This window comes from Hemiscyllium ocellatum, chromosome 25 (genome assembly GCF_020745735.1).
Source record: "Hemiscyllium ocellatum isolate sHemOce1 chromosome 25, sHemOce1.pat.X.cur, whole genome shotgun sequence".
NCBI lineage: Eukaryota > Metazoa > Chordata > Chondrichthyes > Orectolobiformes > Hemiscylliidae > Hemiscyllium > Hemiscyllium ocellatum.
The window spans coordinates 11,621,590-11,745,802 of record NC_083425.1 but is presented as its reverse complement, the minus strand read 5'-3'; the positions used below and the strand labels follow the sequence as shown (position 1 = coordinate 11,745,802).

At 43.4% G+C, this 124,213-nt stretch overlaps 1 protein-coding gene across 4 annotated transcripts; it reads right to left on the bottom strand.

Annotated features, from left to right (window-relative positions):
• Positions 1 to 2,908: 2,908 nt before the first annotated feature.
• st6galnac (ST6 (alpha-N-acetyl-neuraminyl-2,3-beta-galactosyl-1,3)-N-acetylgalactosaminide alpha-2,6-sialyltransferase) lies at positions 2,909 to 123,777 on the bottom strand. 4 transcript variants are annotated; one of them, XM_060844800.1, is made up of 10 exons: positions 123,694 to 123,777; positions 70,769 to 70,887; positions 63,338 to 63,560; positions 33,093 to 33,261; positions 24,267 to 24,441; positions 23,290 to 23,428; positions 19,365 to 19,468; positions 17,176 to 17,259; positions 10,694 to 10,793; positions 2,909 to 6,187 (listed from the first exon to the last, which is right to left on the bottom strand). In XM_060844800.1, exons 2-10 carry the CDS (start codon positions 70,867 to 70,869, stop codon positions 6,005 to 6,007), a joined length of 1,278 nt encoding a protein of 425 aa, XP_060700783.1. In that variant the 5' UTR covers positions 70,870 to 70,887; positions 123,694 to 123,777; the 3' UTR covers positions 2,909 to 6,004. The 4 variants fall into 4 exon arrangements, with proteins under 4 accessions (XP_060700783.1, XP_060700786.1, XP_060700784.1 ...); XM_060844803.1 differs by having other exon boundaries at positions 2,909 to 3,917; XM_060844801.1 differs by lacking the exon at positions 123,694 to 123,777 and adding an exon at positions 71,041 to 71,084.
• Positions 123,778 to 124,213: the final 436 nt, after the last annotated feature.

The following is a 124,213-nucleotide window of genomic DNA, read 5'->3' as shown; positions in this document are numbered from 1 at the left end:
TTTCAACAGCAAACCCATCCAACATAGAATCGCTGGATGTGTTTTCTGGATTAGGCAAAAGTGAGAACGACAGATGATGGAAGCCAGAGTCTAGATTAGAGTGGTGCTGGAACAGCACAGCAGGTCAGGCAGCTTCCGAGGAGCAGGAAAATCGATGTTTCAGGCAAAAGCCCTTCATCAGGCTTGCTGTACATGCACTAACTCTCAAAGTTTCTGTCGGTTTCAACAAAATAAAGATGGCAAACGCTGGTGGTTTTACCATCATTACCACAACAAAATCCACGACGGACTTCAGTGCGCTAGGTAACACCTGTTTCCCTGAAGCACTTATAAAAGGAATTTCTCTCCAAACTCTGTCCCCTTAATCTTATGTAAACTATGAATATCCGAGACGGAGGAATCTTTGTGAAATCTATAGAAGGGAGCAGATGCAATGATGAACATGCCTTAATACTCACAAAGTGCATTTTTTACTTGCAACTTGACAAGGTCCAAAATTATTCCAATTCTATCCAAAGTATAGATTACACATACAGATGGCGCAGTGACTCAGTGGTCAGCACTGCTGCCTCACTGCACCAGGGACCCAGGTTTGATTCTGCCCTTGGGCAACTGCGTGGAGTTTGCAAATTCTCCGAGTGCTCCGGTTTCCTCCCACAGTCCAATGATGTGCAGGTTAGGCAAATTGCCCCATGGACAAAAAAAAATCTCCGGAAGTCAGATATTTCTTGGGGCATGTGGATTTTCTGTTTTCTCAATAAACAGTCTAAATTGCCCATATGTAGGTTGGGTGGATTAGCCATGGGAAATGCATTGTCACAGGGATTGGGGGGAGGGGGTGGGGGGGGGAGCTGGGTCTGGGTGGAATGTTCTTCAGAGGTCAGTGTGGACTCAACTGACTGAATGGCCTGCTTCCACTCTGTACTCTGTAGGGATTCTATGAAACAGGCCATTCAGTCCATTGATATATGCTGCAGGCGAGAGCTTCCTTCCATTCCTTTTAATCTCACCCTATCAACATAAGTTATTCCCTTTATCTCTCATGCATTCCCTTAAAATGCACCAAAACAACCAGTCGCTGCATTCCGAGAAACATATCACACAGGATGCCATTCAGTCCATCAGATCTCCATCTGTGCGAAAGGCTGAAGCATTCGCAGCCATTTCCAACCAGAAGTACCAAGGGAGAGCCCTAACAAAACTGGAATTGGGTGAATAAACCCTCCACTAGTTGGAGTCATAACAGATGTAAGGGATGATGACTGCAGCTGTTGCAGGTCAGTCATCTCCAAAATCCTCAGGAATTCCTCAGAATAAGTGTCTTCTAAAATCAACCTGTTCAGAGAGGTTTGGTGGCACTTGAATCTGGGCCTCCTGGCTCAGAGGCAGGGACAATATCTAGGTTTGGGCTGAGAAGTCATAAACAACATTCACACCAGGCAACAAACTCACCAAACAGGACAGAATACAATCCTTCTTGGGGGTTGTGGGAAGGGCGGTGGTGAGGTAGTTAAAATGCCACAGAGAGGCCAGTTCCATACCTTGCTTCTCTTTCAGAACACACTGGGGACTCAAGAGTTACATATTCCCCTGCCAAAGGACCTACTGCAGTATCTACTGAAGGCCTGTACTCTTGTAATCCTGACAGAATACCTCAGTAGGGGAGAGGCTGACTGTATCTCAGAAATAGATCCTATTGGAGCCACACGTTGATTCCCCCATAGCCCCCAGTGGAATTCGCCCTTTCCAGGCAAGGCCCTGGCTACAACCCTGTTAAACTGCCTCCTGCTCCCATTGTCTTACTTCCCCTCCATATTAACATAGGTCTGAGAATCCCCCATTTACTGAAAGAAGGATCCTTCCGCCTTAATCTCTTCCCATCAACACAATCATGAACAATACGATAATTAGTTTCTGTAATCTATTCACACGTTATCACAGGACATCGACATTCATCAAGGTTTGTAAATTCGTAATTACCTACTTAAACTATGTAATGACAATTGTCCATGTGACTGATATGCCTTTGTCTGACTCCTATAAAATATACTGTCATTGTGCGCAAGGCAGAGATTCGTGAAGAGTCACTACAAGTAGGCACACAGCTACTTTAGAGACAATTTGAATCTCTCAGCCAGCTGTCCGATAATAAAGCCACTGCTGTTGTACAGAAAATCTGTGTCGATCAGATTTGGGGAACAAATTAGGTGGCTCTCTGCATGGGCAATAAATACTCGTCCAGCCAGTGAAGCCCACAGCAGTTAGAAGAATTAAACAAAAATACAAATCTAGAATCTCTTGCAAATTGGCAAGGTTTCAGAAGCAAAGCTAAGATTGGTGAGACAGGCCGCTTACTTGCGGAACGCTTCAGAGAACACCTCTGGGCCGCCCGAACCAACCAACCCAATCACCCCGTGGCTCAACACTTTAACTCCCCCTCCCACTCCACCGAGGACATGCAGGTCCTTGGACTCCTCCACCGGCAGAACACAACTACACGACGGCTGGAGGAGGAGCGCCTCATCTTCCGCCTGGGAACCCTCCAACCACAAGGTATGAATTCAGATTTCTCCAGCTTCCTCATTTCCCCTCCCCCCACCTTGTCTCAGTCGGTTCCCTCAACTCAGCACCGCCCTCCTAACCTGCAATCCTCTTCCTGACCTCTCCGCCCCCACCCCACTCCGGCCTATCACCCTCACCTTGACCTCCTTCCACCTATCCCACCTCCATCGCCCCTCCCCCTAGTCCCTCCTCCCTACCTTTTATCTCAGCCTGCTTGGCTCTCTCTCTCTTATTCCTGATGAAGGGCTTATGCTCGAAACGTTGAATTCTCTATTCCTGAGATGCTGCCTAACCTGCTGTGCTTTGACCAGCAACACATTTGCAGCTAAGAATAAAATGTCACAACTTTCAGAATATCTTCAAATTTATTGATCAGTGTGCAAATGAAAACAAAATAAATCTCTGTACATTCAACATAATAGTTCGGTGATAGAACATGGTATATTTGTAAACAGGCATTCTCGCAAAGTACTTTATGGAGACATTTGTTATATTTAAACCATTGGTTACTGCTATGTAGTGTGTGCAAAGCATCCACCTCATATCATTGAATTGATTGACCACAATTTTCAAGGAATACCTCTCTACTTGCGGTCAATGCCAAACAAATTCCCGTGCTTTTAACTTCAAGAAAACTTGAGAATGTTGCACATTAAGTACTTAACTTCAGTGAATTTTCAGAGTCTTTGGTAAACCAGGTACTTAAAGAAGCATTTGATCCACGTATGTGTTTTGGGGGAATGAATTCCACAGAAGGCAACTTAGTCTTTGCAACTCTCAAGACTGACTAATCCAAAATGTGTGTCAATTCACTTGCAACTATAATAGCAGAAATCATTGACAAAACAATAACCAATATGGAGGTCAGGTTACTTAGCCCAACACAGCTCCATTCCACTTTCTACATCTTGTTAAAAGGATATTGTCAGGTGAGCAAAGCTGATGGAGGCAGTCCAATGATGGGGAAGTGCAGAAATAATGGTGAGAATTGCTTCAATCTTTTGCTAATACACACAAATACATTTCAATTCGAAGAAAGCTTAGAGTCATGTTAATGTCAAGTTGTACACTCCCACGCAATTTTACATTAGTGTCAATGTCTCCATGTCCAACACAACGGCTTGTGCCAGGAAATGCCCATTATACCAACACAACACCTTCAATGTCCTTTTTAAAAAGGAGAAAATTGTCAAATCTTGAATCAGGCAGCAATCCCAACTGGAGGAACTGACCTTAGCAGAGAAACTGGATTTTCTCTCTATAATGAAGAGTTGGTCATATTTCCTTCCCTTCTGCGTCCAATTCAGTTGAATTTATGGTCTCATTCCCAGCAATAAACGAGAATTAAATGGAGGCTGTGACATTTTGGGTAATAAGAATGGAATCTGTGATCCCAGCAGCAAATGTTCAACAATAAGTAGAAACAAAAGAATGGTTTGGCAAGATCTACCCAAGACCTAGGTCCTGTTGACCAATTTGGCAAATTAATCAAAGGACATAATTACTCGGGTCACTAAGCAAGACCAGTATTTGCATCAGTAATTGATGTGCATAGTGTACTAACAAATCTCTTTTGAAAAGTAAATTAAGGCACATTATTTAAGGCACGTTAGTGACAGATTTAAATGCTCACTCATACATAGTACGAGTTGGAAGTACTGATTGTTGCTAACATTCAAAAATTGGACAAGAAATAAATGAATTCTAACTCATACATCTAATCTAAATGCAAAACATTTTCAAATTATGACTCAAATCATTATGAGCCAAAATATAGATTCGTTTAAAAAAAAAGTTCGTTAGAAAGAAAGTATGAATTGTCAGTAATTGAGGCTTCTGGAAGGCACAGAAAGTTACTAAGATGGAACAAAAGTTAGGAAATAATGAAACAATAACCAATTGTGACTCCACTAACTCAAATGGTATTGAGACAGTAGCAGATTTAACACATTCTGCTACGTGAATGTTCCATTGACATATTTACTGAGGGCTTCCACAGCTGTCAGTGGCACCTGCCTGAATCAGACATTATCTTCTGCAAATGGGAGGTCCCATACTACAGACACAGCGAAGGGACAACTAGACCAATGCTTGCTCAGTTACAGTCCAGTTGAACCAGGCTGTGAAGTGAAGAGGAGGAAATCCCTCTTCAAAAGTGCAAATAAACAATTATTGCGCAGCCAGAATAAATAAGAGAGTGTGTTTACGGATGCCACAGGAATAGATTTGTCCACGGTCAATCTGCGCTCTCTTCCCACCACCCCTCCCAAGCCTCTAACTAGGCTGGACTGGAATTGATATCTCGCTTGTCCCAGCAGGGTAGCTACTAACTTGTCCTTTCCACACCTAAAGTTAAACCTGAGCAATGTAGCCTTTGACAGAATGGTTTTCTTGGTTCTGATGCTTTGTTCAGGCAATCACTTAAATGCAATCATTTCTCAATTCAACAGGAACGTCCATAACCACAATGTTACAACATAACATTCTAATTGCAGTATAGGATTCCTCCAATGGTTAAAAGTACTGTGGACTGAATCATTTAAATACAGTAATATCACATCCTTTTTTGGCACATTCTAGCAAACATTCAGAACAAGTTTATACTTGAGTAGTTTCCAGGCACTTAAATTATCAATTGCCTTTTAAAAGGCCTCAATGATAAAGAGCAAAATAAAAGTCTGGAAAAGTGGCAAAATTACAGAGATGTAAATCCAATACCCTAATCCGTCCTGAACAAACCTCAAGACTCATTTCACACAAAAGGGCTGAACTCTCTCGAACCCGGAGGACGTGCCCCCCACGTATACCTCCACCCTCCATCACCTGTCAAACACTGACCACCTTCATCCCTCTCTCCAATGCTTTCCACTCCCTAGCAGCAACAAATGCTAACGAGAGAAAGACAGACATAGAGAGAGACACACACACACACACACACAGGGAGAGAGAAAGACGGAGAGAGAAAGACAGAGAGAGAGACAGACAGACAGACAGACAGCGAGAGACAGAGAGTGAGAGAGACAGAGACAGACAGACAGTGAGAGACAGAGAGTGAGAGAGACAGAGGGAGACAGAGAGACAGCGAGAGAGACAGACAGACAGATAGCGAGAGAGAGAGAGAGAGAGAGAGAGACACAGAGACAGAGACAGAGAGAGAGAGACAGAGAGAGAGAGACAGAGAGAGAGAGACAGAGAGAGACAGACAGACAGCAACAGAGAGAGACAGAGAGAGAGAGACAGAGAGAGAGAGACAGAGAGAGAGAGACAGAGAGAGAGAGAGACAGAGAGATGCTTTCGACCTTGCAATTTCAGGTCAGATTCAAATCCCAAAGATTCAGTGACAAAATGACACAAAATAACCCACTGCAATTTCCCGAGCCGGAGAGAGTAATAACGCTAGAAATGTAGTTTTGAAAATCAGATCGAGATCTCAGATTCGAGTTCATCTTGCATCCTCTTCCCTGGTGTAGAGTTTAATTATCCCATAATTGTGCAACTTCTTCCATAGCTTCATTTCCAATTTCATGTCATGATTCGAATAAAAGACCAATTTATGATAAGCCCGATCAAAATAATGATCTGAATATTTTATATAGTCTTCAGTGATAAATCCATAAGCACTAACCTGAAAGTGAAGAGAACAGGAAACATTTTAAACAATAAACACAGAATTCAAGCCTAAAACTCTAAGTGCGAACTGATTTCACAGCAAAAAGGTAGATCCGAATTTGCTAACTTTCCTCATTTCGTGACAAGATGTACGACAACAACTCACCGAGGCTCTAATGACAGCAGCTTCCAAATCCTGACCTTTACCAGGACAAGGGCAGTAGACACATGGGAGTACTACTACCATCCACATGTTCGCCTCCAAGACACTCCCCATTCTGACTTGGAACTATAATGGCTGTTCCTTCATTGTCACTGGATCCAAATGCAGGAACTCCTTCCATAACAGCATTTGGCGATACAAACCCACAGAGATGGGCCCTTTAGCCCAAAGTGTCCATCCACAATAACCCCAGTTCCTTGTACTTGGCCCACATCCTTTTAATCCTTTCCTCGCCATGTATTTGTCCAAATGCCTTTTAAATGTTGTGCAGGTGCCCGCCTCAACCATTTCCACTAGCAACTCATTCCATATGCGTACCACCCTCTGTGTAAAAACGTTGCCCCTCAGGCTCCCTTTTATTCTTGCTCTCTAACCTTAAACTGATGCCCACTAGTCCTCAATTCCCCAACCCTGGGAAAAAGACGGAATGCATTTACCCTATCCATACCTCTCATGATCTTAGACACCTCTATAAAGTCCCATCTCAGTCTCCTACACTCGAAAGAAAAAGCCCTAGCTTGTCCAACCTCCCCCTCTAACTCAGACTATTGAGTCCTGGCAATATCCTTGTAAATTTCTTCTGCACGCTTCCCAGTTTAATAACATCCTTCCTGTAACAAAGTGACGAAAACTGAACACAACACTCCAAGTGCGGCCTCATCAACATCCTGTACAACTGCAAAACAACTTCCAATTTCTATACTCAATGTCCTGACTGAAGGCCAGTGTGCCCAAAGCCTTCTTCACTGCCCTGTCTACCTGTGACTCCACTTTCAGAGAACTGTGAACCTGAATTCCAAGATCTTTCTGTTCCACTACACTCCTCAAGGCCCTACCATTCACCATGAAACTCCCACCTTAATTTGACTTTCCAAAATGCAAGGTCTCACAGTTATCTATATTAAACACAATTTGCTATTTCTTGGCCCACTTCCCCAGCTGATCGATGTCCTACTGCAATTTCCAATAACCTTCCTCACTGTCCATGATACCACCTATTTTAGGTGTCATTAGCAAACTTATTAATCAGGTCTTGTACATTCACATCCAAATCATTGATATCGATAACAAACAGTAATGGGGTCAGCACCGACCCCTGAGGCACTCCACTAGTCACAGGCCTCCTGTCCGACAAGGATCGTTCCACTATTACCATCTGCTTCCTACCATCAAGCAAATTTTGTATTCAATTTGCCAACTCGCCCTAGATTCCATGCGATCTAACCTTCCAGAGCCGCCTAACATATGGAACCTTATCAAAGGCCTTACTGAAATACATATAGACTGTGCCTACCATCCTGCCCTCGCCAACCTTCCTGGTCATTTCATCAAAGAACTCTAACAAATTTGAGGCATGATCTCCCATGCACAAAGCCAAGCTGACTACTTCTAATCAAACCCTGTCTTTCCAAATGCATGTACATTTATCCCTCGGAATCTTCTCAAGTATCTTACCAACCACAAATATTAAGTTCACTGGTCTATAGTTCCTAGGCTTTTCTTTGCAGCCCTTCTTGAGTAATGGCACAACATTCGCTACCCTCCTGTCTTCCAGGACCTCACCCGTGGCTAACGATGTTGCAAAAATATCAGCCAGGGCCTATGCAATATCTTCTCTAGCCTCTTGCAGAGCTCATAGATATATCTGGTCAGGACCAGGAGATTTATCCACCTTCATACATTTTAATACATCCAACACCTCTCCTCTATCGTGATATGAACAGTCCCCAAGATATCACCATTAGCTTCTCCAAGTCTTCATATCTTTCTCGATGGTAAACACAGAGGAGAATTATTCATCGAGAACCTCGCCCACCTCCTGTGCTTCCACTTATACATGTCCACTTTGGTCCTTGAGGGGTCCTATTCTCTCCCCAGTTATTGTTTTTCTTTTAATATACTTAAAGTATCCCTTTGGATTCACCCTAATTGCCTCAGCCAAGGCTCTCTCATGCCCCTTTTCCACCCTTCTGATTTCCTTCTTCAGTAAACTCCTGTATTCCCTGCATTCCTCCAGGATTCCCTTGATCTCAGCTGCCTGTACCTGAGCTATGTCTCCTTTTTTCTGGTCAAGGCCTCAATATATCATCTAGGGTCCCCTATTCCTGACAACCTTGCCCTTCACCCTCACAGGAACAGACAGACCTTGAACTCTAGCTGTCTTATTTTTAAAGGCCTCCCACTTGCCAGAGGTCCCTTTGCCTGCAAACAAACTACTCCAATCAAACCCCGCAAGCTGCTGTCTCATCAAAATCTGGCCTTGCCCCACTTCAGAACTTGAACCTGTGGACCAGTTTTGTCCCTCTCCATAACTATTCCAATCTCTCTGCATATTTGTTCCTTTAATTCCCACTGACTATTTGGGAACTACACAATAGTACAACCCCAAATTGCAGAGGTGCTGGAGGATCAACTTGTGCTTGGTTAAACTGGCTTACATTGAGTCACGGAGTTATAGAGATGTACAGCATGGAAACAGACCCTTCGGACCACTCATCCACACCGACCAGGTATCCTAACCTAATCTAGTCCCACTTGCCAGCACCCAGCCCATATCCCTCCAAACCCTTCCTTATTCATATACCCATCCAGATGCCTTTAAAATGTTGCAATTCCGCCAGCCTCCGTGACTTCCTCTGGCAGCTCATTCCATACACGTACCACCCTCTGCGTGAAAACATTTCCCCTTAGGTCCCTTTTATACCATTGCTTCTCACCATAAACCTATGCCCTCTAGTTCTGGACTAACCCAATCCAGGGAAAAGACTTTGTGTATTTATCCTATCAATGCCCCTCCTGATTTTATAAACCCTCTATAACATCACGCCTCAGCTTTCGACGCTCCAGTGAAAACAGCCCCGGCCTATTCAATCTCTCCCGATAGCTCAAATCCTCCAACCCTGGCAACATCCTTGTGAATCTTTTCTGAACCCTTTCAAGTTCACAACATCCTTCCGATGGGAACGAGACCAGAATTGCATGCAATATTTAAAAAGTGGCCTAACCAATGTCCTGTACAGTTGCAACATGACCTCCCAACTGCTGTACCCAATGCTCTGATCAATAATGGAAAGCCTACCAAACGCCTTCTTCACTATCCTATCTATCTGCGACTCTACTTTCAAGGAGCTATGAACCTGCACTCCAAGGTTTCTTTGTTCAGCAACACTCCCTAGGACCTTACCATTAAGCGTATGAGTCCTGCTAAGATTTGCTTTCCCACAATGCAACACCTCGCATTTATCTGAATTAAACTCCATCTGCCACTCCTCAGCCCATTGGCCCATCTGTTCAAGATCCCGTTGTAATCTGAGGTAACCTTCTTCATTGTCCACTACACCTCCAATTTTGGTGTCATCTGCAAACTTACTAACCATACCTCCTATGTTTACATCCAAATCATTTTTATAAATGACAAAAAGTAGTGGACCCAGCACCGATCCTTGTGGCACTCCACTGGTCACTTCACAGGCCTCCAGTCTGAAAAACCTTAAAGACATTATTCAGTGTGTTCAATTAATTTAAGCAAGGGGGACTAATTGGGTTTGGCTGAGCATGAAAGTGTTGGCCCGTTCAAAAGCAAACAAGAATGTGGAAAAATGCTTATATGGGGGTGGGGGTGGGGGGGTGGGGAAACGTAGTTACATGAGAACTTTCACAGCAAGGTGGCTCTTTAGTTAGCACTGCTGCCTCACAGCACCAGGGACCCGGGTTCAAATACAGCCTCGAGCGACTGTCTGTGTGGAGTTTGCACATTCTCCCAGTGTCTCCATGCGTTTCCTCCGGGTGCTCTGGTTTCCGCCCACAATCCAAAGATGTGCAGGTTAGGTGAATTGGCCATGCTAAATTGCCCATTGTGTTCAGGGATGTGTAGATTAGGTGGGTTAGTCATGGAAAATGCAGGGTTTGTGGGTGATGTTAGGTCCAGATGGGATACTCTTTGGAGGGTAGGTGTGGACACGATGGGCCAAATAACCTGCTTTCACACTGTAGGGATTCTATACTTTCAAGAATTAAAATGTTGACAACTAAACCATATTTTTTTTATCTGTTCAGTAAGATTACCACTTACCCTTGAGCTCACAATGGTACAATCTGCTGGAGCCCTATGGGCTAGAAGCCTCTTCAGTCATAATATCACAGTGAAGCTGCCACTCCCTGTCCCATTAAAAAGGTTAGAAGCGTTCATTTCAACTGCCATCTCTCTTGGAACCAAACTCCACAACGCCCTCCAATCCAACTGGGAGCAGAAATGCAAGGGCAGGTGACAGTTGAAATACAAGAAGAGACACCTCTCACCTCATCACAGGAATGGATAGCAGCAAGGAGCATGGTCGCACCAGTGGAGGGACGGTAAATATTACGGTGTGAAGTCTTCAATATATGCGCCCACAAAAACCTATAGAGATAACATTACATTAAAAGAATGACCCAACCCTTTAAGAAAACTTTGAATCTTGCAAATTGAAGCAATATTTGGTAAGGTTTGGAATGAGACCCAGAATACTTATTTTTCTTACTGTAGAGAAGTAGGTTTAATATCATAAAGCTTATTTTAGCTATAATTTAAAGACAGAATATAATGGCTGCATTAACAGAGAATACTGTTTGTGGCAAACTGTTATGAAGATAATACTTTATGACTCAGCACCATATGTAGTCTACAACAATTTACAGTTCTATCATTCAGTGGTTTAATGGAGTTAAATAATGCAATCTGTACATTAGAGAACAGAGGCACTAGAGAACAGTACCTCTAACAATCCACAGGGATGACGCCAGATCGGAAGTTTTAGCTATCATGAAAAACCAAAATGAACAAGCTGAGACTCTTCTCCAGAAAATAGAAGGTTGAGTAATTCACCAAATTAAGTTACTTAAATTAAAAAGTGAAGCAAGACTCATCAAATCCCCTCCAGTCTGTTCTGCCATTCAAACAGCTCACAGCTGATCTACGTCAGTTCACTGAGAAAGTCACAGTCATACAGCACAGAAACAGACCCTTCAGTCTGACTTGTCCATGCCAACCAGATATTCGAAACTGATCTAGTCCCATTTGCCAACATTTGGCCCATATCCCTCTATAAAGTCTTCTATACCCATCCAGATGCCTTTTGAAATGTCGTAATTGTACCAGCCACACCACTTCTTCTGGCAGCTCATTCCATATACGTACCACCCTCTGTGTGAAAAAATTGCCCCTTAGGTTCCTTTTAAATCTTTCCCCTCTCAGCTGAAACCCTCTAGTTTTAGACTCCACAACCCTGGGGAAAAGACCTTGGCTATTCACCATTTCCATGGTCCCTCATGATTTTATAAATCTCTATAAGGTCACCCCTCAGCCTCTGATGCTCCATGGAAAACAGCCCCATCCTATTCAACCTCTCCCTAAAGCTCAAACCCTCTAACCCTAGCAACATCCTTGTAGATCTTTTCTGAACCCTTTCAAATTTCAGAACATCTTTCCTAGAGCAGGGAGACCAGTGTTCCAAACGTGGCCTAATCAGTGTCATGTACACCCACAACATAACCTCCCAACTCCTATATTCAACAGAGTCATCAAGAAAAGCAAGTGTATCAAATACCTTTGTCACTGTCCTGTCTACAAGATACACCAGGAATGGCTCACTGTTCAAAATCTATCAATCCCAGTTCTGAACATGCTCAACACGTGAACAATTACATCTCTCTGAAGACTGAGAATGCAATAGATTCTCAACCTCTTCCCCTCACCCTAGGCCTACACCCCAGTTCCTTATTCGGATTCTGTGACACATAATTCTAAACAGGAAGCTGTGGGTGGTGTAGTGGTGATATTATTAGATGAGTAATGTAGAACTATGCCTCACCAGGGCAGATGGTGAAATTTGAATTTAATGAAAATAAATAAACCAGCCTAACGGTGACCACGTAATCACTGTCAATTGTTGTAAAACTCTATCTGGTTCACTCATGTCCTTTAGCGAAGCAGACCTTCATCCTTACTTGATCTGGCATACACAGAATTCCAGACCCACAGCAATGTGGTTGACTCTTAACTGACCTATGAAATGGTCCAGCAAGCCTTTCAGTTCAAGGAAACCAAAGAAGAACAACAAATGCTGGCCTTGCCATTGACACCCACATCACAATGGTGATTTAAATATTTTTAAAAAGACACCCAGAAAGGAATGACAGCATCTCAATACTCACACTGTCGAACCCTCAACTACAATTGTAAGCTTCCATGAGATTAAGTTGAAAAATCACACAACACCAGGTTCTGGTCCAACAGGTTTATTTGGAAATACTAGCTTTCAGAACACTGCTCCACTCCATCAGATTACTTCATATAGCTGAGTTTGAGAGGACACAGACCCACTCCATTCAATAACACTCGAATTTTGAAAAGCGTTTGATAAGGTAGATGTATGGAAGGGGGCAGTGCAAGTTCAAATCTAGAAACAAAATAATCACTAACAAATCCAGCGATGAATTCAGGATATGCTTTTTAAATCCAGACACTGGAACTTGGTACCTCAAATATATTACTGTAAGCAATCCCAATATCAAGTAAGTACAGTGTTAACTTTGTGTTGAATAAGTGAACACAACCAAAATGTCCCTGAACAGTGTGTTTCAAAGCATCAATATTTACAATCTGGCTTTCCTCTTATGACCACAGTGAATTATCTAATTTCCACATTACACATCAAGTTATGTCCTCATACAAGCTGACTGCATCTTTCATGTTCATGATTACAAAGCAACGTTGGGGGGTGGGGGTAGGAGGAAACTAAACTGTGAGGTGATTAAACAAAGAAACGAAGTAATAAGAGCATAAGAACATGAGAAACAGGAGCAGGAGTAGGCACGGTGGCACAGTGGTTAGCACTGCTGCCTCACAGCGCCTGTAGACCCGGGTTCAATTCCCGACTCAGGCGACTGACTGTGTGGAGTTTGCACGTTCTCCCCGTGTCTGCGTGGGTTTCCTCCGGGTGCTCCGGTTTCCTCCCACGGTCCAAAGATGTGCGGGTCAGGTGAATTGGCCAAGCTAAATTGCCCGTAGTATTAGGTAAGGGGTAAATGTAGGGGTATGGGTGGGTTGCGCTTCGGCGGGTCGGTGTGGACTTGTTGGGCCGAAGGGCCTGTTTCCACACTAAGTCTAATCTAGGCCATCTGGCCTGTCAAGCCTGCTCTGCCATTCAATAAGATCATGGCTGATCTTTTCATGGACTTAGCTCCACTTACCCGCCTGCTCACCATAACCCTTAATCGCTTTATTGTTCAAAAATCTCTTGGTCTTTAAAGAGGTAATCTCAACTGCTTCACTGGTAAGGGAATTCTCAGATTCACAACCTTTTAGGTGAAGTTCCTCCTCAACTCAGTCTTAAATCTGCTCCCCCTTATTTTTAACGCTATGTCCCCTAGTTCTAGTTTGACCAGCCAGTGGAAACAACCTCCCTGCTTCTATCTTATCCATTCCTTTCATCATTTTATATGTTTCTATAAGATTCCCCTTCATTGTTTAAACTCCAATGAGAACAGTCTCAGTCTACTCTCCTTACAAGGCAACCTTATCAACTCTGGAATCAGCGTAGTGAACCTCCTCTGCACCTTCTCCACTGCCAGTACATCCTTTCTCAAATAATGTGCCTCAATCATGTATGTTGCTTGTGAATAACACAACCCTAGTGTTGACCCTTCCAGAAAAGAAATAACGAAGATAGAAAATGCTTGAAAAACTCACCTGACCTGGCAGCACCTGTGGAGGGAGAAACTGTAAATTAACTTCTTTCTCCTCAACTGCTGCCAGCTCAGAGTATGAAATAATTAAGATTAAAACAGAAGAACAGATTCGCACTTTTATAATCCTCAATACTTCCCAAAAATATTTGGTATGGAGTAGGCGCTGCTACAATGCAGCAAATTCAGTCCCCAATTTGCAAAACGCAAGCTCTCAAATACAGCAATGTGATAATGGACAAACAATCAATCTGTTTCTGTGGTCTTGATTGAAGGGTGACTATTAAACAAGACTCTGGATAGAATTCTATCCAATCTGCTTCAGTATTGTGTAATGGGGTATTTTATGTGCACCTGAGACAACAGACAAAGGCTCAATGTAGCATCACCTCAAAGCTAGCATCTCCAGGCGAGCTACCACATCAATGCAGCAGCCACAATTACACACAAAGTTCGGACTGAGATTTGAACCCACAACCTTCTGGCTCAGATGTAAGGACTCGACCCACTCAGATGTAAGATTTTATGCTCAACACATTGATATCTCACCTCCACAGACTGCAGTGCAGTCAGCAATGCAGGAAAGTAGCGAGTATTTTTGACAGTGTCATTGAGAATGAATCACAGTGATTAATTTTTATTGCAGTTATGGTTTGTTAATTATAAGTCAAACCTAACTTTCAGTGAAAAGTAAAGGCAATTTGTTTTCTAATATTGGATAATTATTCTGTATTTTAAACAGAAATCATAAAAGTGATAAGACTTGAATTTGATTTTTTAAAATCAGCATAATTAAACAGTTCTGACTGTTTACCTTCAAATTTGCAGCAGTCCTAACTCAGAAATTAACATTGCTGTTGTGTTGCTTTAGCTCCCCCTGTGTCAAGGCTACAGCAACTCAATGAAAATCGAGAGTCAGTGAATTGGCATAGAAGAGTTGGGAATGCAATGGTCTTTTAACCAAATTGATTGCAAGAAGGTACTCATCAGAAAGTTTAACTCATTCACATGTGCAGAAGATCTTCCTTTGATCCATCTCAATGTTTGTAACAAGTGCCAATTCAAATTCTTAAGACATAAATTCATCAAAACCTAATCAAGTATAAACCTTTTAAACCCCACAAATGCAGGTCATTGTATACTTGGCAATAACTGCAAGCTGGTAAAACTCAAGCAAAGATTCTCCGAGCCTAATGGTCGTTTAACAAAGGAGATGATATTGGAGGTCGTAAGAAATGGAGAGTGACTGAATGTGATTATTTGAAAATGGAGGTCAGGGAATGGCTGGAAAGATCTCAACAAAGGGAAGGCAGCTGCTGTAGTGAATTTTTCATATGAATGAATCAATGATTTTATTGTCGCATGTATTTTACTGTGAGAACCTTTGACTGTGAGAACAGTAAAATACAGTCAAAAGCTTTCCCATTGTCGCCATAATCCAGTGCCATTTTGGATAGTTTAATGATAAAGAAAATAGATAGACTCGATAAACATGAAGTGCTGCATTTTGAAAAGGTAAGTCAGGGCAGTACTTACATACTTCATGGTAAGATCCTGGGGAGAGTTGCTGAACAAAGAGACCTTGGGTTACGGGTTCATAGTTTCTGGAAGGTGGAATCACAGGTAGATAGGATAGTGAAGACGACATTTGAAATGCTTGCCTTTATTGGTCAGTACATTGAGTACAGGAGTTGGGAGATCATGTTGCTGCTGTATAGGACATTGGTTCGGCCATTATTAGAATACTGCTTGCAATTCTGGCCTCTCTGATACAAGAACAATGTTGTGAAATTTGAAATGGCTCAGAAAAGATTTACAAGGATGTTGATTGGGTTGGAGGGTTTGAGCTGTAGGGAGAGGCTGAACAGGCTGGGGCTGTTTACCCTGGAGTGGAGGCTCAGGGGTGACCTTATAGAAATTTGTAAAATCATGAGGGGCAGGGATAGGGTAAATAGACACGGTCAATTCCCTGAGCTTGGGGAGTCCAAAACTAAAGAGTATAGGTTCAAGGTGAAATGGGAAAGATTTAAAAGGGATCTAGGAAGCATCTTTTTCACACAGAGGGTGGTGTGTGTGGGGAATGAGCTGCCAGAGGAGGTGATAAAGGCTGGTACAATTACAGCATTTAAGCATCCTCTAGATGGGTACATGAATAGGAAGGGTATAGGAGGGATATAACGCGACAAGATTAATTTAGGATATCTGGTTGACATGAATGAGTTAGACCAAAGGGTGTGTTTCCATGCTGGACATCTCTAAGATTCTATGTAGTCAGTCCTGAGCCAGCTCATCAATGATGCCTGCGTCACCATCCCTTCTCCATTGCCATCTACACCGGACCCAACCAATGTTGAAGTTGCCACTCTTCAGCCTCCACCTTTTGCCACTGGGAAATTGTCCTTTGCCATCATCTGCTCCTGACCCACCAACGTCAGAGTCATATCTCCTGCCACTGGGTCCATTTTGATGACACAGTGATGCCCTTCCACCAGCACCAAATCCAATCACCGCTCAAACACTGTACTATGACCATTCACAAGAGTAGGAATTCTCCAACAATGCTCTGTCTAATAAAGATGGCACATGTTGAACACAACATCTGACCCTTAAGGCAATTTTGGTTATCCTTAGCCCTTTTAGCTCCGTTGGCTGGGCGGTTGGTTCGTGATAGAGTGAGGCTAACAACCTGCTCCAGCTGAGGTTACCCACCCCCACCTGATCAGTGGGGACCCTCAGGTTACACACTAATCAGTCACTCGCTAATGAGAGACAGCAGTCGAGTGGTCCTCTGGGACAATGTCGAAGAGAGCGGTGCTGGGAAAAGCACAGCCGGTCAGGCAGCATCCGAGGAGCAGGAGAATCAACGTTTCAAGCATAAGCTCGGTCGGATGCCGCCTGACCAGCCGTGCTTTCCCAGCACCACACTCTGACTCTGATCTCCAGCATCTGCCTCACTTTCTCCTCTGGGACAATGGCAACTTTACAAATCCAATTGTCAATACATTCTTAAGCATTTCTCACTCATTGTGAGAAATCAAATCAAATCTCCTTTTTACCTATTTCGAACATATCGAATAAAGTCAGGGTGATACATCTTGAACTTTTCAGGTCGACCATTTTCTCCAAAATACGTCGGTGGCCTAAGGCATAAAGAAACAGAAAGCCAAAATATTACATAGTCATTCCCTTCAGAACTCCTTCCAGAGCAACAGATGCATTCAGTTTTTAATTCCCCAATGTTTCCAATAGCCATGCAATTCTCATCCACTGCTCCTGAAAATAGTCAACTCCGGCTTCACAGAGATGGTTATCAGTAACTTACTAAATAGTTCTTCCTCAAGTGTGGCTGGACACATTGAATGTAACGGGCTGCTCAACTGTGAAAGGATGGGAAACATTCCTACACATTTGTACCACCAAACACAAAACAAAATCAGCAACAAAAGTCCAAGGTTGGCTTTCCTACTCATCTTTCTTCTCCAGATGGCCAATTGGACACACAATTGTGATGTCATTCCAATTGGACAATGAGAGGCAGTGCAGCTCTGTACTGAATTCCTAGAATGAATCTGATTCAAAATGCACTGCCCTCAGGACAGATTTGCACATTCACACATTAATCTCCATTGCAGAAAATATAACGAGGTGGAGCAGAAAAAGCTGGGCATTTTCAATCAAACAGGTAGAAACAATGACTGCAGATGCTGGAAACCAGATTCAAACAGTTCAGACACCCCTCTACATCAACCAGAATCCGAGCCTTCTGTTCCAGACGCAGGGACACTACCACTGCACCAGAAGGGCCCTTTTAAGCAAAATAAGGTGCTTGGAGGGAAATAATTGGTCATAACTGTTATTGCAGTAACTATTTTAAAAGGTTGTTTGCACAGGGATTACACTGTACTTAAGGTAAATCCACACTCAGTGCAATGTGGCCCCACCTTGAACAGAAGGAGAAAGTGAAATGCTGAATATATCCAGCAAGAGACAAGTCACTTCATTTTGCACAGTGTGTACACTCGCAGCTAGTGAAGCAATCATTCCTCTCAGCTGAAGACTGGCCGATGGAGTTTAATTTGGATAAACGCAAGGTACTGCATTTTGGTAAACCAAATAAAGGCAAGACTTGATTCAATTAAAAGTAGGGCTTTGGATAATATTATAGAACAGACAGACCTAGGGGTTCAGATATGTAATTCTTTGAAGTTTGCATCACATAGATTGGGTGTTAAGGCAGCATTTAGCACACTTGCCTTCATTGCTCAGACCTTGAGTATAGGAGTTGAGATGTCATTTTGAAGTTGTACAGGACATTGTTAAGTCTCTTCTGCAATACTGTGTACAGTTCTGATCTCCCTGTTATAGAAAGGATATTATTAAGCTGGAGAGGGTTCAGAAAGGATTTATCAGGATGTTGCTGGGAATGAAGGGCTTGAGTTATAAGGGAGGCTGAATAGGCTGGGACGTTTTTCAGTTAATCGCAGGATGTGGAGAGGTGACCTTATAGAGGTTTATAAAATCATGAAGGGCATGGATAAGGTGAATGGCATGTGAATGAAATCCCTAGGGTGAGGGATTTCAAGACTAGTGGGCACTTTTTTTCTAAAATGGTGAGAGGAGGAAAAAAAGACAGGAGGTGTAATTTTTTTTTAAAAAGCGTGGTTTATGTGTGGAATGAACTTGCAGAGGAACTGATGGACGTGGGAACAGTTAAAAGATGTTTGGCAAGTACATTATTAATAAATGTTTGGAGGGATATAGGCTAAGTGCAGGTAGGTGGGACTAGTTTAGTTTGGGATTATGGTCAGCATGGATTCGTTGGACCAAAGGGTCTGTTTACATGCAGTATGTCTCTACTAATGGGCAGCACGGTGGCACAGTGGTTAGCACTGCTGCCTCACAGCACCTGAGACCTGGGTTCAATTCCCGACTCAGGTGACTGACTGTGTGGAGTTTGCACGTTCTCCCCGTGTCTGCGTGGGTTTCCTCCGGGTGCTCCGGTTTCCTCCCACAGTCCAAAGATGTGCGGGTCAGGAGAATTGGCCATGCTAAATTGCCCGTAGTGTTAGGTAAGGGGTAAATGTAGGGGTATGGGTGGGTTTCGCTTCGGCGGGTCGGTGTGGACTTGTTGGGCCGAAGGGCCTGTTTCCACACTGTAAGTCTAATCTAATCTAATCATAGTGACTGACTGACTCAGAGAGTGATGCAACAACATCATAACTGAACATAAACCACAACAACCTACTTTTGGGATTTGTCACTTCCCTTCTCTATGGGTGCATTCAGTATGGCAGCTTTTACTAAGTAGTAATCTCGGTTGTGGTCTGGAAGAAACACGTATCTTGTCTCCTTCAAACAAAGAGAAGTAAATAAAGAGAAATTACATGGAGAATAGAAGCAATGGCTCAATTACAAACGACTATGAAATTGTACAGACTAATCGCGGCATTCCTCATGCACATGAGGTAAATATTGCTGCCAAGTATACAAATCATAATCAAATTCTAATCAGATGTAACAAGAATGGTTTATTTGCCTGAATTATAAAACATAACCATATAAAGTATTTTTTAAATCTTTCCTTTCCCATGTTAAGACAGGGATCAAGGAATAATTAATCACTTTTCAAATTAGCGTCAAGAACAAACTGTTTTGCCGACCCAACTAACTTCCATTTTCCCCAATATGATCATGCAGTATATTATAATTATTACAGAACTAATGTAGATGTTTTAAATCTCCTTCCTTCTGAGCATTCTGATAACACCAGTGCCATCTATTCTAATTGTAAGCTTTAATCTTCCAAAAAAGAAAATATTCAAACTCCATTTGGATCCCCATCTTTTCCTCAGTCTCAGTCACTAAAAAAGTTATATTATATCCGTATATTATTATAATATGGGTTGGGGGGAGGAGGGAGGAGATGGTGATGGCCTAGCGGTATTACTGCTGGACTGTCAATCCAGAGACTCAGATAATGTTCTTGGGACCCCGGGGGGGAAACCCACCACAGGAGATGATGCAATTTGAATTTGATTAAAAAAGGAGAAAATCTGAATTACGTGATAACCATGAATCCATTGTTGACTGTTGAAAAAGCCCATCTGGTTCACTAACATCCTTTAGGGAAGGAAACTGCCTTCCTTACCCTGTCTGGCCTACATGTGATTCCAGACCCATAGCAATGTGATTGACTCTTGATTACGCTCTGGGATCGGAGGATGGGCCTCAAATGTTGCCCAGCCTTCATCCCAGGAATGAATAACAAAAAAATCCAGGTCAGAGTGTTGTTTATCCCCACCAATCCAGTTATTACTAGTTCATTTTACTCCAAAAGACTCTGGATATATTACTAGTTCATACAAAAGAAGGATGGAAATTTCCTACTTTCACCCAATTTACAGCTCATTCCCTCAAATTTTTCATCATGTCCTTTATTCTGTCTATGGACTGACTATACTGTGGTGTCAGCCATCCCTCAGCGTGTCACATGCTTGATTCTAATCAGAAAATTTGGATTCAAGTTCCACTTCAGAATGAGAGGATAAAATCTTAACACAACATTTCAATATCATACAGAGAGAAAAACGGCTGTATTGCTGGGGATGCTGCCTTTCAGATGAACAATTAAACCAAAGGCCATTTTTGTTTTTACTGCCGTTGAGTCGTACAGCAAAGAAACAGGCCCTTTGGCCCACCATTCGATGGCAGCCAACAAAGACTAAACTACATCAATCCCATTTACTTGCACTTGGTCCACTGCCCACTATGCCTTGGCATTTTAAGAAGCATCAGAATGAGCATTTTAATGTTGAGAGTACGCCAGTCTCTACCACCTTTTCAGGCAGCATGTTCCACATATCTACCACCGTCTGGGTGAAAAACATTTTCTCTCCAATCTCTAAACCATTTACTCCAAACCTTATACTTGTGCCCGCTGGTCTCAGATATGTCTGCTATGGGGAAAAAGGTTCCCATAGTTCACCCTGTCGACACCTCTCAGTTTTGTGTACTTCAAAACCCTTTCAGCCTCCTCTGCTCCCAGGAATACTAAACCCAGCCTATCCAATCTCTTCTCATTCGAGTTTTCATCCCAGACAACATCCTAGTGAATCTTCTCTTGCAGATAGATGCAACACATCCTCTGGTACAATTCTGAACTGGAGATGGGAGTTTGCCGGTGCCCTGGCCAATTCATTTTCAACTAGCCTTCACCAAAACAGATCGTCTGGAAGTTCACATTTCCATTTTGTGGGAATTTCGTGTCATAGAGATGTACCACACAGAAACAGATCCTTTGGTCCAATTTGTCCACGCTGACTTCTTTTCTAAATTAATCCTATCCCATTTGCCAGCATTTGGCCCATATCCTTCTAAGTCCTTTCTATCGAAATACCCATCCAGATGCCTTTTAAAAGTAAAATTGTACCAGCCTCCACCACCATCCCAGGCAACTTGTTTCAAGCATGATTTGGAGATGCCGGTGTTGGACTGGGGTGTACAAAATTAAAAATCACACAACACCAGGTTATAATCCAACAGGTTTAATTGGAAACACACTGATGAAGCACACTGACAATCACCTGATAAAGGAACGTCGCTCCGAAAGCTAGTGTGCTTCTAATTAAACCTGTTGGACCATAACCTGATGTTGTGTGACTTTTAACTTTGTTTCAAACATGCACCACTCTCTGCGTTAATAAGTTGCCCCTTAGGTTCCTTTTAAATCTTTCCCCCTCATTTTAAACCTATGCCCTCTAGTTTTGGAACCCCCCACTCTTGAGAAAAGATCTTGGCTATTCACCCTATCTATGCTTCTCAATTTTATAAATCTCTAGAAGGTCACCCTTTTGATGCTCCAGGGAAAATAGCCGCAGCCTATTCAGCATCTCCATGGAGCTCAAACCATCCAAACCAGCTGTGCACAAACTTGCATCCTATATTACAACTACGACTAAACTACAACAAAAAAAAATCACTTCATTGACTCTGGAGCTCTCTGGGGCATACCACAATCAGGACATTTGTTCTATCGGTGCAGGTTCTTTCTACCTCATTCAATGAAGTTCATATTGGCATGACATTTGCAGGGCATGATAAGAACTTGGTTAGCATGGTGACACAGTGGTTAGCACCACTGCCTCACAGCACCAGAGACCCGGGTTCAATTCCCACCTCATGTGTGGAGTTTGCACATTTTCCCAGAGTCTGCGTGGGTTTCCTCCGGGTGCTCCGGTTTCCTCCCACAGTCCAAAAATGTGCAGGTCAGGTGAATTGACCATGGGAAATTGCCCGTAGTGTTAGATGTAGGGGAATAGGTCTGGCTGGATTGCTCTTTGGAGGGTCGGTGTAGACTTGTTGGGCCGAAGGGTCTGTTTCCACTCTAAGTAATCTAGTAGTTTTATCAAGTCTCTTTCCAAAGCCAACCAGATGAATAATAAAGCCAGTGCCTTCAAATCTTCACTGATATATTATCAAAGGCAAAGATTGAATGATTGAACAATCTGAATGCAACTTTGGTCTTTAGACTTCCAGCAGCTACCCAGATTCATGTCATATACCAATATGAGTGAGCTGTAATGACGGTCTGAACATTACTTGTTACAATGTCCAACTCATAAAATAGTCCCATAGGAGTAAGTTCTTGTGACCAAAGTGGATGCGTTGCTTCTCTTGCTGTTACACAAAGCACTAGATATGGGGACTCAGGGTTAGACGGTGGCTGTGTTCCAGAACATTGAGTAGCTGATCACAGCTGACACTGAGGGATGACCAAACTGCCAAAGGTCAGAGATTACCTGAACTAGAGGAGGAGAATGTGAAACTAGTGATGAGAATCTTAAAACTCCGGACTTTGTCTAGCCACTGTAAGCTAGCTTGCACGTGGGCAGAGGGTGACTAGGACTTTGGCAGGAAGCAACAAAGATTTGAATACCTTCAAGAGCACGGAGAAATGAGAGGTCATCAAGGAGTGCAATTGTCAAGTCCAGAGGTAACTAAAACACGGAGCAGCAGCTGAGCTGAGAGTGGAATCAGCTTCATTTGAAGTAAAAATAGGCAGCCGAAGTGGATGAGTGGTCAGAAGCTCAGCTGAGAGTCAAAGGTGACACCAAGGTTTGTAAACTGTGCAGTTTGGCCTCAGGCAGCTGACCTGGAAAAAAACACTTTACCTCAGACTGTGGCAGACCAATATATCCCACACGGCGATACGCATATAGAGAATTTTTCATTGTATTTGTGGAAAACGTGTAAAATGATGTTCTGGTCCCTACATCTTTCTCAAATCCTTTAATAATGGCACCATTTGCTCTAGATCAGAAAAACAGCAGAAACAAACAAATAGTCAGACAGACAGAAAATAAAACCTTTTAACTCTCTCATGTTTCTCCCAGCCTTCTTTACCTTTTAGAACCTACAGCTGTTTAAAACAAAACAAACCCTCTCTTAATGACTGCTTTTTTCAATCTTCCTTTCACCCTTCAAATTGGGTAGCAAATTTTGTAGGTTTCATAAAATTAATATGCACATTACATATTGACAGGACTTGGATGAATTTTAATTCCAAGGATTGCCAAATTGGAATGGGGTTATAAACAAAGACACTGAACAAAATGGCAAGCTCTGTTTGCGGGGCCAAATATTCAAACAAATCGCTGTCACCAAAATACAAACTACGTTCTAACAGAAATACTGATTTCAAAGAAATTAAAACCGGGTGTGTGTCAGTAGAAGCAGCACCTAAATCTGAAGGTTGTAAACAACACTCAAATTTCCAACAACACAATAAAAATGCCATGTGCTAAAAGTCCTTAGGAGGTTGCCAAGTTACTCAATTGGTTGGCATTTTCTAATCAACCTATTCAAAGATGTTATTACACACCACTAGAGCAGGTGGAACTTGAACTTAGGCCTCCTGGCTCAGAAGTATGGACACTACAATAGAACCCTGTAGAACTGAAATAGTATTGGAAACAGAACTGGATTCCACGCTCAGACTCATTTAACTTAAAATTCTTCAATTCAGCAACAAAAAGACAATTTTTTGGACCTGGCTTAGATCGGTGTCCTAGGCTAACAGATGCCAGTTTCACAGGTATTCCAGGCTCATTTGTCACAATCCCATATTGAGATACAAATATGAACATACCGGAATACATAGTCATGTTGATCAATTTCCTCTCCCTTCCGAGAGCCATTCAGAATTCCACCATTTCCGATCACTGCACAACGAATGCAGGAAGATTTATTTGGTCTTTTCTCCCAGTCATCAAACATAAAAGCGTTTGCAGAAGTGTTAAGATAGCTTAAGGCATCTTTCAGATCTGCAACATAGGATTGAGATTATTTTACTAATACAGTTTGCTGTGCAATTTCACAGTAACAATGGTTTTTAAATTAAGAGAATGATATCTAACTTTTAAAAATATTGAATTTGCAAACTAAACAAAAATGTGCATTTTACCAAGACAGGTTCTCCTAGATTACATCAAGCATAGTGACAATACAAAGACATACAGACTGGCTTCTTCAGCCTACAATCTCCACCATTTGCCCAGAAATGGATAAGGGCCAAATAGGACCAGATTAAATTTGGTCAGCATGGATGAGTTGGACCGAAGGGTCTCTTTCCATGCTGCATGTCTCTATGATGCTAAGTAACTAAGAATTACATAGAACACAGAACAGTACAGCACAGGAATAGGCCCTTCAGCCCATAATGTTGTGCCGAACAGGACACCAAATAAAACAAATCCCTTTGATCTTCCTTGGTCCATATCCCTCCATTCCTTGCACATTCATGTGCTTATTTAAAAGCTCCCTAAACACCCTTATCATATCTGCATCCACCACCACCCCTGGCAGTACATTCCAGACTCCTACCACTCTGTAAAAAAAAAACTTGTCCCTCACATCTCCTTTGAACTTTCCCACTCTCACCTTAAATATCTAGTATCAGACATTTCAACTCTGGGAAAAAGATTTGACTGTCAACCCTATCTATGAATTTCATAACTTTATAGACTTCTATCAAGTCTCCCCTCATCCTCTGCCACTCCAGAGAAGACAACCCAAGTTTTTCTAGCCTCTCCTTGATAGCCGCTAATCCAGGTAGCATCTGGCTAAACCTCTTCTGAGCCCTCCATAACCTTCCTGTAATGTGGGGACCAGAATTGAACACTATACTCTTAAGTGTGGTCTAACCAAAATCTTATAAATCTGCAACACAACGTCCTCAATGCCCAACCAATAAAGGCTAGCATTCCATATGCCTTTGTTGCCACCCTACCTACTTCCGTGGCCACTTTCAGGGAGCTGTGGACTTGAACCACAAAATTCCTCTGTACATCAATGTTGTTCAGGGTCCTGCCATGAACTGTATATTTTTTTCTTAACATTTGATTTCCCAAAGTGCAGCACCTCACAGAGTCATAGAAACGTACAGCACGGAAACAGACCCTTCTGTCCAACTCGTCCATGCTGACCAGATATCCCAACCCAATCTAGTCCCACCTGCCAGCACCTGGCCCATATCCCTCCAAACCCTTCCTATTCATATACCCATCCAGATGCCTTGTCAATGCTGTAATTGTACCAGCCTCCACCACTTCCTCTGGCAGCTCATTCCACACACTCACTACCCTCTGCATGAAAACATTGCCCCTTAGGTCTCTTATATCTTTCCCACTCACCCTAAATCTATGCCCTCTAGTTCTGAACTCCCCCCATCCCACCATGCCCCTTATGACTTTATGAATCTCTATAAAAGGTCACCCCTCAGCCTCTGATACTCCAGAGAAAACAGCCCCAGCCTGTTCAGCCACTCCCTATAGCTCAAATCCTGCAACTCTGGCAACATCCTTGTAAATCTTTTCTGAACCCTTTCAAGTTTCACAACATCCTTCCGATAGGAAGGAGACCAGAATTGCACACAATATTCCAACAGTGGTCTAACTAATGTCCTGTACAGCCACAACATGACCTCCCAACTCCTGTACTCATTCTGTCCAATAAAGGAAAGCATACCAAACACCTTCTTCACTATCCTATCTATTTGCAACTCTATTTTCAAGGAGCTATGAACCTGCATTCCAAGTTCTCTTCGTTCAGTAACCCTCCTTAGGATCTTACCATTAAGTATATAAAAGTCCTGCTAAAATTTGCTTTCCCAAAATGCAGCACCTCACATTTATCTAAATTAAACTCCACCTGCCACTCCTTAGCCCAATGGCCCATCTGATCAAGATCCTGTTGTAATCTGAGGTAACCTTCTTCGCTATCCACTACACCTCCAATTTTAGTGTCATCTGCAAAGTACTAACTATACATTTTATGCTCACATCCAAATCATTTATATCAAATTACGACACACTTACCCGGATTAAACTCCATCTACTATTGCTCTGCCCAAACCTGCAATTGATCTGTATCCCACTGTATGCTTTCACAACCTTCTACATAATCCTCAACTCCACCGATCATCTGCAAACTTACTAACCCACCCATCTACATCTTCATCCGAGACATTTATCACAAACAGCAGAGGTCGCAGTATTGATCCTTGTGGAACACCACTAGTCACGGACCTCCAGCCTGAAAAACACCCTTCCACCACTACCCCCCGTCTTCTGCGTGCAAGCCAATTCTGAATCCACATGGCCAAGTCACTGTGGATCCCATGCAACAATCTTTGATTAGATTAGATTACTTACAGTGTGGAAACAGGCCCTTCGGCCCAACAAGTCCACACCAACCCACCGAAGCGCAACCCACACATACCCCTACACCTAACACTACGGGCAACTTAGCATGGTCAATTCACCCGATCCGCACATCTTTGGACTGTGGGAGGAAACCAGAGCACCCAGAGGAAACCCACGCAGACACGGGGAGAACGTCTTCATCTTCTTGATGAGCTTACGTTGAGGAACATTGTTGAAAGCCTTACTAAAATCCATGTCAACAGCATCCACTGCTCTACTCCCATCGATCACCTTCATCATTGAACCTTTTGAGGCAATCAAGTTAGTAAGACATGACCTGCCCTGAACAAAGCCAAACTGACTGCCCCTAATTAGGTCATGCTTTTCCAAATGTGCATAAATCTGATACTTAAGGATTCTCTCCAAAAGCTTCCCAACCACTGATGTGAGATGCATTGGTCCATAGTTTCCTGGATTATACTTATTTCCCTTCTTGAACAGGGAACAATGGCTACTCGCCAGTCCTCTGGGACTGCTCCAGCGGCTAGTGAGGTTAGAAAGATCTTGGTCAAAGCCCCGCAATCTCCTCTCTTGACACTCACAACAAACTGGGGTAGACCCCATCAGGCCCTTGGGATTTCTCCACCTGAACATTCTTCAACTGTCCTACCTGTCCATCTTCCTTCCCACCTATCCATCCCACCCTCTTCTCCAACTTATCACCTTCATCTGTCTATCACATGCTTAGCTATCTTCTTCCCCCCAGCCCCACCCTCCTCCCATTTATCTCTCTGCCACCTTGGCCCACAAGCGTCATTCCTGATGAAGGGCTTATGCCCAAAACATTGATTCTCCGGTTTCTCGGATGCTGCCTGACCAGCTGTGCCTTTCCAGCACATTATTGACTCTGATCTCCAGCCCTCATTTTCTCCGAAGAGACAGAACACCACTTCTTTCTAGATCACAAAATGCCCGAGCATATTAGCATGCTCCACACTAATCTCACCATCCTCCATATCCTTCCCCTGGGTGAACACTGACTCAAAGTACGCATTTAGGATCTCTCCCACACCCTCTGCTTCCAAGCACAAGTTCCCTCCTTCATCCTCGAGTGGTCCTACCCCCTCCCTAGTTTCTTTATTAAATTCATTCATGGGAGAAGGTGTCACTAGCTAAGCCAGCATTTATTGCCCACCCCTAATTACCCAGAGGGCAGTTAAGAGTCAACCACATTGCTGTGGGTCTGGAGTCACACGCAGGCCAGGCCAGGCCAGATAAGGATGGTGCTTTCCTTCCCTGAAGAGCATTAGTGACCCAGATAGGTTTTTCCAACATTTGGCAATGGATTCACAGTTATAATTAGACTCTTACTTCCAGATTTTACGGAGTTCAAATTACACCATCTGCAGTGGCAGGATTCAGACCGGGTCCTCTGAATGTCACCATTGTCTCTGGATTAACAGCCAAGTGATGAAATCACTAGGCCATTGCCTCCTCCTACTTATCCTCTTGTTTTTAATATATAGGATGCCTTGGGATTCTCTTTGATCCTATTTGTCAGCTATTAAGTAGTTAAATTTAAATGATTCATTCTTAGATGAAAGTGTACTTTTCTAAGCCTTGTCACGGGATCCATTACTTCTTCATGAAAAGACTCGATTCCTCTGTGGAATTTTACCTGATTATATTATATTGTATAAGATTAAGCTTAACAACAATGATGCTATTAACTCGTTAAGTGTCATGGGATCCGTCTACTTCTTCATGAAAAGACTCGATTCCTCTGTGGAATTTTACTTGATTATATTATATTGTATAAGATTAAGCTTAACAGCAATGATGCTATTAACTCGTTAAGTGTCATGGGATCTGTCTACTTCTTCATGAAAAGACTCAATTCTTCTGTGGAATTTTACCTGATTATATTAGATTGTAGCAACAATGATACTATTAACTCTTTATTGTATTTTAGCCTAGCAACAATTAAGTATAACTATGACTATGTGGCAACTGCTCTCTACCAGCTACTTATCAGCTACTTATTGTTTTCTCAGCTAATTAAGTGTTTAACGCGACCTTTAAACAATGCTGACCGAGGCACAGTTTGAGATTCCAGTTCTTTAAACAAATGATGTAATTGCTTAACTTAGACTGTAAGGGATATAAAGCAGAGCTAAAACAGACAGAACTCACTCTTGTCTTGAAACACAGACAATGAGTCACCCAACCATCCTCTGAACCACCAGGCTTGCAGAAAAGACACATTTGTGCAAAATACGGACCGATCGGATGAAACATACGGACGGCTAAGAGCTTGCTGAAATACGCCTGCCTAAAAGATTCTCGGTTGAGCAACTGCATTCCAGCCTGAAGAAGATACAATCTGAACCAACTAGCTGATACACGCTAGTCTATGAAGATCCCATTTGGGACACTCAGGTATTAAGCTCTGCTTTTATCCTAGGTATCTTTTAAGAACATTCAAAAAGGCTGTAACGATTGTGATTAACTGAAAACATCTGATTGTGAGTATTCAACTTATTATATTGATAAATTTCTATTATATTTTACACCACACACTTCGTATTCGCCGAACCTTTATTTGATAAGATATGTTTACCATTGTGTTGGTATGTTAAGTCTAGAACTTAGCTGAGAAGGCATTAGGATTGACTTAAAGTGAATCCCTCTCACTCCTAGGTGAAAGGATAAACTGAAGGGACCTAGAGACCTGCGATAAACCCAGCCGAGTTTGTAGCTATCAGGACCATACAGTCAATAGGGACCACTGGTAAACTTGACAGGTAACGGCCTCAGGTATATGCCCAAGGTACTGTAGTTTAATCCGGTAGTAACCCATACCTATTGAGGATATCCACCTGAATAACATAACAGCCTCAGGCTGCAATGTTACTGGCAGACTGTGTGTTCATAATATTTCCTTGTTTATTTAAGTCCTTGAGTAATATGGGCAATCCTTTATGTACACATGGTCTCACCCTCAGGCTTTTTGAATGCAAATTAGTTATGAGGCCTAATTAGGGCAAGATTTGGATCATATAGGGACTGATTTTCACATTTTGCAATATGTTATAGAGTCATAGAGACGTACAGCATGGAAACAGATCCTTTGATCCAACTTGTCCATGCCGACCAGATATCGCAACCCAATCTAGTCCCACCTGTCAGCAATTGGCCCATATCCCTCTAAACCCTTCCTATTCATGTACCCATCCAGATGCCTTTTAAATGCTGTAATTGTACCAGCCTCCACCACTTCCTCTGGCAGCTCATTCCATACACGTACCATCTTCTGTGTGAAAAAGTTGCTCCTTAGGTCTCTTTTATATCTTTCCCCTTTCACTTTATGCTCTCTAGTTCTGGACTCCCCCACCCCAGGGAAAAGACTTTGTCTATTCACCCAATCCATGCCCCTCATGATTTTATAAACCTCTGAGGTCACCCCTCAGCCTCCGACACTCCAGGGAAAACAGCCCCAGCCTGTTCAGCCTCTCCCTAAAGGTCAAATCCTCCAACCCTGGCAGCATCCTTGTAAATCTTTTCTGAACCCTTTCAAGTTTCACAAAATCCTTCCGATAGGAAGGAGACCAGAATTGCACGCAATATTCCAAAGTGGCAACATGACTCCCCCCCCCACCCCCCTCCAATTCCTATACTCAATACTCTGACCAATAAAGGAAAGCATATCAAACGTCTTCTTCACTATCCTATCTACCTGCGACTCCACTTTCAAGGAGCTATGAGCCTGCACTCCAAGGTCTCTTTGTTCAGTAACACTTCTGTCAGAAAGAGACTTGAAAGAAAGAGATTTGACAAAACCATTCTTAACACATGGATGTCCTGGGAAACAGCAGACAATATGAACTATGACTGAGGTAGGAAGACCTTGCATTAATAGAACACATTTCATGATCTTGGGAGGAGCTGCAAGAACAAAGCAAATGCCAAAACCCCGACTTAGAGTCATACAGCATGGAAACAGACCCTTTAATCCAACTAGTCCATGCTGACCATGTTCCCAAACTGAAGTAGTCCCACTTCCCTGCATTTGACCCACATCTCTCCATACCTTCCTTATTCATGTTCTTATCTAAATGTCTGTTAAATGTTGACTGTACCTGCATCCAATATTTCGTCTGGCAGTTGACTCCAGACACTAAGAACTGTCAAAAAGTTGCCCCTCGTGTCATCTTAAAATCCTCCTCCTCTCACCTGAAAGGTAGATAGACTCCCCCACCCTCAGAAAAAGATGCTTGCCATTCACCTTTGTACCTCGCGTGATTTTATAAAGCTCTGCAAGATCACTTCTCAACCTCCTACGCTCCAGTGAAAGAAAGCCCCAGCCTATCTAACCTCTCCCTAAAACTCAAACCTATCAGTCCCAGTAAAATCCTGGTAAGTCTTCTCTGAACCCATTTCAATTTAACAGTATCCTTCCTAGAGCAAGGCAACTAGAACTGCACACAGTAATCCAGAGGAGACTTCACTAACATCCTGTGTAGGATAGAACTAATACTATGGCATTGAATTTCTTGCTGGCCAAGGACGTGACCAATTCTAAACAGCCAGGGACCAAGAGAAGATAGAGATAAATATTGTATTCCTAGTGTTAAGGCCTCTCCATGAGTTTGAGTTACCTTGTGCATCAATTCTCTGTGCACGTGGTTCGAAAAAAAAGGTGCAAGCTGGAGGGTGGACAGGGAGACAGCTAGTCATCTTGAATAACCGTCCAAAACTCATTGGACAGAAGGTTTTAAACCATGCTGGGACAGAAGGAAAGCTACCAGCTGCTAGGAATGAAATACACATTCATCAGCTGAGAGTTTCCAAGGGAGCTGCAGCCCCATGCGCTTTGTTGTTCAGTTGCTGGGTTGATATCCTGGAACGCTCTCACAGTATCATGGGAGTCCTACACCACATGGACTGCAGCAGTTCAAGGAAGCAGCTTACCATCACTTTCTCAAGGGCAACAAATGCTGGCCCAGCCAATGACACCCAAGTGCCCTGAATTTGTTAAAATCAAATTAGCTAAATAGACAGGAAACATGTAGCGCCTGTGACAGTGGAAGGTGGTCCCTGATAACTGGAGGAAAAAAGGAAGGAGTCACAAATGGTGCTGGACATTCCTTACTGCTTGCACATCCTCACTTTGGACTTCTTGATGGGGAGTAGGTAATTGATTAAGCTGCTTAAGATGGTTAGGCCGAGGACACAAACTTAAGGAATAAGGGGTCTGGTGGTGCAGTGGTAGTGGCCCTACCTCTGGGCCAGAAGGCCCAGGTATAAGGGCCACCTGCTCCAGAGATGTGTCATAATATGTGTGACCAGGTTGATTAAAAATGTCTACCAAAGGAAAACCCTGCAGGGTTATCAGTGTGTCAACTGAGGCTTTGATATTAAGAGTAGTTATTCTCACCTTACCTCAAGAACTTGGCTCACTTGTCCCTGTTTCAAACCAAGACAGTAATGAGCTGAGGGACAAGAGAGGACACCAACTGGAGTGTCCAAGAGCAAGTTATTACTGAACAAAGTGCTGCTTGATAGCACTGTTGACAACGCCTTCCATATCTTTACTGATGATTCAGAGCAGATGGATGAAGCAGTAATTGGTTAGGTTAAATTGGTCCTCCTTTGTGCGCACAGGTTATACGTAGAAGTTCTCCACATTGCCAGGTAAATACCAGTGTCATAAGTGTATTGGAATAGTTTAGCTAGCAAACTGAGGAGCATAAGTGTTCAGTACTATTACCGGTATATTGGCAGGGCCCGTAGCCTTTGCAATATACAGTGCCTTCCTTACAATGTCAAGAATTGGCTGAATTAATCAAATTGGCCGAAGACTGGCTTTAGGTGACGCAAAGGGCCTCCTGGAGGAGGTGAAAATGGATCATCGACTGAACACATCTAGATGGTGCAAATGCTTCAGACTTACAATCGCGCTGAAGTTATTATTATTCCGGATAGAGACATTTGTGGAAGCTCCACCTCCAATGAGTTGTTTAATTGTCGCATGTATCAGATTAAAACTGCTGCTCCTTAATAAAACTACCTTAAAAACACTTACAAATAGTTGACTGCCTTTCTTGGGCGTCCTTAGACCCAAACTCAAAACTATCATTCATAGGGGTAGTGAGTGAACAGAAAAATGTATACCAAGCGGTGGGTGACAGGACTACTGTTCCATTAATTTATTGGCAATTTTATGGTTGCATATTCAATAATTATTTAAATCACACAAAGATAATATTTACCTTCATAGCTGATTACTTCCCAACCATGAGCTCCATTATATCTACTCAGTCTCCGATACTCCTGCTCAGTAGCATGTTTATTCCACTGCAGGAGAGGTACGGTCCCCAAAAAGACATCTTTAAACTCAGGTATTTTTGCAATTCGTGCTCTCAAGTTTTCAGGGCATTCCTAGGAATGGGAAGACAATTCAATAATAAAGATAAAGCAAGGAATTTCATACTTCAATACAGAACATCTGTTCCTGCAGAGTCATATAACACAGAAAGTGACCCTTCAGTCCAACTCATCCAACCAAACATCCCAACCTGACCTGGTCCCATTTGCCGGCATTTGGTCCATATCCCTCCAAACCCTTCCCATTCATACATACCATTTAAAAGGTAATTGTACCAGTCTCAACCACTTCCTCTGGCAGCTCGTTTGGTCAAAATAATTCTCACCCTTCCACCCGCCAAAAGCTCTGAGACTTTCAGGGACTAAGATTTGCTTTTCATGGGCTATCTTTTGGTTTTCAGAGGCTCTTTTAAAATTCTCATTGACCCCTTTACTGAGCTATTTAGTCATATTATCACCTGCATTTGTGTTAATGCATGAGGCATTTTTACTCTCAGACAGAATTAGAAGAATTCAACAATATCATCACTGCTCTCTTAAAACAACACTTTAACAAAAGATTTTACTTTCAAGGCACTAAATTTTTAAATTGGCAGGAGATAACCAGTATAAAAGTCACCAAACGTTTCTTTAAAAATTAACTGATGCACATTCGCACACTAAAATCATCATCAGGAACACACTTTACACAGACTTGGCAACTCATGGCTGTATGCTCACTTCTGAAGCAGAGTGACTACAGCTCAACTAATTCACAGCATGAGAGATGGGATAACTCAACTGCAAATCCTTATGAAATAAAACTGTTCAGTGTTAAAAGTTATTTAATTGATTGTGTTCATTGGAACATTGATGTCCACACGATTCAGTTTTCCTTTGTTTGTGAGGTTTAAAGGTGCTCTTTTCCCTCCTGCCATCTGCAACTCCTCTCTCCGAATAAAACCAGATGTGGAAAATTGGAGGAGAGTTAAGTAGGTGAGAAGCAGGCGAGAATGGAGGTCAGCAATGATAACAGGGAACATCCTGTGGGTTCAGGTACAAGTGATGACAGTCTGCAGAGCTGAACAGAGTCAGAAAATGTAGTGCTGGAAAAGCACAGCAGCTCAGGCAGTATCCAAGGAGCAGGAGAGTTGACATTTCGGGTATAAGCCATTTTGGATGGTGTGGGGTGGGACTGCATTAAGTGGATGTGGGGGGCGGGGGGAAGGTGGGGAAAGAATGGTGATAGATCAGAGCGGAGGGTGGAACGGATAGGGTGGGAAGGAAGATGGACAGGTGGGACAGTTCAAGAGGGCGGTGCCGAGTTGGAGGGTTGGGTCTAGGAGGAGGTGGGGGTGGGAAGAGGAGATTGTGGAACTGCTGAGGTCAATGTTGGAGGGTCTCAAGGCGGAAGAGGCATTCTTCGTCCAGTGGTCAGGTGGCTGGGATTTGACGGTGAAGGCAGTTCAGGATTTGGGGGGGGGGGGGGGGGGGAAGAGAGAGAGAGAGGGAGAGAGGGAGAGAGGGAGAGAGGGAGAGAGGGAGAGAGAGAGAGAGGGAGGGAGATCGAGCAGGACCACCCCTGGTTAGCTAAAAAGCAGTTGGCATATGCAAGGAAACAAGCGAACAATCTTTCAGGGATCAGAGAGAGATTGTGGTACACAATAATTATGCAATGTGTATTTCCAACATGATTTTACAATCATTTTGAAATCCAGACTTAAGAACCCAAAATAGTTTTATATTGAAAATGGTATTGCATATATGTAATTAATACTCAAAATTAAGATAAAGTCTTCTGAAATGCAATGACAATTTAATGCATCAAATTGCATTCCATTTTGAAAGACAAAATATAACACTTGGGAGATGAAGGGTTCAAATTTGATAATCTTGAAAAGTAACTCTAACTTCTACTTTCATACATCTTCTTTCTATGATGATCAGACAATGCGGGATCTGAAGAGGTGCTACATGATGCAAGGTTTTGATGCGAGATGCAGACCGTGTAAGATCTGCACTCTTTTGACGCACCTTCTTTCAGGTGAGGTGTTAAAACAATTTCCCAACTTACTCCTCGGGTGGCTACAAAATAAAAATTACTTGCCACAAGGAGATCAGCAACAAATTTTCCAAACAACCTGGTACAATTTTATCCCTCAAGTCAACATCTCTAAATACAGACTCTCTGGTGACTAACTAACTCATTGATGTTTACAGAAGTGTTGGCTGACACACAAGGGCACTGCTGCATAGTTAGAGTAGCCATCTTTCAGAGGAGGCTATCCCACTCATTCCCAAATGAGTGGGATAGCCATTTCCTCTGGCAGTCCATTCCATATACACAATATTTCTTACATAGGACCAATCTTACGTTGTCGAAACCATTGATTTAAATGCAATAGGTTTTTATTTCTAAGTAGCTGGTTCAAATTGATTGGCTGCAGATGCTGTACATTAGAATCAAGAGTGTAGTGCTGGAAAAGCACAGCAGGTCAGACAGCATCCAAGGAGCAGGAGAATCCTGTGGACGGCCCAGTGGCACAGTGGTTAGCACTGCTGCCTCACAGTGCCAGAGACCTGGGTTCAATTCCCGCCTCAGGCGACTGACTGTGTGGAGTTTGCACGTTCACCCCGTGTCTGCGTGGGTTTCCTCCGGGTGCTCCGGTTTCCTCCCGCAGTCACAAAGATGTGAATTGGCCATGCTAAATTGCCCGTAGTGTTAGATAAGGGGTAAATGTAGGGGTATTGGTGGGCTGTGCTTCGGCGGGTCAGTGTTCCAGCACCACACTCTTGACTCTAAATTAAAAACCTGGTTGTCTTGGTTAAAACTGCTGCTTGGTCTGCTAACTGTATGGCCTTTTGATTCAAAATGCCTCACTTCGGCTGCTGTCTGTACTTGTAAATTTTCCAGCACCTTTTCACCGTTATCCATTTTAAAATCTCGAGGCATCGAGAAAACACCATCTTTTAAAAGGGACCACGCAATGCTTTCCCCCTTTTACAAATTTTACGAACACCAAATTCTAACTTCCTGTCTCCCAATCTACAGTTACTGCACCCGACTTTGCCACACTTGGAGGGTTAGCCAGCTTTCTAATCCAATCAGAAGGTCCTGTTGAGTAAATGGCATGAAGTGGGTTGTGCGCACGCACAGCTCTATGTACATTACATGAATATGACCCACATAACTGGAAAGAGTACAAATCTGAAAGAACTGCAGATGCTGGAGATCAGAAACAAAATTGCTGGGAAAGCTCAGCCTGTCAGGCAGCATGTGTGGAGAGAAATCAGAGTTAATGTTTCAAATCCTGTGACCCTGCTTCAGAACTTCTAAAGGGTCACTGGACCAGAAATGTTAACTCTGATTTCTCTGCACAGATGCTGCCAAATTTGCTGAGTTTTTCCAGCAATTTCTGCTTTTGTTTAATGTGGTAGTGTGTTTGGAGCACAATAGCCCTCCTCAGTTTCTCTTTACACTGATCAAGTCCTCATGACGTTATCTGTGTGGCCAATGTTTACTGCTCCCAATCAAGTTGTAACCTTTTCAGAACCACACAGTACATGCAATATTATTATGCAAAAGTTACAAAGAATTTCAAACATATCTCAGTCCTTATGGAATAAGACCTTGCTTCCATTTCACAACAAAATTGATACCAAATTCTATGGAGGAAGTTACTTGCAAATCTAATGCAAACCTGCAATACAACAAACTATACTGACATCTCCATAGTGGGCGGCACGGTGGCACAGTGGTTAGCACTGCTGCCTCACAGCACCTGAGACCCGGGTTCAATTCCCGACTCAGGTGACTGACTGTGTGGAGTTTGCACGTTCTCCCCGTGTCTGCGTGGGTTTCCTCTGGGTGCTCCGGTTTCCTCCCACAGTCCAAAGATGTGCGAGTCAGGTGAATTGGCCATGCTAAATTGCCCGTAGTGTTAGGTAAGGGGTAAATGTAGGGGTATGGGTGGGTTTCGCTTCGGCGGGTCGGTGTGGACTTGTTGGGCCGAAGGGCCTGTTTCCACACTGTAAGTCTAATCTAATCTAATCTAACCATACTAGCTCCATAATCCGAATGCTAAAGTAGATTGTGCAAGGACTCAAAAATGGAAGATGTAATTGATAGGTCACCCTGCAAGGTTTGTGAAGGTTTGTAGCTCAGGTTGAGGTTTAGGGTGGAGGTTTGCTCACTGAGCTGTAGGTTTGATATCCAGATGTTTCATTACCTGGCTAGGTAACATCATCAGTGGCGACCCCCAAGTGATCCAAAGCTTTTGTCTCCTGCTCTCTATTTATATCTTTCTCCTGGATGGGGTTCCTGGGGTTTGTGATGATGTCATTTCCTGTTCATTTTCTGAGGGGTTGATAGATGGTATCTAGATCTATGTGTTTGTTTATGGCGTTGTGGTTGGAGTGCCAGGCCTCTAGGAATTCTCTGGCGTGTCTTTGCTTAGCCTGTCCCAGGATAGATGTGTTGTCCCAGTCGAATTGGTGTTTTTTTTCACCTGTGTGTAGGGCTACAAGGGAGAGAGGGTCGTGTCTTTTTGTGACTTGCTGGTGTTCATGTATCCTGGTGGCTAACTTTCTTAGGGCAACAAGTTAGGGCTTCTGGCTGTGTTTGGTCTGCTTGTCGACAAGCAGACCAACCACCTTACCATACATCAAAGAAGTTTCAGAAACAACAGCCAGACTACGAAGGACCCTCGGAATCCTAGTAGCACACAAACCCACCAACACTCTCAAACAAAAACTAACAAACTTAAAAGACCCAGTACAACCCATGGACAAAACCAACGTCATCTATAAAATTCCACGCAAGGACTGCCACAAACACTATGTAGGACAAACGGGAAGAAAGTTAGCCACCAGGATACATGAACACCAGCAAGTCACAAAAAGACATGACCCTCTCTCCCTCGTAGCCCTACACACGGATGAAAAAAAACACCAACACATCTATCCTGGGACAGGCTAAGCAAAGACATGCCAGAGAATTCCTAGAGGCCTGGCACTCCAACCACAATGCCATAAACAAACACATCGATCTAGATACCATCTATCAACCCCTCAGAAAACAAACAGGAAATGACATCACCACAAACCCCAGGAACCCCATCCAGGAGAAAGATATAAATAGAAAGCAGGAGACAACAGCTTCGTTTCACTTGGAGGTCGCCACTGATGATGTTACCTAGCCAGGTAATGAAACGTCTGGATATCAAACCTACAGCTCAGCGAGCAAACCTCCACCCTAAATATGTCACCCTTTATGAGAAGTATGTTTAAACACAGGTCTTCTGGCAGACTAGGCCATGTTGAGTATACTGCAGCATTACACAAAAAGATTAGATCCACCTCTGCCAGAGGACCTTGTACATTAAACAAGGTGAATTCAATGTACAAGATCCTCTGGCAGAGGTGTATCTAATTAGATTCCTAGATGAGATTCCATACAGTGTGGAAACAAGCCCTTCGGCCCAACAAGTCCACACTGACCCTCCGTAGAGCAACCCACCCAGAACCATTCCCCTACATTTACCCCTGACTAATGCATCTAATACTATGGGCAATTTAGCACGACCAATTCACCTGACCTGCACATCTTTGGTGCTGTGGGAGGAATCTGGGGCACCCAGAGGAAAGCCACGCAGACACAGGGAGAATGTGCAAACTCCATATAGACAATTGCCAGAGGCGAGAAGTGAACCTGGGTCCTTGGTGCTGTAAGGCAGCAGTGCTAACCACTGAGCCACCATGCCACCCATAAATGTTTCTGTATGATGCTGCAGTATACTCAACATGGCCTAGTCTGCCAGAAGACCTGTGCTTTGAAATAACCTTGTTTAAACATACTTCTCATAAAGGATGACATATCAATTGCATCTTACATTTTTGAGTCCTTGCACAATCTGCTTTGGCATTAGGATAATGGGGCTAGTGTGACTGTGGTTGCCTTTGGATTTCTTTAATCAGAAGGGTCATGAATGCAGAGTTGCTAAAAGGTTTGGCTTGGATGGGTTTTATGGCCAATTTGATTGAAGCTAACATATTCCACCTCAGGCAAAAGGCTTTGAAGTTTTAGAACAAACACTTGTACAATGTAAGGGGAGTAGCCAGTTCTGCCAGTTCAGCTGGTTTGGGTTCCGAGAACATAAGCAGCTAATTGTGAAGCTGCTGGACCCAAAGCAGCAGGTCCATTGTGAACCTCCCTCTCTCAGACATCTCTCCTGTAAGACCCTGTGTTGCACTTTTGCTTTTTTTTTCGCAAAGGGGTGTTTATGGAGATTGTTGCAAGTACTTGGAACAGCATTATTAAGTTGGGATAAATAGTTTGGGTTTTCAAACAGTTGTTATTCTGTAACCTGTTCTCTTTTGTTTGTATTTCATTTGGTAAATCTTGCAAATAAATTCTGTTTCATTTAAAACTAAATAGTTGGGCCAGCTGCATTACTCCGGGAATATTTACCTTACACCTGCTTAAAACAGAGCTGAAAGCGTATTGCTGGAAAAGCGCAGCAGGTCAGGCAGCATCCAAGGAACAGGAAATTCGACGTTTCGGGCATAAGCCCTTCATCAGGAATGAGGAAAGTGTGTCCAGCAGGCTAAGATAAAAGGTAGGGAGGAGGGACTTGTGGCAGGGACAATGGAGATGTGATAGGTGGTAGGAGGTCAAGGTGAGGGTGATAGGCCAGAGTGGGGTGGGGTGGGGGCGACAGCAAAGTTAGGGTCTGGGCTACTTTCTTGAAATGTTTTGAGGGGGTCTGGCTTGGTCCATAAAATCACCCCAGTGTCTTAAAGAATATTTTCAATTGATCAATGTTACCAATGAATATTATTATCTGGCCATTATCAAGATGTTGGGTGTTGGAGCTTGCAGTGCCCGAAGTGACCTGCTTAGATTGTCTACCTTTTGAAGTTTAGTCACTGTTGTAAAGTTCAATTGGCTGTGAAGCACTCGGAGTCTTTATATAAAGGCAAGATTTCACTAAGGGTTTAAGAAATAGGAGTTGGCCATGTGATCTTCCATCCCATTCTGCTATTCATTAAGATTGTGGAGGAATATAAGCATTGCCTCAATACAGTTTCCTGCCTCTTCCCCAAAACCATCAACTACCTGAAAGTACAACTCTTTCAGCTTTGGACCTCTCTTCTCTATGGTAGACCATTTTGAATAGTAAGAAATCTGCTGCACCTCAGTCTTGCATTAAAATTCTGAAAATATATCCTCCAATTCTAAAAGGGGAAATATCATTTCAGCATCAACTCCGCCAAACCCCCTCAGAATCTTCTATGTTTGAACACAACCATTTCTCATCCTGAGCTCCAATGAATATTGGCTAACATTTCCTCTTCCTTATAGGATTCAACCTCATGAACCTTTCCTGAACTGCCTCAAACACAAGTAGATTTATTCAACATTTTTGATCATTTGGCATGAGGAGATTTGAAGATCACTTTTTAATTTTTTTAAAATCCTTATCATTGTTAAATCCAACTCAACATAAAAATGGTATCACTGTCATTTTCTATCAAAATTTAATCTCAAGAATTCTACAAATTTATTGACGTTGGTGCTACAAGTCATACTGAAACACTGCTATACCAGAATTAAACCCCAAAAGTAATTGTTTACTTGCAACAGGAAACCAATGTTATACAGAGTAACAGAAATGGACTATAACTTTCGGGACAATTCTATTCAGGTTTTCCAACACTAAAAATATTAGCAATAAAACAAACTGAAGATTTACAAAATGAGTCACAACTATAATCACGGATTCTATATCAAGAGTCCAAAAGAGCAACTGAAAGTATTTGTGGTTCTGTAATATTTATGGTTTCTAAGACAGAAACTCAAAGCTTTTAGAATAGGTTTGAAAAAAAAGATGCATTACAGTTTAGCAAAACTTACCAAACGTGGCAAATCTAAATTTTGGTTCAATAAAACCCCCAGAAGTCGGAGTCACAGTTTAAGGATACAGGGTTTAGGACCGAGATGCAGCGAAATGCCCTCACCCAGAGAGTGGGGAGCCTGGGGGATTCGCTGTCACAGAGCAGCTGAGACCAAAACATTGAATGCTTTCAAGAAGGAGTTGGATAGTTCATAGCATCATAGAGCTATACAGCATGGAAACAAATGCTTTGGTCCAACTAATCCATACTGACCAAATATCCTAAATATATATATTTATATTTGGCCCAAATCCCTCTAAACCCGTCCTATTGAATATACCCATCCAGATGCCTTTTAAATGCTGTAATTCTACCAGCCTCCACCACTTCCTCTGGCAGCTCATTCCATACACACACCATCCTCTGCATGAAAATGTTGCCCCTTAGGTCTTTTTTTAATATATCTTTCCCCTCTCACTCTAAGCCTATGCCCTCTAGTTCTGGACTCCCTCACTGTGGGGAAAAGGTCTTGCCTATTTATCTTATCCATGTCTCTCATGATTTTATAAACCTCTATACACAGTCACCCCTCAGCCTCTGACGCTCCAGGAAAAACAGCCCCAGCCTGTTCAGCCTCTCCCTATAGCTCAAACCCTCCAACCCTGGCAACATCCTTGTTAATCTTTCCTGAACCCTTTCAAGTTTCACAACATCCTTCCGCTAGGAGGGAGATCTGAATTGAATGCAGTAGTTCTTAGGGCTAAAAGGATCACTGGGCATAGGGAGAAAGGAGGAATAGGGACTGAGTTGGATGATCAGCCATGAGCATATGAAATAAGACAGCAGACTCAAAAGGGAGCCAAACAGCCTACACTTGCTCCTATTTTCTATAAATGTTTGCTGATATATGTTAGTACAGTTTTTAAAATTTTTGAAATCATTTACACAATATGGGATGTACGATGTTTTTGGCTATTTCCCTGAATGAAAATACAACACTTAAGTCATCTCTGGTTTCCTGAGTTAATAACAAGACCACCTTGAACAGCTGTAGCCCCCACAGCAGTGATACCTATTTCCTTGATGGAGGTTGATTATAAATGGCTTGCACGCAGGCTTGAACTGGTAGGATATTAATAACAACACTAGGATTTTACTATGGCCTAACCTTTCTGGTACTACCTCACCAGTGCCCTGACTCATGCAATTCCGTTTCACAGCATGCCATGTTGACATTTTAAATCTCAAGCTCCAGATTTTAAATTGGTAGGGCGTACTAAGCATGGGTCATCTCCAAGGGAACAGGCATCAGCACATTAATAACCAAAGATGATTCACCACTCAGTCCAATTGGGACAGAGGAGAAAGCAATGATGCCAGCAAGCAGATGCAAAGTAATTGGTACACAGTCTGTAAAATTTGTTGATTTCAGAGATACTACATATTCAGCAATTGAAGCTCTAATCTTTAATTCACAAGCTATCATTGTGAATAACCTTGAATGATGTTTCTAATACTCTTAAAGGATTCATTTAATTTGTTTAAAGTAATTGAGTCTTTGTGTCATTACAATCCCCTCAAAAGATTAAACAATAGCACCTTTGGAGGTTTTGTTACATTAGAAGTATTACATAGATGCAAATTGTTGTCCTTGGTCAGAGAAAGTTACCAGAGAAAGATTTTGATTTAGAGGCAATACAATTAACCGAATATTTTGTGACATGATGCAAAAAAAAAGTCCAGTAAACAAACTGGAGGACCCTTAATTTAAATGTCAAGTGGTTATGAAAAATCCTAATGGAAAGGCACCACGCAGGAGTTCCTTTTAAACTCACCAATTTATTTTACATTTTCTGCATTTTAAAGTCAGTGAGAAAAAAGTTCTCCAAATGTTCATTCACAAAGTGAACAGAGCACAGAAATTTCCCAGGTCTTGGCGCCAATCTGTGCAGTGGGAGCAAGTCGAAGGCAGCTTTGTGCATCTCAACTGCAATAACTGGCTCTATTAGTTCGGCTTGAGGATTGGGAAGGACAGAGAGCAAAATAAAACAGGAATCTTGCAGTCCCAGTCACCCCTTTTTGGAAGTATGCTCTTCAGATGATCGGGTTTGATGTCGAAGACATCTAGGATTATGTTCTCCATTAGCACATACTGCCTAAACACAAGGCATGAAGATTAATAACAAAGACTGCTACAGCCCATGATATCATGTACAAATCACCACTTTCCAAAAAGGATAGTGCATTAATAGATGAAGAACTCATCACTGGTAATCTTGAAGTCTTTGCACAGAAACAAAGAATATTATATATTTTAAAAAGTACACCATTTTCAAAAAAAGTAATATACTCTCCTCTCTAGCAAGCAATTGCACTAACACTTTATGCAATTACTTTCCAGGGAATTTCAGTTACACCTGTTAAAACAGAAAGTTACAATCCCTGCATAGAGCAGTTTTAATAAATAATGCTACAGACCACCTCCGCAAACAAGGCAATAGTAAAATGTTGGTTCCCAATGTAGCATATAAACTTAAACCCAACAGAATTGACTGGGACTATAACGGTAACTTCAGGAACAAAGATTAAAGGACAGTAACCAGTAAATGGAGAAAGTGAGGACTGCAGATGCTGGAGATCAGAGTCAATAAGTGTGGGGCTGGAAAAGAACAGCAGGTCAGGCAGCATCTGAGGGACAGAAGGGTCGATGTTTCAAGCTTAAGCTCATCAGGAATTCCTGAACAGCTTATGCTCGAAACATTGACTCTCCTGCTCATCGGGTGCTGCCCGACTGGCTGCGCTTTTCCAGGGCCACACTTATTGACAGTAACCAATACATGGACAGTTGAGCATGTACGCAGCTGCTACACTATGTTAGAATCTTAGTTCAAAGTGTTGCCTGAACAAAGAATGCTCAAGAATCCGACCATTCCATACAGAGCTTAAAACCTCAGAATTATCTATTTCGGGGCTTCAAACCCAGCCCAACAAGTCAATACTTATACTTCCCTTTTGTTCAAGGGAAACTCCCTTGACAGGAGATGGATAAGCTCAATTGTTGCATGAATATAACAGATCCAAAATCACAATGAATAGCAATAACAGGGAGAAAAACGTTCAGAAAAAAAAATTAGTTAAAAGGAAGCAAACAATATCAAAACACCAGAATTTCAAGTGTATTATTTTTCTTTGTACTTCAGAGACACTAACTTTTAGATCCTTCCTTCCTTCCCCTTTAACAGCTTTGTATATCTGGAAACTACAAGTATAAAGGCATCTTGTGTAATTAAATCTCTCAGGACTCTTTAGAAGAAGATGGAACTTGACACTAAACTGCATAAGGTGATATTAGATGAGAAAGCCATAACGTTTAGTCAATGAGTTTTAAAGTGTTTCAAAGGAGGAAGAAAAAAAACTCAAGGCAGGAAATATTCCAGAGCTTCGAGCCATGCCAGATAAAAGGCAGCAATTCTAACTGCAATTAAATAATTAAAAACAGGAAAGCTCAAAAAGCTAGAATTAGACAAGTATGAATATCCTCGAGGGTTGTTCGGCAGGAGAAGATTACATAGATGGGGCAGGCGTGAGGCTATGGAAAGACTTGAAAAGGCAAGTGCAAAGTTTAAAATCAAAGTATTGTCAGACTCAGAGCCAAATGGAGATCAGCCAGTGAATGTGCAATAGGCAAAAAAGGACTGCCCACATCTACAGAGAAGGGCAGCAGAGATTTGGATGAAGTCAAGTTTACAGAGAGTACAAAGTACCAGTGAGAAGCAGGTTGGACTGGTCAATTCTGGAAGTACAAAGTCTCTTTTGGCCAAGCTGACGCATACAGAGAGGAATGAGTAAGCTGCACACCCACTGAGCAATATATTTGACTACTTATTTAATTTATTATTGACAAAATGCTCGTCTTAAACCTCTAGCCAACATGCAAAATAATGCAAGTCAACTCAAGTCCAAAAACATACGGTGAATAGATTCGGTGAGAAACTGGGGAGATGTTTCATCACACATCAACATTTCTTTCCCATGTGACACACATTTCACCAAGTAATCTACGGCAATGGCTCTGGCAGAGTTATGGTTTATGCTTCATTCTCTGCAAAGTGCAGCACATTGGAGTCATGTTTTATCCTTGAGCCATTAGCCCCAACAGCTTAGAGACCAGAGACCGTACTCAGCATTTTGTTTTTAAACCACATTACTTACTTATTGCCCTGCCTCACCTGTACAATCGATCTGCTATATAGCACCTCTTGCTGGGATAAATGCCTGTGTTTTAAAAGCTTTCCTTAGGAGATCAGGAGGGATTGTGAGAGCATGACGGTGGGATGGGGTGGAAGAAAATAAGTTTTTGAAAAAAAAAATTAAATAAATCCTATGTTATACTTCTATCCTCATTCAAACCAAAGCTGTAAAATTATCGAGTTAGTTGCATGTGCTTGATACAATAAATCTTTTCCATACTTTAACACTGTGAGCAAAAGTTTCTACATTTACAGGCTTCCAAAAAGGCAACATTTTCATCTCGATGACAAGAGGAAAAAAAAAATTAATTTGGCCTCCAGGTAGCTTTCTAGACAAGAGCATCTTTTACCTAGAGCTGATAGACCAAAAAGGAAAACCAGTGTGAGATGTCAAATAATAGGCATAGCCTTCTTTCAGCATCAATTCAGAGCTTTGTGAACAGGTTGTGAACAATCCGTATCCATGAACATCAGCTAGCCACAAAACGACACGACCAGCTATCCTTAGTAGCCATACACTCAGACAACCAGGAACATGAATTTGACTGGGAAAACACTACCATCATAGGACAAGCCAGACAGAGAACAGCCAGGGAATTCTTAGAGGCATGGCATTCATCCACAAACTCCATTAACAGACACATAGACCTGGACCCCATATACAAACCACTACAGCTGAAACTGACACCCGGAAGCGGCAAGAACAAACCACTATAAATACCGGAAGAAACATCAAAGCAGCGCTTCACAGGAGGCTCCAATAGCACTGATGATGTTCCCTAGCCAGGGAACGAAACGTTTGCGGCAAAAACTTCCAGCTCGGCGAACAGAACTACAACAGGTTGGGCTAAGATAGGGGACATGCAGCCGGCTAACCCTTTTTTCGGTTTGCATAAGCTCAAACATGAAGACGTTTGGGTTGAAACCAAATCTCGTTTATCACTCGCTAATATTTACTTACAGGTAGCAAGAACTTGAACTTCCAAACTGCAGATTCTGAGGATGTTGCAGCAATTTGGAGGATATGGTATCAGCATTTAAATAGCAATATTTTATTGCACAGTAGAAAATGCATGAAGTGCTACTCAACTCAAGGGTGTCCCTGAAAGACAATGTGTCTAACAGCTACAAACAGGGCAGTAACAAGCCAAGCTCCTTAGGTTACATTTCAATGTCAGGTGTTCCACTAAGAGATGGGCAGCTGAGTAGGAACACGACCCATCTCAAAGCTCAGAAGAATTGGATATGCTCGGCTTTAAATATGGAATTGCAAAATGACTATGAGTGATGATAATTTCTCACACTGTGACTGAGCCCATGGACCTGGTGCTTTATAGCAACTGGAATGCTGTCCTACATTTCAGGGTCAAGAAATAAACAAGTCCAATTCCATTGATATGATAGAATAGTCTGGAATTTTAACTTTAGGAGATGGAAATGCACAACTCTATCCATTCTTCAGTGAAAGCTGACACATAGATGGCGACAATAGAAAGACCTCAATAGGAGGGGCCAGAATGTTAAGGCGAAGGGCAGGAGGTTTACAGGGCAATTGGGGAAAGATTGTTTTTTATTCACAGTTTGGAATGCAGTTCTGGGGCCACAGATAGGAATGGTGAGGAACCTCACAACCGTTTAGTAGTACTTGGATAAGCACTTGAAATATCATAGCATTCAAGGCTGTGGGCGACGTGCAGGAAAGTGGGATGAGTGTAGACAGGTCAGTGTAGACTCGATGGGCCAAATGGTCTCTTCTGTGCTGTATGATCCCATGATCCATGATTGCAGGAGAGGCGAGCATCCATTCAGCCACTTGCTTTAAATCGGTTTCTAGTTACACCTCAATTGTATTTACTCACGTTGCTTCATTATCCCTCAATATTGGTACCCTTGCCAAACACCCTCAGTTTAACCCAGCCTTTTTGAGCAAAAAGAAATGTATTCCAGGCTCCCATTTCCCTTTTCACAGTGCTTCCCCAACATTGCCAGGATTTACCTCGCTCCAACCTTGACGTGGTATTTCCTTTTCCCCATCAGAGGAAATAATGCCTATCTACCCTACTGAATCTTTTACACATCTTCAAAACTACCCAGTTATACTATTCCTTAACCTTCTTTATTCATGCAATTACAAGCTACAATAACTTGTCCTCAAATTAATCCAATATCTAGCACTTTGGTCATGGAGATAGATTGGAGAAGCTCAAATTTTTTTTTTCCCTTTGAAAAGAGAAAGCTGGGAGCGGGGGAAGAGTCATCAAGCTGGGAATCATTCCCACTGGTGGGAAGATCAAGAAAGCGAGGTCAGAGATTTAAAGGTAATTGACAAAAGAAACCATTTCAACACAAAAAACTATTTTCACAAAACGAGTGGCTGAAGTCCAGAATTAACTGTCCAAGTAAGTAACTGGGGCAGGCACATTTGGGGCATTCATGAGGGAATTGGAATATGACCCAAAGAGGACGACAGTATAGGATTTCAAGGCAAAGCAGGGGAAATGACACAGAGAATTGCTCAAAGAGTCACAGCAGGCATGATGGGTCCAATGGCCTCCTTCTGTAACAACAACAATTCAGTGATCATTCTGATGAATCTGCAGCACCCCCTTCCAACTCCAAGATATCTTTCCTCATGTTCACTGATCTGCACAGATGGCAGTTATCCACACACTCTCTAGTCCGTATTATGTAATGTTACATTACTTCTCATAATTTGTATCCCAGCTCGGTTGAGGGAAAGGTCAACAATGCAACAAATGTTCTGATTTTCCTTGCACTGATCCAATGTGACCCATTCACCAAGACCCAAGTCTCACTAATGCTCCACAGTTAGAGTCATAGAGATGTACAACACGGAAACAGATCCCATGCTGACTATATTGATCTGGTCCCGTTTGCCAGCACTTGGCCCATATCTCTCCACGCCCTTGCTATTCATATACCCATCCAGATGCCTTTTAAATGTTATCATTGTACCAGCCTCCAACAGTTCCTCTGGCAGCTCATTCCATACACACACCACCCTCTGCTTGAAACATTGTCCCTTGGGTCCCTTTTAAATTTTTCCCCTCTCACCCTAAACTTTTGTCCTCTAGTTTTGGACTCCTCCATCTGAGGAAAAGACTTTGTCTATTCACCCTACCCATGCCCTTCATGGTTTTATAAATCTCTATAAGGCCACCCCTTAGGCTCCAATGCTCCAGGGAAAACAGCCCCAGCCTATTCAGCTTCTCCCTATAATTCAAACCCTCCAGTCCCAGCAACATCATTGTTAATTTTTTTCTGAATCCTTTCAAGTTTCACAATATCTTTCCGATAGGAGGGAGACCAGAATTGAACACAGTGTTGCAAAAGGGGCCTAACCAACGTCCTGGGGGAAAGAAAAAGAGAATTACAGATGCTGGAGATTAGAGTCAAGAAGTGTGGTGATGGAAAAGCAGTCGGTCAGGCAGCATCCGAGGAGCAGGAGAATCAAAGTTTCAAGCATTAGCTCTTCATCTTCCTGGTGAAGCGCTTATGCTCAAAACACCGACTCTCCTGCTCCTCCGGTGCTGCCTGGCTGTGCTTTTCCAGCAGCACCCTTTTCAACCAATGCCCTGTCCAGCCGCAATATGACCTCCTATACTCAGCACTGACCAATAAATGCAAGCTTCCCATTATCTTCTTCACTATCCTATCTACCTGCCACTCCACCTTCAAGAAACTATGAACAAGGTCTCTTTGGTCAGCAACACCTGCCATGACCTTACCATTAAGTGTATGAGTTCTGCCCTGATTTGCCTTTTCAAAATGCTTCCCAACATTTCAGAAAACACCCCATATTTTTCTTAATTTAAACAAGAAAAAAAGATAACACTGAACTCCCATGCAGCAGAGATTGGACTGAGTGGGCAATACCACCACATGGCACTCTACAATCTTCGGTTCTCACTGAGATGGCTGAACACACCAGGCAGCAACATGCCTGAAGACAATAGCTTCTTTTGAGCATTTCGCAGTTTAAAAGTCACCCTCGGCTTTGCTCTTGACACATTTGTCCAGCTCATATTTGTGGCTGAAACCTCATTCAAGCAGATCTTCTTCACTGATATTTCTAATCCAAATAAGGGCATACTGTTCTTTCATTTGTATCATTCTTCAATCAGGTGTAAAACAGAACCTCGTGAATCTATTTGAAGAGCAAGGAAATTGTACTGGTGCCGTGACCATCCTCCTATCTGATCACTTACCTCCTTGCGGTTTGAGACCTTTCAGAATGCAAACTGGCTGCCACGTTTGGCTACTTTACAACTATAATTACACTTTGAAAGGTCATCAATTGACTGTAAAGCACTCTGAGATGTCTCAAGAAGTACACAAGCTCAAGTTCTCCTTTTTTTTAAAAACTCAGAAGCTAAAGGGAAACATTCGAGCAGTTAAGGGAGCTCAGCGAATGCAACCCAAGCTTCTGCAGTTTAATGACACAGCTCTTTAAAAATGTTTCATTTTCTTCCAAGCAACCTTTCCCAGCTGTGATCGGCATGGGTGTCAGAGTAGCTCAGTGGTCAGCACTGCCGCCTCACAGCGCCAGGGACCTGGGTTCCATTCCCATCTGGGGCAACTGTGTGGAGTTTGTACATTCTCCCTGTGTGTGCGTGGGTTTCCTCCGGGCTCCGGTTTCCTCCCACAGTCACAAAGATGTGCAGGTCAGGACTCGGAGGGTCAATTGTGGACTAGTTGGGCCAAATGGCCTGTCTCTACACCGTAGGGAATCTAATCAACTATGAAGAAAGCTTGAAGGCATTAAAACTCAAGAGGAGGAAGTTATCTTTAAAATAAAGATAACAAGACAAATTATATTGCAGTTCTCAAAATAAACTGGTTGGTGCTATATTCCACTTATAGCTAGAAGAATGGGTTTGAATAGCTGAGCCATTATTGGATTCTCAATTTGCAAATGAAGCTTAAAAAAAATGGTTTCTACAAAAGGAGCATATTTAAAAAGGTTGGTACATTCTACTCACACTTCTTTGAGGATCACCTTTTTTTAATTAATCCCTTGCAGTCTCTTCTTGGTTTTTGTTTTGACAAACACTCTTTTCATTTATCTATTTCCTCCCACTTTTGTTTGACAACTCATTTTGAACCCAAGTGAGATCAGGAAGTATCCACTAGATAACAGACTCAGAAACTGAACTGTACAGTTGGAAGCCATCCTATACGGGAAGCCCATGGCCTAGTGGTATTATCGCTGGACAATTAATCAAGGAACTCAGCTAATATTCTAGGAGCTGGGTTCAAATTCTGCCACAGAATATTGTGGAATTTGAATTGAATAAAAACTATCCAGAATTAAGTATCTAATGATGACCATGAAACCATTGCTAGTTGTTGGGAAATAAAAAACATCTAGTTTGCATTTCTTCTGCTGACATGTAAGAAATTAGAGATTAAACTACATAGAGAGGGTTTTGTTTTGCTGTCTTGCAGACAAGATGTGACAATCTAGTCATACTCTGTTCCCTGTAAATACTAAGCCATCCAAGACAGCAATTGAAAAATAAGGAATAATCTAACCACACATGGATTTTGGGTGACAAGTACTATCACTGTCGCTGGGCATGTGACTATGGGGGAGTGGCATGGGGGTTGTGTCTTGCGTGTGACTGACTTGGATGTAAAACCCTGTATAAAGGGAGGATTGTTCCCTTATTCAGAGTGCATCGCTTGACATGCTCCGCAAGCAACTAAAAAAAAAGTGTTAAGTGATCCTCTAAAAAGCTTTACATGCTTAACTGAATTATGGCTATTCACAAAAAGTTGGTGTATTGCAGTTGCATCAAGCGTGTAAGAATCTCATGAAGGGAACCTCACCCACCAATTCCTTCAGGGAAAGAAATCTACCATCCTTAATTGGTTTGGTGACTCCAAACCCACAGCAATGTGGCTGACTCTTAAAAGCCCTCTGAAATGACCTAGCAAGTAACTCAGTAGTACTAATCACCACAAAGTCTCAACAAAAAAATGAAACTGCACGGACCAACTTAGGTGCTTGAAAAGACAGCAACAGAAACAACCTTGTCGACTGTGCAAAGTCCTCCTTCCTAACGTGTGGGGATTAGTGTCAAAATTGGAAGAGCTGTCTCACAGACTGGTCAAACAACAGCCTGACATTAAAATCGGTAAGATGGTCACCGTGCAAAATGACACAGAACTTGAACAGATCTAGCAACTCCAGACTGAGCATCCATGAGGCACTGTGGACCATCAACAGCAGCTGACTTGTACTCCAGCAGAATCTGCAGCCTCATGGCACAGCATATACCCCACTCAACCATTACCATCAAGCAAAGGGATCAACCCTAGTTCAATGGAGCAACACCAGGCATCCTTGAAGATAAGGTGTCTACCTGCTGGAGCCAAACAGCATAAGCAGCAAGTGATAGACAAAGCTAAGTGATACTACAACCAACAGGTCAGATCTAAGCTCTGCAGTCCTGCCATTTCCATTTGTGAATGATAGTGAATAACTGAACAATTCACTGGAGGAGGCAGCTCCACCAATATCCCCATCCTCGATGATGGAAGAGCCCAGCACATCAGTGGAAAAGATAAGGCTGAGGCATTCGCAGCATTCTTCAGCCAGAAGCACTGAGTAGATGATCCATTGCAGCCTCCTCAACTGGTTCCCGTATCACAGATACCAGCCTTCGGCCAATTTGATTCACTCCATGTGATAACCAAGAAACGGTTGGAGACATTGGATACTGCAAAGGCTACTGACTTTGACAATATGATGACTTGTGCTCCAGAACTAGCTGCTTCCCTAGCTAAGCTGTTCCAGTGGATCAATCAATAGCATCTACCTGACAATGTGGAAAATTGCCCAGGTATGTCCTTTACACAAAAAGCAGAACAAATCCAACTCAGCCAATTATTATCCCATCGGTCTACTCTTGATTATCAGTAAAGTGACGGATGGGACGATCAATAGTGCTATCAAGCAGCACCTGCTCAGCAAAAACTTGCTCAGTGACACCCAGTTTGGGTTCCATCAGGGCCACTCAGCTCCTGACCTCATTACAGCCTTGATTCAACCAGGGACAACAGAGCGAAGGTGAGAGAACAACTGCCTTTGACAACAAGGCTTCATTTGACCAAGCATAGCATCAAGGAGCCCTAGATAAACCAGAATCAATGGGTACCAGGGGGCAAAGTCTCAGCTGGTTGGAGACACCTGTTACATATGAAGATGGTAGTGGCTGTTGGAGGTCAGTCATCTCAGCTCCAGGACATCTCTGTGGGAGTCTCTCAGGATAATATCCTAGGCCCAACTATCTTCAGCTGCTTCAATGACCATCCCTCCATCATAAGGCCAGAAGTGGGGATGTTTGTGGATGACTGAACAATATTCAGCACTGTTCACAGTTCCTCATATACGCAAATAGTCCATGTTCAAATGCACAAGTTCTGGACAATATCCAAGCTTGGGCTGACAAGTAGCACACATATTTTGTGCCATATCAATACTAGACAATGGCCATCTCTCAATAGGAAATGATCTATCCACCACCAATTGACATTCAGAAACCAGTTACCATCACTGGATCCCCTACTATCAGCATCCATGGGGTTACCATTGACCAGAAACTCAATGGCATAAACACAGTGCCTTCAAGAGCAGGTCAGAGGCAGGAATAAAGCAGCAAGTAACTCACCTTCTGACTCTTTAAAAGCCTGCCCATAATGGCACAAGTCAGGAGTATGATGGAATACTCTCCACTTGCCTGGATGTGTGGGGCTCCATCATTAAAGGTGCTTGACAACATGCAGGCCAAAGCAGTTCATTCACTCCCTCCATCACTGACCCTCAGTAGCAGCAGTGTGTACCATCTCCAAAATACACCGCAGAAATTCAAAGATCCTCAGACAGCACCTTCCAAATCCATTACCACATCCATCTAGAAGGACAAAGGCAGCAGATACATGGGAACACCACCACCTGCAAGTTCCCCATCAATCCTCTCCCCATACGGACTTGGAAATACATTGCCATTCCTTCACTCGCTGGGTCAAAATCCTGGAATTTGATCCCTTATGGTATTGCAGGGTCAACTCCCAGCAGGTAGTTCAAGAAGGCAGCTCACCACAACCTTCACAAGGGCAACTAGGGATGGGCAATAAATGCTGATCCAGCCAGAGACACCCACATTCCACAAATAAATATTAAATAATATTTGTAGCAAGTAAAAGGCCAATGTGGAGCAGCACTGCAAACCATCATCCAGCCTGAAAAGCCCAGATCTTTCGTAAAGTTGTAAGTAACTACTTTGCTTCAGAAAACATTAAAGGTTGTTCTTCCTGGTGCATTGGGTTAGTCAGATAGACCAGGGTTTGTTTTAAATGGAAGTGAGTGAGTGAGCAGGGACTTGACAAGAATCCAAAGAATCTTGATAAGGTCAACATGGAAAGAGATGCTTCCTGTTGTGGGTGAGACCAGAACTAGGGGTCATTGTCTGAAAATTAAGGGTCACCCTTTTGGGAGAGAGATCATATTTTTTCTCGGAGGGCTGTCCATCTACGAAACAGTGCCTCAGAAGGTGCTGGAGGGAGGGTCAATTAACGTCTTTTAAAAAGGTAGAGATAGATTGAATCCATTGCCTAAGGAGTATCTAAAGCGATAGTGGGTAGAGGGCAAAATAAAATTCTTCCACTCGCAATGCCAACAGTCTTGCTAGGCGTCAAATAATCTCATTAAAACAGATGACTTGGTCAGGAGCATATCGTTAGCTGTGGCTCAAATATTGGCATCTAGGTGATAAGGTTTGGGGTCCGTGCCCTAAAACAAAAGTTGACATTTGGTGAGAGGGCACTGTAGCCTAGAAAGTGCCAAACCAAGGTCCTACCCGTTCTTAGATAAATGGGAGACAATAGCATACTTCTTTCAAAGAGCAGGAGAGTGCTTGACTGTAACAAACAAACAAAAACAGAAATTGCTGGAGAAATTCTGGTATTTTTTGTAGAGAGGAAACAGAGTTAACATTTCAATCCTGCGACCTTTCTTCTTGTGTATTTTGCTGGCTACAAACAACCTCAACAGCATTGTAAAAAGTGAAGGGAGGGAAGACATCAGATGGCTGTGAAAGGCACTAGATAAATGTGAATCATTATGGATGCAATAAAGTTGAATGCTCCCTGTCCCACAATACAGCAGATAATAAACTTCAAAATAAAGCACTTCTTTGGATTTCAGTTATCTTGAGATTGTCAGAAAAAGTCCAACGTGCACAGTTTCAAGTCCTTCCATTTTATGAACACACTCAGTAGTGCCAAGTAACTGGTCTGGTCTCAAGAGGAGTTTTTTTTTGTAACTGCAAGAAAAACAGCATGAAGACCATTCAAACGAAACTGCAAAATACTTCACAGAACAGCAGAAGTGGCAAGGAGTAAACAAGCAGAACATCTTTGAAGGGGCAAAAATAGCAGGAGGTGACAATATGGCAGAAGTAAAAACCAAATTGAGTTGTAAAGTTTGTGTTTACAATGATATCCCAGGATATGGGAACATGGTCTTTGGAACTGGGCTATGGGGGTCCCCAACTTACAAATGGCTGACTTAGAAACACTCGTGACTCCAAGTGAGATCCCATACAATTATTAATTTCAAAGATCCAACATACAAATGTTTCCTCATACTTGCAAGTGGCTAGTTTATATTGTCCTGCATTGATCTGTACACAAGTCAGAAGATAATTTGTGAATAACTCTAGAACCAAACTCATTCGAAATGTGGGAGCTGCTTGCAATTATCCTTCTCTTCAGCAAGTCTGTGGTCTTAAGTAATCTGGAGAAAATGGCTTGAATAATATACAAAGCTGAAAATGTGTTGCTGGAAAAGCGCAGCAGGTTAGGCAGCATCCATGGAACAGGAGAATCGACGTTTCGGGCATAAGCCCTTCTTCAGGATTCTTCTGTTCCTTGGATGCTGCCTGACCTGCTGCGCTTTTCCAGCAACACATTTTCAGCTCTGATCTCCAGCATCTGCAGTCCTCACTTTCTCCTTGAATAATATACACCAAAAGAAATGGTTATTAACACCGGGCAGAAATAAAAAAAGGGTCTATTACTACAGAGTTAATTAATTCGTTACAGCTAACTGAAACATCAAGCAATTGCTCTTGAACCATTTCAGAATCGAATGTAATAATTTTTATTTTTGCATTTGACAAGTTCCAATTGAAAACATTAATAACTAATTCAGTGTTTTAAAGGACAGGCGAGATCCAGAACTAGAGAGCATAGGTTTAGGGTGAGAGGGGAAAGATACAAAAGAGACCTAAGGGGCAACTTTTCCCACACAGAGGGTAGTACATGTATGGAATGAGCTGCCAGGGGAAGTGTTGGAGGCTGGTACAATTGCAACATTTAAGAGACATTTGGATGGGTATATGAATAGGAAGGGTTTGGAGGGATATGGGCCGGGTGTTGGCAGGTGGGACTGGATTGGGTTGGGATATCTGGCTGGCATGGATGAGTTGAACTGAAGGGTCTGTTTCCGTGCTGTACATCTCTACGACTCTCGGTTCTGCAGCAACAGCAATTTCAAAGGAAATTCATTTGAATAATCTACAGGTTGCTTCAATGTAGGTATAAGATGAAATAACATTAAGTAAATTCGGGTGTATTGACAAAATAGTCCTTAAAATATAAATAAGTAAACCAAACGCTGCATGAGAAATTGGAAGATGTGGACTTGATTGGATTTTCAGAATCAAAACAAGGATTTCCCAAGGCAGAAGATTAACAGTTTAATGTGGGCTCGAAGCCACAATTGTATAGAAGACTATTAAATCACTTTGGAGAAAGCTTTGAAAGGAGGTAAGAAATGGAATTTATTGCCTGTGTGGTTATGAAAGAATTAGGTAATCTTGATGTTAACAGTCACCTAGCAATCCATTATGTAATCTATAAAACACTAAACAAACTTCAGTAGTTACTAAGAAATACGTTCCAGGAGCTGGGAGGATCCTTTTCTCAGTAGAAGTTTCTGTGAATCTGAGGTAAGTTGAGTATCAGTATTTCTGACTATCTGGTAAACCTCAAAAACGGTGGCTCAAACATTAGCATCGACGTGATAAGGTTTGGGGTCCATGCCCTACAACAAAAGTTGGCATTCCAATGAGAGAGCACTGTACCTAACAGGATCACTTTCTGAAGACTCTGATCCAGGTTGATTGTAATCAGAACATATGCTTCTGCATCAGCTGTCAACGATTTGATATCATTGACAGGAAACCTCCCATGTCATGAGAGGTTATATTTCATCCTATTTCCAGATCCCTGGCTCACAGCAGGATTTGTCATCTTTCTGCATTGTGAGAGCGTGTCTGTGTTAGGAGTTCACAGAACATTATTCTAAGTTTGGATTGCAGCTTCGATCTTAACCAGTTTTTGCCACTAGTTTTAAGAAGGAGTATTACTCGCCCTCCTACCCGCCCTCGACCTCTTTATAGCCAACTGCCGCCGTGACATTAACCGACTCAACCTGTCCACCCCTCTCACCCACTCCAACCTCTCACCCTCAGAACGTGCAGCCCTCCACTCCCTCCGCTCCAATCCCAACCTCACCATCAAACCCGCAGACAAGGGAGGCGCGGTAGTAGTTTGGCGCACTGACCTGTATACCGCTGAAGCCAAACGCCAGCTCGCGGACGCCTCCTCTTATCGCCCCCTTGACCACGACCCCACCTCCCACCACCAAACCATCATCTCCCAGACCATCCAGGACCTCATCACCTCAGGGGATCTCCCATCCACCGCCTCCAACCTCATAGTCCCACAACCCCGCACCGCCCGTTTCTACCTCCTGCCCAAAATCCACAAACCTGCCTGCCCCGGCCGACCCATTGTCTCAGCCTGCTCCTGCCCCACCGAACTCATCTCCCAATACCTCAACACGGTCCTGTCCCCTTTAGTCCAAGAACTCCCCACCTACGTTCGGGACACCACCCACGCCCTCCACCTCCTCCAGGATTTTCGCTTCCCCGGTCCCCAACGCCTTATTTTCACTATGGACATCCAGTCCCTGTACACCTCCATCCCCCATCACGAAGGACTCAAAGCCCTCCGCTTCTTCCTTTCCCGCCGCACCAACCAGTACCCTTCCACTGACACCCTCCTTCGACTGACTGAACTGGTCCTCACCCTGAATAACTTCTCTTTTCAATCCTCCCACTTCCTCCAAACTAAAGGAGTTGCCATGGGCACCCGCATGGGCCCCAGCTATGCCTGCCTCTTCGTAGGATATGTGGAACAGTCCATCTTCCACAACTACACTGGCACCACCCCCCACCTTTTCCTCCGCTACATCGATGACTGTATCGGCGCTGCCTCGTGCTCCCACGAGGAGGTTAAACAGTTCATCAACTTTACTAACACCTTCCATCCCGACCTGAAATTCACCTGGACTGTCTCAGACTCCTCCCTCCCCTTCCTAGACCTTTCCATTTCTATCTCGGGCGACCGACTCAACACAGACATCTATTACAAACCGACTGACTCCCACAGCTACCTGGACTACACCTCCTCCCACCCTGCCCCCTGTAAAAACGCCATCCCATATTCCCAATTCCTTTGTCTCCGCCGCATCTGCTCCCAGGAGGACCAATTCCAACACCGCACAGCCCAGATGGCCTCCTTCTTCAAGGACCGCAGATTCCCCCCAGACGTGATCGACGATGCCCTCCACCGCATCTCCTCCACTTCCCGCTCCTCCGCCCTTGAGCCCCGCTCCTCCAACCGCCACCAAGACAGAACCCCACTGGTTCTCACCTACCACCCCACCAACCTCCGCATACAACGTATCATCCGCCGCCATTTCCGCCACCTCCAAACGGACCCCACCACCAAGGATATATTTCCCTCCCCTCCCCTATCAGCGTTCCGCAAGGACCACTCCCTTCGTGACTCCCTCGTCAGATCCACACCCCCCACCAACCCAACCTCCACCCCCGGCACCTTCCCTTGCAACCGCAGGAAATGTAAAACTTGCGCCCACACCTCCACACTCACTTCCCTCCAAGGCCCCAAGGGATCCTTCCATATCCGCCACAAGTTCACCTGTACCTCCACACACATCATCTATTGCATCCGCTGCACCCGATGTGGCCTCCTCTATATTGGTGAGACAGGCCGCTTACTTGCGGAACGCTTCAGAGAACACCTCCGGGCCGCCCGAACCAACCAACCCAATCAACCCGTGGCTCAACACTTTAACTCTCCCTCCCACTCCACCGAGGACATGCAGGTCCTTGGACTCCTCCACCGGCAGAACACAACAACACGACGGCTGGAGGAGGAGCGCCTCATCTTCCGCCTGGGAACCCTCCAACCACAAGGTATGAATTCAGATTTCTCCAGTTTCCTCATTTCCCCTCCCCCCACCTTGTCTCAGTCGGTTCCCTCAACTCAGCACCGCCCTCCTAACCTGCAATCCTCTTCCTGACCTCTCCGCCCCCACCCCACTCCGGCCTATCACCCTCACCTTGACCTTCTTCCACCTATCCCACCTCCATCGCCCCTCCCCCTAGTCCCTCCTCCCTACCTTTTATCTTAGCCTGCTTGGCTCTCTCTCTTATTCCTGATGAAGGGCTTATGCTCGAAACGTCGAATTCTCTATTCCTGAGATGCTGCCTGGCCTGCTGTGCTTTGACCAGCAACACATTTGCAGCTATATTAAAATAACCTGTTTAGATTAGATTACCTACAGTATGGAAACAAGTCCACACCGGCCCTCTGAAGCAGTGGACTCTTCCAACCCACCCAGACCCATTCCCCTCTGACTAATGTACCTAACACTAGTCAATTAGTGACTGGCCAATTGACCTAACCTGCACATCTTTGGACTGTGCGAGGAAACCGCAGCACCTGGAGGAAACCCATGCAGACACTGGGAGAATGTGCAAACTCCACACAGTTACCCGAGGCAGGAATTGAACCTGGGTCCCTGGTGCTGTGAGGCAGCAGTGCTAACCACTGAGCCATCATGCCGCCCTCATATTACGGGTTCATTGAAATAGGTAGGAGGAAGTTTATTTTATTCTGGATAATAGCACAAAAAAAACCAGAACAGGCCCTATTGATGATTGAATTGACATTCGTAAACTCACAGACGGGGGTCACGGAGTTTGGTTATCAACATATTCCTCCCATCACACCTTGCTGAGAATAGAGGTTGCATCCTGGTAAATGGATGTTTTTCATTTTCTTATATCCAACAGAGTTGCTGCAAGAAAGTTTTGCTGAGGTACTACTCCAATTAATAAAATCTTCCTTCTAAAAAAGGTTATAAAAGCACAGAAATAAGGTTTGCCAGGGAAAATAACTTGGATAATTAAAGAGCCAAAACTTTGTTCCTCTATGCTTTTAACCTTCTAGAGGGAAATACAGTCCCCATTTTCATGCTCATAAACAGTAACCAAGCTATCTGAAAGGATTTTGAAGGCGTTTCCGATCCAGAGATCACGTGACACTCATATACACAGTACCAGCACTGCACATTTTAGAGAATGCCTCTCTCCTCCCAGGACAGAAAGAACCAAATTCATTTCACAGATGATATTTTACAGTAGACTTTACATCAGCTAATTCATTCCCTCTAATTTGCAAAATACAAAACAAACAATTTACAACGTGCAATCAAGAACATGAAGCCAGTCAAATTATTCTTCTCTCTCAGGACACAGATTAACCATAGCAATTAAATTTTCCCTAAAACATGAACTTCGATGAATGATTTGCTGCAACTTACAAAAAAACAAAGCATATGTTCCAGACTTGAGCAAACTGTGATCTGTCCTCCTGCCTCTTGTTAATGAAGCAAAGGCTGGTAAACATAGCAGCATCAGACGATACAGAGACTAGATGCCAAACTATGGGAATATATGTCAATTAATGGGATGGGGGAATAAAGCTAATTTTGACTGCGCAGAGACTTCTGGTCATCAGGAATATTTGAAGAGTTGGTCAACGGGGTCATTAAATGGAAAAAAAGGTGAGGACTGCAGATGCTAGAGATCAGAATGGAAAAGTGTGGTGCTGGAAAAACCAGTCAGGAAGCATCCAAGGAGCAGGAGAGTCGATGTTTCGGGTATAAGCTCTTCATCAGGAATGTAGGGGCTCAGCCATTCCTCATTTCACAAGCTTTTCATTTTGGAGATCATTCTTCACTGACTCCCCTACATGTGGAAACAGGCCCTTTGGCCCAGCAAGTCCACACTGACCCTCTGAAGGGTATCCCACTCAAACCCATTACTCTACATTTACCTCCGATTAATGCACTGAACCTACACATCCTGGAACACAATGGGGAATTGAGCATGGCCAATCCACATAACCTGAACATCTTTGCATTGTGGGAGGAAACTGGTGCACCCAGAGGAAACCCACACAAACACAGGGAGAATATCTGTGTAGAGTCTGCACAGTCACCAGAGGCTGGATTCGAACCTAGGTCCCTGGCGCTGTGAAGCAGCAGTGCTAACCGTGTCACCTTATTCTTGTGAGCCTCCTCTGGACTCCTGCCAACACCAGTGCATCCTTTACATATGGGGCCCAAAATTGCTCATAATACTCTCAATACAGTCTGACCTGAGCCTTATACATTCTGGATTAGTGGTGCTGGAAGAGCACAGCAATTCAGGCAGCATCCAAAGTGCAGCGAAATCAATGTTTCAGGCAAAAGCCCTTCATCAGGAATAAAGGCAGTGAGCCTGAAGCGTGGAGAGATAAGCTAGAGGAGGGTGGGGGTAGGGAGAAAGTAGCATAGAGTACAATGGGTGAGTGGGGGAGGGGATGAAGGTGATAGGTCAGGGAGGGGAGGGTGGAGTGGATGGGGGAAAGAAGATAGGCAGGTAAGACAAGTCATGGGGACAGTGCTGAGCTGGAAGTTTGGAACTGGGGTGAGGTGGGGGAAGAGGAAATGAGGAAACTGTTGAAGTCCACATTGATGCCCTGGGGTTGAAGTGTTCCGAGGGGGAAGAGGAGGCGTTCTTCCTCCAGATGTCTGGTGGTGATGGAGCGGCGGTGAAGGAGGCCCAGGACCTCCATGTCCTCGGCAGAGTGAGAGGGGGAGGGGGAGTTGAAATGTTGGGCCACAGAGCGGTGTGGTTGATTGGTGCGGGTGTCCCGGAGATGTTCCCCAAAGCGCTCTGCTAGGAGGCGTCCAGTCTCCCCAGTGTAGAGGAGACCGCATCGGGAGCAACGGATACAATAAATGATATTAATGAATGTGCACGTGAAACTTTGATGGATGTGGAAGGCTCCTTTAGGGCCTTGGATGGAGGTGAAGGAGGAGGTGTGGATGCAGGTTTTGCAGTTCCTGCAGTGGCAGGGGAAGGTGCCAGGATGGGAGGGTGGGTTGTAGAGGGGCGTGGACCTGACCAAGTAGTCATGGAGCGAACGGTCTTTGCGGAAGGTGGAAAGGGGTGGGGAGGGAAATATATCCCTGGTGGTGGGGTCTTTTTGGAGGTGGCGGAATTGTCGGTGGATGATTTGGTTAATGCGAAGGTTGGTAGGGTGACCTTCCTCCCTACCAACCTTCGCACTAACCAAATCATCCACCGACATTTCCGCCACCTCCAAAAAGACCCCACCACCAGGGATATATTTCCCTCCCCACCCCTTTCCACCTTCCGCAAAGACCGTTCGCTCCATGACTACTTGGTCAGGTCCACGCCCCTCTACAACCCACCCTCCCATCCTGGCACCTTCCCCTGCCACTGCAGGAACTGCAAAACCTGCATCCACACCTCCTCCTTCACCTCCATCCAAGGCCCTAAAGGAGCCTTCCACATCCAAAGTTTCACCTGCACATCCATTAATACCATTTATTGTATCCGTTGCTCCCGAAGCGGTCTCCTCTACATTGGAGAGACTGGACGCCTCCTAGCAGAGCGCTTTGGGGAAAATCTCCAGGACACCCGCACCAATCAACCACACCGCCCTGTGGCCCAACATTTCAACTCCCCCTCCTCCTCCCACTCTGCCGAGGACATGGAGGTCCTGGGCCTCCTTCACCGCTGCTCCCTCACCACCAGACACCTGGAGGAAGAACGCCTCATTTTCCCCCTCGGAACACTTCAACCCCAGGGCATCAATGTGGACTTCAACAGTTTCCTCATTTCTTCTTCCCCCACCTCATCCTCGATCCAAACTTCCAGCTCAGCACTGTCCCCATGACTTGTCCGGACTTGCCTATCTCCTTTTCCACCTATCCACTCCACCCTCCCCTCCCTGACCGATCACCTTCATCCTATCCCCCACTCACCCATTGTACTCTATGCTACTTTCTCCCCACCCCCACCCTCATCTAGCTTATCTCTCCACGCTTCAGGCTCACTGCCTTTATTCCTGATGAAGAGCTTTTGCCCGAAACATCGATTTCGCTGCACCTTGGATGCTGCCTGAACTGCTGTGCTCTTCCAGAACCACTAATGCAGAATCTGGTTTCCAGCATCTGCAGTCATTGTTTTTACCTCGCTGAGCTTTATACAGCCTCAGCAATACATCACTGATCTTGTATTCTAGACCTCTTGGAATGAACACTAACATTGCATTGGTCTTCCTAACTGCACCTGCATGTTAACTTTAATATGTCTTCACGTGATGAAGGAGCAGCGCTCCAAAAGCCTTCGATATCAAATAAACCTGTCGGACGGTGTCATGTGACTTCTGACTTTGTCCATCCCAGTCCAACACCAGCAACTCCGCGTCATAACTTTAAAGAGAAGCACTGAGTATTAAAATGCTCAAGATATACAAATGGCTCTGCATTTTCATTCCAGAAATACAAGGGCATAAACAGTTTTTTCACCAACCCATTCCCTTTTTTTTTAAAAGAAACACCATTTTCTTCAGCTGTCTGTAACAGCTTTGTATACTTTGTCAATCACCAGGTTGGGCCCATGACTGAAACAGAATTCTACACAACTAAATTAAATAGCCACGTAATCAAAATGGTAACTTACCGAATGAAGGTAGGTATCATCTATGGCATACTTGTCTCCTGGGAATGGTGGTTCTGTCGTGACTGGTGCACGGGTTCCATTTGTAGCATTTCGCAGCAAACTTTCAATTCCTCCACTTTTTGTATCAACACCCCAAAAGTTCACAGCAATTATTGTTTTGGACTTTTCAGAAGTAACACTACTCCTCACATTAGTGGGTTTAGAATTTACGTGTCTTAATTTACTGAGAGAGAAAAAAAAGACATCCATTCAGCCGATTAAAAGGCAAAAGTATGGAATAAGCCACACAATAAAATCTATTGCCCTCCGCCATCCCAACCACAGGCCACACATTATTCAAATAATAGGCCTTCCCCCTTTTAAAAAGGGACTACCATCAGTTCCTCTATATTGCGATGATTGTGTTCTTGTGCAACCGTATACAGCATTTAAACTGTCAAACATTGTAATCATGTTACAGCCAACACACGTTTTAAAAGTTCGCGCTTTAGAAACATCCCCAATTCATTAAGTGAATTCACGATGATGATATACATGTTATAACAGAACAACCTGTAATTGAAAAAAAGCATAAGTTCCAAATCAAAAGTTTTTCAGAAGTTTTCTTTGCTCAACAATTTTTGTCACAAATTGTAAATAAATACAAATGGCATTGGGCGGATACCTCAGGCCCCTGACCGTGTCTCACACATCCTCAATTTCAGGTTTAGGCTGCATTTTGCAGCTCTTATTTCCTCATAAATCCATATCCATTTCTCCAGCAAAGAGAGAATCAAGTCATCACCCCATGATATTCCACAGCATTATCATCGCCGAATCCTTCACTAAATGATTTTTGGAGAGAGAGTTACCATTGACCAGAATCTGAATTGGACTCGCCATATAAATACCCTGGTTACTACAGCAGGTCAGAGGCTGGGAATCTTGCAGTGGGAAACTCACCTCTGGTCTCCCCAAAGCCACTGTCTGCAAAAGGCACAAGTCAGGAGTGTGTTGGAATAGTCCCTACTTGGCTGGAAGGGAGCAGCGGTGCTGGAAAAGCACAGCAGTTCAGACAGCATCCAAAGATGCTGCCTGAACTGCTGTGCTTTTTCAGCACCACTCTAATCCAGAGTCTGGTTTCCAGCATCTACAGTCATTGTTTTTACCTGGAAGGGAGCAGCTCCAACTCTCGAAAAGCCAGATACAATCCAGGCCAAAGCAACCTGCTTGACTGGCACCACATCTGCCAGCTGGAAAAGCACAGCCAGCCAGGCAGCATCGGAGGAGCAAGCGAATCAACGTTTCGGGCATAAGCCCGGCGTCATTCCTGATGAATGGTTTACACCTGAAACATCGATTGTCCTGCTCCTCGGATGCTGCCTGACCTGCTGAGCTTTTCTAGCACCACTCTCTCAACTAGTAAATAGGTTATTTCAGATGTAGCACTGGGTACACAGCGAGAGTGCACGAGAGAGGGGGTTACCATTGTGCCTTCACACCAAGCCCTTTATCTCCTTTCTGTATTCTGACTCATGGTTGTTTCATATCCATCCCACCACAGTGGTGTCATCAGCAAACTTGTAGATGGCGTTGTTTCGGTTTTGGCTACACAGTCACTGGTGTACAAGTGGTGAGGAGTCAAAGAACGCAGTGAATATAAGGAATTCAGTTTAGATAGAGATCATGCTAGAGTAATTGATGACATGAAAAGTCGGCAAATCAATACATAACAGCAGGCGGCTACAGATAAAATAAATAAATTGGTCTTAGAGCGCAGGTCTAGCAAGCAATTTGGAAATCGCATTATACTCTAGTTCTGTCATAAAGGGTCAATAAGAAAGTCTTTCCCAAACTGTACAGACCCTTGCTGTAACCACACCTGGAATACTGTATACGTTGTTAGCCTCCTTAACAAAAGAAAATATCCTTACCTTCAAAGAACTGATACGAATCTGAGAATTGTCTAAAGGATTGATGTCTCCGTCATCCAGAATACAAGAAAACATAACAGAAAATATCTATATCTAAGACATGATGCCATGTCATTATTTTGGTAAGTGTGCTATCTTAACCCATCATCAATTTCACACCTTTTAGATGTGATACATTTGTCCCATAACATGCAGGCTGTCTGAAAGCAGCCATGATAGAAACCAAACATCCTGTCAGATACTGGGAACCTTATTAACTGTTCTCAATTAATGAGTCTATAGTTTTGTTTTAATAATCCTCATTTTGCTTATGTTGAAGATAAATTTAATATTACCACAAATCTTTTCAAACATCTGATTACACTGGTATACCTAGGCAGTTTTATGGATAGGAATTTCTCAGAGGTAGGAATTTTTTTGTTAAGATTTGGCACAACCATAAAGTTGGCATCACGATTAACTATCTGCTCCAGAACTGCCTGATTTAACTTCCATTGAACTTAATGACAGTGAAAGTTCGCCACTTTTGCGAGAGGTAAAGAATCTTTAAAGAACACAGAGGTTTACAAATAGTGTATGAGGGATGTGGATGTGGAAGCACTGAAAGAGCTGGGGAGAGGGGTTTTGGAGATGGACAAAGGTCATTTTAAAAAAGGTGTTCAAAATCCAGGAGGAATATCGGTCTTACAGTGGCAGACTGGTGGGCTATTAAAAAGGCACAGATTTAAAAATAGTTGTTTAAAGAAACAGATATAAAAGAGACCTATGGGGCAACTTTTTCCAAACAGAGAGTGGTGCATGCATAGAATGAATTGTCAGAGGAAGTGGTGGAGGTTGGTAAAATTACAATATTTAAAAGGCATCTGAACAGGTAAATGAATAGGGAGGGTTTGGAGGGGTATGGGCCGGGTGCTGGCAAGTGGGACTAGATTAAGTTGGGATATCTGGTCGGCAGGGACAGGTAGGACTAAAGGGTCTGCTTCCATACTGTACATCTCTAGGACTCTACGACAGCTCATTAGTCTCTTATTCTGCCTTATTGTTCAAATGTTCCCCTTCAATCTCCTGCAAATGCAACAGCACACTTCTTTCCAATTAATTCACTCTTCCCCCACCACTGCAGCCCTTCCACCCCTAACATTGACATTTTAGACACAGCACACTAAACATTGCATCATCCTCCTTCCTTGCAGGAGGACAATTTCCCACAAATTGAAGATTGTCAGAGGAGGAGCAACTCTCCTGCACTCTCCAACCACGCTGGAAGAAACCCTGGGCGAGTTTCAGTACTCCATCAGTTTCTCTTTCCCCTAAAACAACTGGACCAGGTTACTTTCATTTTCCAATACCGTGGCAAAATGTAACAAAACGGTACTGAATCGCGAGAAGAAACAGATTACCATTAATAGATTCCATTCATTACAATGGAGTCATGGACATCTACAGCACAGGGAAAGACCCTTTGGCCCATTCAGTCTGTGCCTGTCAAAACAAGAGCATTTAATTTGTTAATCCCATTTGGCCCATTGTTTTATTTTGGCATTGCAAGTGAACATCTAAATACTTCATGTGCTATTGTAGCTCTTGACCCCCTAAGAGGGGTCTCTTGATTCCACGATCAGTCAAATAATCAACAGGAATGGGGTCTGCTTCAGCAAGTTTCAACAATTTATTACGGGCTGGGCATAGGTTATCCAGCAACACAGAGGATAAACTCCTTTGTGTATTCTGGAAAAGCTGTGCGCAATCTTAAAACATACACAACTTTTTATAGGTCCCTTAAAGACAACAGCTTTAATTGCAAAATGATTCCAATAAAATGAAATGATGTGATAAATAAACATAAAATTAAGCCAATGATATTTCCTTGGAATTAACTTGTTTTCGCATCTTTATCTCTTGCCACCTGGTTTCCAAGGCCAATTTGAATATTTTAATAATGTCCTATGTTGTTTAGTTAATTCATACGATGAACAGGGCATTGTTTGCTAATCTTTCAATTAGTTCAGGAATGCAGTTTTCAGCAGGGTTAGATGCCATTGCTCCTAGAAGCCATTTTGTTACGTTATTTCATGTTACTTGCCTTAAGAAGCCATTTTGTAGACAGTAAAAGCATGCATTAAAATGGTTGCTCCTGACAACAGCCGAAATTCAGATTTTAGATCCTCACTCACTATGATTCAGTAAGATTGGGGAGGGTGGTAAAAAAGGAGGGGGTGTGGCGTTGCTAATTAGAAATGGTATAATGGCTGCAGAAAGGCAGTTCGAGGGGGATCTGCCTTTGGAGGTAGTATGGGCTGAAGTCAGAAATAGGAAAGGAGCAGTCACCTTGTTGGGTGTTTACTATAGGCCCCCAATAGCAACAGAGATGTGGAGAAACAGATTGGGAAACAGATTTTGGAAAGGTGCAGAAGCCACAAGGTAGTAGTCATGGGCAATTTCAACTTCCCAAATATTGATTGGAAGCTCTTTATATCAAGTAGATTGGACGGGGCGGTGTTTGTGCAGTGTGTCCAGGAAGCTTTTCTGACTCAGTATGTAGATTGTCCGACCAGAGGGGAGGCCATGTTGGATTTGGTACTCGGTAACGAACCGGGTCAAGTGATGGGCTTGTTAGTGGGTGAGCATTTTGGTGATGGTGACCACAATTCTGTGACTTTCACCTTGATTATGGAGAGAGATAGGTGCGTGCAACAGGGCAGGTTTTACAATTGGGGGAAGGGTAAATACATTGCTGCAAGACAGGATCTGAGGAGCATAAGTTGGAAGCATAGGATGTCAGAGAAGGATGTCATTGAAATGTGGAACTTTTTCAAGGAACAGATACAATATGTCCTTGATATGTATGTACCTGTCAGGCAGGAAAGAGATGGTCGTGTGAGGGAACCTTGGTTGACGAGGGAGGTTGAATGTCTAGTAAAGAGGAAGAAGGAGGCTTACATAAGGTTGAGGAAACAAGGTTCAGACAGAGTGTTGGAGGGATACAGGATAGTCAGGAAGGAGCTGAAGAAGGGGATTAGGAGAGCTAAGAGAGGACATGAAAAATCTTTGGCAGGTAGGATCAAGGATAACCCCTTGATGCCTTTTATGCGCATGTGAGAAACAGGAGAATGACAAGAACGAGGGTAGGTCCGATAGCATCATGATCTCCAAATGCAGATGACTCCAAGTTCCATAGAACACAAAATATTTTGGTCATTTTGAACTTTCTGAAAAAGAAATAGTGTACTTAGCTGCCAGAGGAAGTGGTGGGGGCTGGTCTAATTACAGCAACTAAAAGGCATCTGGATGGGTATATGAATAGGAAGAGTTTAGAGGGATATGGGCTAAGTGCTGACAAATGAGACGAGATTAGGTTAGGATAACTGGTCGGCATGGACAGGTTGCACCAAAGGATCTGTTTCCGTGCTGTACATCTTTATGACTATTGAAATGCAAAGGGGCAATAATGTTTAATTATTTTTGGAACAGAATCCAAACACCTAGTGATCATTTGGAAGATTCAAACAATGAAGTCACTGTACAACCATTACAATCTGACCAACAAAAAAAAACTTGGGCAATGTTTTTATCTGCCAGAATTTGACAGTAATCCAAAACCGCCTTCCTATCACACCTTGAAAAATTGCTTTACGAGTGGGAGGACATGTTTTCCACCTGAATCATGCGAAAGATAAGCTTGCGTGTCAGCTCAACACTGAACGACCACAAGTAAACCAAGACCTCAAAAAATTGTGAATGTCTACAGAGCAGACATTCTTCCTCTGTCTCTATGGGCATTACAATGAGCAAAAGATCACCAGAATAATGATCATCCCTAGAGTTGGGGAAGATGCCACAGGACTGGAGAATTGCTAACATTATGTATTTGCTCATAAAAGACTGTAAAGATAAGGCAAGCAATACCAGACCAGTTAGTTTAAGTTCAGAGACTGGGACATTGTGTGAAAAAAAACAATTCGGAACATAATTAATAGTCTCGTGGACTACTGCAGATTCATTCGAGTCCTGGAGACTGTGCAGTCCCTAAACGGAAAATGAGATATTGTTCTTTCAGCTTGCACTGAGACTTGCTGCAGCACTGAGAATTCTTTTCTGCAGATGGCCATCAAGACTGAATCTTTAAGAATATTCAAGGTTGGGACAGACAGATTTTTAGTGAGAAATTGGGGGGGGGAGAAATAAAAAGAGAAGCGGAGTGGAGGATTATCAGATCAGCCAGGATCTGATAAAACGGAGAAGACTTGATGGGCTGAATGGCTGACATTTACTCCCATGCCTGATGTTGGGTTGACGCAGAGTTTACAAGATATCTCGGTTGCTAGAGCAACCTCCTGTGTTGACGTAGACACTTCAGAATGAACATAAACAGGAATCTATCAACAGGCTGGTTAGGAGCTGCAGGTATCAAAATCTTTCAGTGCTGGAAACAATTTGGGGAATCTAATCTTTAAAAAAAAAGCATCGTAGAGTGTGGAAACAGGCCCTTCAGCCCAACACCAACCCTCCGAAGAGTAACCGACCCAGATCCATTTTTTATCTGACTAATGTGTCAAACATGATGGGACAATTTCACCTGGCCTGCACATTTGGATTGTGGGAGGAAACCCAAACAGACACAGGGAGAACGTGCAAACTCCACCCAGACAGAGTCACCCGAGGGTGGAATCGAACCTGGGTCTCTGGCACTGTGAGGCAGCAGTGTTAACCACTGAGCCACCGTGCCACCCTAAGAATACAGGAGAAAAAGTGAGGACTGCAGATACTGGACTGATCAGAGTCGCCCAGTGTGGTGCTTCTGGTGAAGCCTTCCCGATGAAGGGCTTCTGCCTGAACCATAGATTCTCCTGCTCCTCAGATGCTGCCTGACCTGCTGTGCTTTTCCAGCACCACACTCTCAACTCCAAAAGGAATACATTCAAATGGTATATCCGCAGCAGAGTGTACAGGTCTATATTTGGAAACATTTCATCATTTCCCTGCTCCAGTGGAAAACTTGCAAAATGTCTATAACTCAGAAAGAGATTTCAGATTGAGCAGTGGACAAACTCACTCTGACATCTCTCCCTACACAGAAACATTTCTGACTTATCCTCTGAACGGGAACATACCGTGTCCTGGTTCTTGTGAAAAATAGTCTACTTTTAAACATAAAATCAAGTCGAACAAAAGAAAAACAGAACAGATGGAACACAAATGTGCAGAAATATTAACAGTAACTTTTTTTTTGATGTGGGGTTGATAAAAAGGAGATACATTTATCCACAAGCTACAATAAAAATAACATTCGCAGGTTAATCATTGGAAATAACGAATAACAATCCGATCGTTCAGCGGGTTAACGGATTGAAATAACCGAACAGGACAGGGGACTGTTAAGAAGTTGGTTTGGTTTCACGTTAGGGACAGCAGAAGTCAACAGCGAGGGAACAGACTGGATAAAAAGGAATATTGCACAGAGCAGGTCAGTCACAGCCACTGAGAGAGAGACAGAGGGTGACAGACAGACAAGTTGTACCTGCTCGATGATCCACTCAGAAAGAGAAAGTACACCAGAACGGTCATTAGCGAACCGAAAACCAGAATAAAATACTTTTGGACAGACGTCGACATCTTCATTTCAAACTCATCGATCAACTTGAGAGAGAGAGAGAGAGGAAAAAAATGTGAAATTGGAGAAACTAAAACACCTTTTTGCAACTCAGACCACACCCGTTCCCTCCCCCTAACTCGTTGTTAAATCAGAGTACCAGTTCACACATTAATCTCCACTCCTTCATACCTTCTTACCTTTGAGCTCAGGGATCAAGTGTTACTGTGAGGACCTGGTGCAGGGAAACAGTTCATAAACAAGAACGGAAAATGCTGTGCTTATATAAGAGAGAGGGAAAGTTTCCTAGTGAGTCATGTGATAGAAAGGTACTATCAATCACTACACAATTGATTACTCCAAAGAACCTAACAATCTAGATTCCAATCCTGCCATGACAGAGAGTTAAGAATCTGACCACAAAAATATTGTTCGTTGTGAATTGTCAAAAAGAACCCACTAATGTCCTTCAGGGAAGGAAATCTGCTGTCTTCAACTGGTCTGGTCAACGTGCGACTTCACAAACACAGCAAAGTCTCAACAAAAACAATTAAATCTACCTGGCATTGACCTAAACACTGGAAATGCCAACCCTGTAATGTTCTCCTCATTAACATCTGGGGGCTAGTGCCAACATTGAAAGATTTGTCTCACAGACTAGTCAAGCAACAGCCTGACATAGTTATACTGGCAGAATCATACCTTACAATGTCCCAAACACTACCATTACCAGATACCCAGCAAAAGGTGGCAGCACTAAGGCATACAGTCAGGAGGGGGTTGCTCTGGGAGTCCTGAAGCCATGAGACTTCATGGGGTCCAGAGTCAATGTGGACAAGGAACCCTCCTGCTGTTCACCACCTACCATCCTCCCTCAGCTGATGAATTAGAACTCCATGTTCAGCAACACTTGCAGAAAGCATGGAGGGTGGTGAGGGTGCTAAATGTACGCTGGGTGGGGGATTTTAACATCCACCAGCAAGAGTGGCTCAGCAGCAACACTCCTGATCGAGTTGGTCAGGTTCTAAAAGCTTGACTAGAGGGACCCAACAAGAGGGGGGAAAAAAACATACCAGAACAATCTGCATCTGTCCATAACAATATCAGTAAGAATGAACAGTGCACAGTCCTCATGGAGACAAAGTCCTGCCTTCACATTGAGAGTACCCTCCATGTGTTGTATGGCACTATTACCATGCTAAATGGGACAGTCTTCGAACAAGATCTACCAACTCAAGAGTGGGCATCCATGAGGCGCTTGGGCCATCAACAGCAGCAAGGTTGTACTCCAACACAATCTGTAACCTCAAAAACCAGCATCCCCCTCCTCCCCCCCCCCCCCCACCCCACTCAACCATTACCATCAAGCTAGGGGATCAACCCTGGTTCAATGGAGAATGTAGGAGGATATACCAGGAGCAGCACCTGAAGATAACATGTCAGCCTGGTGAAGCTACCCAATAGGACTACCTGTGTGCCAAATAGCATAGGCAGCTAATCATAGAGTTAAATAATCCTACAACCAACAGATCAGATTTAAGCTCTGCAGTCCAGCCATATCCAGTTGTGAATTGTGGTGGACGATTAAACTACTCACTGGAGGAGGCAGCTCCACAAATATCCCATCCTCAATTATGTAAGAGCCCAACACATCAGTGCAAAAGATAAAGATTAGATTAGATTCCCTACATTGTGGAAACAGGCCATTCGGCCCAACAAGTCCACACCGACCCTCCAAAGGGTAACCACCCAGACTCACTCCCCTACATTCATCCCTGATACTATGGGCAATTTATCATGGCCAATTCACCTAACCTGCACATTTTTGGAGTGTGGGAGGAAACCGGAGCATCCGGAGAAAACCCACACAGACACGGGGAGAATGTGCAAACTCCACACAGAAGTCACCCAAGGCTGGAATGGAACCTGGGTCCCTGGCGCTGTGAGGCAGCAGTGCTAACCACTGAGCCACTGTGCTGCCCGTTGAAGCATTCGCAACAATCTTCATCAACGTGCTGACTAGATGATTCATCTTGGCCTCCCCCAGCAGTCCAATACCAGCCTTTAACTAAATTTGATTCACTCCTCAGGAAATGAAAAAACATTTGGAAGCACTGGATACTGCAAAGGCTATGGGCCCTGAAAACATCCCAGCAATAGTTCTGAAGACTTGTGCTCCAAAACATCAGAATTGGGAGTGTTTGTTGATGATTTTACAATGTTCTGCACTATTTACAACTCCTCAGATACAGTCACCGTCCAATGCAACAAGATCTGGACGATATTCAGACCTGGGTTGATAAGTGACAAATAACATTCATGTCACACAAATGCCAAGCAATGACTATCTCTGATAAGAGACAGACAAGCTAACACCACTTCCTGACACTCAATGGCATTACCATCACTGGATCCCTATTATCAACATCCTGGGGATAACCACTGACCAAAAACTCAAACGGCACATAAATACAGCGGTTACAAGGGCAGGTCAGAGGCTAGGAAATTGTTGTGAAAATGTATTGAAATAACAACCAGATAATTTGTGGCTATTTTAAGTTGGAGCAACTTTTGTTTAAAAAGTGGATTGACTGTTCACTCAATTGGAAGTGGGGGATTTGAGATCCAGCACCAGGATGCAGAGCAGGGGGAGACATCTGATCTGATCCTCCTCCTAAAGTACCTTTACAACAGCCTTTGTCAGACTGAGGCCCTCAATCTCAGCAAGCCCATAGAGGGTTACCAGTCCCATTACCATCATGCCACCATCTGCTCCATTTCCCTTACTATATCATACTATATCAGACTGTTTGAACATTCAGCCAAATATAAAAACAATTTCTATTGTTTAGCAAATTTCCAACAAAGATGAAACAGGTATTTTAAGAAGCATGAGCAATTATTGAAGCATGAATGAACATACTCTTTAGAACCCAAAGTTTGAAAGCAGGAAAACATGGATTTGGCCAAACAACAGGAACACTTCCTTAATAAAACGTTCTTATAAATTCCAGAAAATTAATCCTAAACAGAACTGCCCAACTGCAGCTAAGAACAGTAATTCAAACAGATTTGCAGTAAATCAAATGCCTACTAAAAAAAAGATTTGCAGAATGGATCAGAAAGTTTCTTTGGGTGTGAGCTAACTGGAAAGAAGCAACCAAATATCGGGTAAGATCAGGGGTTTTAAATTAGTTACAGGAGCTAAAATTAGTTACAGCATGTCTCACAGGTCACGACACCAGTACGAAGCTCCTCAGATCTTAAAATGCCACGTAAGTGGAAACAATGTCTCCCTCATTTTGAAGTGTACCACACTATTGAGCAAGCACAAAGATAAGATATCACTTCTATTTGATGCTGTGCTCCTTAAATGATTCGCTGCTCAGATACAGTCAGTTCTTCTTTAACATAATGGTTGCGTTCTTATGCAAAACCAGTGCTATAGAAAAATCACACTTTAGAAACAGCGATCAAAGTGTAGACGCTGTAATCACGTTACAGCCAACACACATTTTAAAAGTTTGCACTTTAGAAACAGCATCCCCAATTTGTCAACAGTGAATTCATATTGATGAAACACGGGTTGTAGCACAACGACCCGTACTCGGTTCTGAAAATGTTGCATCCTGGAGGGCTCATCACACAGCCTGTGAAAGGCACAAGGAAAGTATTGGATCATGATGGTGAGCCAGGCAGGGTAGTGCGATTGTTAATAAGGTAGGCTAGGGGATGGAGCAGATAGGTGCGAAGGAAGATGGACAGGCGGAACTCAGTTCAAGAGGGTGGTGCCGAGTTGGAAGGTTGGACCTGGGATGAGATGGTGAGGGAAGGGAGATGAGGAAACTGGTGAAGTCGACGTTGTTGCTGCAGAGTTTGAAGTTCCCAAGGCAGAGGAGGAGGCATTCTTCCTTCAGTTTTCAGGTGGCTTGGATTTGGTGGTGGTGGTGGTTCAGGACTTGCAGGGGAGTTGAAGTGATCGGCCAAAGGGCGGTGGGGGAGATAATTGATTAACTGGTCTTTCATGCTACAACCATATAAATGCTGTATGGTTTAGAAAAAGATAATGGTATCTCAGGAAAAGATAATAGTATATCAGATACTTTGACAAAAGCAAATATTTAAGAAAACTCTCGTGATCAAATTGGACTGGTGTAATATTATTTTTATGGAGGTTCCTGTGCATTCGATGTAATCATATTGTTAGTCATCAGAAATAACGAGAAAAAATGGTGACAGAAAATGTAAGTGCTTCTCAAAAATACCTTTCCATGGGAAGAAAAATGATGAAAATTTACAATATGATATCATTAATTGGGAATTTGGATTCTAAAGTGGTGCAATATGGGATTTCTATTTTCAGGCAAGGTTCAGAACGTTATTTACAACAGTCCTCAACAGTAATCACAGGATTTAAACTAATTAACTCAAATAGCTACCGGTGTAATAATTATTGTTGATTATTGAATTTCATGTTTACTAAACCACAGAGATGGCAGATGTCCAGGGGCTACAATAAGGTTTTGGTTTAGGAGATTAGGTTTTTACCAGGTATGGGGCAGTCTTGTTTGTGACAATCGCCAAGCTATCAGAGCCAGAATTCCCAAACCTTTCAGATCTGGAACAATGTCTTCAAATTATTTTTTAATAGTTCAAGTAGATAGGGCTTTTTAAGAAGTTTGACTAGGAAAGTCACTGTGTTAGCTGATGTCTGTGTATCAGAGACAGACAGTAACAGGAAGAAAGCTGGTGAATATCAGCTGTGTGAGAAATTTTGGAATGAATAGAACATAGAACATAGAAAAATACAGCGCAGTACAGGCCCTTCGGCCCTCGATGTTGCGCCGATCCAAGCCTACCTAACCTACACTAGCCCACTTTCCTCCATATGCCTATCCAATGCCCGTTTAAATGCCCATAAAGAGGGAGAGTCCACCACTGCTACTGGCAGGGCATTCCATGAACTCACGACTCACTGAGTAAAGAATCTACCCCTAACATCAGTCCTATACCTACCACCCCTTAATTTAAAGCTATGCCCCCTCATAATAGCTGACTCCATACTTCAGAAGAGCGATACTTCATTGGCATTGTGTGTCTGTAAAGGACATTGTTGGGAAAAATGTTGAATTCTTCATTTATGATAAGATTTTTTAAAAATATTCTTAGATAGAGTCATAAAGATATACAGCTTGGAAGAAAACCCTTTCGGTCCAACTCATCCATGCCAACTAGATATCCTAACCTAATCTAGTCACATGTGCCAGCACTTGGCCCATATCCCTCTAAACCTTTTCCATTAATAAATCCATCCAGATGCCTTTTAAATGGTGTAATTGTACCTTCCTCCACCACTTCCTCTCGCAGCTCATTCTATAGACACCCCACCCTCTGTGAAAAGGTTTGCCCTTCGATCCCTTTTATGTCTTTCCCCTCTCACCCTAAACCTATGCCCTCTAATTCTGGACTCCCCTAACTGAGGGAAAGACCTTGTCTATTTATCCTATCCATGCCCCTCATGATTTTATAAAATTCTATAAAAGGTCTCCCCTCAGCCTCCGACGCTCATCCATGCTATGAACCTGTACTCCAAGGTCTCTTTGTTCAGCAACACTCTCTTGGACCTTACCATTAAGTGTATAAGCCCTGCCCTGATTTGCCTTTCCAAAATACAGCACCTCGCATTTATCTAAATTAAATTCCATCTGCCACTCCTCAGCCCCTAGTCCATCTGATCAAGATCCCATTGTAATCGGAGGTAGCCCTCTTCGCTGTCCACGACACCTCCAATTTTGGTGTCATCTGAAAACTTACTAACCATACATCCTATGTTCACATCCAAATCATTTATATAAAAGACAAAAAGCAGTAGACCCAGCACCGATCCTTGTGGCACGCCACTGGTCACAAGGCAACCCGCGGCACCACCCTCTGTCTTCTACCTTCAAGTTAGTTCTGTATCGAACTAGCTAGTTCTCCCTGTATTTTCCATTTTGTAATAAATTTTTTTGTTTAAAGTGTGTTGACATTAATAAAGTTTACGATAAATCAATCCATGATAATCAAATTGCAACTTCATGGACAAACAAGCCAGGCTTCATTCACCCAGTATTAAAATTATCCGCAATTGTAATAGGTTTCTCTTGAAAGAATAATGATGATGGTCACATGATTAAGTGGAAGTAACTTAATGTACAATTATTAAAAGGAAGCTTATCAATTGGAGAAACACCCACGCCATCTTGGTACTGTCAATGTATCTTACATTCATGGCAACTGAGTTAGATGAGAATGTTGCGGCTGCAATGTCTGTCCAGGGAATGATAATAGTAGCTAAAAGTACAGCAAGAATGAGTGGGTTAACAGCAGGTTTCATCGAAGAGAAACTTCCCCTGCCACATAAACCATACATGTCTCCTATGCCCACTTTTCAATTTTAATTGGGATTCCAAGGAAACTGGCTCTGGACACAAGCATTAGTGCTGCCCACTTCTGGATCCAACGTCAGGAGCAAAATGCCACAGACAAAATACCAAAGCAGTCACCAAGAAATCCCGTTGGGAATTCAAGATGTAAGTCTTTTCCTTACGATTTGGTAAGAATGTGAAACCTACCACCTTGGAAAGTGACAAGTAAATTGGTAATGATGCCTTTAACGGAGAACTAAGCACACATTGAGGGAGATAGAAATTTAGGGTTGTAATAATAGATTTAAATGAAAAGAAAGGGCTGCATGGTGGCTCAGTAATTAGCACTGCTGCCTCACAATACCAGGGACCCAGATTCAGTTCCAGCCTTGGGTGACTGTCTGTGTGGAGTTTAGACACTCTCTCTATGCCTGTGTGTGGGTTTCTTCCAGGTGCACTGTTTGCTTCCACAATCCAAACGATGCGCTGGTTAGGGTGGATTGGCCAGTCTAAATTGTCCTTAGCGTCCAGGGATGTACAAGAGGGCTTATGCCCGAAACATCGAATTTCCTATTCCTTGGATGCTGCCTAACCTGCTGTGCTTTAACCAGCAACACATTTTCAGCTTTTTTACCCCATGTACAAGTGGGTGACTTAACCATGGGAAAGACAAAGTTACAGGGATGGGGTGGGTCTGGGTAGCATGCTGTTGTGGTTCTGTTTGCCGAGCTGGGAATGTGTGTTGCAGATGTTGCGTCCCCTGTCTAGGTGACATTCTCAGTACTTGGGAGCCTCCTGTAAAGCGCTTCACAGGAGGCTTCCAAGCACTGAGGATGTCACCTAGACAGAGGACGAAACGTCTGCAACACAAACTCGCAGCTCGGCGAACAGAACCAAAACAACGAGCACCCAAGCTACAAATCTTCTTCCAAACTTTGGGTAGCATGTCTTCAGTGGGTCAGCATGGACCCAATGGGATGAATGGCCTGCTTCCACACTGTAGAGAATCTAAATGATTCTGTGAAAAGATGAGAGGAGGCTCGGCTGTTGTATAAACACCAGCATAAACTGGTTTGGTGAAATTGCATGTTTTGGCACTGTATAACCGAAGTCACCTTATGAAGAATTGAGCGTTATTGTACAGTCAAGTTTCTTACAAGGCCACACAACTTGCAACTGCCAATAGTGAAAGACACCACGTTTCACACTAGGATAACGATTTAGCTTCATCTTGAAACATTGTTAATCAATTAGTTGTGTACCAGAATGAAGCTAACAATTTGAACATCCTGCATCTAAAAGAACATTTTTCCAATCCCATTCGAACTTTTGCTACACTCACTAAAGCAAAAGCTATAATTAACTGATTAGATTAAGGCCACTCAGGATAAATAACAAAAACAATTAAGAAAAGGAGCTGGTATCACTGAAATAGTGATCCAGAAATCTCAAGTTAGTGCTCATGTAATGTTAACAGATTAAATGGAAATCACTCTCTGGACCTTAATGTAATGTTAAAAAGAGTTAAACTGTACTGATTGAACATTCTGGAAGTGGGTGGGACGACATTCATGCAGGAATGCAATGACACCTATCCATTTAGACAGTCGTTTGCTACTACTCCCCTACAGAATTTAAACTAAATTCAGCCCCTTCCATTCAGAAATGTTTTTGAGCCATCCCCTGAAGCTAGGTATGTCACGCCTGCATTGTCTTGGGGAATCACTACGTCAGGAAATTGTTTGCATAATAATTCCCCAGGATTTGGGCATTTACATTATCTCAGAGGATGACCTCATCTTATCATTGTATCTGGTGTAACAGGTCACTGAGAGGCTGGGGGTTTTCTTCGAGTGGCCTATGTGGGGCAGTGGCCAGAGCATCTGTGAGCATTACCAACTGACTTGTATAAAGGGGATGTGTTTCCTTAGTTCAGGGCCTCTTTGATTTGACTTCGCACGCCTGCGAGGAGAGTCAAAAGGGTTACCTAGTTTGTGTAGGCTTTAATAAACTTTAACTGTTTGCAGAAGTTGGTGTGTGCGAATTGCATCTCACGTGTGAATCCTCGGGAAAAGAACCTGGCACTCAGGAGACAGGAGGTCAAATTCCACACAACAGTTGGAGGAATTCAAATTCAATTTCTAAGTCTGGAATTTCCAGTTAGCCTCAGTAGTAATGACCATGATATTTTTGTTAAAAGCCCATCTGGTTCACTCATTTGTCTTAAGGAAAGAAAGCTGCCACTCTTACCTACATCTGACATAGCAATGTGCTTAACTCTTCAATGTCTTCCATTAGATTAGAATATATTAATTTAGATTACTTACAGTGTGGAAACAGGTCCTTCAGCCCAACAAGTCCACACCGAACCGCCGAAACGCACCTAACACTACGGGCAATTTAGCACGGCCAATTCACCTAACCTGCACATTTTTGGACTGTGGGAGGAAACCGGAGCAAACCCACACAGACACTGGGAGAATGTGCAAACACCACACAGTCAGTCACCTGAGGCGGGAACTGAACCCGGGTCTCTGGCGCTCTGAGGCAGCAGTGCTAACCACGGAGCCACCGTGCCGCCCTTATCTACAAGCCACTCAGTTGTATTGAATGTGCAAACATATTTTTAGACTTCTTTTCATAACAATTTCTATCTGGTAAGAAATTCACTGCATTCTGTGTTAAGAAGCAGAGACTAATCTTTTGAAAAACCCATGTCACAAACATAAGGTCACAAACATTATGGGCGGCACAGTGGCACAGTGGTTAGCACTGCTGCCTCACAGCGCCTGAAGACCCGGGTTCAATTCCCGACTCAGGCGACTGACTGTGTGGAGTTTGCACATTCTCCCCGTGTCTGCGTGGGTTTCCTCCGGGTGCTCCGGTTTCCTCCCACAGTCCAAAGATGTGCGGGTAGGTGAATTGGCCATGCTAAATTGCCCGTAGTGTTAGGTAAGGGGTAATGTAGGGGTATGGGTGGGTTTCGCTTCGGCGGGTCGGTGTGGACTTGTTGGGCCGAAGGGCCTGTTTCCACACTGTAAGTCTAATCTAAAAAAGTCTAATCTAAAAAACAGCAGGTGACTTCAACATTAAAACTGCAAACAAACAATCTTGCTGCCCTCATTAAATTGATTGCACAATTTTATTGATGTAAAGATTTTAATCTAACAAGCTAGATTTAGTGTGCAACAGACAAGAATGATTGCATGTGATAATCGAGGTAGTGTTTGGACGGACTTTCCTTCCTAAACTTCTGTATAAACAGACAGAGTGACACAAGTGCAGAATTGTCTGCTTGGCTGCATTTATCACGATATTTGATCTCCGTGGGGGAGATGCTGGCATTATGATCATATCGCTCACGATCTGGAGAACCTGGTAAATGCTAGGGGGATAAAACACTGAACTGTGGATGCTGGAAGTCTGAAACAAAAGATAGAGAATGCTGGAGAAACTCAGCAGGTCAAAGCAGCATCTGTGGAGAGAGAGCGAATCACTGGATTGCAAGATGCAGCTAAATCTTTACCAGTATGTGAAGTCGGGAGTCCAAAGTTGTGTGGCCTTGTAAGAAAATTGATTGGCTATCTAATCACATTAATAACAGACAGAGCTAATGTTTCAACTGGCTGGGTGAAATGGCATGTCTTGGCATTGAATTTCCTATGAAATCCTATGCGGAACAAAATATTAGTAGACAGCCTGTTTTCTTACAAGGCCAGACACCCTCCAATCCCAATGGCTAAAGATGTCACATTTCACTCAGAGGTAAAGATCTAGCTGCATTTTGAAATCCAGTGACTCTCTCTCCACAGATGCTGCCGGAGCCGAGTTTCTCCAGCAATTTCTGATTTTTGTTTCAAATGCTCTGGGGACACGGCTTCAAACTTCATTGGGGTAACTGGTGGAATTTAAATGTATTAAATAAATCTAGAATTAATAGGTAGTCTCCGAAATGGTAACTGTGACACATGTTAATTTGTATAAAAACCTGTCTGGTTCACATTATCCTTTATGCGGGGGATTAGAAAAATTAAATAGGAGTAGGCCATTTGACCCTTCAAGCCTGCTCCACCATTTTTATATCTCAATGCCACCTTCTCCCTATACCCCTTGATGCCATTAAATAAAAAGTCTTTCTTGAATACAGTGGCTCAGTGGTTAGCACTGCTGCCTCACAGCACCCAGGGTCCCAGGTTCAATTCCAGCCTCAGGTGACTGTCCGTGTGGAGTTTGCACATTCTCCCCGTGTCTGCGTGGGTTTCCTCCGGGTGCTCCGGTTTCCTCCCACAGTCCAAAGATGTGCAGGTCAGGTGACTTGGCCATGCTGAATTGCCCAGTGTTAGGTGCATTAGTCAGAGGGAAATGGGTCTGGGTGGGTAACTCTTTGGAGGGTCGGTGTGGACTGGTTGGGCCAAATGGCCTGTTTCCACACTGTAGGGAATCTAATCATATTTATTGGCTTGGCCCCCACTGATTTCTGTGGTAGAGAATTCCAAAGGTTCACTATTATTTGACTGAATATTGCCTTATCCCACTATCAACATCCTGGGGGTTGCCATTGTCCAGAAACTGTACTGAGTCATCCACGTTATAAAAAAGCAGGTCAGAGGCTCGGAGTCCTGCAGCAAGTAATGTACCTCCTGATCCCCCAATCTCCATTAACCCATGATGAGAAACAAGTCATGAGTATAATGGAGCGCTGTGTCTTTGAATGGGTCGAAGATTAATGCCATCCAAGATAAATTGGCCAACTTGATTGGCATCTCAGTCACCACCTTCAGTATTAACCCTCTTCAACATTTGGACACTGGCAGTAGTGTTCAAGATGCACTGCAGCAATCTCAGTTACCAGCAACTTCCAAACCCATGTTGTCTATCACCGAGGTGGTCAAGGGGTAACAGATATAGGAATGCCACCATCTACAACTTCTCCTCTAAACCACACACCATCCTGACCTGGAAGTATATCATTGTTTCTTTAGTGTTGCTGGGCCAAAATTCTGGAATTTCATTTCTAGCAGCATCGAGAGAGTCTATCTACACCACGTGGTTTTGATTTGATCCAATTTACCAATTGTAAGGAGGATATGGTTAAGCTGGAGAGAGTTCAGAAGAGATTTACCAGGATGTTGCTGGATATGGAAGGTTCGAATTATTGAGAAAAGCTGGGGCTCGTTTCATTTTAAGTGTAGGAGGTTGAGAAGTAATCTTATGGAGGTTCATAGAATCATGAAAGGTACAGATAGGAGAAAGACACCCACCATTAATCATAGGATGGGGGATTTTAAGACTAAGGGGCACATTTAAGGGGTGTGTGTGTGTGTGTGTGTGTGTGTGTGTGTGTGTGTGTGTGTGTGTGTGTGTGTGTGTGTGTGTGTGTGTGTGTGATTGAGAGAGAGAGATTGTCCCCTTTTTTTAATGTTTTGTTTTAAGAAAAAGCACAGGAGGGTGGTCTGCATGTGGAATGAACTTCCTGAGGATGTGGTAGATGCTGGTATGATTCCAATGTTTAAAAGATATTTGGATAAGTACGTGAATAGGGAAGGTTAGGAGGGACATGGACCAGGAGCAGGTAGGTGGGATTACTTAGTTTGGGATTATGTTCAGCATGAACCAGTTGGACTGAAGGGTGTATTTCCATGCCGAATGACTCTAGTATCGTCAAATGTACTGAGATACAGTGAAAATGTTGTTTTGAGTGCTCTGCGGGCAAACTGTACTATACAAAGTACATTAGAATAGCAGAACATAGAGCAGAATACTGTGTTACATTTGCAGAGAAGATGCATAGTGTGAGAAACCGTGTATGCGAGCCAGGTGAGAGATGCGTTCAAAAGTCTAATAACAAAGGAGTTCTCCACAACAATTAATGATAAGCAATGTGCTGGCACAGCCAGTAAATCCACATCACATGAGCAAATGAAATAAAAAGTATTTTTAGACAACATTACCGATACATATTATCTTTTAACTACATGTCAATATTTAACCTGAAAGTTCATGTTTAGCATGGTTCAGCTCTGAGCACAATACAGTATTGATTATTTGATCAGTTTTCATTAATTAGTCTTATGCTATTCCTAGAAGTGGCTGGATTCGTTTTTCTATTCGAAACAAGTTCTCCTTTGGAAGGTATTAAACATATTAAAACAGGACAGGACATGGACTCTGTCAGGTGTCTCAGTGCAGCCATGCCAGTCAATGCTATGTTGAATTGGTTTGATACACAGATGGACAGAAGATTACACTCAGGAACATAGCTCTCCTGTTCAGAGGCTGCCTTCTTGTGCTTTGCCCACTGGGGTTCTTAGAGTGAATGCATGCTGATGGATTCCATGGAATCTCAATTCAACCTCAATCTATTCCAACCCAACATCCAAAACACATTTTACAGAAGTCAGTATTAACTAATCACTGATCTCCAGAATTTCTTCTCCTCTCTCTCCAGTCCATAGGTTGTTGTGTCACCGTAGTCTTAGAGTAATTGAGTCAGAGATGTACAGCACGGAAACAGACCCTTCGGTCCAACCCGTCCATGCTGACCAGATATCCCAACCCAATCTAGTCCCACCTGCCAGCACCCGGCCCATATCCCTCCAAACCCTTCCTATTCACATACCCATCCAAATGCCTTTTAAATGTTGCAATTGTACCAGCCTCCACCACTTCCTCTGGCAGCTCATTCCATACACGTACCACCCTCTGTGTGAAAATGTTGCCCCTTAGGTCTCATTTATATCTTTCCCCTCTCACCCTAAACCTATGCCCTCTAGTTCTGAACTCCCAGATCATAGTGACTCTTCTCTAATTATAGAGAAGCAACTGGTGGTGATTTAAAGAATGAAGAACAAAGAAAATTTACAGCCCAGGAACAGGCCATTCAGTCCTCCAAGCCTGAGCCGATCCAAATGTACTGTCTGAACTGGTCAGTCAATACCTAAGCATCTGTACCCCTCTGCTCCCCACCTACTCATTCATCTGTCCAGACGCATCTTAAATGAATCTACTGTGCTGCCTCTACCACCTCTGCTGGCAACGCGTTCCAAATGCCCACCACGCTCTGTGTGTAAAGTACTTGCCGCGTGTATCCCACTTGAACGTTCCACCTCTCACCTTGAAAGCTATGGAATCCTTCACCCTGGGGAAAAATCTTGACTCGATTCACCCTGTCTATACCCTTTGTGATTTTGTAAACCTCAATCAGGTCCCCCCTCAATCTCCTTTTCTCTAATGAAAATAAACCTAACCTACTCAACCTCTCTTCATAGCTAGCACCTTCCATACCAGGCACCATCCTCATAAACCTTCTCTGCACCATCTCCAAAGCGCATACATCCTTTTGGTAATGTGGCGACCAGAACTGCACACAGGATTCTAAATGTGGCCGAACCAATGTCTTGTTCAATTTTAACATGACTTGCCAGCTCTTATACTCAATACCCCATCTATATGCCTTCTTGACCACTAGCCACCTATGCAGCAACCTTCAGGGTACAACGGATCTGTACTCCCAGATCTCTCTGCCCATCAATTTTTCCCAAGGTTCTTCCGTTCATTGTATAGTTCGCTCTAGAATTAGTCTTGCCTAATGCATCACCTCACATTTGTCTGGATTGAAATCCATCTGCCACTTTTCCGCCCAAATCTCCAGTCTATCTATAATCCTCCTGTACTCTTTGACAGTCCCTTGTGCTTTGTGCTACTCCACCAATCTTCATGTCATCTGCAAACTTGCTGATCATACCAACAGTGCCCTCTTCCAGATCATGTATGTATATCACAAACAACAGTGGCCCCAACACTGATCCCTGCGGAACACCACTGGTCACCTTTCTCCATTTTGAGAAACTCTCTTCAACTCCTACTCTCAGTCTCCTGTTGCTCAGCCAGTTCTTTGTCCACCTAGCTAGAACACCCTGCACATCCTATGACTTCACCTTCTCCATTAGTCTACCATGGGGAACCTTATCAAATGTCTTACTAAAGTCCATGTATATATATGACATCACCAGCCCTTCCTTCATCTATCAACTTGGTCACTTCCTCGAAGATATCTATTAAGTTGGTAAGGCACGATCTCCCCTGTACAAAACCATGTTGACTATCACTGACAACCCATTCTTTTCTAAATATAAATAGATCCTATCCCTCAGTACCCTCTCCAGCAACTTTCCCAATACCAACGTCAGGCTCACTGGTCTGTGTTACCCAGAATATCCCTACTACCTTACTTGTATAGGGGGACAACATGAACAACCTTTCAGTCCTCCGGCACCTCACTTGTGCTTAAGGATGCCACAAGGATATCTGTCAGGGTCCCAGCTATTTCTTCGCTCGCCTCCCTCAGCAAACGGAGATAGATCCCATCCGGTTCTGTGAATTTGTCCACCTTAATAACCTCTTCCCTACTTATGCCAACGTGATCCAGGCTAATCAAACATCTATGGCTAATCTCAAGTATCATGTTCCTCTCCTCAGTGAACACTGATGCAAAGTAATCATTCAGAATCTCACCCATTCTCTCAGGTTCAACACACAGCCTTCCTTCACTATCCTTCAGTGGACCAATCCTTTCTCTAGTTACCCACTTGCTTCTTATAGAAGAAGAATAAAATGCTTTGGGATTCTCCTTAATTCTGCTTGATAAAGTCCATTTTAGCCCATTTGATTCCTCATTTAAGACTTGTCCTATTCTTCCGATATTCCTCCAGGGCCTGTTCTGTTCTTAGCTGCCTAGATCTTATGTATGCTTTCCTTTTCATCTTGGCTAGTCGTAAAATTTCTCCAGTCATCCACGGTTCACAAATCTTGCCCTTCCTATTTAACCTGAGGACCACCAGACCTCAGGTGAGGGAAAAGGTTGAGACGGAGAGTCCTTCATAGTAACCTCAAACCAGCGATGGGAATTGTACCCACACGGTTAGCATTACACTGCTCTGTAAACCAACAATCCTGCCAACGGAGCTGAACCAATTCCCAGTCCATAGGTACAGAGGTCAATTATAACACTTGGACTCCCATATTGGCCATCTCAGAAAGGGATTTGAATTGGAGTCTTCCAAATGTGCATTGACTGGAGTTTGAGCAGCTGAATCCAGAGAGCCTTTTCGTGACAAGATGGTCCTTGCAGCCAAGGCATGGATAGTGCATCTAGAGACAGCAACCCGAGCAATCATAAACAGTGCTTGTTTCTTCAAAGCCACAGTCTGACCTGATCAACCACCTACACATCCATGAAAATTATATAGCCCAGGCTCAGATGTTGACACTTGGGCAGTTTTAACTTTGTGTTCCTCATGGTGACAGCAAGTTCAATGTGTACACGGTATTTTTGGCATCCAGCCTCAGCACTGAAATTGAGATAGAGCCTATGAGGTATGTATTTCCAAACTAATATCATCTCCCTCCTCAGGACAGCAGCTTGCACCATGCCAGTGCAATGCTTTCAATTGCACACATCATCAGTACAATCTTTCTGAGTGCAAATTATCAAATTTCCAACCTACTCCATTACCCAGTCATCAGACTGGCTTATTCTGAATGTGCCTGAGACGACATCTGCATGGGTTAGATCAACTGTCTTTATGTTTAATAATCTCCACCGAGGATGTTCAGCTTTGCAACTTTGAGTTGGGTGCAAAGTTACAACTAACTCAGCAAACATATGCTTTTTTTTCCTGTATTCATCACAACACATTTATTGCAAAACTCAGGATCTTAACACTAGGGTTCAAACAGGTGAGGTTAACGCAAATACTTCACAGGAGAAATTACTTCACCAGATAAGACTTTGTCATAGCTCTCTTCAAAAGCACTCATATTTAATGGATGTACAAATTCCACCTTGTTATACTCTCTGCTTTGATCATGTCAACCAAGGAGGCAAAATGGTCAAGGACAAAAGTCATTCAAATATTCATGCATTACAAAAAGGATACTGCTTCCAACTTTTTAAATTCAACATGTTTTCATTGACATACAATAAGTGACACATCAGCAAAAATGAATCTATTTAATGCTCCTCCCTGCTCTTCCCAAGAGACTATGCCACTCACAAAAGTGTTATAATTCCAGCAGTCTTTTTCTGCTACATGAATGATTTTTGATTAGATTAGATTACTTACAATGTGGAAACAGGCCCTTCGGCCCAACAAGTCCACACTGACCCGCCGAAACGTAACCCACCCAGACCCATTCCTCTACATTTACCCCTTCATCTAACACTACGGGCAATTTAGCATGGCCAATTCACCTAATCTGTACATTTTTGGACTGTGGGAGAAAACCGGAGCACCCGGAGGAAACCCACGCAGACACGGGGAGAATATGCAAACTCCACACAGAGTCGCCTGAGGCGGGAATTGAACCCGGGTCTCTGGCGCTATGAGGCAGCAGTGCAAACCACTGTGCCACTGTGCCGCCCACAAATGTATTGTTATAACATTAAAGCTGTAATGAAATAATCTCAGGTTTTTATTATGGAACCGTTGCAAAGAAGTGGATAGGACTGTGGTCCCGATCAGCAGCATTGTGCGATGTGTAAATGTCATACTGTTGTACAACTAACGTCAGGCTCAGAATAGCATTCTCCAACACTGATATTTCTGTATACATGTATCTAGTTTCTCTGACAAATAACCAACACCCAACCCAATCTGCTTTAACAATATTGCACCATCAACATTGCTGGCATCAGCCAGTTTAGTTTTTGTTTAACTCTTTCATAGGATGTGGGTAATGTTGGTACAGTCAGTATTTATTGCCCTTGAATTGAATGGCTTGCTGGGCCATTTGAGAAGGCAGTTAAGAGTTAACTATGTTGCTGTGGGTCTGCTCTAACACGGAGATCAAGATGGACAAGAACAGCCGGTTTCCTTCCCTAAAGGACATGAGTGAACCAGAGGAGGCTTTGTTTACATGATCACATAGATACAGGGGTGGGCTATTCAGTCCCTCAAACCTGCTCCACCACTCAATGAGATCATGGCTGATCTGTGGCCTAATTCCATACAACTGCCATCGGCCCATTTCCCTTACTATTAGACTCGCTTTTAATTCCAGATTTATGAACTGAATTTAAATTCTACTCGCTGCCATGGTGTAACTCAAACCCAAATCTCCAAAGTATTAGCCATGTATTACATGTCTAATTGCTAAAAATCACACAACACTAGGTTATAGTCCAACAGGTTCATTTGGAAGCACTAGCTTTCAGAGCACTGCTGCTTCATCAGGTAGCTATGGAGAATAAGATGGCAAGACACAGAATTCATAGCAAAAGTTGATTAATTATCAAAGTTATGACAATTTTTTAAATTCAAAGTTACATGCCTTTGCATTGATAAAGTATTAATATGACAAAAGCTGATTTGTTTTGGCAGTATCAGTCAATAGAACTTACTAATATCCTTTCAACAAGTTAATTTTTGTAACAAATTATATTTGTCCAATCCTCTTGTGATGATACTATGGCTTTAAGAGGTGTATTTGGCCCTGTTTTTTTTTTAAAATGATGAAGAAAGGTTGAGACAGAGGGCTGAGCCCTCTGCTTCAAAGCCGACAAAGTAACAGCTTTATGGAGAGTTTTTCTTGTACTCTTCACCTGCTCAAGCTGCAGTCCTCCAGAAACCATAACCTGGTATTGTGTAACTTCTGACTTTGTCCAAAACAGTCCAACACTGGCTTCTCCACATCATGGCTACCAACAAAACAATGGAAGCAGTTTGAATGGATGGGGTCATGCTCCCAGAGGACCAAGATTTTTAGTTTTAATTTTTCAGTAGCAGTTGCAGGGGTCTTGAAGCTGGGTTTGGAAGCTACAGTACATCTCTCCCTGCCCCACTCCACACACACACACACACACACACACACACACACACACGTTTGCTCTTGATGTTTTTCCTCCTGGACTGAAGATTGCATGCAAGACATCTATTTTGCTGAATTTGTCTTTACCAAGGTTCGTTTATGGGATACTACTAAATTCGAACAATTACTGTTTAGAAATTAAATAATTCTGTTAAGTCTTCCAATAGAGTTAAGTTGTTCCAATTTCTTTTTTCTTTTGTGGTGTTTTAACGACACAGTGGATGAATAATGTGTGTTTTACTTCAAGACTGGTTTGACCAACCAAACTGCATTCTGAACACACTACCTGGTACTTGCCTTTAAAATAAGAAAATGTTAGGGCTAGACCATCCTCATAATATATTTTGCCGGCGTTTGGTCTGGTTCCCAGCAAACGCAATACAATGCACCAATCATGAAATCTGAAACAAATCAACCTTGGGTTCATGACAGGCAGGTCATGCTTCACAAATCTTTTGGAATTCTATGAAGACATTTCAAGCAAGGTGGACAGTGGGGAACCAGTGGATGTGGTTCTAGACTTCCAAAAGGCTTTTCACAAGGTTCCACACATGAGGCTGCTGCATAAAATCAGGATGCATGGTGTTAGGAGTAGAGTATTAGCTTGGATGGAGGACTAGTTGACCGACAGGAAACAAAGAGTGGCGATAAAGGAGTGCTATTCTGGCTGGCGATCAGCGACCAGTGGTGTCCCTCAGAGATCGGTGTTGGGACCGTAAGTATTTACAATTTATATAGATTTGAAGTTGTAGACCAAGGTACGGTATCAAAATTTGCCAATGACACTATGATGTGTGGCAGAGCAAAGTGTGCAGAGGACTGTGAAACTTTGCAGAGGAACATAGATACATTGAGCGAGTGGGCAAAGATCTGTCAGATGGAAGACAATGTTAGTAAATGTGAAGTCATACATATTGGTAGGAGTAACAGAAAAATAGATTATGACTTGAATGGTAAAATGTTGCAGCATGCTGGATTTGCAGAGGGATCTGGGTGTTCTTGTGCATGAATCACAGAGGGTCAGTCTGAAGGTACAACAAAGTAATTAGGAAGGCAAATGGAATTTTGTCCTTCATTGCTAAAGGGGTTGAGTTTAAAAGCAGGGTGGTTATGTTGCAGCTGTACAGGGTGCTGGTGAGGCCATACCTACAGTACTGTGTGCAGTTTTAGCCTCCTTACTTGAGGAAAGACGTACTGGCACTAGGAGGGGTGCAGAGGAGGTTCACCAGGTTGATTCCAGAGCAGAGGTATTTGGCTTATGAGGAGAGACTGAGTAATTGGGATTATATTCATTGGAAGTTTAAAAAATGAGGGGGGATCTTATAGAAACATTAAAATGTGAAGGGAATAGATAAAATAGAAATAGAGAGGATGTTTCCACTAGTAGGTGCGACTAGGACAAGAGGGCATGGACTCAAGATTAGAGGAAGCAGGTTTAGAACTGAACTGAGCAGAAACTTCTTCACCCAGAGGGTTGTTAATCCCCAGAATTTCTGTCCAGGGAAGTAGTTCACGCTACATCCGTAATTGCTTTTAAAGCTAAAGGTAGATACTTTTTTTGAAAAATAAAGGAATTAAGGATTATGGTGAAAATGTGTGTTAAATGGAACCGAATCGACAATAAGATCAGCCATGATCTAATTGAATGGCGGAGGAGGCTCTAAGGGACAGACAGCCTACTCCTGCTCCTAGTTCTTATGTTTTTAAGAAGTTGACTTTGGGATAATCTTTGTGGTACATCTGGTTTGACACCATCACAACAGGTGATCTCCAGCTCCTATGATTTGTTTCAGTGATGTCATCCGCCCATCTTAAATTTAATTTCTTCCCTCAAATGGGCATACTTCTCTAAGCTGAGTCTGTCAGGATGTTGATTTGAGTAATTAATCACCGACATTGTGTACACCCAAAGATGATTTGTGGTGTATTTAAACATTGATTTAGGCATTTTATAACAGCTTTTAAACATAGTTTTCAATAACTTTCTGGGGGATTGCATAATATTCTATGTTCTTTAAAGCACCTCCAATACCTAACTTGCTTAATGGAGAACTAAGATGTGAATTTTTAATTTCTGAATAATCCTTGAACTTCTTTTTTTATAATTCACTAGTGCTTTCCCTGTTGTACATTCACTTCTGTTCAGACTATCCCCTCAGGTTTAGTATCACTAACATATTAGAATGAGACACTTACTGCTTTTCCCTCATGTCAAATAGTCACTACATAAATTCAAATCATTGTATTGCTCTTTGATTGCATAAGGTCCAGTGAATCTTGCTTTTAAAAATGTTCCCCAGTGACATGTAACAATATTAACACATTCACATCCAGCCACAAAATGCCACATTTTTGGTCTTCTTGTCTCCATCAGCTTTCATTGCCTGTTGAACACTAGTCAAATGCTTCTTGGCCAACTCTCACATTTTGGTTAGTGTTTCTTGGAAATGTGACTAAGATTAGATTAGATTACTTACAGTGTGGAAACAGGCCCTTCGGCCCAACAAGTCCACACCGACCCGCCGAAGCGCAACCCACCCATACCCCTACATTTACCCCTTACCTAACACTACGGGCAATTTATCCTGGCCAATTCACCTGACCCGCACATCTTTGGACTGTGGGAGGAAACCGGAGCACCTGGAGGAAACCCACACAGACACAGGGAGAACGTGCAAACTCCACACAGTTAGTCGCCTGAGTCGGGAATTGAACCCGGGTCTCCAGGCGCTGTGAGGCAGCAGTGCTAACCACTGTGCCACCGTGCCGCCCACTGATTGGGAGTGTAGTCTCAAAGCTTTTGTCTACAAATATTTCAAAAATTAACTTATCTTACCGCATAACCACTTCCAAGGTAATGAATCATGTGGGATTGGTTTCAGGCATCTCTAATGGCAAACAGTAAAGGAATTCCTTTATTGCATTGGACTCTTACCAATACATTCTTGTCATTGTGTTCCCTAAGGTGGATGCCTTTCCTTCCAATGTTCCTCGAGTGAGACTTTGTGAATGATAAGCAGAAGATGGATTTTTTTTATTCCAAGAGTATTATTCTTTTGAATATCAGTGACCTAGAATTTGAACCTTGTTCCAACTATTTAGATTAGATTACTTACAGTGTGGAAACAGGCCCTTCGGCCCAACAAGTCCACACCGACCCGCCAAAGCGCAACCCACCCATACCCCTACATTTACCCCTTACTTAACACTACGGGCAATTTAGCATGGCCAATTCACCTGATCCGCACATCTTTGGACTGTGGGAGGAAACCGGAGCACCCGGAGGAAACCCACGCGGACACGGGGAGAACGCGCAAACTCCACACAGTCAGTCGCCTGAGGCAGGAATTGACGCTGTGAGGCAGCAGTGCTAACCACTGTGCCACCGTGCCGCCCTTTGGGTAATACTATTTTGTGAAAAATTGAACTAACTCCCACACTACCATTTCTAACATAGCTTTTCCCAAAAGGCATTAACTCAGGAAAGCTTGACAAAACACCCAAAGATACTGATTCCCTGCAAATGGTTTTACTTAGTGACCCTTGACAATTTGTTAAGGTCCCATTAAAAAGTTCTTCAAAAGCCTCACATTGGAATTATAGATGTTGGTTTAATTGACAGTTGAGATTCCCTCACAACCTAACACATATGGGATAGAGTCATGCAAATATACAGCTCAGAAACAGACCCTTCGGTCTAACTTGTCCATGCTAACTAGATATCCTAACCTAATCTATTCCCATTTGCCAGCACATGGCCCATATCCTTCTAAACCCTTCCTATTCATATACCCATCCAGATGCCTCTTAAATGTTGTAAATTGTACCAGCCTCCAGCACTTCCTCTGGCAGCTCATTCCGTACATGTACCACCCTCTGCGTGAAAAAGTTGCCCCTTTGGTCCCTTTTACATCTTTCCCCTCTCACCCTAAATCTATGCTGTCTAGTTCTGGACTCACTTACCACAGGGAAAAGACCTTGTCTGTTTATCCAATCCATGCCCCTCATGATTTTATAAACCTCTATGGTCACCCCTCAGCCTCCGACGCTCCAGTGAAAACAGCCCCAGCCTGTTCAGCCTCTCCCTGTAGCTCAAATCTTTCAACCCTGGCAACATCCTTGTAAATCTTTTCTGAACCCTTTCAAGTTTCACAACATCCTTCCGATAGGAGGGAGACCAGATTTGCACGCAATATTCCAAAAGTGGCCTAACCAATGTCCTGTACAACCATAACCCAACGTCCCAACTCCTAAGTTCAATTCTCTGACTGATAAAGAAAAGCATACCAAACACCTTCTTCATTATCCTAGCTACCTGCGACTCTACTTTCAAGGAGCTATCAATCTGCACTCCAAGTTCTCTTCTGTTCTCTCCCTAGGACCTGACCATTAAATGTTCAAGTCCTGTTCTGATTTGCTTTTTCAAAATGCAGCACCTTGCATTTATCCAAAATAAACTCCATCTGTCCACTACACCTCCAATTTTGGTGTCATCTGCAAACTTACTAACTATACTTCCAATGTTCACTTCCAAATCAAAATTTCACCACACCTTTATATAACCCTGGTAAATAAAAATGATTTTGTATTTTGGCTTGTACTTTCCTAGGATCTAGATGACCTTGAAATTTTATGAGCCATGCATTGAATTTTGTTACCATAGTCAGGTGGCACTACCACTGCCCATTCCTCATCAACTGGTCATAAAGTCATACAGCACAGAAACAGACCCTTCGGTCCAACCAGTCCATGCCAAAGATAATCCCAAATCAAATAATTCCCACCTGCCCGCTCCCGGTCCATATCATTTCAAACCTTTCCAATAATGTACTTATCCAAATGGCTTTTAACAGTTGTAATTGTACCCACAGTCATCACTTCCTTAGGAAGTTCATCACACCCTTTATTTAAAACTTTTGCCCCTCATTGCTTCTAAATCTCTCCCCTCTCACCTTAAAATGTGTTCCTAGTCTTGAGATCCCCCATCTTAGGGAAAAGACACCTATCATTAACTATCTATACCCGTCATTATTTTATAAACTTCTTTAAAGGTCATTTCTCAACCTCCTGCCCTCCAGTGAAAAATGTCCCAGCCTTTTCTTGCAACTCAAGCCTTCCACCGGTGGCAAAATCCTGCTAAATCACTTCTGAACCCTCCCCAGCTTAATAACATCCTTCCTATAACTGGGCGACCAGAACTGGATACAGAATTCCTGAAGAGGCCTCACCAGTGTCCTATACAACTTCATCATGTTGACCTAACTTTTCTATTCAAAGGACTAGTATTTGAGCTAGCCTCCATTTCCTCATCAATATTTTAATTTTAAAATTACAGTGCAAAGGTATTCTTCAAATTCAATTTGAGTCAGTTATTTGATACAACTTCCTCACTTCAGGATCCACCTGTTGCCTTTAAAGAAAATGGGCTAGATACATGAAGCTCAGTTTGCTTAGTCTCCTTTTGTCCTTTTCACTTAGGTTTTTAAAAATAATACCAGATCACTGAGTTAACTCATCACCTCCCTTTTCACAGGCTTCTCTTGTTGTTTAATCTATCGATCTGACACGAAAATGTGTTGGTGGTTAAAGCACAGCAGGTCAGGCAGCATCCAAGGAACAGGAAATTCGACGTTTCTGGCCAGAGCCCTTCATCAGGAACCGAAACGTCGAATTTCCTGTTCCTTGGATGCTGCCTGACCTGCTGTGCTTTAACCACCAACACATTTTCAGCTCTGATCTCCAGCAGCTGCAGACCTCACTTTTTACTCTATCGATCTGACACCCAGTCACAAAACAGGGAAAATAAAAATCAAGATGTTCATCCTATAGCATCTTAGAGTGATAGAGATGTACAGAATGGTAATTATTTCCACTGGTTGGGCCACCATCTTTGATGATATTTTCAAACTAGCCAGGCCATTCCACAAGATAAAATCAATTCCTTCCACAGGAATTTGTTGCACTATTCCAATTACAATCAAGTCCTTTCCAAAGTCAGTCGTTATTCCAACTCTGTATTATGGCAATCTCCATGCATACCTTCAATTAATATCTTCAGTTAACTCATGAAAACAGAATTGCAACATGAGCCAGCATTAGTGATTGACATGCTCCAAAATCTCTCATGCCTTTATTGGTTTACTTCCTTGTGTGGAAGCATAAGGAATTACTTTTCCCTTTGAAATAAAATATTTACAAACTCCAAATATCTTATTATCAGTCATCAAGGAAGAATGATTTTGATTGTTCTCTTCCTGGTAGACTTTGATGAAAGATGCTCCACCAACATTATTGCCGCTGTTTTAATGCCCATTCTCTGGAGGATTCCATCGGCATTTCTACCACAGTAATTCCTATAAGAAACATACAGCACAGAAAGAGACCCTTTTGTCCAACCCACCCACACCAACCAGGTATCCCTGACTAAACTTGTCCGTTTGCCCATGTTTGGACCATTTCACTCTAAATCTTTCCTTACCATATATCTGTCCAAATGTCTTTTAAAATGTTATAAATGTGCCTACATCCACCAAAACCTCTGGCAGTTCATTCCATATATGCGCTATCCTTTGTGTAAAAAATATTGCCCTCAGGCTGACTTTAGTATGAAGGGCTTTTGCCTGAAACGTCGATTTTCCTGCTCTTTGGACCTGCTGTGCTTTTCCAGCACTACACACTCTAATCTCCAGCATCTGCTGTACTCACTGACTTTAATATATCCAGAGTTATCACAATGTAAGTAAGTATATTATTTTCTTTAAAATCACTTTTATACTCCTGCCAAACTCCTTTATTATTTGGTGTCTTTCTGATTGTTTCTTAAACTGAAAGCTTTGCTGTTTCCAGAGATTTTCTAGTCCTCAAATTTCTTTGTTGTTTTCCACTTATCTATTTCTCCACATGAAGTTGTCTGGACGAGATATCATTAGCGTCTTCCAAAACTGCTGCTTCTCTGATCGCCATAATTGATGCTTATCTCATGATGAATGTGGAGGAACTGGTGTTGGACTGCTGATGCCTTGGGACAGATTGATTACGTGGAAGGTGCTACACAAACACAGGTTGTATTGTTTGATTTGAAAAAGGGAGGTTGGAAATTTCAAAATCAGGTGCTGTTTAACTAGAAAACAATGTGAGCCAGTGAGTAGAAGAGTGCTGTGTGAAGGACTCAGAAAGTGGAGTTCTGAATAACCTTACGTTTACCAAGGGTCAAAAAGGTGAGGCACCCAGAAGTTTTTTTGCAATAGTCAAAGGCTTGACTGAGGAGGTCAGCAGCAGATGAGCTGTAGCAGATTAGACTTGTTGTTACAGCAACAGAAATAGACTTAAACCCAATAACAATATCAAAGGAACAATTCAACTGTATCGCATGTTTTGAAGGGATCTGAGCTGATCCAAAAACATATAGACGATAGGTGCAGGAGTAGGCCATTCTGCCCTTCGAACCTGCACCACCATTCAATATAATCACGGCTGATCATCCTTAATCTGTATCCTGTTCTTGCCTTATGTCCATAACTCTTGATTCCACTATCCTTGAGAGCTCTATCCAACTCTTTCTTAAATGAATCCAGAGACTGGGCCTCCACTGCTCTCTGGGGCAGAGCATTCCACACAGCCACCACTCTCTGGGTGAAAAAGTTTCTCCTCATCTCTGTCCTAAATGGTCTACCCCGTATTTTTAAGCTGTGTCCTCTGGTTCGGCACTCACCCATCAGCGGAAACATGTTTCCTGCCTCCAGAGTGTCCAATCCTTTAATCATCTTATATGTCTCAATCAGATCCCCTCTCAGTCTTCTAAACTCAAGGGTATATAAGCCCAGTCGCTCCAGTCTTTCAGCATAAGGTAGTCCCGCCATTCCAGGAATTGACCTTGTGAACCTACGCTGCACTCCCTCAATAGCCAGAATGTCTTTCCTCAAATTTGGAGACCAGAACTGCACACAGTACTCCAGGTGTGGTCTCACCAGGGCCCTGTACAGCTGCAAAAGAACCTCTTTGCTTCTATACTCAGTCCCTCTTATTATGAAGGCCAGCATGCTATTAGCCTTCTTCACTGCCTGCTGTACCTGCATGCTTACCTTCATTGACTGGTGTACAAGAACACCCAGATATCTTTGTACTGCCTATTTACCTAAATTGATTCCATTTAGGTAGTAATCTGCCTTCCTGTTCTTGCCACCAACATGGATAACCATACATTTATCCACATTAAACTGCATCTGCCATGCATCTGACCACTCACGTAACCTGTCCAGGTCACCCTGTAATCTCCTAACATCGTCCTCACATTTCACCCTGCCACTCAGCATAGTATCATCAGCAAATTTGCTAATGTTATTGTTAATACCATCTTCTATATCATTAACATATATTGTAAAAAGCTGCGGTCCCAGCACTGATCCCTGTGGTACCCCACTGGTCACTGCCTGCCATTCCGAAATGGAGCCGTCTATCACTACTCTTTGTTTCCTGTCAGCCAACCAACTTTCAATCCAAGTTAGTACTTTGCCCCCAATACCATGCGCCCTAATTTTGCTCACTAACCTCCTGTGTGGGACTTTATCAAAAGCTTTCTGAAAGTCCAGGTACACGACATCTACTGGATCTCCCTCATCCTCAAAAAATGAGTTACATCCTCAAAAAATTCCAGAAGATTAGTCAAGCATAATTTCCCCTTCATAAATCCTTGCTGACTCTGACCTATCCTGTTACTACTATCTTGATGTGTAGTAATTTCATCCTTTATAATAGACTCCAGCATCTTTCCTGTATAGAGAATTCGACGTTTCGAGCATAAGCCCTTCATCAGGAATAAGAGAGAGAGAGCCAAGCAGGCTAAGATAAAAGGTAGGGAGGAGGGACTAGGGGGAGGGGCGATGGAGGTGGGATAGGTGGAAGGAGGTCAAGGTGAGGGTGATAGGCCGGAGTGGGGTGGGGGCGGAGAGGTCAGGAAGAGGATTGCAGGTTAGGAGGGCGGTGCTGAGTTGAGGGAACCGACTGAGACAAGGTGGGGGGAGGGGAAATGAGGAAACTGGAGAAATCTGAATTCATACCTTGTGGTTGGAGGGTTCCCAGGCGGAAGATGAGGCGCTCCTCCTCCAGCCGTCGTGTAGTTGTGTTCTGCCGGTGGAGGAGTCCAAGGACCTGCATGTCCTCGGTGGAGTGGGAGGGAGAGTTAAAGTGTTGAGCCACGGGGTGATTGGGTTGGTTGGTTCGGGTGGCCCGGAGGTGTTCTCTGAAGCGTTCCGCAAGTAAGCGGCCTGTCTCACCAATATAGAGGAGACCACATCGGGTGCAGCGGATGCAATAGATGATGTGTGTGGAGGTACAGGTGAACTTGTGGCGGATATGGAAGGATCCCTTGGGGCCTTGGAGGGGAGTGTGGAGGTGTGGGCGCAAGTTTTACATTTCCCTGCGGTTGCAGGGGAAGGTGCCGGGGGTGGAGGTTGGGTTGGTGGGGGGTGTGGATCTGACGAGGGAGTCACGAAGGGAGTGGTCCTTGCGGAACGCTGATAGGGGAGGGGAGGGAAATATATCCTTGGTGGTGGGGTCCGTTTGGAGGTGGCGGAAATGGCGGCGGATGATACGTTGTATGCGGAGGTTGGTGGGGTGGTAGGTGAGAACCAGTGGGGTTCTGTCTTGGTGGCGGTTGGAGGAGCGGGGCTCAAGGGCGGAGGAGCGGGAAGTGGAGGAGATGCGGTGGAGGGCATCGTCGATCACGTCTGGGGTGAATCTGCGGTCCTTGAAGAAGGAGGCCATCTGGGCTGTGCGGTGTTGGAATTGGTCCTCCTGGGAGCAGATGCGGCGGAGACGAAGGAATTGGGAATATGGGCTGGCGTTTTTACAGGGGGCAGGGTGGGAGGAGGTGGACTACCTGGACTACACCTCCTCCCACCCTGCCCCCTGTAAAAACGCCAGCCCATATTCCCAATTCCTTCGTCTCCGAAACATCTGCTCCCAGGAGGACCAATTCCAACACCGCACAGCCCAGATGGCCTCCTTCTTCAAGGACCGCAGATTCCCCCCAGACGTGATCGACGATGCCCTCCACCGCATCTCCTCCACTTCCCGCTCCTCCGCCCTTGAGCCCCGCTCCTCCAACCGCCACCAAGACAGAACCCCACTGGTTCTCACCTACCACCCCACCAACCTCCGCATACAACGTATCATCCGCCGCCATTTCCGCCACCTCCAAACGGACCCCACCACCAAGGATATATTTCCCTCCCCTCCCCTATCAGCGTTCCGCAAGGACCACTCCCTTCATGACTCCCTCGTCAGATCCACACCCCCCCACCAACCCAACCTCCACCCCCGGCACCTTCCCCTGCAACCGCAGGAAATGTAAAACTTGCGCCCACACCTCCACACTCACTTCCCTCCAAGGCCCCAAGGGATCCTTCCATATCCGCCACAAGTTCACCTGTACCTCCACACACATCATCTATTGCATCCGCTGCACCCGATGTGGCCTCCTCTATATTGGTGAGACAGGCCGCTTACTTGCAGAACGCTTCAGAGAACACCTCCGGGCCGCCCGAACCGACCAACCCAATCACCCCGTGGCTCAACACTTTAACTCTCCCTCCCACTCCACCGAGGACATGCAGGTCCTTGGACTCCTCCACCAGCAGAACACAACTACACGACGGCTGGAGGAGGAGCGCCTCATCTTCCGCCTGGGAACCCTCCAACCACAAGGTATGAATTCAGATTTCTCCAGTTTCCTCATTTCCCCTCCCCCCACCTTGTCTCAGTCGGTTCCCTCAACTCAGCACCGCCCTCCTAACCTGCAATCCTCTTCCTGACCTCTCCGCCCCCACCCCACTCCGGCCTATCACCCTCACCTTGACCTCCTTCCACCTATCCCACCTCCATCGCCCCTCCCCCTAGTCCCTCCTCCCTACCTTTTATCTTAGCCTGCTTGGCTCTCTCTCTCTTATTCCTGATGAAGGGCTTATGCTCGAAACGTCGAATTCTCTATTCCTGAGATGCTGCCTGGCCTGCTGTGCTTTGACCAGCAACACATTTGCAGCTGTGATCTCCAGCATCTGCAGACCTCATTTTTTACTCCAGCATCTTTCCCACTACTGAGGTCAGACCAACTGGTCTATAATTTTCTGTTTCCTCTTTCCCACCTTTCTTAAAAAGTGGTACAACATTAGCCACCCTCCAATCCGCAGGAACTGATCCCGAATCTATCGAACTCTGGAAAATAAATCACCAATGCATCCACGATTTCTCGAGCCACCTCCTTCAGTACCCTGGAATGTAGACCATCAGGCCCCGGGGATTTATCAACCTTCAGACCTAACAGTCTCTCCAACACCAATTCCTGGCAAATATAAATTCCCTTAAGTTCAGGTCCTTCAGCCACTGTTATCTCAGGGAGATTTCTTGTGTCTTCCCCAGTTTCTTAACTTCCCTCGCCAGCCACGGCCACCCATGCCTCCTCCTCAGATTTTTCCTCCTTTTGGGAATGAACTGATCCTGCATCTTCTGCATTATACACAGAAATATCTGCCATTGTTCCTCCATTGTCATCCCTGCTAAGGTATTGCACCATTGGTCTTTGGCCAGCTCCTCCCTCATAGCTCTATAGTTCCCTTTATTCAACAGAAATATTGTCACTTCCGATTGTACCCTCTCCCTCTCAAATTGCAGATTGAAGCTTATTGTATTATGGTCACTACTTCCCAATGGCTCCTTCACTTCAAGGCCCCTGATAAATTCTGGTTCGTTGCACAATACCAGATCCAGAATTGCCTTCTCCCTGGTTGGCTCCAGCACCAACTGTTCCTAGAATCCATCTCGGAGGCACTCCATGAAGTCTCTTTCTTGAGGTCCAATACCATCCTGATTCTCCCAGTCTACCTGCATGTTGAAATCCCCCATAACAACTGTAGTAACATCTTTGCGACAGGCTAATTTCAGCTCCTGATTCAACTTACATCCGACATCCAGACTACTGTTTGGGGGCCTGTAGATAACTCCCAAGAGGGTCTTTTACCCTTAGAATTTCTCAGCTTTATCCATACTGACTCTACATCCCCTGATTCTAGGTCCCCCCGTGCAAGGGACTGAATATCATCCCTTACCAACGTGGCCACCCCACCCCCTCAGCCCGTCAGTCTGTCCTTACGATAGCACGTGTAGCCTTGAATATTCATTTCCCAGGCCGTGTCCACTTGAAGCCACATCTCAGTTATCCCCACAATATCGTATCTGCCAATTTCCAAAAGAGCCTCAAGCTCATCCATCTTATGTCTAATGCTTCGTGCATTCATGTATAGTATTTTTAATTTGTTACTGCCCTCAGTCTTCCTATCAACCCCTATTTCACTCAACCTTACAGCATGATCCCCTTTTGAGTTTTCTGCTTCATTGATACAGTTGTCTTTCTTGACTTCCCTTGTTCTAACTTTCCCTTCAGTTTCCTCCCCCCTGCTATTTAGTTTAAATGTAGCGGTGTTGCAGTGGCAAACCTGCCTGCCAGAATGCTGGTCCCCAACCTATTAAGGTGCAAACCATCTCTCTTGTATAATTTATGCTTACCACCAAACATACCCCAGTGATCCAAGAATTTAAATCCTTGCTTCCTGCACCAGTTCCCCAGCCACACTCAAGTCCATTATCTCCCTGTTCCTGGCCTCTCCAGCCTGAGGAACTGGAAGCAAACCGGAGATAACCACTCTGGACATCCTGCATTTCAGCCTTCTTCCTAGTTCTCCGAAGTCCCGCTGTAGTATGTTCCTCCTCTTCTTCCTGACATCATTTGTGCCGACATGTACCACCACCTCTGGCTCTTCACCTTCGTCCTTGAGGATTTCCTGCACTCTGTCTGTGATGTCTTTAACCCTGGCACCAGGAAGGCAACAAACCATCCTTAAGTCCCGCCTGCTGCCACAAAAACCCCGGTCACTTCCTCTCACTATGGAGTCCCCTATCACCACGGCTCTGTGCGATGTCCAGCTCTTCCGCTCTGCCTCCACACCAACTTTTGATTGACAGACCTGGCCGCCTCACGGACTGGCAGTGTCATCTGTCTCTACGGTTTCCAAAAGATTCAACTTGTTCCTGACAAGTACTTCCCCAGGGATCTCTTGCACCTGTCTCCTCTCTACCTTCCTCATCGTCTGCTCTCTTCTGGTATAGTCGGTGTAATAACCTCACTGAAGGTCTTGTCCAGAAGATCTCATTTTCTTGGATGAGCCTAAGGTCCTTGAGTTCTTTCATCAGTGCTGCGATATGCTCTGTCAGTAGCTGAACGAGCACACACTTTCCACACTTATATGAGCCAGACACACCAGAGTCGTTGACCTCCCACATCAAGCACATAGCGCACTGAACCAGCTTGGCAGTCATGTCTTCACCCTCTTCAACTGTGGCGTAATCACTTCACTCAACCTTCTTGTCAAAGACACCTGAGCTAAAGCCTCACTCTTCCATCCACAGGAACTTCCTTGGACCCTCTTTTTGGGGCAAGTCTGTGGACTTTTAATTTAGGTTAGAGGAGGAGGGTGGGAGGGAGGCTCTACTTTATAGGACCTGGGGCCTAGAACACACACACTCAAATAACAATCACTTACCTTCCTGATCTGCTTTGCGCTGACTTCACTTCCGCCCAGCACCCGCCGTTCTCTGCTGCAACGCTTTAGTAAGGCAGCTGAGACCCCAATGCTTTATTTTAAAAAGGTAGATGTGAAGTGCGTATTCCAGATTGACATTAAGCAAAACACAATTTATTTAAACAGAGGGTGGTACGTGTATGGAATGAGCTGCCAGAGGAAGTGGTGGAGACTGGTACAATTGCAACATTTAAAAGGCATTTGGATTGGTATATGAATAGGAAGGGTTGGAGAGATATGGCAGGTGGGACTAGATTGGGTTGGGATATTTGGTTGGTATGGATGGGTTGAACCGAAGGGTCTGTTTCCATGCTGTACATCTCTATGACTATAGTCAAAAAGAAGAATTTAGAATAACAACTCTATTTGAAACTTAACAGAATAATAGATACAGTAACAATTACTCATTTCATGGTTCCAATATAGAAACACCCCATAAACACAGCTCTTGCTGAGAAAGAAAATTCAGATACAGGTGGTTCTCCAATCCAGGAGAGAAAAAAAAATCAAGAGAAAATTCAAAGAGAGTAGCAGCCAAGAAACAAACAAACATTCACTGAAGCTTCCATCTCTTTTAAGACCCCAATAGTTTTAGCTTTAAGCAGAAGCTAAGAACTTAAAAAAAAGCTAAAAAGCCTGGTCAGAGAGCTGACCACACCAGGCTTCTTCCATTGTTCCAACTTCTTTTTAAAAAAAAAACACAGCTTCACAAGTTTTTTTATTATTAGATTCCCTACAGTGTGGAAATAGGTCCTTCGGCCAAACCAGTCCACACCGACCCTCTGAAGAGTAACCCACCCACATCCTTTTATCTGACTAAAGCATCTAAGACTATGCAAAAGTGAGGACTACAGATGCTGGAAACCAAAGTTTAGATCAGAGTGGTGCTGGAAAAGCACAGCAAGTCAGGCAGCATCCAAGGAGCAGGAAAATCAACATTTCGGACAAAAGCCCTTCATCAGGAATGGTCCGTTCCTGATGAAGGGCTTTTGCCTGAAACATTGATTTTCCTGCTCCTCGGATGCTGCCTGACCTGCTGTGCTTTTCCAGCACCACTCTCACCTAAGACTATGGGCAATTTAACATAACCAATTCACCTAGTTATTTACCTTCTTAGAGAGAGAGAGAGAGACAGCTCACCACCTCTGCGTTACAACTGTTCACCCAAAACACAAACCCAGGGCACAATAACCTCTTGAAAGCCACATCATTGTCACCGTATGGTGAACCTGACAGTGATTTTCCTGTCTGAAAGCCCTCAATTTAAAAAAAAATCCTGAAAGAACTGCGGTTACTGTAAATCACAAACAAAGCCAGAAATTCCTGGAGAAGCTTAGCAGGCTCTGAGAAGGGTCACTCGACCCAAAATGTTTACTCTGATATCTCACCAAAAATGCTGCTAGACCTTTTCAGCTTTTCCAGCAATTTATGATTTTGTTTGTGATTTACAGAATCCGCAGTTCTTTCAGGATTTTTTAAAATGTTGGTGCTCAGAGGGATTTCAGACAGGAAAATCACTGTCAGGTTATCCATACAGTGGCAATGATGTGACTTTCAAGAGGTTATTATGCCGTGGGTTTGGTTTTTGTACCAAGTAAAAACTGTCATCTATACAATTTTGCTTCTCTACACTTTCCCTCTCCCTTCACTGGCAGATTCAGTTATAAGAACAAAAAGAGATGTACAGCACAGGAACAGCCTCTTCGGCCCTCCAATGCTGTGCCGATCATCATGCCCCAGCTAAGCTAAAAGAAACACAAACCTTCTGCCCTTATTTGGTCTGTATCCCTCTATCCCCTCCCTATTCATGTGACCATCCAGATGCCTCTTAAATGTCACCTGCTTCCACCACCTCTTCAGACAGTGTGTTCCAGGCTCCTACCATTCTCCACATGAGAAACATCCCTTGTGCATCTCTCAAACTTTTCCCCTCTCATCCATGAGCCTGTACCCCCCCCACTCCCCCCATAACTGAAACTTCAACTATGGGAAAAAGCCTCTGACTATCCACCCGATCTATGCCTCTCATAATTGTGTAGATCTTTATCAGGTCTCCTCTCGGCCACTGTTTTTCCGATGAAAACAATCCTAGTCGTTTTAACTTTTTCTCCTAACCAATGCCCTGGAAACATCCTAGTGAACCTTCTCTGCACTCTCTCCAAAGCTTCCACCTAGTGTGGCTACCAAAATGGCATACAATACTCCAAATGCAGCCTAACAAGGGTTTCATATCCCTACAACTTCCTCTGCCATGCCCTGGCCGATGAAGGCAAGATTGTCATGTGCTTTCTTAACCACCTTGGCCACCTGTGTTGCCACTTATGTGGGCCTGCACGTCCAGATTCATTTGCATGTTAATGTTCCTATGAGCTGGCATAATTCACATCTTAATTTGATCCTCAAAAATGCATCACCTCATAAATATCATGCTCAAATATTCCACCCTTGGCTTCATTTGCTAAATAATGAACAAAGCTATGACATTTCTACGCACGAGTGGCAGAGAAAAGTGAAAAAAGAATAAGTGCAATGCAGTACATGGGTTGCAAGGTTCACTGCACAGGTTATTAATAAATTAAAATATCACAGAGGAGAATCTCTCATTTTAATACAAAACTAGGTGAATATGGTTCCAAAAGAACTGGAGCTGAGCTAGGAATAGGGCCTTCAGGAAGTACACAACTGGAGCAATACTTGGAGCTTTTTATGAGCTTGCAGCACTGAGCAGAATGTTTTAAGTTCAGCTTGACAATGCAATAAGCTAACGCATCATAAATTGTCAACTGGACAGCTCGTCTGTGATTCCTCGCATCGCCATGATGAAAAGCATTTTTGATCATCCCCACTGGCTTCTTTTGCCACGCTATAGGTAGAGGAAATAGTCCCAGTTTGTTTCGAAACACAAACTCGGAGCAAACATCAGTTTCAAACTGAAATTCAGAGAAAGGGGTATATGGGAAAAGAAGAAACAGTCACTGATTTCAAATGCTAGAATCGTCTAGAGTTTTCTTACAACCTTTCTTGATTGGTAACTCTGTTTGAAGACAAGTGATAGTTTTAAATTTCCTTTGTCCCAATCCAGTTCTGAAAGTGCTTTGACATTTTCTGTACAAAGCCGTGACAGTGAATCCGCAGCAGGTTAGTATTCAAGGGTTGTTTTTCAGGATTACTCGTTTTCAAGATTAGCACAACAGACAAAACCGTGCTATTCTCTACCAGTTCCAAGTAGAATAGTCTATTACTGTAAACCTTTGGTTATTATTCTGGTTATTTACTTGTCCTTTAGTCAGTTTACAACTAAGCTAATGGCTTCGCAGAGTGCTTTTTGCAATGCCCTTTAAAATCGAAAGTGATCACACAAATATTCTTAAGTATTTTTCTGTCATTAAGTGATAAATAGTGAAGAAGTTATTTTTTGCCCTTTCAATACAAATGTACTGCTTTTACAAAGTTAGAGTGAAAGTCAGTTCAGCTCTTCAGTTAATGAGCAACTATCAATTCATGTGCGTCTTCAGTAAGTGGATCACCACACCACAGGTGAGAGACTTGGAGGGACCGAAGTTGTACACTGCAGACGGAGATCCTTTGGCCGGCTGTGAACGCACCACACGGAATATAGCAATCAACCTAATCCACTTTCCAGATCTCGGTCTCGAAATCTTTAGGTTCCAGCACTTCAAGGAAAAAGGTAAAGTTGCCATCGTCACATCAGGCCATGCTTTCTTGTGAGACAGAGAGACAGATGATGTTTTAACCACAAGAACAGGCAAGGGGGAATGGATAAGAGAGAGGGTCCTTTCGGGTAATCCCAGCTGGTGTGGGAATTGAGGCCCACTGTTGTTTCACTCTGCATCACACACCATCCATTCAACCAACCAACCCTCTACTTCCAATTATAATGAGGGTATGCACCACTGCCACGCAAAAGGAATGCGCCATTACTCTGTCCTAATATTTCTGTATTTACCCTGGAGCATCAGAGGCTGAGGAGTGATCTTATTGAAGTTTATAAAATCACGAGGAGCATGGATAACCAAAGGTCTTTTCCCCAGGGTAGGGGAGTCCACAACCAGAGGGCATAGGTTTAAGGTGTGAGGAGAAAAATTTAAAAAGGACCTAAGGGGCAATTTTGTTTACACTGACGGTGGTGCATGTATGGAATAAACCTTTTGCAAGGTTTGTAGCTCAGGTTTAGGGTGGAGGTTTGCTCGCTGAGCTGTAGGTTTGATATCCAGACGTTTCATTACCTGGCTAGGTAACATCATCAGTGGCGACCTCCAAGTGAAGCGAAGCTGTTGTCTCCTGCTTTCTACTTATATCTTTCTCCTGGATGGGGTTCCTGGGGTTTGTGGTGATGTCATTTCCTGTTCGTTTTCTGAGGGGTTGATAGATGGCATCTGGATCTATGTGTTTGTTTATGGTGTTGTGGTTGGAGTGCCAGGCCTCTAGGAATTCTCTGGCATGTCTTTGCTTAGCCTGTCCCAGGATAGATGTGTTGTCCCACTCAAAATGGTGTTTTTTTTCATCCGTGTGTAGGGCTACAAGGGAGAGAGGGTTGTGTCTTTTTGTAGCTTGCTGGTGTTCATGTATCCTGGTGGCTAACTTTCTTCCTGTTTGTCCTACATAGTGTTTGTGGCCGTCCTTGCATGAAAAAAACCCCACCATTTCGACTGGTAGCTGGAAATGCTACAGGTGGTTGCAGGTTGGGGGGTGGGGAGGGTGGAGCGGGTAGGCAGGCAGGAAGATGGACAGGTCAAAAAGGGTGGTGCTGAGTTGGAGGGTTGGATCTGGGATGAGGTGTGGAGGTGCGGGTGGTGGGAGGGGAGATTTGGAAACTCGTGAAAAGGATGTTGATGCCGTGTGGCTGGAGGGTCCCAAGGCGGAAGATGAGGCATTCTTCCCAAGAGCATCAGGTGGCTTGGATTTGGTGGTGCAGGCGGCCCAGGACTTGCATGTCCTTGGGAGAGTGGGAGAGGGAGTTAAAGTACACTGTCAAATTATTTACAAATGCTGCAATGTGCTTTATGTCTAGTTAAGCTACTCTACAGAGAGGTTCAGTTGTATAAGACTCTGGTGCGGCCGCATCTGGAGTATTGTGCGCAGTTTTGGTCGCCATACTATAGGAAGGATGTGGAGGCACTGGAACGGGTGCAGAGGAGGTTTACCAGGATGTTGCCTGGTATGGTAGGAAGATCGTATGAGGAAAGGCTGAAGCACTTGGGGCTGTTTTCATTGGAGAAAAGAAGGTTTAGGGGTGACTTGATAGAGGTGTACAAGATGATTAGGGGTTTAGATAGGGTTGACCATGAGAACCTTTTTCCATGTATGGACTCAGATATTACGAGGGGGCATAGCTTTAAATTAAGGGGTGGTAGGTATAGGACAGATGTTAGGGGTAGATTCTTTACTCAGCGAGTCGTGAGTTTATGGAATGCCCTGCCAGTAGCAGTGGTGGACTCTCCCTCTTTATGTAACTCCAAACGGACCCCACCACCAGGGATATATTTCCCTCCCCTCCCCTATCAGCGTCCCGCAAAGACCACTCCCTTCATGACTCCCTCGTCAGGTCCACACCCCCCACCGACCCAACCTCCACTCCCGGCACCTTCCCCTGCAACCGCAGGAAATGCAAAACTTGCGCCCACACCTCCCCCCTTACTTCCCTCCAAGGCCCCAAGGGATCCTTCCATATCCGCCACAAATTCACCTGCACCTGCACACACATCATCTATTGCATCCGCTACACCCGATGTGGCCTCCTCTATATTGGGGAGACAGGCCGCTTACTTGCAGAACGCTTCAGGGAACACCTCTGGGACGCCCGAACCAACCAACCCAACCACCCCGTAGCTCAACACTTTAACTCTCCCTCCCACTCCACCGAAGACATGCAGGTCCTTGGACTCCTCCATCGGCAGAACATAACAACACGACGGCTGGAGGAGGAGCGCCTCATTTTCCGCCTGGGAACCCTCCAACCACAAGGGATGAACTCAGATTTCTCCAGTTTCCTCATTTCCCCTCCCCCCACCTTGTCTCAGTCGATTCCCTTGAACTCAGCACCGCCCTCCTAACCTGCAATCCTCTTCCTGACCTCTCCGCCCCCATCCCACTCCGGCCTTCACCTTGACCTCCTTCCACCTATCACATCTCCATCGCCCCTCCCCCCTACCTTTTATCTTAGCCTGCCTGGCACCCTCTCCTCATTCCTGATGAAGGGCTCTGGCCCGAAACGTCGAATTTCCTGTTCCTTGGATGCTGCCTAACCTGCTGTGTTTTAACCAGCAACACATTTTCAGCTCTCCCTCTTTATGGGCATTTAAACGGGCATTGGATCGGCATATGGAGGATAGTGGGCTAGTGCAGTTTAGGTGGGCTTGGGTCGGCGCAACATCGAGGGCCGAAGGGCCTGTACTGCGCTGTATTATTCTATGTTCTATGTTCTTATATAGAATAGCAAAGTACCAGACCAAGCTTTTTTGGGCTACAGTAACTTTTTAAATGGAGGTGAAATGTCTTTCCACTAAATCCTCCGAAATATTGGCACTAAAATGCAGATTTCTATTCAAATGAAATCTCTCAATAGAATCAGAATCATCCTCTGAGTTACTTCCTCCTTTCTTCATATACTCTAAGCTTTTCTCTCACCAAGTCATATTAGATTTCCCTCTTTGAAGATGATCAAGCTTTCTCCCATTTTCCTTACTTTCTTTCCCCTTACTCTCCAATTCAAACTGTCTATTTCTATTTTCTTTTTCTATTTCTCTTTGTTTACCCTTTGTTGACTTTCATCTCCTTTTCCTGGATTCACAGTGGCTCAGTGGTTAGCACTGTTGCCTCACAGCACCAGGGTCCCATGTTCAATTCCAGCCTCAGGTGACTGTGTGTGGAGTTTGCACATTCTCCCCGTGTTTGTGTGGGTTTCCTCTGGGTGCCCTGGTTTCCTCCCACTCTCCAAAGATGTGCGGGTCAGGTGAATTGGCCATGCTAAATTGCCCGTAGTGTTAGAGGCATTAGTCAGAGGGAATTGGTTCTAGGTGGGTTACTCTGCGGAGGGTCGATGCGAACTGGTTGGGCCGAAGGGCCTGTTTCCACACTGTAGGGAATCTAATCATTAAAGTTCTCATTTCGCTTTCTCTCACTTTTTCTACCACAGCAAGTTCTTTCCCGTTTCTTGTTGAATCTTAACTAATTCTACCAGTAACATCAATTTTAGGTCTCCCTCTTTATAACTTAAACTTTTAAATATTTCATCTTTGTGAGGCACTGCATCTATTTCTACCTGCAATACCTCTCTCATTATAGCCTCAGACAAAGCTTTCAATAATCCACTGTCAAGACTGCTCCCCCCAGAACTGTCTTCACAGTCATCAAAGCCATTTTTTGTTTTACTCCAGTCCATGTAATAAACAGTGTTATTGTGAAGTGTATGTCCAGTATTTCCATGTATTCATTTCTTTAAAGAATCACTAATCACTCTTAAATTCAATGGATTTCTACCTCTCAAATAGTCCCAATTTGTGATGATCCTGTTGATGGTATGCTGAACAAGTCAGATCCCAAAGTGAAACTTGGCATGTTGGCCATGAGTTTTCTTTCTGTAATTTGGTTACAAGATGTCACCAATGTACCTTTAACTGAAGAACTCATGTTTGTGACAAAAGGGAAAATAATATCAAATGTTTATATATTTTAAAAGATCAGATCACAACCATGTAAAAAGATTCAACACTTTCTCTCAATAACATCCTTTATTCATTCAACCCCAGCGAAATATCCTTCTGACTTCATTTTATAATTTCTTAATCAATTGACAAGGTTTCCCTTCTCAGCAACCTTCTGCACGTACACAAGATGGAATATTGCATGCAATTCTGGTCTCCTTCCTATCTGAAGGATGTTGTGAAACTTGAGAGGGTTCAGAAGAGATTTACAAGGATGTTGCCAGGGTTGGAGGGTTTGAGCTAAAGGGAGAGGTTGAATAGGCTGGGGCTAATTTCCCTGGAGCGTCGGAGGCAGAGCGGTGACCTTATAGAGGTTTACAAAATCATGAGAGGCATGGATAAGGTAAATAGACAAGGTCTTTCCCCTGGGGTGGGGGAGTCCAGAACAAGAGGGCATAGATTCAGGGTGAGAGTGGAAAGATTTAAAAAGGCTTAAGGGGCAACATTTTCACGCAAAGGGTACGCGTATGGAATGAGCTGCCAGAGGAAGTGGTGGAGGCTGGTACAATTACAACACTTAAAAAGGCATCTGGATGGTATATGAATAGGAAGGGTTTAGAGGGATATGGACCAAGTGCTGGCACATGGGACTAGATTAGGTTAGGATATCTGGTCAGCATGGATGAGTTGGATTGAAGGGTCTGTTTCTGTGCTGTACATCTCTATGGCTCGATGTGACTCTCTCCATCTTTCAGAGATGATAGACACTGGCTAACTCACTGTCTTTTTGAACTTTGATTACCGTATGACTATGAAATAGCATGAATCTGCTGATAAGGATCACTTCTGAAATGAACCTGTTTCTGGCCCCCATTCTCATCTGCTGTAAGATTCAAATTAGTAAGCGCTTTAGCAATTAGCTTCCCAGTAAGCTTAACATTTCGTGCAAATCACATGATTTACTGCAAACGACAGTTTGACTCTCTGTTCAAAATTGACTTTTTATTGCAAAAAAAAGTCACATCCACAGAACAAAAAACCAAAACAATCATTTACCTCTAGTTTAGAATCTGGGTTTCCCGAACAGTAAAAAACATAGTCCTACATCATGGTACTATTAGGCTAGAAATTTGCAAATCTAACTCTTTTATTCAAAACGGGAGACAGACAGCAGGATCATTAGAACCAGATAGTTTGGGAGCAGGCCAATTGGCCCATCGAGTCGAGTGTATGGTGCTGGAAAAGGGAATAAGCCCTTCTTCAGGGATTCAATCCCATAGAGTCCACACTGACCCTCCAAACCGCATCCTATCAAGACCCAAGCCCCTATCCCTATAACCCTGTATTTCCCCACAGCTAATCTAACTAGCCTGCACATCGCTGAACACTACAGGTAATTTAGCATGGCCGATCCACCTAACCTGCACATCTTTGGACTGTCGAGGAAACCAGAGCACTTGGAGGAAACCCACACATACAGCTGCCAAGGCTGGAATCGAACCCAGTTCCCTGGCACTGTGAGGCAGCAGTGCTAAGCACTGAACTACCGTGCTACCCCATAAAAAGGTTAGAAATTTCCCTCAAATGGTTGTAGAACAACAATTTTGATTTTGTTTTTCCCCAATCACCCTAGGTGGGACTTGAACCCATGACCTGCCTCTGAGGCAGGAGCACTATTACTGTGTCACAGGAAACCTGTAGAACAGGGGTCAGGAACAGGAACCATTTTGTGAACATGATACATTTAACAGAGTTATATACAGAACACAACGACTACCATTAAAAACTGGACCTCATCTATGATCTCCAATCATTACATAATAAAAAGCATATTCCAAGCTAATTTGAAAGCAACAATTATTGCATTAGAGAGTTCTTGAAGACTTAACCTTGCTTCTTGCTGTGGAGAGAGTTGAGAATTGATTGAACTAAAAATTCAAGTGCCATTAATTTTCTGTTCATAACAACTTTTACTTAACTCAATGCACATATTTTCTACCTGATTTTCTTCAAACTCAAAAGATGTTAACTGTCTTCTCTAACAAACTCCTTTCTGAACATTGCAGCTTTAAATTGAGTTCATTATCCAAAGTTACAAAGTTCAGAAATGTTTAAAGCGTGATAACACAACTGTTCATTTTGTGGTTGCAATGATTTCTGATTTCAATTGTTTAATAAAGATTATTGTATTTTAAAAACAATCCAATGCCATATGAGCCAGGTATGTTCGATTTTAATGGAACAACTTATGCGCTTTTAAGTAATCGTTAACCTTTAAGTAACTGATGGCTAACTTATTTGGGATGCTGTCGTTTGATTATAAAAGTAAATATCTGTTGAAGCCATTTTGTTCTTCACACTAATGAGGTTTACGGGAGAATATGGTAATGTTCCCAAATCTAGCTTTTAATTAAACAGTGCTCATCAACTTTGGCTGAGATGATACTTAGGGCTGCTTTATTGATTGGTAACACTAATTTGGCAAGAGTTTTCCAGGCACTGTAACATCATATAATTTCGATTTGGAGGTGCTGGTGTTGGACTGGGGTGTATAAAGTTAAAAATCACACAACACCAGGTTATAGTCCAACAGGTTTAATTGGAAGCACACTAGCTTTCGGAGCACCTGATGAAGGAGAGTCTCTCCGAAAGCTAGTGCTTCCAATTAAACCTGTTGGAAAAAAACCTGGTGTTGTGTGATTTTTAACTTCATATAATTTCAGATTGCTTCTATTCACACACATCATAAACACTGATACACTGCCTGAAATCAGCATTCTTGAATTTCTACAAATTTGGTTAATATCAGATATACATCATCCTATCAATGGCCTAAAACCCCTATTGAATGTTGGAAAACAGTGACTACAGTATAAGTAGGATCACTTCAACTGCGGTTTAAAGGCATGAATTAGTTACGCCAGTAGTAAACTCTTTCATATTATTCCCCAGTCAGGGGTATTTTAAAGCAACTACCCCTCCCTTTCCTGCTCATCTTGTTGCATTTACAATCATTACAAGTCTCTTAATCCAGTGTAACATATACAAACGATGTAATTGGATAAGTATCTGAAATAAGATCTTGTTATTTCCCTGGGAGTGATTTCATTGCTATTATCCTTTTCTGACCTATCCCATCACATTCAACCCTGCACAACTGCATTGGGCTTTGTAATTCATTAACTTAACACGAGTACAAGACAGTGCATTTTTACCCAACCTTGAGAAATGACAATTCCTTTGCATGACATTCAAATTATTTTCGGTTAATATATGACCGTGTCACATACCATTTATTGTGCGTGTGAGGGTTTCTCAGCTGATAAACACTATCTTCAGTATTTTAGGTGTAGTGTATGTTAATAGCTTTTTTGATGCAAATTTATTTTGTTGGATTCAGTTTTTGGCAATTGTATTGCCTGGTGTCAAAAGTCACACAATGCCAGGTTGTAGTCCAACAGGTTTATTTGAAATCACAAGTTTTCGGAGCACTGCTCCTTCATTAGGCGAAATCTTCACCTCACAAAGGGGCAGTGCTCCGAAAACTTGTGATTTCTAATAAACCTGTTGGACCATAACATGATGATGTGTGATTTTTGACCTTATTCACCCCATATCGTGCTGTGATATTGATAGTGTTGGTACCCATAAAATGTAAAGCTATTTCAAGCACGATTGGCTGTCAGTACTTCAGTCTGCCCAGTTGCTCCTATGTGGAAGGCTGTACGATTGAAAGGAACTGTTCCTACTGCCCTTGTGCTTTTTGAAGATTGTTCGTTCATATATTGCTTTTTAAACAAAATGTGGTACTACCTTCATACACCTAGCAAATATTGCAGTCACAAATGCAATGCATTAAATATAATACATGTAATGCATAGCTGTTTTGATCTTAAAGACTTGCATCATTTATCCTTCAAAAAGCTAAAGTTGGCCATATACTTGAATATTATTTGTACACTTCAAAAGAAGACCAAAGTGATATGGGAATAATTGCAGATATGTTTTTTCTTAGTATCATCCTTCCATTTGCTTAAGATCTCCGTAGCGAAAATGTTAAAAGCGATTTTTAAAATGTTATACCTAGGCACGTGGATAAATTCGAAGTAATAAGGCAGAGTCAACATGGTTTTGTGAAAGGGAAGCCTTGTCGAGCCAACTTATTGGAATTCCTTAATCAATAACTGTGCTGTGAATAAAGGAGGAGAACTGCTGGATGTACTATACTTAGATTTTCAGGGGATATAAAACGTGCCACATCAAAAGGTTACTGCTGAAAATAAAAGCATATGGCATAGAAGGCAACATTGACATGAATAGAAGATTAATTAGATAATAGGAATCAGAGAGCAGCCATAAGTATATCTTTCTTTTGTTGGCAAGATGTAACAAGTAGTATGCCACAGCGATCCATTCTAGCACATCAACTATTTACAATTTATCGAAATTACTGAAATGTCAGGAGTGAAAGTGTGGCTGCCTAACTTGCTGATGACACAAAGTCTGAAGAGGATAGAAGGAAATAAATAGCGAGTTTTGAGAAGATTTGTAGCTCAGTTCGAGGTTCTGGATGTAGGTTTGCTCATGAGAATGAACCTTCCAGCTCAGCGAACAAATTTACATCCGGAAATAAAGATTAAGTGAGTGGGTCAAGAATTGGCAAATGTAGCATTATAGGCAAAATGTGAAACTGTCCAATTCAGCAGAAAGAATAAAAAAAATCAAAAAATTGAGACAGATTAGAGAGCTCTGGCATGCAGAGAGATCTAGGTGTCCTAAGCCTACTGCATGAATTACAAAAGGTTCATATGTATGTACAGCACGTAATCAGGAAAGTCAATAGAATGTTATTGTTTATTGAAAGGGAAATCAAATACAATGATAGGGAGGTTGTTCTTCACTTGAATGGGGCATTGGTGAGACTTTTTATTCAATAATGGGATGAGGGTATTCCTGGCTAGGCCAGCTTTTATTGCCCAAAGGGCAGTTAACAGTCAATCACATTGCTGTGGGTTTGGAGTCACACACAGGCCAGACCAGTAAAGATGGCAGCTTTCTTCCCTGAAGGACATTAGTGAACCAGATAGGTTTATCCTGACAGTCAGCAATGGTGATTAGTTCCTTAACTTCAGATTTTTAATTGAATTCAAATGCCACCACTGCCGTGGCAGGATTCAAACCCAATCCTAGAACATTACCTGGGTCTCTGGATTTACCATCCACTGATAATACAACTCAGCCAACACCCAGGACACTTAGGTGGATATCTGGAGCATTTTGTGTGGCACTAATTTCCATACGTCAAGAAGAATGTAAATACTATTGAAATAGTTCAAGACGAGTACCTAAATAGATAGAGTGGGCAGATTGCCTTTTGAGGAAAATTTGGGCAACTTGGGCTTGTATCTGCTGGAGTTTCAAAGAGCAAGTGGCAACCTGATTGAAACATATAATGGTCCTGAACTGTCTTGACAAGGTGGGAAGGAGGTTTCCCTTTGGAGGACAATGTCGAACCAAGTGTCACTGTTTCCAAATAAGCTGTTGCCCATTTGAGACAGGGCTCAGAAGGTCATGAATTTTTGGAAATATCTGTCTCAAACGTTGGTGAGAGTCTTTTAAGAAGTTGCAAAGTTCTTGATAAGCGAGGGTTTGAAAGTTAATTGGGAATAGGCATGACTGTGGACAAAAGCTTTTCAAAGCGTCAAGTGGTCTAGTCCTGCTTCAAGTTTTTGTTTTATTCGCATGAAGAAATAAGAATGCAGCAACAGCAGCTGCTTGCATTTATACCGTACCTTCAACAGGGTGATTGCGGCAGATCATACTAGACCCTTCTGGGACAATCCCAGGCTCAGATAATTCCTCTTAATTTTGGATTAAGACAGACCCTGAAGACACTAACTTGGAGTGTAAATGACTGACCCAGCCTCTCCAAGCAAAGGAACATGATAGCATTCTCTAAATAGCCCATTTAACAAGTTTATACCAAATTAAAACAACTAATATGAATGGGTCTGAGCTGCTCCTCGCTAGTATACTCCCCACCAAAGACAGCAATGGGATCAACTCCTCAAGTTAGCCATCCCAGAAGGAAAATCCAGTGAAACTGGTCAATGACTCATGACTGTGAGGGTTAGCACAGTGGTTATAGTTGATCCTTTGCGTTTCCTCTTCTGGATGAGTCATAATGACTTAGCAGTTAGTGCTGCTGTCTCACAGCACCAGGGACCCAGGTTCAATCCTATCCTCGGCTGACTGTCTGTGAGGAGTTTGCACATTCTCCTTGTGTCTGTGTAGGTTTCCTCCGGGTGCTCCAGTTTCCTCCCACAGTCCAAAGATGTGCAGGATAGTTGAATTGGCCACGCTAAATTGCCCATGAGTGTCTAGGGATGTGCAGGCTTAACCATGGTAAATGCAGGGTTACAAGGATAGGGAAGGGGAGGGATGCTCTTTGCAGGGTCAGTGTAGACTCAATGGGCTGAATGGCCTGCTTCCACACTCTATGGGTTCTGTGATGCAGAACTGATTTGTGCACCTCAGTGTAGTGCTCCAGCACAAGCAATACTTTCATTTTCAAATACCACTGTGTTTGTCCCCCCTCTGGGATATGTGATACATTTTAAGACATATCAATGCTTATTAAAGGGACAGGCATGGATTATAGGAAATAGGATAAAAATATAATCTTCAACAACCCAGTTTTATTTCAATTTACATCACAATAAACTTTAAAAATTTCAAATTTGAAATTTTCATGGCTATTCTCAACACTCCTGACATTTCATAGCCAACAGCCTTCTGTATGTACCTACATTAAAGAAAGAAATGAAATTCAGGAAGGGAGCTCAAGGATGAAAGAAAAAATAAAAATGTTGCCTTTTAAATGGCTACCATAACAAGAAAGAAACAGGGGGTGGGGGGGGGGGGGGGGGGGGGGGGGGGGGGGGGGAGGGATTGAGAGTAAAGACAGTGACAGAGATGACTAAGTGTGCACTAAAGCAAGATCAAATGCCCAAGATGGCAGAATTGAAGGAGCACAGAGATCTCAGAGGATGTTAATGAGATAGAAGATTTACAAGAATGGTTCTAGGGATGAGTTACGTGGTAGATTAGGGAATCTGAGACTATTCTCTCCAGAAAAGAGAAATTTGAAAATATATTTGGGAGGTGTGTTCAAGATAACAAAGGATCTGACTCCATCCACAGGCACTGTTCCTGTTGGTAAAAAGGTTAGAAACCAGGGGACACCAATTTTTTTTTTCTTTTATTCATTCACAGGATGACAACATCTCTGGCTAGGCCATTCCTAATTTCCCAGAGGACAGGTCAGATTGCTGTGGGTCTGGAGTCACATGTTGGTAAGCACGGCAGTTTAGACTGGATTCCCTACAGTGTGGAAACAGGCCCTTCGGCCCAACCAGTCCACACAGACCCTCCGCAGAGTAACCCACCCAGACCCATTTCCCTCTGACTAACGCACCGAACGCTATGGGCAATTTAGCACGACCAATTCACCCGACCTGCACATCTTTGGATGGTTTTCTTCCCTAAAAACATTAGGGGACTAATTCAAGATGATTGGCAAAGAAAGCATTGGTGACATTGTAAGTTTTAGTTTATTTTGCAGTAGAGTTGTTAGAGCTTGGTTGTCCTATCCTGAAGTGTATTGGTTAAACCTGTTTTCTATATGTAACATAAACACAAAAGCACAATAGATAAGCTCAGCTGGTGGTAGCTACACTTGTTTACAATTCATGACATGTCACATGACATTACTGCTTCCAAAAATATACTTTATTCATAAATCTTGTAAAGGAACATTACAAGAGATCTCAACTTCAAAATTCGGCAGAATGAGACTGAACTTAGATATGATAATGGCCGTATTGTGAACATTATACATTCCATACATGGCTGACAGCCTGAAGGTCAAACATTTCAAATTGAAAACTGCAGAAAATGCAAGAGAAAATGATCTTTTCTCCATACCCCATGTTCTGCTCTGAGGTGCCTCAATATAATATCATTGTGCTTAATGTTAACAATATGCAATCCTTACAAGGCACAGGCCTCGAGGGGATCCACCACCTTGGTGTACAACAGCTGAAAAGGTCAAAGACGGTATCCCTTCCCATGGTGTCTCTGCAGCAGCTGGAGAAAGCTTTAACACAGCCCCCAGCAACTATTCCTGCACTTTGGAATGTGCCAGTCTATAACATTCAGACACGGGCAACTCCTTCACAGTGGAAAACCAGCGAGTCACAGAATTGGTACAGAGCAGGAGTTGGCAGTTCAGCCCATCATATCTGCACAGGCACACCAAACAGCACCCTTCCAGCTACATTTTATGTTTATCTCCGTGCATGCCCCTGGGAACAGCCCGTGTCAGGAATCAACAAAAGGAGTGAATTCAGACAATGTAAAAGATCCTTTGTTTAAAAGCCCGTAGAATGCACATGGAGAATTTTAACTAATGACTGGAAACCCATCTAACCAGATGATTGTGATATTGGCCCAAGTGTATATTAGTCTCTTCTAGTGGATGAATAAGCAGCAAGAAAGCATGAATCTTGATGGTCCTCTTCCCCCTCCTACAACCTGAACCAGGCCCATCTCACCATAAAGTACAGCAATTAGGCAATGACTGACCAATCAGATGGCACAGTGCCAAGCTGGGATGTGTGCATAAAATAGGTATCAGATAATAAGTGTGGAAGCAGGCCATTCGGCCCACTGGGTCCACACCGACGCTCCAAAGAGCAATCCACCCAATCCCAGTACCCTGTACCCTGAAGTTCCCATGCTTAATCGAAGCAGTTTGAAAATCCCAGGGCACTATGGGCAATCTAGCACGGCCAATCCACCTAACTTACACATCTTTGAAATGTGGGAGGAAACTGAATTGGACATGGGGGAAAATGTACAAACTCCACACAGACAGTCGCTCGAGGTTGAAATCGAACCCGGGTGCCCGGTGCTAAGAGACAGCAGTGCTAATCACCGAGCCAATATGGCTCATCTGGAGGAGGGAAGGACAGAAGATCAACTGTAACCAAAAGATAAACGAACGCAGTCAACGGAGGTTGAGATATGTTCCATTTACAATTATCAGTATTAGCCATGTGTTCCTGTATCCTGTGGTTTAATAACTATTCTAGGCTGGAAGTCCTTTGCTGATTAGCTCTCCAAATCTAGTCATTAATTGCAATTGACCCTAGTCTTACAATTAAAATTAAAACAAACACAAGATATTATGAAAAAAAGAGCAAAATACTTTGGATGCTGGAAAACTGAAACAAACTGAATGCTGGAGAAACTCTGCAGGTCTGGCAGCATCTGTGAAAAGAGAAGCAGAGCTAATATTCCAAAACTGGTATGACTCTGAAAACAAATAGTCATATCAGACTAGAAACATTAGCCCTGTTTCTCTCTCTGTACAGATGCTGCCAGACCTGCTAAGTTTCTCCAGCATTTTCTGTTTCTATACTAGATCATACAATGTGAGGAAGACCTTTCTGGTGCAGTAAGTGGTTAGAATCTACACTGAACTGAGGGATACATGTGACTTTCAAAAAAGAATTGGATAAGGAGCTGAAGAGAAAACATTTGCAGGACTAGGGAAATGGCAGTAAACTAGAATTAGCAGATTTACTCTTTTGGAGAACTGTAACAAACAGTAGACAAAACGATCTTGTCCTGTAACCATGTCGTGTCTCATATCAAGACCAATGTCCACTTACTGAGTAGTCCTCTTTTAATAAAGCAGATTTATTTCTGTAGTAACAACACACAGCCATTTCCAAAACAGCAAATGTACACGGCTCTGCAAAATTTCTGAAGTGCTTTAAATTGTTCTTGATATTTTGGCAGACTCTGGTTGAGTCCTTGCATTTAAGCCAGAAGCCAATGTTCAAGTCCCATTTGTCTCAGATGTCCAGGACATGGTGATTAAAATATCTAAAACACACTGATCTTACTAACATAACTCCAGGAACTACTTCCATAACGAGGGGACAAGAGTAGTTGGCATTGCTCCCCCCACAGGGCCAGGGACTGGGCGACTGTGCAAATTCCACAAAGACATTCTCCCTGCATCTGTGTGGGTTTCCTTCAGATGATCTGGTTTCTTCGCACAGTCCAAAGATGTACAGGCTAGGTGGATTGGCCAAGGTAAATTGCCCCCGTCGTGTCAAGGATGTGCAGGCTAAGTGGATTAGCCATGGGAAATGTAGGGTTATAGGGTAGGGGTTGTCAGTGTGGGCAATGTGGACCAAATGGCCTGCTTTCAGCTGTACAGCTTCTGTGAACACTAGGTTTTTTCTCTGTAAACTGTAGAGCTAGCTGATCCTCCTTAACTGGGTTCATAAGCGCAGTGTTAATTCCTCATACTGCTCTTTGAAATGAACTTTACAAGCAGGAACCGGTCATGTTTTTTGGCCTTAAGTATCAGTTCCATCAAGTTTCATGGTGGGTTTTTCTCTTTAAGACCTGGCGAATTTCTCCCTGTGTCTTACCATCCTCATTAGCTATTTACCCAAACCCTTTTGACTATATTCTACCCTTGCTGTACCCAAAAACCCACCACAGTCAGATACCCAGAGAATGAATCTGTATTGCCAGCATTAGCACCATCTTTGAAAGCCAATGGGGACATCTTGACGAGCTCTGTCATTCTGGGGCTGCCCTGCACAGCTCTAGACATTTGTCCCAGACATGGCAGAGAAAAGAAACCTGGTTTCTCAGTCAGGCTTTTGGATGAGCAGGTGAACAGGGTGGTGCACTGGTGAAATATTCTCATTCCTAGGACAACACAACATCAAATGCTGCCAGGCTGGACTGAGGGCACCATCCAGGCTGACACAGTTTCTGCCATCTGGCGGAATACCCAACACTGTTGGAAGAAGGTCAATGATCTCCTCCACTCTGCCAGGGTAGGTGCCACCATCTTGACCCTGATACCTCTCACTCTCTGCTACTGCACCTACCTCCCCACAAGACACACATTCTACCACTCTCACTACTGCCTGCAACACTCTCCCACTCCGGCTCCTTGGCACCACTGCTCCTGCGTGCACTGTCTACTCACTTGCTCGCAACCACCTCCCCACCTGCACCAACAATGAACGCCTGTTCCACCCACTTTCATCTCCTGAAATAGCTGCACCTCTCTCATTCCAGAAGGAAAACAGCCCACAGGAGGCAAAAGAGCCAGGACAGGTGGCGAGCTGCCTGACATTCAGCACCTCACCCCAAATGAGGAGGGGCCCTGACTGATTGCCCCAAGTGACTTAATGATTATGTCCAAGTCCCTGGCTTTGATACGTTCACTCAGCCATGATCATATTGAATAGCAGGGTAGGCTTGACGGGCTGAATGGTCTGGCTCCTGTCCTTATGAATTGTTAACTTATTGCACACTGTTGTAACAAGTGGTCCTTGCTTGGTTTTGTCAAAAAGAGGTCTCAGACACACAACCTCAGAAGGTGCCCTTGAGTTCTGCAACAGGACTCCTACCCAAAGGCAGCACCCCTTCAACTTTGCTGACACTTGCTGACAATAGGGACACTTTTCCAGACTTTGAGCCTTGTATCTATGGCTGAGGAGCAAAAGGCAGAAAAAGATAAGGCAAGGCAGGGATACTGTGAGCATCCAGGTAGATTCAGAGTGAGTGAGTGCTATGAGAGCAAGTGAACAGCCTGGAGCTGCAACTGGACCAATGCATGAACCGGGTGCATCCCCCTCAGCACTCAGTGTTCTTGCTGCAGCATTACAATAAATATTCTTGTATTGAATTGTATTACACCCCAGCAATGAAGGGAACACCCGAAGGAAACCCACACAGACACAGGCAGAATGTGCAAACTCCATACAGACAGTTGCCTGAGACTGGAATTGAACCTGGGTCCCTGGCGCTGTGAGGCAGCAGTGCTAACCACTGTGCCGCCCCAAGGTGTGGGTAATAATGGAAAATCAGCCTCATCTCAAAGTGGGTATCAGTATTCGGCATCACATCAGACATAGCTACATTTCTTTCTTGAGCTTAACAAGCAAGAAGTTTACTAGCATCTCTCAATAGAGAGGAAGATTCCTGCACTGCAGGGGTAGTGTCTCTACCTGTGGGCCTGATGACCAGGTTCAAGTCCCACATGCTCCAGGAGTGTAATAACCACACCATGTTAAAATATCTACAATGTAAAAGGGGGATGCTATTTCAGTCCAAAATAAGGAGAAATGATTTTACTTCGAGGATTGTGAACCAGGAGTCCTCTGCCACTGTCTCTGAGTGTGTTTATGGGAGGGATTGATCGAGTTCTGATTCCCAACACAGGCTTATAGGGATGGGGTGAGCAAAAGTTTTTGATGTAGGCGAAAGTGAGGACTGCAAATGCTGGAGATCAGAGTCAAGATTAGAGTGGTGCTGGAAAAGCACAGCAGGTCAGGCAGCATCCGAGGAGCAGGAAAACCGTCGTTTCGGGCAAAAGCCCTTCAAAAAGGTTTTGCTTTGTTCACTCAGCCATGATCAAACTGAATGACAAGGTAGGCTTGGCGGGCTGAATGGCCTGGCTCCTGTTCTTACGAATTGTTAACTCACTCCAAACTGTCGCCAACACCGCTGTAACAAGTGGCCCTTTTGTCAAAAATGAGTTTTCGAACGTGAAACATGTGTTAGTCTCTTTCTCTCTCCCAGTCCTGCCTTCTGACTAGACTGGAGTAACATTTTGCAAAAAGATCTTTCCTTTAACGTTTACGGAATCATCACATCGCCTCTCAACTAGTCCTTCCTGACAGAAACAAATCCACTAGCTTTTCTCCCAAGTGTCTCTAGTTTTGTGCTGACTGTAAGGGGGGGGGGGGGGGTCTACAACATTTGTACTATTGTAACAATGGCCTCCTCCGAGCTGTAGATCAATGCTCACAACCCTGGTGCCCTCGAGTGAACGCTATCTCCTGTAAACGTTACCCTGAAGGATCTTGCCATGTTAACAGTGAGGGCGTGTCAGGAACGTCGGCTCGGGAAACGCTTATTATAAAATCCATAGCTTTACTTGGAAGGAAGTGAGGCTTTGTGTTCATACGCCGAGTAACATCAAACACTGGGGTTTTCAAAACAGCAGCAAGTTTAAACGTGTAACTGCTCAGTGCTATTATCAGTAATTGGAGTAAATCGCTCCATCACAGCACAGTGCAGCAAACTTTTCCACAAGTTAGCAAATTCACATTCTCCAATCTGCATAAATCAGACAACAGTGGGGAGAGAGAGGGGGGAAATAAAACCATATTACTCACAGATAACAGCAAATCATTCTAGTCCAGACAGCCTAAAATCACAAAGCTCACTGCATATGGCTGACCTCAACACTCTTGTCAGTATTGGGCTTTTAACTTTACATTTGCTAGAGATCCCTCCTCTTTAAAATATTGGTAACGCCTCTTTCACAGAACAGTGCAGAGGAAATCAAACACGGTCAGATGGTGTTTTTGAAACCGTCTTTGTATCCTTTTCCCAATTGTGAGGGCACTTGTTGCTGGGAAAACAACCGAGGCAGGAGTTTTGTTTTTATAACCTCTGGAGGGAACAGTTATTTAAAGAGGCAGTTGCTTATTAGCAGGGAGCTAGCTATAATCACGTTCCAAAGTTGAACTGTTACAAAGCAACACCCATCCCCCAAACAGAATAGCAGTCTGTTTAACTGTTGAAAGTTTCCTGCATGAGTTGTTTTCGTTTTTACCCTGTTTCTGTCAAATTGAAAGAACACTCGAAAAGCAATTCTTAATAAAATGAGAAAATGCGTTTTACCCATTATTA

Bases quoted from the DNA above. Each gene is read 5' to 3' on its own strand.
- st6galnac (XM_060844800.1), bottom strand. From the start codon at position 70,869: ATGAAGATGTCGACGTCTGTCCAAAAGTATTTTATTCTGGTTTTCGGT. The intron at 33,262-63,337 runs GTAAGTTACCAT...TCCCATTCCTAG, and splicing joins ATGATACCTACCTTCATTCG to GAATGCCCTGAAAACTTGAG. The intron at 10,794-17,175 runs GTAAAAAGGAGA...TTATCTCTATAG, and splicing joins ATTCGATATGTTCGAAATAG to GTTTTTGTGGGCGCATATAT.